The following is a 121,896-nucleotide window of genomic DNA, read 5'->3' on the forward strand; positions in this document are numbered from 1 at the left end:
CCAGCATACCAAACCACAATACCATACGAGAGGACGCTCTCTATGGTAGACCGGTAAAAGAGGGTCATTAGCCGTTGTTCTACCCTGTTCTTCCGCAAGACCCTAAGAAAGTGAAGCCTCTGTTGGGCCTTTCTAGCCACATGAGTTGTGTTAACTTTCCAGGTCAGATCTTCACAGAGGTAGACTCCCAGAAATTTAAAGGAGGAAACTCTCTCTACACAGTTCTCTCCGATGTAAAGTGGGGCAGGATCCTCCTTTTTTCTCCGGAAGTCTAACACCATCTCTTTCGTCTTGCTGATGTTTAGGTGCAAGTTGTTGTTACTACACCATTTGGATAGTTTTTGTACCTCCGCCCTATATGCTGTCTCATCCCCACCTGTAATAAAACCCACCACAGTTGTATCATCTGCGAACTTGATTATCGCAGTGGATGGGTCAGATGATACACAATCATAAGTGTATAAAGAGTACAGGTAGGGGCTAAGCACACAGCCCCTTGAAACTCTTGAAAATGGTTTAATTCAGAAATCACATTTAAGAATTTTTGGTATATACAGCCACTATAATCCCCAAAGTACTTTCTTTCAAAAGGCAACTGCACTTTCTTGTTTTGCTTGAAGACGTTTTCCTTCTCATCCAAGAAGCTTCTTCGGTTCTGACTAAATGGTGGAGAATGGAAGGATTTATATTCCTTGCAGTCATATGAGTTGTGGTGGCACAGTGGTTAGAATGCAGTATTGCAGGCTAACTCTGCTCACATTGCCAGCAGTTCGATTCCTTCAATCCTGACCGGTTCAAGGTGGACTCAGCTTCCATCCTTCCGAGGTCGATAAAATAAGGACTGTTGGGAGCAAAATGCTGACTCTGTAAACCGCTTAGAGAGGGCTGTAAAGCATTGTGGAGTGGTATATATTATCTAGGAGGAGTTTGATCCTGTGACTCCTGAAGATGTGGACAGGATCATGGGAAAGCTGAGCTCCACCACGTGTTTGTTGGACCCATGCCCCTCCTGGCTGGTTTATGCAGCCCGGGATGGGACATGAGGCTGGCTCCAGGCAGTGATAACTGCTTCTCTGAGGGAGGATAGTTTTCCTGCCGCCTTGAAGGAGGCGGTGGTGAGACCCCTCCTCAAGAAGCCTGCCCTGGACCCAGCTGTATTAAATAACTTTCGTCCAGTCTACAACCTTCGCTTTCTTGCTTTCTTGCGAAGGTTGTTGAGAGCGTGGTGGCGCATCAGCTGCCTCTGTTCTTGGAGGAAGCTGATTATCTAGACCCGTACCAATCGGGCTTCAGGCCCGGGTACAGCACGGAGACGGCATTGGTCGCGCTGGTGAATGATCTCTGGCGGGCTCGGGACAGGAGCTGTTCCTCTGTCCTAGTCCTATTAGACCTCTCAGCGGCTTTCGATACCATCGACCATGGTATCCTGCTGCGGCGCCTCAGGGGGTTGGGAGTGGGAGGCACAGTTCTTCAGTGGTTCTCCTCCTACCTTCTGGGGCGTTCGCAGTCGGTGTTGGCAGGAGGGCAGAGGTCGACCTTGAGGCCCCTTGTTTGTGGAGTTCCTCAGGGATCGGTCCTCTCGCCTCTCCTGTTCAACATCTACATGAAGCCTCTGGGTGAGATCATTCGTTGTTTTGGAGTTGGTTATCATCAGTACGCTGATGATACCCAGCTTTTTATTTCAACCACAAACCACCCCAGTGATGCCCTCGACGTGATGTCCCGTTGCCTGGAGGCGGTTCGGGTCTGGATGGGGAGGAACAGGCTTCGACTCAACCCTGACAAGACTGAGTGGCTGTGCGTGCCGGCATCTCAGGATATTCAGAATATCCCATCTCTTTCTATGGGGGGTGAGCTATTACCCCCCGTAGATAGGGCTCGCAACTTGGGGGTCCTTCTAGATTCACAGCTCTCCTTAGAAGATCATATAGGAGCTGTGACTAGGGGGGCCTTTGCCCAGGTTCGCCTGGTTCGCCAGTTGCGGCCCTATCTAGACCGGGATGCCTTGCGTACAGTCACTCATGCGCTCGTGACCTCTCGTTTGGACTACTGCAACGCTCTGCCCTTGAGGACCACTCGGAGGCTTCAGCTGGTGCAGAATGCAGCCGCGCGAGTTGTGTTGGGGGTCTCCCGATACTCCCATCTTACACCTCTGCTCCGCGAGCTGCATTGGCTACCAGTTGCCCTCCGGGTGAGATTCATGGTACTGGTTATGACCTACAAAGCCCTACATGGCATGGGTCCGGATTACCTACGGCAGCACCTGCTGCCGGCATCAACTTCCCTCCGTCCAGTGCGCTCCCACAGAGTGGGCCTCCTCAGGGTGCCTCCGATTAGAGAATGTCGATTGGTGGCCCCCAGGGGGAGGGCGTTCTCTGTGGGCGCGCCAGACCTGTGGAACCGCTTGCCGGTTGAGCTCCGGATGGCCCCCGACCTTCGCTCCTTCCGGCGCGATTTAAAAACTTATTTATTTGAACAATTTGGCCTGGTCTGATGGGTTTGGGGTTGGATTTAGTTTTAACACACTTTTATTATTGTATTATATTGGGCATAATTATTTAATTCTTTTTAACTCTTTTTAACTTTTGTATTTACATTTTGATATTTATTGCCCTGTACACCGCCCTGAGTCCTTCGGGAGAAGGGCGGTATAAAAATTTAATAAATAAAATAAAATAAATAAATAAATATAAGTCTAAGAGCTATTGCTATTCCTATCTGGTCGTTAGCCCTCTTTCTGAGAGTCGTTGAGGCCACTTGGAGATTTATCTGTCTCTCAGAGTCACCTGCATCCTGTAGTCTGCAATTTTTTTCTGGAAATCCGTTCATACTTCCACACTGTTCAAAGGGTGTTCATTCCAAAGTGCATAGCTAAATGTCTAAGGAGATTCTCAGCATCTGCAAGTGGCCTCCATGACTCTCAGAAAGAGCACTAACAACCAGATGACTGCAAGGAATATATAAATCCTTCTATTCCCCACCATTCAGTCAGAACTGAAGAAGCTTCTTAGATGAGAAGCAAAAAGACTTCAAGCAAAACAAGAAAGTCCAGTCGACTTTTGAAAAAGCACCCTTGGGACAACCATGATCTGGATGACTGAGATCCTCCATAGACATAGTCCTTCTAGGTTGGCAGCAAAGACACATACTGACACAGCAACCATCAATTATTAACTTATTTATTTTTATTCAGAATGGACTACAGATTTGTCTAATGTATATTTGAATGCAAACTTAATTTTTGCAATTGTAAACCAATATACAAACCCAAAGTGAGCTGTTCTTCATCATTCATACAGTACTCTCCCAGATTTTGTAAAGTTTATAGTATAAAAATGCACATATTTTTGAAAATAATGAACACGGCTACCTTACATCAAAGAATCTGTTTTCAATACTGATGAATGTTCGTCTAGAAGGCCAACACAAATATTTGTTCAGAAATATGTTTACCTAGCACAGTACAGCATAGAATAAACTGAACTTGCCAGTGGGAAAAATGAGAAATACTGAATAGACCTCCAAACTGATGCAATCACAACCATAAGAAACCAAAATTAAAGTCTTCTTCCCTGCTGGGCCTTCCTACATATCTCAATAAAATCTGGTCATTTTTTTCCACTTCATGCTCTAATGCAGGGGTTCCCAACCGGGGAGGGGGGGTGAGACGATATTCCAGGGGGTACAAAAACTTGGGTTTAGAAGTTTCAAAATTATTTTTTATGTTCAACGTCATTCAAAATTTGTTTAAATAAGTTTATTATTTTTGTAAGGGGTGTGAGAATATATCAGAAGTGTTCTAGGGGTGCAGGATATAGAAAAGGTTGGGCTTTATAGAGGAATACTTTGCAAAGGGTTTTTTGTCCTGGTTTCCTAATTATTCTCCAACTATTTATTTATTTATTTACTTTTGCCATATTTATGTAGTGTATATCGGATGTGGTGACCCTTTGAGAGCTGTATGCAACAAAATTTCATTTTAATGTATGCCGATTACTGTACATTCAAAGTGATAATAAAGTTGTTATTCTATTCTATTCTATTCTATTCTATTCTATTCTATTCTATTCTATTCTATTCTATTCTATTCTATTCTATTCTATTCTATTCTATTGTGTAAAATTATTCCTGGTAACTTAGATTTCCTGGTGGGGTTCTATGTTGCACTATGGTAAGCCAGACCCTTGGATTTGCAAAGTATAATACTTCAGCACAAAGTATGAATGCAGCCAATTATGGCTTGTTTAACAAAAAGTGTTTAAATCACATTATGGATTAGCATGTTGTATGAACCAATACATCTTTTAAACTTCATTTTTGGCTGATGAAGTAAGAGAAAGAAACAACATATATTGATGTTGGTGATCATGTGCACATAACAACTTACTTACATAAATTATAACTGACAATTGCAAGCATTAATTGCTCGGCATGTGGCTATCACGAAACTAATTGCTGTTTATTGATAACACATTTCCCTTTTTTATTTTAATATTCAGCAGAAAAGAGGTGGATTTTCCCTGCAAATCCCTTCTCATGATAGAAATGATTGAAAACAGTAATTAGGCCTTGAAAAATTAGAGGGGGAAATTCAGTTGCAAAAATATTAATTGAATGTGTGCTGTCAAACATCATCTCCTCCCCTCCCACTCCCTTAACCTCCCACTTCTGTTCCCAAATGGTGTTTGATGTTTCTTTAATTCCAGTCCTGGGTTGGGGACAGGAATATCATTAAAAAAAACTGGCAGAGACACATTTGCGCATTTGCCTTTGATTTGTACCCTGCAGTATCTTGAAAGTTCAAGGGAGATTATAAATTATATACATACAGTATATACCGCATCAAAACACCACATTTATTCTTGCCATAGGAAAAAAAGGGATCTCCCTTGGCTTGTTAAAACTTTTGTATATATTTTAAATTTATTCACATATGTTGTATTTATTTTTGGCATGGTGATACTTTTCTTATAGTGTTTCCTCCTCCTCCTCTCATTTCTCCTTTTTTTCCTGCTTTCTCCTCCACCTTCCCCCAGACATCTCAGAAATGCAGAAATCTAACCATTTATTCTGTTTTCTTCCAAGACTGTAAAAACATTACCGTAGATTCTAATACTTTAAATTTGCTACTATACTGTAGTTCTGTGAAAAGTGTTTGGTAAGACTTGGGTGAACGGTTGAGGGGAGGCAAGGCAGGTGAAAAAGCTAAAAGCATCTGTTTCAGTTTCATTTGGGGTTTTCCCCCTCATTTTTCCAATCATTAATTGCACCTTCACTTCAGCTTCCCCAAACTTCTACATGCTTTGTTTGTCAGTTTGCTTCATTTACAGTTTTCCCATCAATTTTTTTCCTAAAGTAATGCATTTTTCTGCATTGTTTTGCACAGTTTTTTCTGTAATAAACTTGTTTTTTTTTAAAGCAACAAACTCAGAGGACTGTGAAGTTCAGATTCATAAAATAACCTCACCCACAACGAATCATAACATTTCCAATGGAAAGAGAGCTTGGAGGTATCTAGTGAGTATCTTACCTCACTCCTGCCCAGTGCACAATTCTGGGATGTGTAGTTTATATAAACTGATGGACATCCAGCCTTTCACAAAAAAAGAAAGAAAAATCCTCCAGCGAAGAACATAAAATAATAGAGCTGGAAGGGACCTTAGGGGTCATCTAGTCCATTAGCCTTCTTTTGTAGTCAGCAACATCAAAGTGAATTTACCCCATTCCAAACTTGGTTTCTGGATAACTCCCAAGCCAAACATAACATTTAACTTCACACAAGGAAGGACAAATGTTTGCTACCAGAGAGAAACCTTCCTTTCCAGAATTGGTTACCAGGTCTGGAACATCAGAATGGCCTGGTGGGTGTGTATTTTGGAGGAACAGTGGCATGCTCAGAGATTTGCTGCAGTCCATAGAACATAGAATAACAGAGTTGAAGGGACCTTGGAGATCTTCTAGTCCATGGGTTGGCAACCTGCAGCTCTGGAGTCGCATGTGGCTCTTTTAGCCTTCTGCGGCTCACAGCCATTTGCAGAGAGAGAGAGAGAGAGAGAGAGACAGAGACAGAGACAGAGAGACAGAGAGGCACTCTCTCTCTGTGTGTGTGTGTGTGTGTGTGTCTGTGTGTAACTCACCATTCTCAGATAAGCTGACAAGCTTATTGGGCGGGGCTCCTGCCTTTGCTGGGTCTCCACAGGAAGCAGGAAGCAGCAGAAAGCAGGGCAGGAAAGCCAACCCAATAAAAATGTGTGCCAGCTTGTCCAGAACAATGTGAAACCAGCTTGCCAGGTGAGAGAAGATTGGAGAGAGGGAGAGAGGGGGAGGGAGAGGGGGGAGAGAGAGAGAGAACTCATGCACAGCAGCCTCTGTTTCTTTTTAATTAAACTCCAAGTGGCTCTTTGAGTATTTAGGGTTGCCGACCCCTGTTCTAGTCCAACCCCCTGCTCAAGCAGGAGACCCTGTATCATTTCAGACACCTGGCTGTCCAGTCTGTTCTTGAAAGCCCACAACTTCTGAAGGCAAGTTGTTCCACCAATTAATTGTTCTCACTTTAAGGAAATTTCTCCTCAGTTCTAAGTTACTTCTCTCCTTGATTAGTTTCCATTGACTGATTCTTGTCTTGCCTTCAGGTGCTTTAGAAACTCATAGACTCATAAACCTATAGACCTCATTGGCTGTTCATTATTAAATAGGAATGTCTAATATTCCTCCCTGATTTCCTTCCATTTTCACTATGAGTTCTCTGCCCTTGGGAAATTCAAGTCGCTTTGCCCCACACATCTTCCATCTCTCCCATCACTTTGTCCTGTTTCACCCAAGGACCAACAAATCAGCTTTATCCCAGATGCAGAAATGGCCAAAGGAATTATTTTTATTTTATTTTTTTAATCAAACAATTTTCCTATTTTTCTAATGGGATATAATCTGTCCACCCCACAGCATCACACAGAATTAAATCTTTCTTTATCTAGGAATTCAAGCCACCTCCTCCTCCTCCCCCCCTCCCGCAGTCAAGCAAAAGTTCCAAATGATGTTTATGCAAATATCAAAGAAGCTCTAATAATGGAAATCAACTACAGGTAGTCCCCAACCTACGACCACAATTGAACCCAAAATTTCTGTTGTTAAGTGAGATATCTGTTAACTGAATTTTGCCCCATTTTACAACCTTTCCTGCCACAGCTGTTAAGTGAGTCACTGCAGTTAAACTAGTGACACTGATGTTAAATGGATCTGGTTTCCTCATTGACTTGGCTTGTCAGAAAGTCGTAAAAGATCACATGAGCCCAGGACACGGCAAACGTCAAAAATATGAACCAGTTGCCAAGCATTTGAATTTTGATCACGTGACCACGGGTGTTATGTACTGGAATGTAATGATGCAAGCCATTGACCCTCGCCTATTCTGGAGAAGCTAAGTAGGCATTTCCTGCCAAGCCTAGGCTCGCCCTCAGGGGCTAGCTTGACGGTCAGTCCCAACAGTTTTGGCAGGAACATTTGTATTTTGGGGCGGGAGAATTCAGGCAGGTAATTGGAAACGCAGTGGCTCAGTGGGTTAGGACGCTGAGCTTGTAGATCAGAAGGTCGGCAGTTTGGCGGGTCGAATCCCGAGTGCCGTGCCGCGTAGCAGAGTGAGCGCCTGTTACTCATCCCAGCTTCTGCCAACCTAGCAGTTCGAAAGCACGTAAAAATGCAAGTAGAAAAATAGCGACCACTCCGGTGGGAAGGTAACAGCGTTCCATGCGCCTTTGGCGTCTAGTCATGCTGGCCACATGACCATGGAGATGTCCTTGGACAAGTGCTGGCTTTTCGGCTTTGAAACGGAAATCAGCACCAGCCACTAGAGTCGGAAATTACTAGCACGCATGTGCGGGGGAACCTTTACCTTTACCAGCCATTACCTGTAGCTGAGCAGTTGTTTTCTGGAGACAATAAGGAGATGCTTTGACACTGTGTCGCTCCTTGTCTATTGACTTAACCCACTACATAATAACGGGGATGCTGCAACAGTTGTCAGTGTGAAAAACGGTCCTAAGTCACTTTTTTCAGTGCCGTTGTTCCTGTATTGCAGGATCTAGGAATCCAGCCATATTTATACCAGACCAGAAGTACATTCTACCTGTTTCTTCCAACCTTAAGTGGTAACAACCTCCTTGCCATTCCTTCCTGGGCTCAGGTGTGCCAAAACCTGCCTGGCTGGGTTCATTGGTGTTATCCCTCCCCTCTTCCTCATCCTCCTCCACCCCTCCAGGATGTGTCACAAGTCTGAGCTCACCTGTTAAATGTGGGGCTCACAATGGAGCCAATATTTCAGCTGCAGTTTGACTAGTGAGAGAGAAGCAATGGAACAATTATTTGCCTGAACTTGGCATTATGCTACTCAAGAATTGTATAGCTTTTTTTAGCAATTGCATCGTAACAGTTGCATTTGCAAGTACATATTTTTCCATCCTAATATCCAATGCAAGTCTATAAATTGAGCATTAAATGTTAAAGAGTGTCCATGAATATTGGCTTGTGTTCACTGCAGTGGGATGTTTTTCATCCGATAAGTATCTTTAGAATTATACTTTAAATATGTATATACACACATCCTTTTGTCTGCTTCTCACCTTCATTACCTTTTAAGCGTGCACAAGAATCAGTGTTCTCCAGACAAGCAGGAGGCATTTTTAAAAACAAATTAATTGTGAAGCGGTAAAGACAACAGTTGCATACACGACCGAAGTACACAACAAAGAATATGCACACACTTTATCAAAGTAGCTAACTACAACGCGGGCCATATAGATTCCCTTACTACAACCTCTGGCCAAACTTGGCTCGTGCATATTGTGTGAACTCCGCAACCGTGCTCGATTAAATGCCCCCCCCCCCAAGCTTTGCAAGTTGGGCGAAAAAGACAGTTGGTTTTCCAGGTTTTCCGTAGAAAAGACACGTTTATTGATCAACGTCATTGAAGGGCAGGTCAATTTTTCAAATCCGTTCGGCGCCAAACCTGGAATAAGAGTTCCCCTCCCCCCGCCGCCGCCTTCCCGGAAGAGGCTACAGGGAGGCGCGCAGAAGCGGCGGCCGTCGAGGACCGAGCCCGCTGCGGGAAAGTGCGCAGTGCAAGCCCGCCGCCTGCAGAGGATCGCTCTCCACCCCCCCCCGGGAGAACTCCCCACCCTAGGAGACCCCCCCCGCCTCGCATGCCCGGGAGACCCTCCAAAGCGAAGGAGAGTGCAGACGGACGGACGGGGATAGGGTGGGAAACGGAAGCGAGGTCCGGCAGCCCCGCATCTCCTGGGCAGGCAGCTCCTCTCCGCGCTGCCCTCCGCGGCTGCTTCTCCTCTGCCGGGGCAGCGCCGGAGGGGCGGGGCGGGGGGGCCCTCTGCCTTCCCAGATACGGGCCCCCGCGGTTTGGGGACCCCTGTGGGAAAGCGGGGCGCCTGCCAGATGGCGAGCCCGGGCCGGGAAGGTGCGTCTCTCTCGCCAGCCCCGCCTCGCCCCGCCCCGCGTCGTCCTGTGAATGCCGGGCTGGCCAGCGCAGAAGCCGGTCGGGGCCCCCGCCCTCGAGCCGGGAGGGGGGCGAGTGGGCGGCCGGGGGGGCGGCGCCGAAGGGGCGGGGAGGGGGGAGCAGGCGGCAGCAGAAGGCGCTGAAAGGCTCCCGGGGCACCGCGGACCGGACCGGGGAGACGCGTGGCCGGCTCGGTTGCCCAGGGAGCGGCCCGGGGACGGCCTGGGGAGCGATGCCCCCGCCGGCCGCCGCCCCCGCCGGGACTCCGCGCTGCCCGGGCTCGCCCTCCGCCTATGGGATGTAGCCGCGGCGGGCCGCTGGGGGGGCTGGTGCCGCGCGGCCCGCTGGCCCTGGCCGCGATGCTGCTGCTGCTCTGCAGCTACTTATTCTATTGCCTGACTGGCCCCTGCCAGCCCCTCCGCCGGCCCGGCTGGCCCCCCCGGGCGCCCCTCTTGCCCCGGCGCCCGCCCGAGCCGCCCGGGGGGCAGCAGGAGGAAGAAGGGGAGGAGGAGGAGGGCGAGGAAGCCGCCGACGCCGGGCCCCAGGAGGAGGCGCCCCCCGCGGGTCCGGCCGGGGCTCTTCTGCCGGTGTCCAGCGGCTCCGGCCAGAAGAAGTTCCCGCAGGCCATCATCGTCGGCGTGAAGAAGGGCGGGACTCGCGCGCTGCTCGAGTTCCTGCGCGTCCACCCGGACGTGCGAGCCGTCGGGGCAGAACCGCACTTCTTCGACCGCTGCTACGAGAAGGGGCTGCTCTGGTACAGGTAAGCCGGGGGGGGTCGCCACTTGTCCCGCGGCCGCTTCGAGGCGGCGCTCCGCGGGGTCGAAACCCCCTGCCTCCCCTCCCCGCCACCGACCCTTCGGCTCTGCTGCTGGTAGGAAAATGCCTTCTTCCCCACTCCCCAAAAAAAAGAAAGAAAGAAAAATGCTTTTTTCGAAGAGGAACCTGGCAGGACTCTCTTTGGTCTTTGCTTGAAAACGTTTCGTTTGTCCTCCCAGAATCTTCTTCTGTTCCGAAGAAGGGTTGAGAAATAAGTCTCCCATCCCCGAGCAGAGACCCCATTCCGGCCGGCCTTGTCGGGATGAATTTGGGGGGAAAGAGTAAGTGGATAGCAAAATGGGTCTAATTAGCGAAGCCAGGAGGAAGGTTCCCCTCTGCCCGGTCCCGGTCCCAAAAGTCCAATTGTCCATCCGGCTCACCCCGGAGACGGCTCAAGAGCTCCCCACGGCTGTCAGTTCGGGCTCTGTTCTGTTTGTCCTCGAATCCGCACTTTTTGCCCCCCCCCCCGCCGCTTTTTTAATTTATTTATTTAGTGCCGCTGCTGTACGCTAAATAAATAAATAAACTTTGCGCGGCTGCCTGCCTGCTTACCCCACCCTAGCTTTGCTGAGAATAAACGTTCCCCCGAACCATTTGGGCTGGACCACCCCACTCCACCCCCACCCCATCCCTTTATCCACCGTGGTTGTCCCTCTGCTTTGGCTGGTTATTTCCCTGCCCTCCCCCCCCCCCCCCCCCGCGTTGCCCTTCGGTAAAGTTTTGCTTTGAACAGGCCCAAATAACTCATATGTTGGATTCTCTTGAAATTCAGCAGCGCTGCTACAAACTGGGAGGTTTGATCATACCTACTTATTCCATATATTTCTCCTCCTTAGTCCTTTCCATTCCTTTCCTCTCCTCTCCTCCCTCAAAAGGGCCAGCTGTTCTGATTTTAAATGGCAAAGGCTTACAGCAGCAAAGAGTTTAAAGTTTCTTTCCTGTTTGCTCCAGCCTCCTTGAGGCAAGATATCTTTGCTAGATAGCCAGTGTGTGTGTGTGTGTGTGTGTGTGTGTGTGTGTGTGACTCTGGAAGATGAACGGAGAGCTCTGTTCCACAATGGGTGAAAGCCTGAGCCCAATTCAGGCTGCTTTCTTTCCTGCCTTCCAAGTTTCTATTAGGAGATCAGGTAGAAAAGACATTCTGACTACCTAGGGCTGAAAGCTGCCTGCTTTTGAAGTCTATGGCAGCCTGGCTGCTTTTGTCACTTCAAAGGGGGTCTAGATTTCACAAAGGCAAAAGTTCACAAAAGCTGACCGGCTATGAAAACCCACTTTTAAAAAAAAACCCAAAATGATTAATTGAGGTTCAGGTTTTGCCTCTCAGTTGTCTTGCTCTGAGCCGCTTCTGTTCTTTTGCAGAAAGTTTCTGTTCAACCCCACCATGTTGAAAGTGAAGTCAGGTTGATGTTCTGATCCCATTTCGGTCTTCTAGTTGTCCTTATTTCCCCATCCTTTTATTCTACATCTCTTCTCTTCTCTTGGGTGAATAATAATGATAATGTTCTGAAAATTTGACTCCTCCTGAATACAATCTCAGAAGGCAGCCTGTGAGGTTTGAAATCGGGGTCTAAACCTGTTTGAGGTTCCTTCCCCTTTTGAGCAGCCCTCAAAAAGTATCGTCAGATCCTTGGAAATGGCTTCACAGTAAGCAGGCAGAACGTTGTACTGTAGTGTTCATTAGCTAAATAAAAAAGCTGCCTTTATGTGGGAGCAGAATAAATACTATATGGAAGAGAAAGTTTGCCTTCGATCTTCAGCTTCTTGGTTGCCTTTTGCAGTTTCTTCCCAAATTAGCTATTTTACAATTCATTTGATTAATGGTTTGTGAACCAGCTAATTCTTGATGTCGGGGTTTATATACCTTGCTGTAGGTATGAATAAATGGCCCTCTGTAATGAGTGCTTGCCATGCACAACGGCCTCAGTCTATTGCAAACGCAATTTGAACAGAATAATAAAACTCTTCTCATTTGTTTTTGTTTTTTGTTTTTTTGTTTGTTTTGTATTGGTCTCGAGAGCCTCTCTTGGGAATTTTGGTTTTGTTTTGTCCTTCCGGGATCATGATGGGCCTCCAACTCCTTGTGATGAATACTTCCAAAAATCAATAAAAGCATTTAGAGTTAAGAACTGGGTTGCTTAATTTAAATCCATTGATATGCATGATCCCTGGCACAACAGCAGGATAAAAATGTTTCTGTCCCCCAAGAAAATATGCTACTTCTTAAGTTTGAGCAAAATGTATAAACAAAAAAAGGGGTGGGGGATTTGAAGAATTGCAGAACTGTTTCACTGTTCGAATCCTGCTGCCAGGCCCTCAGAAGCAGTGATCCTCTGAGATCCCATCAGATCCCAAATCCCATGGGGGATCTGAACAAAACGTTTGAGCTGATTGCAACTTGTTGTTTCCTCTTTTTGGATCCTTTTAAGTTAAATGTAAACCTACGCAAATTTCACACCTCTGTAAAATCACATTTTGCAAAAGCATATTCTTATCAGGGTGCCGCCGGTTAAAGATTGCCGGCGGATAACACCCAGGGGTAGGGCCTTCTCAGTGGGCGCGCCTGCCCTTTGGAACCAGCTGCCCGCGGAGCTTAGGACTGCCCCTGACCTCCGTTCATTCCGCTGGGACCTGAAGACCTGGCTCTTGGAGCTCTCTGGCCCAGGCTGAGAATTTTTTAACTTTAACTGGGGTTTTTATTTTTTCTCAGGGAATGATGTAATCTTTTTAAATTGTTTTTAGCTTTTGTATTGATTTTCTTTTAAATATCCTGTAAACCGGCCTGAGTCCTTCGGGAAAGGGCGGTATATAAATCTAAATAAATAAATAAATAATTTCCTGTTATGAGATCATAATACTGCAGAGGCTCGTTTTTGGAGTGAGACAACAGCCAGGTCCCCACAACTAGGTTAAAATTGAAAGGTTTATGGCTCTGTGTGTTACAGAAACATGTCAGGATCTAAGCACATGCAATGATCTAGGTTGTTGCATAAATTAATATTCCAGTGTGTTTGGCATTATAGGGCACGTGGAGACCACAACTCTCTTAACAAATTTCTCACTTAGCAATATAGCCTGGTGATGTGTACATGTTCAGAGTCCTGAAGGACCAGGTTGAGAACAAAGCCTTTGGAAGAAGATCTGCTATATGGTCAGTAAGAGTCAATGCCAGCTGGATGATGGCATGTAATTATCAATTTTGGTCATGTGGTTAAAATGGAGCTGATTTTTCTTAGTGGTACATTTTTTCTTATCTGGAACAAAAAGGTGAGGATTTTAATTTCTTGGATGTTTTACAATAAGACAAACTTTTCAGGAGTACCATGTAATTGCCCTGGAAAACTTGTTTTAACTATTAGTTAGCTTTTAACATTTGTTTATTATTGTATTTGTCTCATGCAGCTTTTGATGGGAAACTTTTTTTTTTGAACCCTTGGAAGAGTGAGGAAGATTCTCAGGGATGATTCACACCCTGGACGGTATCTCTTTATATAGGAATATAGCCAGCCGTACCAACAGGCTGAAAAATAGCTTTTATCCGTGGGCTGTTAGGCTTTTACATGGGACATAATCTTATGCAGAATTGACTTGGTGTAGTTGGTTCACATGGTGTGGTGGGATGGAGGGTTTGTTGTCACTGTGTGTTGGGGGGAGAGAGCAGGGGGGGGAGGCTCAGCTAATCTCAATGTACACATGTTGTACTTTGACAATAAAGGTTTATTATTTATTTATTTTTGTAGCCAAGCTGTTTATTTGGAAGAAAATCAAGTTTCATTAAGTCGGTTGAGTTGGTGAGTTCGAGTCCTGCCTTAGGCATGAAAGCTAGCTGGGTGATTTGGGGCCAAACACTCTCTCAGCCCAACATACCTCATAGGATTGTTGCTATGGGAAAAATAGGAGGAGGAAGAAATATTAGGTATGTTCACCACCTTGAGGTATTTATGTAATTAAGTAAACAAGTGTCAATCAGAGAGTCAGGCAATTCAACTCTAAGAAAAGCTAAGAAAAAGTCACCTTCCAAGTTACATGTGGATTTGACTTTGGGTCTTTTCAATCCGGGTCCTTCTCAGAATAACAGAATAACAGAGCTAGAAGGGACCTTGGAGGTCTTCTAGTCCAACCCCGTACAAGCAGGAGATCCCATACCATTTCAGACAAGTGGTTCTCCTCTTGAAAGCCCCCAGTGATGGAGCACCCACAACTTTTGGAGGCAAAGCTGTTTCACTGATCAATTGTTCTCACTGTCGGGAAACTTCTTAATTCTAGGTTGCTTCTCTCTGTTGAAATTCCAAATGTGCTTTGAGACTTTGTCATAACAAGTAGAGATGTCTATGCTGCAGGGTAGTCAAAAAAGTCAAGATGGCAGCCCATGATCATGTGATCAAGGCCCCTTCCTTCTTCAAATGCATCTCAGATATCACATATGTGAAGAAGGTAAAAAAGAAGCTGAGTCATTTAGGTTCAACACATCACCCATTCATTGTCTTAACAGGCAATCCTATCCTTTACGAACTGGAGTATCCTGTGTTATGTCAACACAACGTGTATTTTTACATGTTTATAACATGTGAATCTAATCTTAAACTTAGCGTTTCAGTCAAGCTCAACAAGTGATAACATAGATGTATTGATGTATAATGTTGGCAACATTATAAAAGTAGTTTTTGCTGGCTGGGGAATTCTGGGGTATCTTCAAGCTACCAAGGTTTAAAAAATACTGTTCTAATCTTTCTAAGGCCCCTGAAATTTCCTGATGGTTCCCCAGGACCAACCCATACTAAATCCTGCTCCGCTTCAGAATTAAACCAGTTTAACAATTAAACCAGTTTAGCAAAGTGCTGCCATCTGCTAAGATCCAATGGAAGTCCTGGCGAGGTTTACTTCAGTCTACCTGTGCTGAAGATTAAATGGAACACCTCCCCATGTTTTCAGGAAAAGAGTTAAACACCTGCTCAGTTCTCAGCCTTAACTGCAGCCCGATCATAATCTCTTGATCTGTGTAAAAAAATATGAACTAAACCTACTAGCTTTAATGATATATTTCTATCCCCTCCCTTTCTTGTTCGTAAGCTTCTTAAACGTATGTCTGGGTTTTTTTTCTCATTTTCCTTTTGGCAGAGAAAGAGGAGCATGTTTCTTGGTTCAGGTGTATTTAAGATTGCCAATGATTGCAGGGGCTGGGGATATTTAAATCTGGGTGTGGGTATGCGCTTGGGGGTGGAGAAAGAATTTTAAAAGTTGAGCTTTCTTGCTCCTGGGAATCTTTTAAAGTAGTGTCAACATTTCTGAAATAGTTGACTAAGCCAAGAAACTCCAGATTGTGCCAAAAGCTTTTAATTGCCAGCATGTTGACCCCACCCCCTGCACCTGTGGAATTGTTCGATTTAAATGGTTTTTTTTGAAGAAGAAAATATTTTGAGCCACCTAGTCCTTCTGCATGACCCAAGTCTCTTTGAATTTTCTCATGCAGTCTTAATCCTTCAAGCAGGTCTGTGGATCCAGTTTGAGTATTTCATATATGGCCTCCGATCGGCATTTGGCATTCCTTAAAGAAAGAAGTTATTTTGCTTTGTAAATATATTATGAAACTCAACAAAAGGCAAAGGGTAGTATCTTTCCCTGGAGTGTTTTTGATGCTTTTCTTGGCCCTACCTTTTTCTGCAACTTGGGCCCTTTGTTAATAACAAAAGAAACCTTCAGTTAGAAAGCCATGAGTAATTCCCCAGATTGCTAAACCCTTTTAACCCTTGAGTTCAGGGCCGAAAAAGACTGTTCGATTCAATAGGAGGGTGGGATGCAAATTGAATAAGTAAATGAATGAAATAAGCAGAGCAGCTTTCCTCGCTGGCATAAATACATTTATGACTGTCCAGGACTTAAGGATACCATTAATTCAAACCAGTGGCATTTGCAGAGAGGCCTAAAGCAGGGCAAGATTGCAGCTGCAAAAATCTCATCTGAAGCCTCCCCTTTTTTATTTGCATGTTGTGCTGTTGTGACTGTCATGTTGTCTTTTTTTTTTTGCTGCAAACATATACGCTCTTGATGCCAGTAATCTAAGCACTTAAAATGTTTGTGTTATATTGCCCTAGGCCTAGGCTAAACCTTAAGTTTAGAAAAAAGGAGTTGCAGTTACTCCTGCAGATGTGCAACATACTAAATGCAGACAAGCACATGAGAGTTTTTGCAAATCCCACCTGTCCAGGCATGGCTAGACTGAGTCTGGCTGCAGTGGAAAAGGGGTGATGTTGCAACAGGTAAACAAGCAATAACCATCTCTCTTAATGATTTCTTGACACAGTTAGTTCAGCAAAGAGGCAAAGTGCGGTTTCAAAACATGTTTCAGCGCATTGGAGGAAGACACCTTTATTAGCAACTTGGAGGGTAATTCATTCCATGTTTTCTGAGAGCGGACCAAAGTTCCTTTACCTTCTGAGTTTATTCCCATGTTCAGATCAACAGGCCTTGGTCCACTGCTTGCCCAGTCAGATAGAGTAATATGGGCCAATCTTCTCTCATTGAAGTCATATACAGGTAGTCCTTGACTTACAACAATTCATTTAGTGACCCTTCACAGTTACAACTGCACTGGAAAAAGCCACTTAACGATTGTTTTTCAGTTATGACGGTTGCAGCATCCCTACGATCATGTGATCAAAATTCAGATGCTTGGTAGCTGGTTCATACTTATGACAGTTGCCCTCTTCCCAAGGTCACGTGATCCCCTTTTGCGACCTTCTGACAAGCAAAGTCAATGGTGAAGCCAGATTCACTTAACAACCGTGTTCCTAACTTATCGACTGCAGTGATTCACTGAACACGTGGCAAGGAAGGTCGTAAAATGGGGCAAAACTCACTTAACAAATGTCTCACTTAGCAACAGAAATTTTGGGCTCAATTTTGGTCATAAGTCAAGGACTACCTGCACTCAACATGGGGGTTATGCTACCCTTTTTATTTAATATTAATTTTCTGCATGCTGGCTGGAACCTCCTTTCCCACCACAGTCTTTAAAGGAAGGCACTCCAAAAGTTATGCATGAGTGTAGGATAAGAGTCAGTTTTGTTCATTCTCAATTTTTATTTTGTTTATTTTCTTCTGTATTTAGTAAATTATATGCTGTTTTCATTCTTACTGAACCCTGGTGTGTTTTAATCATAATTAACAGAGTCTGTCTTATGGGCTGGAAAAATAATCTTGGCTTGCTTGGACATTTCCTGGTTAGCTGTCCTTCTTTTCTATCTTCTCTTGCATTTTTATGAGTTGGTTAGACTTCGATCATCAGCAGATAATTGGGATCTAAGCATAGCCCTCAACTCAAATCATGCAGCCGTCAGAGCATCAGCAACACGCTCCAGATTCATTCAGTGGTTTGAATAACAACAACAACAGAGTTGGAAGGAACCTTCAAGGTCTTCTAGTCCAACCCCCTGCTCAGGCAGGAAACGCTATAACTTTCAGACAAATGGTTGTCCAGTCTCTTCTTAAAAAGTTACAGTGTTGGAGCATTCCCAATTTCTGGAGGCAAGTTGTTCCACTGATTAATTGTTCTCACCGGCAGGAAATTTCTCCTTACTTCCAAGTTGCTTCTCTCCTTAATTAGTTTCCATCCATTGATTCATGATTTCTGGTGTTTTTGGAGACTAGGTTGACCCTCTCTTCTTTGTGGCAACCCTGAGATATATTGGAAGTCTGCTATCAGGTCAGCCCTAGTCCATCTCTTGATTAAACTAAACAAGTTTATTCTTCATTCTATGCAATACTTCTACAGCTAATAATAATAATAGCTTAAGCTGGCATATGAATAATCCCTCTTTATGCAGAAAAGTGGCTCAGAAAAGCATTTTGTGGTTGGTAATCGTTAAATGATTTATGCCCACTTTGCCTGGCCTCTGCCAAGATTCAGTTCTTTTTCCTTTCTCATGTCCCATACCGTATTTTAATTACCTCCCCATCCCGTCATCATTAAACCTTTTGAAAAGAATACCATGTGTGAGATTAAAAGAAAGTGTTTATTCATTTCATTTGGAAACAACCAGTGTGTATTTACAATGCTTTCTGAACAAACAGGTGTGCCCAATATCTTTAGGGTTTTGGAGAACTTTACACACATATGGGTGTAGCACAGGGGTCGGTAACATGTCACGCACCAGGAATTGCCATTTTCTTCCCCATCAAAACATGACAGATTGCTCAGAGTATCGCAGTTTTGTGGAGAGACCTGGACTCATTGCTTGAAACCATGCACATTTTCACATGAGAACTCATCTGATCTCGCTTAAGGACTCCAAAATCTTTGTGCATCTTGGCAACCTCATGAGTCATTGGGGAGGGGTGTTTAATTTTGAGAATTGAAACTGTGGACACTGGACATTTTCCCAGTTGCCAGTTTAGGATGTTCTCGAACGGGGTGTGTTATATAGCTAGTCTGGACCTCATGGACCGCATGGACGACTCGGACAACTGGTTACAGCATCAGATCGCTCTTTATTGAATGGACACACCAGACTGAGACAAAGGCCACTGTTGGTCCCTCATATACACCTAGCCAGGTGAACCTGGGACCAATCTGCTCGTCTGGATTTCCCGCCGTGGACTATCCAGCCAATCCGGATAGAGTACGTCACCACCTGGTGGTGTCAGTGGCTCAATGCTGTAACTATATACATAACACCCCTTCCCCCCATATGTAATAAAAACACAACAATTGACAACACACAATGTATATCTGGTTATTTTTGTACACTACTGACCCTAAGAATACCCTTGCCTCAAAACCTTACAAACTCCTCTAGATACGTCAGTGGCCTATGAGATCTGGCGGACCATTTCGGTGTTTGTTCCTTGTTTATGTCAATCGGGTCCACAATTTGGTCATCTCTTTCACCCTGATCCCATGCCCTATTGACCCCCTCATCATTTTGGACATGGGCCTGTTGTTGCTCGGCCCCACCAACGCTTCTGGGTAAATGTCTACTGTCAGTATGTTCTTCCACCTCCCGACCCAAAGCAAATGAAGAAGATGAAGATGGAAGGTCACGTTGAGGTGCCTGAGATTTTTCAGGGGCCCGCCTCAATTGATCCAGATGTCTTATGACCTGGCGGCCCTCTTCCACCTCTACAATGTATGATACAGGGCCTGTTTTATCAACCACCACCCCTTGAATCCACACGTGCCCAGGACCATAGTTCCTGACCCAAACCATATCACCTATGTGCAGTTCTCTCGGAGTGTTGGGTTGCTCCGTTTGCACAGCCACTCTGTCTCAGTGCAGTCTGTCCAACTTGGTGATGAGGCGACGTCTCCAACGTAACTCAGCAGGACTCTTGCCCGTAGATGTGCACGGTGTGGTGTGTTGTGCTAAGAGGAATTGAGCCAACCTTTGGTTGGAATTGAGCCAACCTTTGGTGCTAGTCTCCACTGATGATGCGCCTCAATGTGTCCTTAGTCGTTCTCACCATTCGTTCTGCTAAGCCGTTAGACGACGGGTGGAAGTGTGCTGATGTGACATGCCTAATCAAGTTGGCCCTGGTGAATGCCTGGAAATCAGCAGATGTGAATTGTGGGCCATTGTCAGAGACCAACATATCAGGTAACCCATGAGTTGCAAATAGTCCCCTGAGCACCTTAGCCGTAGTCATGCTAGCGACAGGAACTACTTCTAGCCATTTTGAATGACTGTCCACTACTACCAAAAACAGCTGACCCTGAAAAGGACCCGCATAATCGATGTGTACCCTTGACCACGGAGTATGAGTTGTTTCCCACTTATGTACGGGTGCTTGAGGCTGTTCTGGCCTTGACCTTTGACAAGTATAACACCCAGCTACCTGCTCTTCTATGGCTTTGTCAAGACCAGGCCACCACAAGTAACTTCGAGCTAGAGCCTTCATCCTGACTACGCCTGGGTGACCCTCATGTAGCAACTGCAAGACTTTCCCGCAGTTTCTCTGGGATGATAACTCTACTACCCCACAACAAGCATCCTTTATGAGAAGACAACTCATGCCTTCTCATGAAATATGCCTGAAACTCTGGGCCAGGACTCCTTTCTTGCCACCCGGATGCCACCCACGTGAGGACTCTGCACAGTACCTTGTCCGCCCTGGTGCCAGCAGCAATGTCCTTCACCTGAAGTGGACAATCTGGTAGATCTTGGATGGCCAGGATTTATTTATTTATTTATTTATTTTATTGCATTTATATACCGCCCTTTCCCTGAGGACTCAGGGCGGTTTACAGGGAGTTAAAAATCAACCATACAAAAGTTAAAACCCAATTTAAAAAATATTAAATCAACCCTGTACTATTAAAAACCCCAATTAAAATGAGTGTCTCCTCAGCCTGGGCCCGAGAGCTCAAAGAGCCAGGTCTTCAGGCCCCGGCGGAATGAACGGAGGTCGGGGGCAGTCCTAAGCTCCACTGGCAGCTGGTTCCAGAGGGCAGGCGCCCCCACTGAGAAGGCCCTATCCCTGGGTGTCACCCGCCGGCAATCTCTTACCGGCGGGACCCTGAGCAGACCCTCCCTGTGGGAGCGCACTGGGCGAAGGGCGTTTGATGCCGGCAGCAGGTGTTCCCTCAAATACCCCGGACCCAGGCCATGTAGGGCTTTATAGGTGATAACCAGCACCCCGCAGGTGCTGGGTCCGGATCCGTGGTCATTAATGGTAATCTGCTTAATGCATCAGCGTGGCCCATATCCTTCCCTGGTCTGTGGACCAGTTTGCAAGTATAGGCAGATAAGAATATAGACCACCTTAGCATTCTTGGGGACAGAATTTGTGGTGTTTGTTTATCAGTGGTGAACAACCCCAACAAGTGATCTGTAAAAATAGTGAATTCTCTGCCATACAGATAATCATGGAATTTCTTGACTCCTGTCACGATTGCTAAGGCCTCCTTGTCAATTTGGGCATAATTCCTTTCTGCCCTTGACAGAGTTCTGGAATAATATGCAATAGGCCTTTGCTCCCCATTTTCTTCTATGTGGCTCAATACAGCACCCACGCCATAAGGGGATGCATCACAAGTTATTCCCAGGGGAAGAGCATTCTCTGTGGACGCGCCGGCCCTATGGAACCAGCTCCCCATGGAACTTAGGACTGCCCCCAACCTTCGCTCATTCCGCAGGGACCTGAAAACTTGGCTCTTTGAGCTGTCTGGCCCAGGCTGAGGGGTTTTAATTTTTTATTAGGCTTTAGTTTTAAATTTCGGGGACTTTATTTAATTAATTGTTTTAATCTGATTTTAATTTTTGTATGTTTGTTTTAATCTTCCCTGTACACCACCCTGAGTCCTCCGGGAATAGGGTGGTATATAAATTTAATAAAATGAAAATGAAATGAAATATGGGCTTATTTTCCATAAAATGTGTAACAATTGAATCACTGGACAATAGCTGTTTAAGATTCCTGAAACTCTGTTCATGGATTGATGTCCAGTTCCATGGGGATTTCTTATCTAATAATCTATGTAAGGGCTCCGCAATTGCTGCTTTGTGGGGCAAAAACGCATGGTAGAAATTAAGTAACCCCAGGAAAGCTTGCAATTTAGCCTTATTCGTTGGGGTTGGAGCCATTTTTATTTCTCTCACTTTAGAGTCTGTAGGGTGAATTCCCTTGGCATCAATCCTGAACCCTAAAAATTCAGTGGATGCCACTCCTATACTGCACTTACCTCTTTTTAGTTTGAGCCCAGCAGAGCGGAATCTGCTTAAAGCAGCCTGTCAGCCAAGATCTCCTCAGACTCTCCAGTAATCAGAACATCATCAAAATAAAGACATACCCCAGGAATGCCAAACTGCAAGCGCTTGACTCTAAAAGCTCCTCTATGTGTCACTATTGTTTGAGCATCCACCGTTTCCTTGGTAACCGGGAGCTGCTGATATGCCTGCGCCAAATCTAACTTAGCAAAGATGGCACCGCCCTGGACTGCAGAGAGGACATGTTGGACCGTCGGGACCGGGTAAGCATGCGGATTCAAGGCCCGGTTTACCATTGCCTTATAATCTGCACATATTCTTACCTCTCCATTAGCCTTCAGGGGGGTCACAATAAGGGTCTCCCATTCTCCCCCTTCCACGGGCTCTAGCACCCCTTGTTCTATGAGCCTGTCCAATTCACTCCCAGTTTTATGTTTGAGAGTGAATGGGACTCTTCGGAGCTTGATTCGTACTGGTAGGACACTGGGGTTTAGCTTGAAGTTAATAGGGGGGGCATTGTATTACCCAGCTTGTCCTCGAATACGTCTGCAAACGTTTTGCAGATGGATTCGAGACTTTTGGTCTGGATGCTATTTACACCCCCTCAGCCAAATACCCAGAGCATCGAACCAATCCAGCCCCACTAGACTAGTCCTTTGCCCCTCTGTTACCAGGATGTCCAAAGGACCCTGGAAATCCTTGAACCCCACTAGTAAGGTGGCCTTTCCCCTGAGTCTAATGGGTGTGTGCTGAAAATCCAATAACTGTACATTTGTGGGCTTTAAAGGAACCCTCCGCTTGCTCCGGCTGTAAATGCCTTTAAATGTCTCATACGAGATTATTGAGACAGCGGAGCTGGAGTCGAGCTCCATCGTGCAAGGAACACCTTGAAGATGGATCTCTATCGTGATTTTTGGTTTAAGCAATTGATGGATGTCCATGTGCGACACGGTTCCTCGGCTTCCCCCTGACTTTGGTGACCTGTGCCGCAGGGGCCCAGTACCTTCTAATGCCAATGCCATGGCTTGGAGTTCGTTCAGGCTGTCCCTGTTGCGATTCCAGCAGACGGCTGAGATGTGCCCCGTCTTGCCACAGAAGCAACACTTCGTGGAGCGGAATCTGCATGTTGCTCGGTAATGGTCCCCTCCGCAGCTGGCACATTTTTGGTTGGAGGTGCTAGAAGGTCTTTGTTCTCTGCAGCTGCAGTTGCAGCTGCACGCGGTGTTTTTGCTGGCTGCTGGGGTTTTCCGATGGCTTCCTTCGTAGACCCGCCACGTTGGTTGTCTTCCTGGCTTATGATGCACCGCATCTACTTCTGCCTCTTCGTCCATCTGTCCGCTTCCGCCAAACGCCACAGACTCCCAATGGACTGTCCCACCTGGGCTGCTGCTAGAATGGTGTGTTGGCTTGCCGGGACTGGTGGCCGTCTCGTGGGCCATTACTTCGTCTAGGACCTCTCGCAGGTCCATTGGAGGTTTTGCTAGGATTTTCTGACGGAGCTGATGATCTCTTCGCTCAAATACGACCTGATCTCGAATTCTATCATCGAGATCGGTGAACTTGCACAATCGGGCAGCCTGTCTCATATTGTGCTGTTGTCTCCCCCGGACGCTGGATGCGTTGGTTAAACTGGAAACGCCAGTAGATTGGAGCCCTCTTGGCATGAAGTGGCTCGCCAGTTTTTCCTTAAGTTCTGTGTATGGAACGGTCGCGATGGGAGTTGGAGCGCACAATCCGACAGCTATGTCATAAACATCCTGGCCGCTGAAGCACAACAGGGCTGCTGCTTTCATCTGGTCCTCCATGACCCGGTTGATCAGCAGGAACCCTTCGATCCACCCCAGGTACGCTTCCCATCTTTCGGGCTCATCGATGTTGAAGCAGAATTCACTTGTTTGTCCGAATTTTGCCATGATGCATCCAGTCCAGCAATGCTACCTCGTACAGCAGATGACTTCTGCTATAGAGTCAGCGCAGATGGGAACGGTATCCCACCTTCGTCGCCACTGTTATATAACTAGTCTGGACCGCGTGGACCGCATGGATGACTCAGACAACTGGTTACAGCATCAGATCACTCTTTATTGAATGGACACACTGGACTGAGACAAAGGCCACTCTTGGTCCCTCATATACACCTAGTCAGGTGAACCTGGGACCAATCTGCTCGTCTGGATTTCCTGCTGTGGACTATCCAGCCATTCTGGATAGAGTACGATGCCACCTGGTGGTGTCAGTGGCTCAATGCTGTAACGCTATATACATAACAGGGTGAGTCAGAAAAATCAAGATGGCAACTGTCTTCTCAGTCTTGGCAATTTATAATAATAATAAGTTGGAAGGGACCTTGGAGGTCATCTAGTCCAACCCCCTGCTCAGGCAGGAAACCCTATACCATTTCAGGCAAATGGCTGTCCATTCTCCTCTTTAAAACTTCCCGTGTTGGAGCATTCACCACTTCTGGAGGCAGGTTGTTCCACTGGTTAATTGTTCTAAGTGTCAGGAAGTTTCTCCTTAGTTCTACATTGCTTCTCTCCTTGACTAGTTTCCATCCGTTGCTTCTTGTCCTTCTTTCAGGTACTTTGGAGAATAGCTTGACTCCCTCTTCTTTGTGGCAGCCCCTGAGATATTGGAACACTGCTATCATGTCACCCCTCACCCTTCTCTTCGTTAAACTACACATACCCAATTCCAGCAACCATTCCCTATATGTTTTAGCCTCCAGTCCCCCAATCATCTTTGTTGCCCTTCTCTGTACCCTTTCTAGAGACTCAACATCTTTTTTACATTGTGGTGACCAAAACTGGATGCAGTATTCCAGGTGTGGCCTTACCAAGGCATTGTAAAGTGGTATTAGTACTTCACATGATCTTGATTCTATCCCTCTGTTAATGCAGCCTAGCACTGTGTTGGCTTTTTTGGCAGTCACAGCACACTGCTGGCTCATATTGAAGTGATTGTCCACTAGGACTCTGAGATCCCTCTCACAGTTACTACTATTGAACAAGGTACCACCTATACTATACCTGTGCATTTGTTTTTTCCTGCCTAAGTGTAGAACCTTACTTTTTTCACCATTGAATTTCATTTTGTTAGATAGCGCCCAGTATTCAAGTCTGTTCAGATCCTCCTGTATTTTAAGCCTATCTTCTGGAGTATTGGCTATTCCTGCCAGCTTGGTGTCGTCTGCAAATTTGATGAGTTCCCCATCTATCCCCTCATCCAAATCATTGATGAAGATGTTGAAAAGCACTGGGCCCAGAACAGAGCCCTGGGGCACCCCACTACACACTTCCTTCCATGTAGATGCAGTTCCATTGAGGACCACACACTGAGTACAGCCTGTCAGCCAGCTATGAATCCATCTGGTGGTGATGCTATCTAACCCACATTTTTCTATATTATCAAGTAGTAGGTTGTGATCTACTTTATCAAATGCCTTACTGAAATCCAAGTAAATTATATCTGCAACATTCCTCTGGTCCACTAATTTTGTCACTTGGTCAAAGAATGCAATAAGATTTGTCTGGTGTGATCTGTTTTTGACAAACCCATGTTGACTTTTAGTGATGACTTTGCTTGCATCAAGGTGTTCGCTGATTTGTTGTTTGATTATCTTTTCCAGAATCTTCCCAGGTATTGAGGTCAGGCTGATAGGCCTGTAGTTTCCTGGATCTATTTTTTCCCTTTTTTGAAGATGGGAACTACATCAGCTCTCTTCCAGTCCTCTGGTAGTTCCATAGTGCTCCAGGATCTTTGGAAAATATAGTTCAGTGGTTCTGAGATCACGTCTGCCAGTTCCTTGAGATCTTTGGGGTGTAATTCATCTGGTCCTGGTGATTTGAACTCATCTAGGCTGGACAGGTGCTAACTTACCATTTTCTTGCCTATCTTAACTTGCGTTTCTATTCTGTTTTTATAGCACTGGTTTTGGTAGGTTGGACTGTTTTTTCTCTTTGTGTAAAGACAGATGCAAAAAGCGAGTTAAATAGTTCTGCTTTCTCCCTGTTGCTTGTCACTTTCTTGCCATTTTCCCCCACTAATGGACCAATCATTTCCTTAACTTTTTTCTTGTTTTTTTATATGTTGAAAGAAGCTTTTTTTGTTATTTTTGACTTTGGTCGCAAGCCCTAGTTAATTTTGAGCCTTAGCTTCCCTCACTTCATCTTTGCAGGCACGGGCTATTTGCTGATATTCTGCCTTAGTTATGTGCCCCTCTTTCCACTTCTTATACTTGTCTTTATATCTTTCAATTTATCAGAGAGTTCTTTATGCAGCCATGCTGGTTTCTTTTGAGAGCTATTATTTTTCTTCTTTGTTGGTATTGTGCTAGACTAGGCCTTTATTATCTGACTTTTCAAAATTTTCCAAGCTTCATTTTTTTCACCTTTTATATTGACCCAAATGCATTCAGGTTTACAGTTTTCATCATTGTTGTGCTCTATTTCTGTGGAGATAGTTATTTCTTATATAGAGAGCAACTCCACCTCCTCTTTTGTTTAGTCTGTTTCTTTTCAATAATTTAAATCCCTCTAGCTGTGTGTTCCATTTGTAGGTTTTGTCCCATTATGTTTCCGTAATGGCAACAATATCATATCCGCCCTCATTTACCTGAATTTCTAGTTCACCCTGCTTACTGTTCATACTCTGTGCATTGGTGTATAGACATTTGGGTCCTTTATGACTGACCCTGTGTTTACTTGCTACATACAGTAATTTGTGTGGTGCCTGACCTCCCCTATTTTCTTAGATTGCCGGGGACAGTGATGTTCTGTATCAATTAACTCACTGTCCCCGTTGTTTAGTTTAAATGTTCCTCCAGGAAAGCTGTGAATTTATTGGCAAGTAACTCAGTCCCTTTCTTGGATGGATGCAGACCATCTCTTTTGTACATTTTTTCATTGGACCAGCTACAGACATCGTGACTAATATAACCAAAGCCTTCTCCTTTACACCACTCCTTTAGCCACATATTAAATTCTTCTATACGCTGGCCTTTTCCATTTTGCTCCTTATACACTGGTAAGACCTCTGAAAAAGTGAGCCTACAGCCTATTCTGCTGAGTTCCTGCCCCAAGCTCTGGAAATCATTCTGCACACAGAGTACATCCTTTTGGGACAGATCATTAGTGCCAAGATGTACAATACCATCCACATCACAGTCATTGCTGGCATTGTTGACTATTTTGAAAATACGCTTCTTGTCCCTACTGGCATTAGCACCTGGAAGACACCTGACCTCTTTTGAAACCTCTGTATCCTTTCCTAAATTTACATCCCTTATAATTGAATCACCAACCAGAAGGTGGCTTCTCTTTTTGGGTACCTTTCTTTTCTTGCATGACTGATGTGTAATACCTGATTCGCACTTCTCCCTGTCAAAAACAAGTTCATCTCGGACCATGGTCCCCTGCTTATTTGAGTTATCATCACAACTACCTTGACCTGTTTCCTTAATGTCCCTATTAAGGTCAGGAAGGGCACTGTATCTGTTATGCAGGGACACAGCGAAAGCTTTGGGTTTATGGTTCACAGCTCTCACCCTGCCAGATCCCACGGTTGTCCACACTGCCCTTCTCTTGCAGGATCTTTGCGGTAGAGGGGGCTGATAGCGCGGAGGCTCAGTAGAGTAGAAAGGCTGAGCTGAACACCTAATTTCTGCCTGAAGAGCACAGATTACAGACCCTAGATAAATAATCTGTCCTTGTAGACTAGTGATTTGTGTACAGATAGGACATTTTCCCAGTTTGAAAAGAGTGCTACGAAAGACAGCTGCAAAACAAGTGTTGCACTGAACTATGCCAGACATGCTGAGATGAAAGGAATCTCAGATGCACTTGCCCTTAATGTACCACCACTATTTTTGATTTTTAGTTATATGAATCAGCAAGGGCTTAGCTACTTTGCTCCTCACCCACCTTAACTCACAGTACTGTAGCTTTTCCCAGCAGCCTCTGGCAGTTTAAAGGCAAAGAGGGTCAGTTTGTATATTAATCCCTGGGTTGTGTGAACTACACTTTATTGAATAATCCTCACTTGCCTGGGTTCATGCCAATATGTTAGGCCACACAACCCCAGTGGCTGAGTTAACCTATCTTTGTCAGTTGCACCAGCTTTGGCTTGGCACCTTGCCACCATTCTGTCATCAATCGGGGAAGGGAGGGGGGAACAAATGGGCAATAAAGCTGTATACCTTTAGGGTGGGAAATTGGGAGGGGGGAGTGACAGGAGGAAAGAAGAGCACTGGCATCCTCAAGGCCATTTGCCCTGTGTAAGGTTCTGCCTTAGCTATCTTCTCAGGAAAGCATGACTGTCAAAATGAAAGCTGTTTTAAAAGAAACTTTTACTGAGAGAAAGTGATTGCAGAAAAGTCAGGTGGAATCTGAAGTTCCTGCGCAAAGCATTAAGCTAAAATCCCCATTGTGCAAACCCCACCCCAATGCCCCAGTCCATCAGGAGCCAGTCTGCTGGTGTGAAGGTGTTACGAGAACTCGGAGTCGAGAAGATAACAAGTCGTCTTCCTGGCACCACGACCTTGATAACAGGCTGGAACTGGCCCCCTCCCAGATTCCCATACATCAAAGCACAGCAGTAAACTCTCTATTCCCCAATCTTCATCTCCCCTCCTCTCGGAATGGCAGTGTTCCAACAGGGACCTGACACCCTGACTGTGGCATTTCATCAGCTCAAACACCTCAGCATTTCCCATAATATCTTGGCGATGCCAGATTGGTTACACACGGAAGGACCACGAGGGGAAGGCTAGGGGAAACTGGGGGTTTGGTTCTGTATTGGCAGGCGGGAATTTTAAATTCCGCTTGACTCTTCTGCAATCAGCATTTCTTAGTAAAAGTGCCTTTTCACTTCAACCAAATGGAGTTGGGAGTCTTACATCCCTAAGGCAGGGGTCCACAACCCCTGGCCCATGGACCAATACCGGGCCGTGGTATGCCAGCAACTGGTCTGCACAAACAAGCAAAGCCCCATTTGCGAGATGCAGGTGGCACACAAAACCATGCACCCTCTGGGCCGCGGAAAATCCTCTCTCCACGGAACCAGTCCCTGGTGCCCAAAAGGTTGGGGACCTCTACCTTAAGGGATCAGACTGGGGCAGGTCTGACATCTTGTGCTCAGCTAAGAGTTGGTTTAATGCACCAGAGAATTGTGGGTCGGCAAGATGGCCAGTTCTGTGGAGAAATAGCTGCTATGGAAAAGGCAGACTTCCCAGGTCCCACTAGATGGCAATATTTAAGGGAGGAGAATCTGAGCATGCCCCCATCCGGTAGGCGGGCAGATACCCTCAAAGCAAGGCACGTTGCCCCATGCCACGTAGAGCTCTCCAGGTGGTGCCAGCACCTTAAACTGCACCCAGAAGGAAATTGGGTGCAGCTCATGCAACAATGGCATCACATGGGCAAGCCAAGGGGTGCCCAACACTGTGTGCCACATTCTGAACCATCATAACTCTGAGTGATCCTCAAGGCAGCCCCATGAAGAGTGCATTGCCATAGTCCAACTGAGAAATGTCCAAGGCCTAAGTGAAGGTAAGCAAGACCTCCCTGTCCACTCATTCTCCAGGGATGCTGATTCAATTTTAAAAAGGTAAAGGTTTCCCTGTCTGGTCCGACTCTAGGGCGCAGTGCTCGTCTTTGTTTCTTGGCCGAGGGAGCCAGCGTTGTCCCAAGACAATTTCCATGGTCATATGACCAGCATAGCTCTACACCAAAGGTGCACGTAAAGCTGTTGCCTTCCAACCTAAGTGGTATCTATTTATTCGCATTTGCATGCTTTTGAAGTGCTAGGCAGGCAGGAGTGGGAACAAGGAATGGGATCTCACCCCGTTGTGCAAAGCTCGGGTCTCGAACAGGGGCTGCTGGCTCTCCAGCTGACAAGCTCTGTGTCTTTAACTGCTGAGCCATTGCTCCCCATTGCAATTTTACTAAATGTGAAATGCGGAAGGCATTCCAAAGAGTTTTGAGAAGTTGCAGACAATTTTCACGGTCTCTGATGTTGTTCCAAATTACACAAGCAAAGAAGATTATGCATTATAAAGTGTGAATGAGAGTCTCACATGCTTTGGTTCTTGCACTGTGGTTTGCTGTCCCATAATACTAAGGCATAAAGCCTGGGTTGTAGCCATAATGACAGGATTCACACAACACACTAAGTTGAAGCCCCAGAAAGCACATTAATCACTGGGACTATTTCTGAATCTAGTTATCATGAACTGCGTTTGTATTCTGCATTTTTATTGTAGAGAATTAACAGTCCAACGAATTTACAAAGGATCTTCTGAAACTGGTTTGTTTGTTTTTTAAAACTACAAATGAAATACCAATGTGACAGGATTTCAGGGTTGAGAGAACTGGGGAATCTGGTGAAATACTGCACAATTGTTGCAATCCAGGGAGGGCTCTTCTCATCCTGCAGCTTTGATGTGGGGGGCAAGAAAGAAAGGCAGAGACCAAAGCTAAGCGTGGCAGCTTCTTGCTGAGCAAATGGGAAGTGGCTGTTTTACTCCAAGTCTATAACACCAGCAGCCTCATGAGCCCTGAGTAGGAAGCTGCTCCGAGGGGAAGTGGGCAAGGGAGGCATTCATATTGCTTGGAGAGCAGGCTTAAAAGCTTATGGCTGACCCTTTTGTAAAGTGGGGAGGGGGAGCCCAAATGTTTTCACAGCCTTAGGCTGGGTGGAGATTGCAAAGTGAGCTAATGAAAGCCTCGCGCTAATACCAGGATTTAAGCTTCTAAGTAGCTATTCAAAGCACTTTCAGTGTCAGCAAAGCAAATCCATCAGCCCTAGGTAATCGTTTTCTTTCTTTCTTTCTTTCTTTCTTTCTTTCTTTCTTTCTTTCTTTCTTTCTTTCTTTCTTTCTTTCTTTCTTTCTCTCTTTCTCTCTCTTTATCTTTCTTGCTCTCTGTCTCTTTCTTGCTCTTTTTCTCTATCTTTGTTTCTCTGTCTCTTTTTCTCTCTTTATTTCTCTTTCTTGCTCTCTTTGTTTCTCTCTATCTCTTTGTTTCTCTGTGTCTCTTACTCTTTCTTTCTCTCTCTCTCTCTGTCTCACTGTAATGTATTGGCCTTAATTGCTGCAATCAGTTGCGTAATGTGTTGACCTTAATTGCTGTACTCGGTTGAATGAGTGATTGCTTAAGGCTGTATTGTTTGAAACCCAGACTGCTGGTCTCCAGGACTGTTAACTGTGCTTTGGGCAGGAATTGTTACTAAATCTATAGGTTGCCGCCTAGAGGCGATCAGTATATATAGCTGTTCAGCAGCTGTTAGGGCTGCTTCTGTTGTTACTGAATAAACATGTTTGCTGTTTCACCGCTCTGCCTTGTCAATGCCTAACCGAACCAAGAACATAACAGTGGTGACGAGGGTGGAATGTGCTGTGTAACAAAAAGAGCCAGAAGTCACTAGGGGGTGAGGGCAGCTTCAGAGCCTGGCAGGAACTACGTTCCCCCCCTCGTTCTGCCAGCAAGCCACGCTGTGGACCACCACGCCCTAAGGATCCATCCTAGGGCCTGCACAGAAGCCTAGCAGCACAAGGCATTGCGAGCAAGAAACAACTCACCAAGGCCAAGGTCAGCAAATTGGAGGAATTCAACGTGATGCATCCTGAGAGGTAGAGTTCTTAGATCTCTCATGTTGAGAATTATCTGCGAGCTAACCAGGTTAGCGAAGACGGCTTGAAAGCCGCAACACTCCTGTCCATGTGCGGCCTAGCTATGTTTGACATAGCCAAGAACCTGGTCACCCCTGCTCTGCTCGAGTCAGTCACTTACGCAGATCTCAAAAAGAAGCTCAAGGAACACTTCAAGCTGAAACGCTCCATCATAGCTTGGAGACACACATTTGAGCAGCAGGAGCAACAGCCCGGCGAGTCTGTAACCGAGTTCATAGCTGCCCTCCAACAGGTGTCTTGACTGCAACTTTGCAGACCTAGAGGAAAGACTGAGGGACCGTCTAGTCTGCGGACTGAAAAACTTAGAGCTCCAGCAGAAGTTATTTGCGAAGGAGACTCTCTCACTCCAAGATGGCTTGAAGGAGGTGATGGCTGCCGAAGCTGCCAGAGGGGCCATTAAAGCCTTGCGGCCCTCCAAGAACACCCCCAGTCCAGATACCATCCACCACGAGGATGCAGAACGAGTGGAAGATTCCGACATGGACCTCAAGGTCGATCAGCTGTGGAAGCAACCAGAGAGGGACAGAGGCCAGCTGACAAGGCAGTTTCCTTCCCTCGATGCATGGGCTGCAGAGGCCACCATAGAGACTTGGAGTGCTGGTTCTGAGCAGCAAAGTGCCGGGGATGTGGCAAACCAGGCCACATTGCCGCCATCTGCAGAGGTCACCAGAGGGACGGACCGCAAGAAGAAGCATTCAGGAGAGGTATTGGGCCCTGGGGCAAAACAGCATAGGGTTTTGCTCTAGCCGGAGGAGCGTGTTCAGAACTGGTGCCCATCGCCAGGAGAAGCTTAGACTCAAGGGCAAACTTCAGGGAGTTCCATGCAACATGGAACTGGATACAGGGTCAGCCCTATCCATAATTTCCCAAGGGACCTTCAAGCACATTTGCAGTCGCAGCGGCAGACGAGCTAAACTCAGGCCGTTTAACCTTTTGCTGACGGATTTCCAAAACTCCTGCGTAGCGGTCAAAGGAGAAGCTATGCTCAATGTACAATTCAAGGGTTTTGAGGGTCCACTAGATGTCATAGTAGTGGAGGGCCAGTGCACAAGCCTCATCGGCTTAGACTGGTTTGATGCCTTGGGCATCCAAGTAACCAGCATTTACCGAACGTAAGCAGCAGACCTGTCGACAGTTTGCCAAGAGTTTGCTGATGTCTTCAGCTCAGGTCTAGGGAAGTACAAGGGTCCTCCTATAGCCCTTCACCTTGATCCTACCATAACCCCAATACCGATCAAGCCTCGGAGAGTGCCTTTCACCCTCAGATCGAAAATTGACGCAGAGCTGGACAAGCTGGTGCAACAAGGTGTGTTGCAGCCAGTAGACAGTGGGGTGTGGGAGACCCCCCATAGTCACGCCATTTAAGGCCAACGGTGAGGTGCACATATGCATGGATTATAAGTGCACTATCAACAGGGCACTTCAACAGCATGTAAATCTGGTCCCTGTAGTTAGCCATATTTTGGCATCACTACAAGGAGGCCGCGTATTCACCAAAAAGAGCCTTGGTGGAGTAGTGGGCTAATGCCTCCTTAAGTAACACCAGCTGCCTGCAATTAGTGCAGGTTCGCATCCCACCAGGCTCAAGGTTGACTCAGCCTTCCATCCTTCTGAGGTAGGTAAAATGAGGACCCAGATTGTTGGGGGCAATTAAGCTGACTTTGTAATAATGCCGCTTGGGGGTGTGTGTGAAAGCCCTAATAAGCAGGCATATACATAGAATGAAGGCTACTGCTAAGCTTGTAAGCCGCCCTGAGTCTTCGGAGAAGGGCGGGATATGGAATTTTAAAAAAATTAGATTTGGTGCAAGCCTACCAGCAACTGCCCATGGACGAGGCCACAGCAGATGCTCAGACCATTGTCACCCACAGGGAGGTTTTCAGGGTTAAGTGCCTAGAGTTCGGGGTTAGTGTAGCCCCAGGGCTTTTCCAGTGAATGATGGAGCGCACACTCAAGGGTATGCCAGGGGTGTGCCCCCATTTTGATGATGTCCTCATAGTGGGGGAGTCAGTGGAGATTTTGGCAGAATGGCTTAAAGCCGTCCTTCAGCATTTCCGTGAAGTGGGGCTGAAACTAAAACGGGAGAAATGTAAGTTTGGGGTAGATTCAACTGAGTTCCTTGGTTTCCGCATTGATGCCGCAGGCATTCATCCAGCGGACTCCAGGCTTCAAGCAATTTAGCAGGCTCCCAGTTTCAGGCCTTTTTGGGGCTTTTGAACTTTTACCATACCTTTCTTCCACACAAGGCCGCAGTGGCAGAGCCGTTACACCGGCTCTTGGACAAAAAGGCACAGTGGCAGTGGACTAATGTCCACGAGAAAAGCTTCACAGCAGTCAAATCACTGCTATCTTTGAACTCGTTCCTCATCCATTTTAATGAAAAGTTGCCTCTCTGCATCACTTGTGATGCATCTCCATATGGGATTGGGGCTGTGTTGAGCCACTTGATGGCTGATGGGAGACAGACTCCCATCGCTGGCTGATGGGAGACAGACTCCCATCGCTTACAACTCTAGGACTCTGTCTTTGGCGGAATGCAATTACACACAAATAGATAAGGAGCCACTGGCCATTGTGGCAGGCATAAAAAAGTTTCATGACTACTTGTATGGCCACCAGTTCACAATCTTCACGGACCACAAGCCACTTCTAGGGTTGTTCACCACGAACAAGCAGACACCTCAGATTTTATCTCCACGAATGCTGAGGTGGTCTATCTTCCTTTCAGCCTACAGCTACAAGCTGATTCACAAACCAGGCAGGGAAATGGGCCATGCAGATGGCCTTAGCAGGTTGCCCCTGCCAAATGTAGAGCCAGATCCCCCTCCAGCTTCACACATCCTGGCTATCCAGGATTTGCCGGAGTCTTCCCTTCACACATGGGACGTGGCTGCTGAGACAGCCGCTGACAAGATGCTTAGCCACGTGTTGAATTGGGTGCACACAGGATGGCCGGACAAGTGTCCAGGGCCATAATACCAGAGTTGCTTGCCCTGAGAGATTCCCCCCTCTCCCAGGTGTGGCCCTCTAATCTATGCTGCCAGTTCCTTAATGACGGGTACTGGGACCCCGAGAGGTGGCATGGCACAAAAAAGAAGCTTAGGGATTTTCTTTTTAAACTTTTTAATGGGTTAGGGAGGGGGGAGGGACGTAAGGCCCGGCAGAAAGATGGGATTTTGCCAGACCTTTCTCAGTCCAGGTTGGTAGATGGTCGTGGTGATGGGGGGGCCGGGGTGGGGGGTCTTGGGGTCCGAGGGGTGGGGACAGTGATCCCCACGGTGATTGGGAATGGTGGCAGACGGATGAACAGAGGGCCATATCGAAATCTGGGATCGCGCCCCCGCTATCTTCGAGCGGTGGCGCGCTCCGACCCTCTGGCTTCATCCTGTTTTCCAGGGGTGGGGGAGGACAGGTACCTGAGCTCAGGCTGGTCTATTTGAATGCCAGGTCTGTGGTGAATAAAGCTCCCCTCATCCGGGATTTGATCGAGGAGGAAGACGCAGACCTGGCATGCATTACGGAAACTTGGTTGAGCCCGGAGGGAGGAGCCCCTCTGATTGAATTATGCCCACCAGGTTTCCGTGTGCTGCATCAGCTTCGGGCTCAGGGTAGGGGTGGAGGGGTGGCAGTTGTCATCAAGGAGGCCCTTTGTCCGTGGGAGGCCACGGCCCTGCAGATAGGTGGATGTGAGTCCCTCCTCCTGAGGTGGGGCCCTGGAGGTCAGTTGGGCCTGTTGCTCACATACCTTTCTCCCAGCTGCATGGCAACGGCCCTGCCCAGGCTGCTTGACGCTCTCTCGGGGTTGGTGGTTGAGTTTCCGGTGCAGGTCCCGGTTGGTCCCTTGGTTTTCCGTGGACCTACGGGAGATGAAGCACCAGAGGAGGGGCCTAGAGAACATTTGGAGATCCAGTCGGTCCAAATCTGACCAAGCACAGTTAAGATCTTTTACCAGATCTTACCTTGTGACAATGGAGGTGGCGAAGCGTGCTTACTTTGCCACCCTCATTGCGTCCGCAGATAATTGCTCAGCCGCCCTGTTTAGGGTGACCCATTCCCTTTTAAATCAGGGGACAGGGGAAGATCCCTTGCAGGGACGAGCTGAGGAGTTTAGTCAGCATCTGCTGGACAAAGTCGCTCAGATTCGGACCGGTCTGGACTCTGACTGGGCAGTATCTGACGAGGGGGAAACGACGGGTCTGGCCAATATTATTTGGGAGGAGTTTGACCCTGTGACTCTGGATGAAGTGGACAGGATCATGGGTAGATTGAGTGCCGCCACGTGTCTGTTGGACCCATGTCCCTCCTGGCTGGTTTATGCGGCTCGGGAGGTCACACGAGGCTGGCTCCAGGCAGTGATTAATGCTTCTCTGAGTGAGGGGTGCTTCCCTGCCGCCTTGAAGGAGGCGGTGGTGAGGCCCCTCCTCAAGAAACCTGCCCTGGACCCGGCCATTTTGAATAACTTTTGTCCTGTCTCCAACCTTCGCTTTCTTGTGAAGGTTGTTGAGAGTGTGGTGGCATAGCAACTCCCGTTGGTCCTGGAGGAAACTGAGTATCTGGATCCGTACCAATCGGGTTTCAGGCCCGGGTACAGCATGGAGACGGCATTAGTCGTGCTGGTGGATGATCTCTGGCAGGCTCAGGATAGGGGTTATTCCTCTGTCCTAGTCCTATTAGATCTCTCAGTGACTTTTGATACCATCGACCATGGTATCCTGCTGCGACGTCTCCGGGGGTTGGGAGTGGGAGGCACTGTTTTACGGTGGTTCTCCTCCTACCTCTCAGGCCGTTCGCAGACGGTGTTGGCAGGAGGACAGAGGTCAACCCCGAGGCCCCTTGATTGTGGGGTGCCTCAGGGGTCGGTCCTCTCTCCCCTCCTGTTCAACATCTATATGAAGCCACTGGGCAAGATCATTCGGGGTGAGGTATCATCAATATGCGGATGATACCCAGCTTTTCATTTCCACCCCGAACAAACCCAGTGATGCCCTCGATGTGATGTCCTGGTGCCTGGAAGCGGTATGAAACTGGATGGGGAAGAACAGGCTCCAGCTCAACCCGGCCAAGACTGAGTGGCTTTACGTATCGGCATCTCGTGTAGTCCAAGATTTTCCATCTTTGGTTATGGGGGGAGAGGTGTTGCCTCCCATTGATAGGGTGCGCAACTTAGGCGTCCTGGATGCACGACTCAGTTTAGAAGATCATATTGGAGTCGTGGCCAGGGGGGCATTTGTACAGGTGCGCCAGTTGTGACTCTATCTGGACCAAGATGCTTTATGTACGGTCACTCATGCGCTCGTCACCTCCTGGGTAGATTACTGCAATGCTCTCTACATGGGGCTGCCCTTGAAGACCACCCGGAAGCTTCAGCTGGTGCAGAATGCAGCCGCGCGGGTTGTGATGGGAGCATCCCGATACTCCCATATTACACCCCTCCTGCGTGAGCTGCATTGGCTACTGGTTGGTTGCCCTCCGGGTGACATTCAAGGTGCTGGTTCTTACCTATAAAGCCCTACATGGCTTAGGCCCGGGATATTTGCAGGACCGTCTGCTGCCAGGAACGTTTTCCCATCACCCTGTGTGCTCACACAGAGAAAGCCTCCTCAGGGTGCCGTCGGCCAGACAATGTCAGCTGGCGACCCCCAGGGGGAGGGCCTTCTTTGTTGGGGCACCTGCTTGGTGGAATCAACTCCCCCGGGAGCTCCGGATGGCCCCAGACCTTCGGTCCTTTCGCTGTGACCTTAAGACATATCTTTTCCAACAGGCCGACCTGGACTGATGATAATGGGGTTTTTAATTATGATTTTAAATGTTTTTATTGGTTTTAGTGGGACTTTGACACAATTTAATTCTTTTTTAATATTTGTATTTATTTGTATTTTATTGTTGTTAGCCACCCTGAGTCCTTCGGGAGATAGGGCGGCATACAAGTCTCATTATAAATAAATAAATAAATAAAGTTTCCACATGAGGAAAGACGAGCTCTCAGCTCATAAGGGGTGCATTCTTTGGGGGAGTCGGGTCATAGTCCCAAGCTCGTTGAGGCCCAGGGTCTTAGAGTCTCTGCACAAGGGACATCTGGGAATAGTCCGGATGAAGGCACTCGTGAGGGCTAGATAAAAATATTGAGGCCCAAGTACATGGCTGTTACACTTGCCAGCAATCCAGGCCCAAGATGCCTCAAGCTCCTGTCCACTGATGGGAAGCCACACACGCACCGTGGTCAAAAATCCACATTGACTTTGCAGGGCCATTTCAGGGACAGCTGTTCCTCATTGTGGTGAACAGTCACTCCAAATGGTTAGAGGTCACACCAGTCCCAACTATGACTACTGCCAGGACCATCCAGGAACTGCGCAGGATCTTTGCAACACACGGGTTGCCAGATGTGCTGGTCTCAGACAATGGGGCTCAATTTACTGCTGCAGAATTTCAGTCCTTTCTCAGGGCTAACTTAATAAGGCATGCCACTTTGGACCCCTTTCACCCAGCCACAAATGGCCAAGTGGAACACATGGTCCGAACGACCAAAGAATCCTTAAAGTGGATCGTCACAGTGGACTGGCACCACAGGCTGGCAGACTTCTTACTCTGCCAACGCACAACTCCCTGCACCTCAATGGGCAGAAACCCAGCAGAACTGAGAAGGGGCCTGCGCTTGATTACTAAGCTGGATCGGCTACACCCTGACCAACTTGCCTCAGATACAGCACAGCCAAAACCACCGCGAAAGTTTGCAAGTTGGTGACCGGGTTTGGGCCCAGAATTATGGTCACGGGTCATTGTGGGTGGTAGCTGTGGTTGCTAAGGTGTCAGGGCCACTTTCATACAAAGTGGTCCTGGAAGATGGTTGAGTAATTCAATGGCACATCGACCAACTGCGTCGGAGTCTAGTAAACCAGTTGCTGGCTCAAGATTCTCAAGCGGGCCAACCACAGGGGCGGTGCAACAGCAGCCCGACAGCGGAGTCTGCATGCTCCGACAGAACTCTCAGCCGAGAAGACAGGTGGTTGGCCGTAGGTGAATTTTCTCCACACACACTGACTACACCCACTGAGCAGAACCGGCAAGCGGCTCCGATTTCCAGCCCGGCAGACTCTATTCCCCAAATGGACTTTGGTTTGGGCCTACCGGAACAAGCCAGCCAAAGGGGCTCGAGTCGGCCTAAAGCAGGGATGTCAAACTCAATTTCATTGAGGGCCGCATCAGCATTGCTGTTGCCCTCAGGGGGCTGGGTAGGCGTGGCCAGGGTGGGCGTGGCCTGCTGGGTGGGCGTGGCTAGAGTGCGTATGGCCTACTGGGTGGGCGTGGCCAGCTCTACATGGTTCGCATCAAAGGTGCCTATGGGGGCCTGGGCAGGAGTGGGACAGATCTGAGGGTCTCTGGCAGGAGGAGGGTCTCTGGGCCAGGGCCAAGGCAGTGGGGGCTGTTCCCTCACTGTTTCCAGGATGGCTTCGCGGGCCACATGAAACCACTTTGCGGGCCGAATCCGGCCCCCGGGCCTTGTGTTTGACATGTCTGGCCTAAAGCAATCGGGTCTCAAGGTCCTGTTCTACCCAGCCTGGCCGGTGAGCAGGCATACCAGGAGTCTCCAGAGACCCCAAGACATCCGGAACGGTCACGAAGGCTGCCTAAGTATTTACAGGACTATGTCAAGCAGTTGAGATTATGAACTATCTAGGGGGAAGGGTTGTAATGTGTTGACCTTAATTGCTGTACTCAGTTGAATGATTGCTTAACGGCTGTATTGTATTGCTGGTCTCCAGGACTGTTAACTGTGTTTTGGGTGGGAATTGTTACTTTAAATCTATTGGTTGCCCGCCTAGAGGCGATCTTTCTATATATAGCTGTTCAGCAGCCTCTAGGGCTGTTTCTGTTGTTACTGAATAAACATGTTTGCTGTTTCACGCTCTGCCTCATCAATGCCCAAGAACATAACACTCACTTTATTTTTCTCTCTTGCTCTCTCTGTCTCTTTCTTTCTCTTTCTTTCTCTGTTTCTCTCTGTCTTTCTTACACTCTCTCTCTCTCTGTATCTTTGTTTCTCTGTGTCTCCTACTCTTTTTTTCTTTCTTTCTCTCTGTCTATTTCTCTCTTTCTTACTCTCTGTCTCTTTCTGTCTCTCTTTGTTTCTCTGTGTCTCTTTCTTTTTCTCTCTATTTCTTTCTTGCTCTCTCTCTGTATCTCTTTGTTCCTCTGTGTCTTACTCTTTCTGTCTCACTTTATTTCTCTCTTGCTCTCTGTCTCTCTTATTTTTCTGTCTTTCTTGCTCTCTGTCTCTGTTTGTATTTCTTTCTCTTTCTTTCTTTCTTTCTTTCTTTCTTTCTTTCTTTCTTTCTTTCTTTCTTTCTTTCTTTCTTTCTTTCTTTCTTTCTTTCTTTCTTTCTTTCTTTCTTTTTCTTCCAAAAAATGAAGGGCTCTTCCAAAAGCTGGAACTGGTACCCAAAAGACATATCACCCTTTTTATTCTCTCACTTTTAAGAACAGAGAGAGGGAAGCAAGGATCTACTTTCAAAGCTAACTGCAAAGTTTGGAAGAGGAATCATTGGGGAACCTTGCTGGTTAGAAAAGGAGGACTTATCTTGCTTCACCAAGGGCAGGCCTTGGTCAGAAAGCTTTTTCTCTGTGTATTGGATGGATTGGCAAAGGTAGCAGAGAGAAATAGACCCCTGGCTCTATCTGATGGCCATTATTATTAGCCATCGTCATCTTCGCATTTTCTGATTCTTGCAGTTGGATTTATTGCAAAAGAAATGGACTGGCATGGCACCTACACCTGAGCTGCAACCTATGGATGGCCAGTAGAGGGCAGTCAAGAGACATAACCCTGTCCCTCTTTCTCGCTACTTACTGCTAGTTGGGATTATTGCAGCGCGCTCCCACCCTCCCCGCCTATGTTTCATCTTTACTTTCAAGAATTCTCTGGTGCCCAAAAGACTTTCCTACAAGATAAAAATGACAGAGAACTACTATCCAAAGCTTGCTTGGGAAATGTTCCCCCAGTACAGAATGAAAGCATCATCTGGGAACATTATTGGGAGCTGAAGAAGCTGGGGCCGAGCAGCCTTTCCTGATGGCCTTTTTGCTATCTGATGTTTTTATTTCCTTTTTGCTCAATATGGCAGCCTTGACGTGAATTGATAATTTCCACCGCTCATGGCAACCATTTTGTGAGTACCACAACATCCCAAAATGCCAAGAATAACGCTTGCTCAGCTGTATTTAATCCACATGTGATTCAAAGAGAAGGAACCTCAAACACAGACAATAAAGAGCTAAGTTGCCGGTTCAGGCTGAACATCTGGACCACAAGCCAGACAGGTGGAATACCTGAGTCCCCACTAGGGGGCACCACCTTCTGTTTAATTATTTGAAAGGCAAGGTAATGATTACCCAATTTGCATCAGTGTATCTAAAAATGACCTATTCCATATTGCAGGCAGCCTTTATTCTTTTCTTGTTTGGTGGAAGGTTTGTACAAAATGTTCCAAGTTCAGAAAAACAACAACAGGAGTCTCAGAGTTTTGTCAAGGGTGATGTGCCAGTTTTATGGGTTGCCCTCCTAGTGTTCAGTTTCCAGATTTGTCAACTGAATTTGGAAAAGCCATAAGAACACAAAACAGAATAACAGAGTTGGAAGGGGCCCTGGAGGTCATCTAGTCCAACCCCCAGCTCAGGTAGGAAACTCCATACCATTTCAAACAAGTGGCTGTCCTGTCTCTTCCTAAAAGCCTCCAGTGATGGAGCACCCACAACTTCTGGAGACAAGCTGTTCCACTGGTTAATTGTTCTCCCTATCAGGAAATTTCTCCTTATTTCTAGGTTGCTTCTCTCCTTGATTAGTTTCCATCCTGCTCAAACAGGGAGTTGGACTAGAGGACCTCCAAGGTCCCTTCCAACTGTTATTCTGCTATTTATTTATTTATTTATTTATTTATTTATTTATTTATTTTCTTCCCTCCCTCCCTTCCTCCCTCCCTCACTGAAGGTTTTCAAGAAGAGACTGGACAGCCATTTGTCTGAAATGATACAGGGTCTCCTGCTCGAACAGGGCTTTGGACTAAGACATTCGAGGTCCCTTCCAACTCAATTATTCTATGTGACTGAGGCTGTAATCTGTTCCCATTAATCTGCAGAAAATAAAGAGGCAAGCTTGTTAAGCCCCCCTGCAGGTGAGAGCAAACGTGGGCTGGCAGCTATTGATTTGGATAACTTTGTCATTTTTTTTACTGTGGACACACTAGCACACATTAAAAACGAAATTCTGTTGCCTGCTCTCAGAAGTGCACATGTACACAACACACATATAGGCTTAATATACACATACATAGGAACATACCTACACCCTTACATATAAATACATATAAATATTAATCATTGTCTATCTTGAATATATAGTGGAAAGAGGAAGCTTCACAAGATTGATTTATAACTCTGAGGCCATCAGTGCCCCCTTGGCACACACCCTGCATCCCAGCACAGTGGGACCAGCCTGGATCAGAGATGAACATGGTCCCAACTTGCCCTAATTGCAGCAGGATGGTGACTCAGCAGCGGCCGTTGCAACTAAACCTTCTTGAAAGGCACGGTACGCTTTGGAAAGAAATGCCTGCATTGCTTCTGGCTTGTATTTTTTGCTTAGGAATAGTTTGAAGGGAATACAGCCAGTTGTTGTGATTCAGGGTCAGCCTGTGGGTTCGGCAGTTGGGTTGGAAGACTCAGAGGAGGAGGGGGGGTGTTGAAGAGCTTGCTGAGGGGGTTGGAGAGCTTGATGATGAGAGCCCTCAACCAGGCCCCTCCCACCTGGTCACGACGGAGACCCAGCTGTGTGAGCCTGACAGCGTGGATGAAGATGACCCACAGCTGGCCCTGTTCAAGGACACCCGACGCAGGAGGCAGTCAATCAGGAGTAAACAGAAAAGCAATGGGGCACCTCAGAAGGAGGCAGAGAGAAGCCACGCCCTGAACTGTATAAAAGGGGAATGCGTGGGAGGGCTGGTTTGCTGAAGGCAACCGCTTGAATAGCTCCTGTTTCATCGTGTCTTGTTTGCTGTTGTATCCATAAATTTGGTAGGCTTAGTTCCAGCCTCTTGCCTTCTTGTAAAAGGGGTTGTCCCTGCTTTTGCTGCAGGGCCGGTAGCAGGCTGGTACAGAACACTGGTCCTCGACTCACAATCACAGTTGAGCCAAAAATTTTCTTGCTAAGCAAAACATTTGTTGAGTGACTTTTGCCCCATTTTACGAGCTTTCTTGTTGCCATTGTTAAGTGAATCACTGCAGTTGTTAAGTGAGTATCATGGTTGTGAAGTGAATCTGGCTTTCCCGTTGACTTTGCTTCTCAGTAGGATGCAAAAGGGGTTCACGTGACCCAGTCAGTTGCCAAGCTTCTGAAGTCTGATCACGTGACCATAGGGATGCTGCAACAGTTTTAAGTGTAAATTTGATGAGCGTCCCTTCTCTCCCCTCATTAAATCATTTTGTCAACGCTGCTAACATCGGATGTTCTTGCTTTGACAACATATGGAGATGCCTTTTCCTTTAAATTACTTTACTCTTAGAATTAAATGATACTGGGGGGAGGAGGAGGAATGAGATGGGAGTTAGTTAGACATAACAATATTATAGTAGTGTGTGTACTCAGGGCTTTTGAAATAAGAGATGATAAGAAATGGGTTGGAGAACTGGAGGGAAAGTGCATTTCAGACTAATTGGAGAATGTAATTTCTGACTGTTAATTAGAGAAGGGAATTGTGTTTGATACTATGTGCAAAGGGGAGGGGAATTCAGATTTTGGCTTCGGCCATGTAGGTGCCAATGCTATGCTTCTCGAATAAAGATTCTTTAAGGTAAATGATGTCTCGAAGTTCTTGGAAGAGTTTCATCTGTCAGAACCATGACACATTTATGATGATGTCTCTAGGCCCTTAATCACCTCAGAACAACTAGTCTCTATGGAGACTAGAACATATGAAGAATGGTTGGGGGAATTGAGTATAGAAGAGAAGGACTGGGGTGACTTGATAGCAGTCTTCCAGTATTTGAGAGGCTGCCACAAAGGAGGGAGTCAAGCTATTCTCCAAAGCACAAGAACAATGGATGGAAACTAATCAAGGAGAGAAGCAACCTGGAATTAAGGAAAAACTTCCTGACAGTGAGGACAATTAACCAGTGGAACAACTTGCCTTCAGAAGTTGTGGTTGCTTCATCACTGGAGGCTTTTAAGAAGAGACTGGACAGCCACTTGTCTGAAATGGTATTGGATGTCCTGCTTGAGCAGGGATTGGACTATAAGACCTCCAAGGTCCCTTCCAATTTTATTATTCTGTTCTATGTTGAAGAGTATTGGCCTAAGACAGAGCCTTGAGCTACCCTACTCCATGCTTTCCTCCATATGCTTCATTGAGGACTACAAGTTGAGTTGGTTGGTCATCCATTTAGGAATCCATCTGGTGGTGATGTTGTTTATTCCAGGTTATTCTCTTTTACCAAGAAGAAGGCTGTAGTATACTTTGTGAAATGCCTTACTGAATTCTAAGTAAAGTATATCCACAGTGTTTCCCTGATCCACTAACTTAGTCAGTTTGTCAAAGAAAGCATTAAGGTTTGTCTGGCATGATCTGTTTTTGCCAAACCCATAGTAACTTCTAGTAATTGCCTTATTTGTTTCTAGATGCTCACAGTTGCACTGCTTGATTATCTTTTCCAGGATCTTCCCAGGTATTGATTTCAGGCTGATTGATGGGTAGTTTCCTGGATCCACATTTTCCCCCCTTTGTATAGATTGGAACCATATCAGCTCTTTTCCCCCATGCCCCAGCAGTCCTGAAAGGTCTGTTCAGGTGGTTTCAAGACTGCCAGCTTCTGCAGAACTCTGGGAAGCATGCATCCATCTGGTCCCATCAGTTTTAACTCATCTAGAGTGATCAGCCTTAAACAGATCAACTCCGTGGAGTGTAACCCAACGTTACTGACTGCACAAAGCTAAGAAGAATGGGAGTTGGTTAGTGCTTGGATGAAACCTCCCAGTAGAAAGCAGTGGCTAAATTCCCTATGAGAACAGATGGATCCAACAGTGAGGCTACTGCAAGCGCAAAGAAGACTTGTTTGCATTTTGCTCCTGTTAAAAATGTTTGCAGTTTGTCTTTTCTTCCTCCTTGTCCTGGCTTCTCCCATTGGCTCCAGGCTGCCTGCCAGTCTCTGGGACAGATGCTCAATTCCAACTTCTGGTCCACCAATTTGCTGACAGGACTCCTGTCCCTGCAGCCAACTCGCTTTCTTGCTTCGGAATGCAGGAAACTTGAGTCTGGAGCCAAAACCGTTCCCTTTTCCACCAGGAACCTCCCCAGCCCATCTCAGGAGCATCTTCCTAAAATTAAAATGTGATGTGGAATCAAAAGGCCCATGGGGGGGGCTGACTTTCTGAGTTCCAAGCTAATTCTTTTGCTGAATAGATCTTTTGCAAGCTCATTAGCATGTCAAGTGCTACTTGAGCAATTTGGCAGGCCAGAAATGCACAACTCTTGCAACTTCTGTGGTCCTGGGAGAAAATGGTACCCAGAGGGAATACTGCAAACAATTTTGGTCACTATGCTACAAAAAAGATGTTGACACCTTGGAAAAAATTCAGAGAAGAGCAACTAAATGGCATGGGTCCGGATTACCTACGGCAACACCTGTGGCCGGCGTCAACTTCCCTCCGTCCAGTGCGCTCCCACAGAGAGGGCCTCCTCAGGGTGCCGTCGGTCAGAGAGTGTCGGCTGGCGGCCCCCAGAGGGAGGGCGTTCTCTGTGGGCGCGCCAGACCTTTGGAAACATTTACCGGTTGAGCTCCGTTTGGCTCCTGACCTTCGCTCTTTCCGCCGTGACCTGAAAACTCACCTATTTGAACAAGCCGGCCTGGTCTGATGGATTTGGGGTATTTTAATTGTAATTTTAATTAACTTTTTACTGCAATTGGGCTATTCTATTTAATTCCCATTTTAACTTTTGTATATTGTATTTTTATTGCATTTTATTGCCTTGAGTCCTTCGGGAGAAGGGCGGTATAGAAATTAAATAAATAAACAAACAAACAAACAAACAAATAAACAAAAATGATCAAAGGCCTGGAGACTAAAATATATGAAGAACGGCTACAGGACTTGGGTTTGGCTAGTCAAAAGAAAATAAGAAATAGGGGAGACATGATAGCAGTATTCCGGCATTTGAGGGGCTGCCACAAAGAAGAGGGGGTCACATTATTCACCAAAGCACCAGAGGGCAGGACAAGAAACAATGGTTGGAACCTGACCAAAGAGAGAAGCAACCTGGAATTAAGAAGAAAGTTCCTAACAGTGAGGACAATTAACCAGTGGAACTGCTTCCCACCAAAAGTTGTAGGTGCTCCATCACTGGAGGATTTTAAGAAGAGACTGGGCAGTCGCTTGTCTGAGATGGTATAGGATCTCCTGTTCGAGCGGGGGGCTGGACTAGAAGACCTCCAAGGTCCTTTCCAGGTCTTCTGTTTTGCTTATTTAGTGCAGGCCTCTTAGATGGACCCATTTCAGAGTCCAATTTATCCAGAAAGCATTTTGCCAAGTAAAATGAAGCATAAGCAGCACTAGATCTACTCTTGCTGATCTCTATAGAACTTGGACAAGGGACTACCAGAAAATTCAAAGTTGGAAGGAATATGGCACCAGCAAATAATTTGTGTATTGCTGTTAAGGACACCTGATGAGGAGCTCATGAAAAACTGAGCTTGAGTTGGAGAGATTTTCCTGTTAGTTGTGGGTGAATTTCTGCTCATCCGGGCTATGTCTTTGCGTTTGATTTGTACCGTATCTCCAAGAGCCAGGTTGTCTCCAACAGCCTCTGACAGGATGGACCTTAGTACAGATAATCCTCTACTTACAATAATTATTTTAGTGACCATTCAAAGTTACACCAGCACTGGAAAAAATGATTGTTGAACGTTTTTTTCACATGACCATTGCAGTGATGGTCATGTGATCAAAATTCGGACCCTTGCAACTGACTCATATTTATAATGGTCACAGTGTCCCAGAGTCACATGATCCCCTTTTGCGACCTTCTGACAAGCAGAGTCACTGGGGAAAGCCAGATTCACTTAACAGCCCTGTGACTAATGTAACAACTGAAGAGATTCATTTAACAGCTGAGGCAAGCAAAGTCGTCAAATGAGGCAAAACTCAACTAATTTTCCACTTCGCAACAGAAAGTTTGGGCTCCTTTGTGATCATAACTTGAGGATTCTGGTGCCTTGGAAAATAAGTTGACCCCCTCCTCCTTCTAGAAGCCCCTCAAATACTGGAACACTGCTATCATGTCTCCCCTATTTCTTCTTTTCTTTAGACCAGCCCAGGGGTGGGGAACCTTGGCTCTTTTATGACCCATGGACTTCAACTCCCAGAATTCCTGAGCCAGCATGGCTCAGCTTGGAAACCTCTCTTTTTCCCCTCAGCATGGCTGGCTCAGGAATTCTGGGAGTTGAAGTCCATGAGTCATAAAAGAGCCAAGGTTGCCTACCCCTGGACTAGCCAGACCCAAGTCCCGCAGCCTTTCTTCATATGTTTTAGTCTCCAGGCTTTGGATCATCTTAGTTGCTCTTCTCTGAACTTTTTCCAAGGTCTCAACATCTTTTTTCTGATATGGTGACTAAACCTGGATGCAGTATTCCAGGTGTTCTTGAACACTGTGGCCTTGGGTGTTGTGGCCAAGGTCTGGCTCAACTAAAGAATTCAAATCACCCAAAGCATTGACAAAGATTTGGTCGTTAATGCAGCTTACCCGGGTCTTGTTTACATCTTTTCTCACCACAGGGAGGGACCCTTTGGGCTGTTTCCCAACAACATGTTGTTCCTGTGTGCAGAGCCAAAGGAGGAGACTAACTCTAGCCCAGGGGCTGATCAAAGGACAAGCATTTTCTGCCTGTGGGACTTTAACTAGCTCTTGGCAGTCCAGTCACTCAAAGGTGCCTGGGAGCAATTAGTATTCGGCTGGCTTTGTTCCTGAGAAGCCTTTGCAGACAGCTCAGTTGGACCATAGCGTTTGGTCAGGAGACACTGCAGCTAGAGAGCCCCAAAGAGAAAATAGTGCCCGCCTTTGCTGGGTCTACTGGTACCCATTCAAGGGAGTTATAGTATGTGGAGAACTTTCCATTTTCAAGATGGAAACTTGACTTTAGTTACCTTAAATCTGCATGCAGCGGTCTTGGTCTGTCTGGAAGTTGCTTCTCTCCTTTTTGAGTTTCCATCCATTGTTTCTTGTCCTGCCTTCAGATGCTTTGGAAAATAGCTTGACTCCCTCTTCTTTGTGGCAGCTCCTCAAATATTGAAACGTGCTATCATGTCTCCCCTGGTCCTTCTCTTCACTAGGCTAGACATACCCAATTCCTGCAACCATTCTTTATGTGTTTTAGCCTCCAGTCCCTTAATCATCTTTGTTGCTCTTCTCTGCACTTTTCCCAGAATCTCAACATCTTTTTTATATTGTGGTGACCCAAACTGGATGCAGTATTGCAAGTGTGTCCCTACTAAGGCTTTGTAAAATGATACTAACACTTCACATGATTGATTTTAACCCTATATTAATGCAGCCTGGGACTTCGTTGGCTTTTTTGGCAGCTGCAGCACATGGCTGGCTCATACAGGTAATCCTCGACTTACAGCAATTCATTTAGTGACCGTTCCAAGTTTACAAGGGCACTGAAAAAGTGACTTATGACCATTTTTCACACTGACGTCCATTGCAGCATCCCCAGGGTCACCTGTTCCAAATTCAGAGGCTTGGCAACTGATTCATACTTACAACTGTTGCAGCGTCCTGGGATCACGTGATTCCCCTTTTGCGAACTTCTGAAAAGCAAAGTGAATGTGGAAGCCAGATTCACTTAAGGACAGTGTTGCTAACTTAACAACTGCAGTGATTCACTTAACAACTGTGGCAAAAAAAGGTCATAAAATGGGCCAAAATTCACTTAACAAATTCTCACTTAGCAACATAAATTCTGGGCTCCATTGCGGTCGTAAGCTGAGGAATACCTGTATTTGTGATTCTCTATTGGACTCCAAAATCCCTCTCACAGTTACTGGCACTGAGCCAAGCTTCTCCTAATCTGCACTTGTAGAATTGGTTCTTCTTGCCTGAGTATAAAACCTTCCTTTTCTCCACACTGAATTACACGAAGTTTGGTGTGATCTCACCTCATCTTCCGTCTTCCCTTTCCCCTTCCCTTTCCTTGCTTTTCCTGTCCTGCCTTTTTGCCTTCCCTTCCCTTGTGCCACGTGTTAATGCCTGCAAGTAGCTTAGTCACAAGCCTTTGGTGTCTGCTGTGAAGGAGAAAAAGGGAAGGAATCCTGGTGAAGTGACTGGTAGGGAAGCCCTAATATTAGACTGCAAACTTTTTTGACCTCTATGGCCTTTTGCTGTGCTTCTGCCTCCAATTCTGCTCAAATGTTCACATGTTCTCAATTAGAAACATAGGCTTTTATCTTTTTCTGGAGCTCGCTGCAGGAGTAGTTCCCGGAGCTCAAGAGCAAAGAATGGAGGCCTTTTCTCGGTTAAAGTCATTTCCTTTGGCCGTGCCTATAAACCGAGCCAAGTGGAAACGCTGTGTGATCTGTAGTGCTTGGCTCCAGAGCCCAGAGATGTGATGTTCTCCCCTTAATGGCTCTTCCCTGCCTTGGAACTGAACGGCCTCTTATGGACTGGAAAAAAAGGAGAGGAGTGGTTGGAAAGGAGTCTGGGGTCTGCATTTCAAGAAGATCAGGTCTCAACCACAATCTCTCTTTCAGAATAAAAGTAAGGAATCCTGAATGCATTTGGTACCAGCAACCAAAGGAGGGAAGTTTAGCTACACGGATATTGAGAATTACAAGCTGGATTCATTCCTTAGCATCTGTCTTCATTCTTTTTGTACCAAATGTACGTCCTTTCCCTCCCTCGGATCTTTCTGCTTGATTCTCCTGTATTTGGCATGACCTCCATAAGGATGACGCATCCTAGTAGTAAGCAGGCATGACTCTGCTTAGCTGGGGACATCTACTGAGCAGTGTCCAGGCCTGGGTTTTACAGGCCAAGAAACCATCATCATCATCATCATAACAATAACAACAGTAATAACAGTAATAATAACAACAGTAACAACAATAACAACAACAACAACCAGAACAAAAACAACACTACTGTGGCAAAGGCAAGCAAGGGTAGTACCAATAGTAATAGGCACCTTGGGTGCAATCCCAAAACAACTGGCGCACCACTTGAACATCGTTATCGGCATTGACAAATTCACCATTAGTCAATTGCAAAAGGTGGCCTTACTAGGAACTGCTTTCATCCTGCAACGATATCTGTAATACCATCAAACATCCACATCTTCTTATCCCAGGTCCTTGGTAAGGACTTGATAGGTAGACAAAAATGCCAAATCCAGTCTGAACATCTGGCTGATTGTGTGATGATGATGATGATGATGTTGGAAGGGACCTTGGAGGTTATCTAGTCCAGGGATTTTCAACCAGTGGTATGGGTACCACCTGTGCTACTGTCAAGGTTCCGATTAATGAGACAGTTCAAACAAAATTCAGGCATTTTTTATCTAAAAATTCTTAATAATGAAATGCAGCATCACCACTCATGGATGGATGCCAGAATCTGAAATCTCCTCCCCTAAGCCCATGTATCATACACAATTCCCACCCTTATTTATATGTCATAAATCACATTATCCAATTAGTTTTACTATGAAGTTTCACTTCCCTTTCTGTGCGCAGCTATTTCTTATCTTGTCAAAATAGCCGTTTGACATTTCCCTCCCTTCTGTGATTCAAAGCGAAGCAGTTTAAAGAAAAAGCTGCCTCTGATATTGTCAGTGCAAAAACATGTCAATGTTTGCAGCATTGACAGGTACATTAGCACCTAGCAGGTGGTACGTGACCATCCTAGAAAAGTGGTAGTGGGGGAGTGGAATGAGCTGAACTGGTGACAGCACTGCACAAGCCTGAGCGAGAGATGATTGGAGCTGCAGGGCTGTCAGGGCTCAGCGGAAGCGCCAGGATCAGCGCTTCTTCAGGGCTGTCAGGGCTCAATGGAAGCAGCAGGATTGGTGCCAGTCTCCAGCTGGAGCTCGGTGCTGATCCTGGCGCTTCTGAGCCCAGAAGAAGCGCCGATCAGCTGGAATGTTGCAGCATCTCCAGGGTCTTGTGATTTACATTCAGATACTTGGCAACTGATTCATATTTATGATGGTCACAGTGTCCCAGGGTCATGTGAAGTGACCAAAACCTGCTGCAACCACCCAGCAGAGGGGGGGAATAAAAACCAAACACCCCCCACCCCATCCCCACTGCCAATCCTCAACAGAAATGCTCACAACAATGAAAACCTTGGACAGGAGAAAGAGCGCTGCCGGGCGGACAGGCAGGTGTCTTGCTCAGCTGTGGCTTGGGGGGCACTTTTTTCATTGCCATTGTAACTTTGAACAGTCACTAAGCGAACTGTTATAAGTCGAGGACTACCTTTACTTCATCACTTTTTTCTTTTTTTGGTCATCAAGTTTTTGACACCTTGCTAGGCGACTGGTGGTACTCGGATGTTACCATATCCTAAAAGTGGTACAATAGGTAAAAAGGTTGAAAAGCCCTGTTCTAGTCCAACCCCCTGCTCAGGCAGGAAACTGTATACCATTTCAGGCAAATGGTTGTCCAATCTCTTCTTAGAAACGTCTGGTGTTGGAGCATTCACAACTTCTGGAGGCAGGTTGTTCCACTGGTTAATTGTTCCAACTGTCAGGAATTTTCTCCTTAATTGAGAATTGAAGTCCACAAGTCTTAAAGTTGCCAAGGTTGAGGACCCCTGTGCTTGGAGTTAGATAAGGGTCAAGGGAATTCAAAGGAGGTTGGATTTAGTTTGCTTGTGGCTATGTAGGTATTCCAGGCTGATCCCTCTTTTGATTCCACCCCCCTGGCTATGATATTCCTTTTCCTACATGTTTCAAGTATGGAAGTTGAAGTCCACAAGGTTGGAGACCCCTGATCTATAGGTAGTCCTCGGCTTACAACAGTTCATTTAATGACCGTTCAAAGTTACAGCGGCACTGGAAAAAGTGACTTATGACTGTTTTCCACACCTACGACCGTTACAGCGTCCCCACGTTCATGTGATCAAATTCAGATGCTTGTCAAGTGACTCATGATGGCTGCAGCATTCCCCTGGGGTCTGTGATCCCCTGCTTGCGACCTTCTGACAGGCAAAGTCAATGGGGAAGCCAGACTCACTTAACAGCCGTGTGACTAACTTAACAACTGCAAAGATTTGCTTAACAAATGTGGCAGGGAAAGATCGTAAAATGGGGCAAAACTCGCTTAACAAATGTCTCACTTAGCGACAGAGATTTGGGTTTCCAATTGTGGTCGTAAGTTGAGGACTACCCGTATTTTTATTCCTTTCCTGTGGAAAGATAGAAAATCGCATTGTCCTTAACTTGCTTCCATTCCTCTTGGGCTCCGATTCCAGTAGGAGCAGCTTTGGGAAAGACAAAAGTATTCTAGATTCTAGAGTTGACGTGTGAATTGTCTTAGAGATTATTTGTCATCCAGGTCACAGTTGTCTCAAAGTTCCTTTTTCGAAAAGCAATTGGACTTTCTTTGTTTTCCCTTGAAGATGTTTGAACTGAAGAAGCTTCTTGAAATGCGAAGTGAAATGTCTTCAAGGAAAAACAAAGGTCTGTTGCCTATTGTATTCAGGGTGTCAGAGGGAGTCATAAATCTCCTGTTGAAGCAGAGCTGGACTTTGTTCTGGGACAGAGAGGAAAGAGGATGCTGACCAGCAAACGAACATTTCATGAATCTTTGACACTGGAGGTGGTTTGTGAGAGAGAAGAGCACAGCTCGTGAAAGAGTTTGCATCTCAAAAAACCCCAAAAGGCTGCATTAGAGGAGGGTGAAGATCTTTGTGAGCTGAATCTCTGCTGATGGAAGTAGCCCCATGGGAGAAGCTCTGCAGAACATCACTGATGGACCACAGGTGAATAATATTGCTGCCCTTGGGCTGGTTATGTCCAGGAACTCCAAAGAGCCGTGGATTTTTCAGCACACCCCCACAGGACTGCATGAGTTAGTGTGTCCAACCTGGCCAAAGTGAAGGTGCTCAGTTAAAGGGAGAAATAGGACACTCCTGATATCTGGGGCAGAAGGGGTCAGTCTGTTATTTAGAGGGTACTGATGAGGGTAATCAGTGGAATCATAAATGTTGAAAACATCCACAGAGGTCATTTAATCCAGCCTTTCCTTGGTTTGTTTATGAACTGAGGTGGGAAAGGAGATGCAAGATAATTAAAATCTACTTGTTTTTTATTTTACTAGTTGTCTATGGAGATTCTCCACCTTCCAGGTCATGGCTGTCCTAAAAGGTGCTTTTTCAAAAGGACTTTCTTTGTTTTTCCCCTGAAGACGTTTTGCTCCTCATTCAAGAAGCTTCTTAGGTTCTGAAGAGGTTTCTTGCAGGAGAAGCAAAATATCTTCAAGGAAAAACAAAGTCCAGTTGTCCTTCGAAAGAAAAAAAAAAGCACCTTTGGAACCAACCCCCTTGGTGGCGAGCTTCCCCGCTTAGAAATTTACTGCTGCTTGCAAATAAGTACAGCTGCCCTCTTAAATCAAGATAAAAAGGTAAAGGTTCCTCCGCACATGCGTGCTAGTCGTTTCCAACTCTAGGGGCTGGTGCTCATCTCCGTTTCAAAGCCGAAGAGCCAGCTCTTGTCTGAGGACGTCTCCGTGGTCATGTGGCCTGTATGACTAGACACCAAAGGCGCACGGAATGCTGTTACCTTCCCACCGTAGTGGTCCCTATTTTTCTACTTGCATTTTTATGTGCTTTCGAACTGCTAGGTTGGCAGAAGCTGGGACGGGTAACAGGTGCTCACTCTGTTATGCGGCACTCAGAATTTGACCCACCAAACTGCCGACCATCTGATCGACAAGCTCAGCGTCCTAACCCACTGAGCCACCGCGTCCCTTTCTAAATCAAGATAGGAAAGTCTTTTATGTATTTACTGCTCTGTCCTCAGAGAGATGTCTGCACCCACTTTCTTCCATCTGGGATCCTCCAGAGAGGTTACGCAGGATTACAAGTCCCATTGTCGTGGCTTCTGGCTGTGAATTGTGTGCTTTGTGATCCCACATTTCCAGAGAGTGCAAGGAAAAGGAAAGCAGGCAATGATTGCCCGTTGCCCGCAGTTTTTCCCAGCCCTGCTGGAGTTGCTGAGGACTGAACTCCAGATTGGCATCTCTGACTGGCAAAGCAGGTCTCCCCTCCAGGAAGGACTTGCTTAATTCAGAAACAGCAGACAGGAGGTTGACATGTCAATACTGTCAGATTTTCTGCAAGAGCACATTTCTTTGGCTACACACTGATCCCAGGAGGAAGCAAGGGCTACTCCTTGAGGCCACCCAGAGCAATCAATCGATCAGAATATAGCTGGAAAGGGACCTTGGAGGTCTTCTAGTCCAACCCCCTGCTCAAGCAGGACACCCTGCTTGAGCATTGTTAGGCATATGGTGTTAGCCTACAATGTTGGGTTGAAAATATATTAACCATAATGCTATGGCTTTAAGTTATTAATTGGCCAATGGGTGTGTAAGTGTTCTCATGGCCATAAGAGGAAGCTAGGAACGTAGTTTCTCTCTCTCTCTGATTTCACTGATCTCTACTGTTACTGTTTTTGCTCTGCTGTTGGTTTACTACTGTTGTAACCTGAACTGTGTATTGACCTCTGGACCGGTAAGAAGACTTTGTAGTTTGGACTGTTGCTATTGTTTATGACCTGGACTGTTTATTTTTTGACTGTGCATTTTTGTTCTTACACCACCTCAAAAGTAAAATACTTTTTGTTTTTAGAACTCAGTGTATTCTTACTGTGTGTGACTCTTGCTGCTCTCAGTACCCTTCCTTGTCTGTGCAACTCTTTGGTAGCACAAGGAGACCTCTACATAACTAAATTCCTTAATAAGCATGACTTGCACACTTGCAGTTCCCTGCCCACACAGCTGGAGCCGGTCACGTGTGGCATTTTTTTCAGGCAGATGCCTATCTGGCACATGGATGGAGCCCCCCCCCCTTCTGCCAGCTGAAACCAGCAGCCCACTTGAGCCTGCCTTGTGACCTGCGTGTGATCAGCAGTCTTGCGTTGTTGCTGCCGTTGCTCTGCTACACAAGACTACACTGTTGCCTGATTGTTCTGGGAAAGAAGGAAGGATTCCTTTGACCTGAGCTGCCCTTTCCTTCTGCCCCTTCCCTGCAGGCTCACTCCCACTTAACATTTAACAGAAGAGAAACTTCCTGACAGTGAGAACGATCAATTAATGCAAGGGCTTGCCTTCAGAAGTTGTGGTTACTCCTACGCCGGAGACTTTCAAGAATTGACCAGATGGCCACTTGTCTGGAATGATGTAGGGTCTCCTGCTTGAGGAGGGGGTTGGACTAGAGGACCTTCAAGGTCCCTTCCAACTGTTATTCTGCTATTCTTTTTTCCTTCCTTCCTTCCTTCCTTCCTTCCTTCCTTCCTTCCTTCCTTCCTTCCCTCCCTCCCTCCCTCCCTCCTTCCTTCCTTCCCTCCCTCCTTCCCTCCCTCCCTCCATCACTGGAGGTTTTCAAGAAGAGACTGGACAGCCACTTGTATGGAATGTATAGGGTGTCCTGCTTGAGCAGGGGGTTGGACTACATGACCTCCAAGGTCCCTTCCAACTCTATTATTCTGCATTCTGTATTTTGCATACCTTTTGCTTATTTATAAATGAATAAACCCAAGGCAGAGAAGCATTTCTCCATTTTCCAGCAATTGGATGCCTAATTTAGGAAGTGAGATTAGAGGGAGTTCCAGGAGTGATCAAAAGCATGAACAACGTTGCTGTAACAAGAAGACACCAGAGTCTGGCCTGGCATAAGGTAGCCCTTATCTTCCCATCCTGCAATGCAAGGCTGAAAACAGATGTGGTACTTGAAAACAAACAGGCTTGTGATACAAATCCAGATGACAGGAAATACAGTCCTAAGGGTTAAAGCTTTCCTTTGTTAAAAGGCAGTAATCTAGCCCATAGATTGCAAAAGACAGGAGGGTGTCCGGGGGCAGTGATGTCACATTACATCATGGCATCATGTGAATTATGCAAATTATATAATCCCAGGGAAGAAGAAAAAATGTATTAAAAATTGCATGGCCTAGCATTCTTTTATATACTACATTGCATTTTTTAAATATTGATGCGTTCCATTTGTTTCAGTGACTGATATAAAACAGATTTTCCCAGTGTTGATTTAAACCCAGATCTCATTCCTTGATTAACAAAATAGAATGGTATGAATTTTCCCAGAGAGAGGGCTCCGCATGTGGTTGCTTCATGCTTCTTGCAATGCTTTTGGTTCTTCGTCATGGATGCCTGCACCTCAAACATAGGGCGTGTTTGTCTGTGTGTGTGTCGGTGGGGTTTTGTTTTGTTTTTTAGAAGTCTCTTCTAATTCTGGATTTTTTTGTTCCGGCTACTGCCAATTTGCCAGGGTCTGCTGTGGGAGGTAGAGCTTTGCTCCTCTTTCTGCTGGCTCGGTGCTGTGTCTGGAGAGAAGCTTTTCCTGGCCAATTCTGCTGAGCCCATCCAAGCATCAGTAACCCAAAACAGGGCCCAGAGCCACAAACATCTCCTCAAATCACGGACTGTAATTTATTTGCAGAGCAATTTTTTCCCCTGCCAAACTCACAGATGAAGCAGGCCCAAAACACATGGAAGCATTTTTCCCGCTGATAAATTTAGGATGGGAAACTCCAAAGGAAGTAAAAGGGACCCGTTTAGAAATAATGATGTCTAAAGAACTGAACTTCCTGGAATTGTCCTAATTACCATTTTTATATAAATTTAACAAGGGTGTTTTTATATTTGTTGGTAAGAAAATGCAGGCTTTCTCACAAGGCATGGGTGGGGGAATTGCCCCTGGCCACACACATGCAAAGAGATTCATTGCTTGAAATGACCAGTGAGAATTTTAATACATAGCAGTAAACCAAATGGGTTAAAATTTAAATTCCAACAGATATTTCCATTCACTCCTGGTCATGTACAGTTCCATTGGTATAATAGCAAATAAAATCACAATAAAACCCGCAGTGAAAGAGTAACAGAATAGTTTTGGGATTTGGGGTTTGGTGTTGTTGCTTTTTTGAGAAATTCATAAGAGCATCACCAGGCAAGTATTTCTGGCAAGGTTACCAATGGAGAGACCCCACTAACTAGGTGCATGCTGGCGGTCTGGAGGTGGGAAGATGCACATCATAAGAGATAACAGAATGACAGAGCTGGAAGGGACCTTGGAGGTCTTCTACTCCAACCCCCTGCTCAGGCAGGAAACCCTATACCATTTCAGACAAATGGTTGTCCAGTCTCTTATTCTTAGAGACTTCCAGTGTTGGAGCATTCACAGCTTCTGGAGGCAGGTTGTTCCACTGATTAATTGTTCCAACTGTCAGGAAATTTCTCCTTAGGTCTAAGTTGCTTCTCTCCTCGATTAGTTTCCATCCGTTGCTTCTTGTCCTGCCCTCAGGTGCCTTGGAAAATAGCTTGACTCCCTCTTCTTTGGGGCAGCCCCTCAAATACTGGAGGACTGCTATCATGTCACCCCTCATCTTTTTACTCATTAAACTAGACATACCCAATTCCTGCAACCATCCTTCATATGATTTAGCCTCCAGTCCTCTGATCATCTTTGTTGCTCTTCTCTGCACTCTTTCTAGAATCTCAACTTCTTTTTTACATCGTGACCAAAACTGGATGCAGTATTCCAAGTGAGGTCTCCCCAAGAGGGCAGCAAGTGGAGCAGCATGAGCCAAATTCCCACTTTTCTTGCACAATTCCTTTCATGCTTATGCAGGGAAAAGCAAGTAAGCAGTGGAGATCCATTTCTGCTTCATGGCTCTGCCTGACGTCCAGTGGAAACCTGTCTTGTCATCTCGGTGCAATGTTTTTTGTCCTGGAGCACGTCTGAACAGGCTGCTCTGAGTCTTCCGTGACAGCCCTTCATATACTTGAAGTTGGCCAGTGGCTCTTCTTTTCTCTGGGTCAGTTCAGTTGTTTCCCTCCTCCCCCCCAATGTGGTTGCTTCCATTTTCTTTGGGTTTTGCTAATTAAAGAAGGTGTTGTCAAAGGCATTCAGTACCCAGGACCTCTCCCCCAGGGAGATGGGCAATTAAGGAATATGAAATAGGATGCGGTTGGGGACGGAATAGAAGAGAAGAGAATAGGAAAATATGGAATAGAATAGAATAGAATAGAATAGAATAGAATAGAATAGAATAGAATAGAATAGAATAGAATAGAATAGAATAGAATAGAATAGAATAGAATAGAATAGAATAAAGTAGGAGTAGGAAAGGAGAAAGAAAGAAAGGAAAGAAAGAAAGGAAAGAAAGAAAGAAAGAGAGAAAGAGAGAGAGACAGAGAGAAAATAGATTTGCCAGCCCTGTGTCACAGCCTCTCTTCAAGTTCTCCATTTCATAGGGGCTGCTTCCTTGTCTCTTTCGCTAGATTAGGTCAGTTTTTAAAACACCTGGAGCTCTTTGGGGCCAGATGCCAAACTGTTCTCTCAGCTCCAGCAGTTTTATGACAGCTCTCCAGGCCTCTTCACAATACAGACTTCCTTTTCGGGGTTTCCATCAGATACTGCTGGACAAGTTCAAAGGCTTTGCTCTTTCACCAAAGGATCACTGGGCCACCAGCTTTGAATTAGCAACGGCAGCTAAAAAATCTCTCCCAGGTGGATTGTGGCCTGTACCCGCTAATCTGGCCCCTGTTTAAAATTCCTTAAACAAGGGTTGACCAAACAAAAGCTTTGATTTCCCCATTGTAGCTGAAAGGGAACAGATGTTGCTGAGGACTCGAAGTATATCGGTTACAGTCAAAGCTCCCCCCGCCAAGTGCGCGCAATGGGCGGATGGAGGGAGGGGGCTGCATTCTAATGGATGCTGTTTGCATGAATCCCCCAGGAGTTCTAGAAGAAACACCTGCAGAGGAAAAGTGACAGGTGTCCTCCCTTTCCCCAGCCATCCTTGAAAACATAACAGAAAAGAAAGGAATCTATTTGAAAACATTGTGTGTGTGTGGTGTGTGTGTGTGTGTGCGTGTCTATGTGTTTTCACTCTCTTTGTTGTGATGGCTATGCTATTCCTGTCCAGAGGCTCAAAACAAGGAATTGTTGGCAGAGTTAAAATCTAAAATTAAAAGGGTGGCTGTTGGTCAAGCAGTGCACTGAACCTTTTAAAAGGTGGGTTAATGCAATCTGCATCTTTTCTGAAAGTACACTGGTAGCAAAATTTCTGGGAGAAACCTGTGGGAAATACCTTCTTCACAGGCTGCATTCCAGTCTTTGGGTCATCAGATTTTTCCCATCTGCATTTTTCCCCCTTTTCAGATGAGCATCCTGAAAAGCAACCTAGAACTAAGGAGAAATTTCCTGACAGCGAAAACAATCAGTGGAACAGTTTCGTTCCAAAAATTGTGGGTGCTCCATCACTGGAGGTTTTTAAGATCAGGCTGGAGAGTCATTTGAAATAGTATAGGGCCTCTGCTTGAGCAAGTGGTTGGTCTAGAAAACCTCCAAGGACCCTTCAAGCTCTGTTATTCTGTTATTCCTCCAAAAAAGAAAGAAAAGAACACCGCACATTGTGGAAAGTCTTGCAAAGTTTAAGCAGCTCTCACCTACGCTGTCATAAGCAACCAAGTGCTTTGACTGCAAGAAGTCCTCGTTGGACCATCTGCTTTTTCCACCTCCTGTCACTGCAAGCAGTTGCGATGGAAATGCCTGCAGGTCCACCGCTTCGTTAGGGTTTCCTGCCCCCCTTCCCCAAACTGCAGGCTTTATAAACTGCTGCAGACCCCAGTGCTGATCTTGGGGGCTGATGAAAGGCAGATCTAGCTCCTCTGGTCTGGCTTGCATTAGAGACTCTCCTACAGCGGTAGGTCTTTTTTCTGAAGTGGGTTTTGGAGAAAAAAACGTGTAATGGAGAACAGAAGTGCTAAGTGGCTTAAATGGCACATACAGCAAACGTACACTTTAGCTATCAACAGTCCCGTCATTCTTTCCAGACTGAAACCTCCAGAGGCCAAGAGCTTCTAACCTCTTCCATTTTGGAGCTCCCTTCTGTGAGAAACTGATGTCTTCACAGGGCTGCCATTTATTTTATTTTTATTTATTTAAAGTAGGGATTCTGAATGCTCACAATCATGTGCAGAATACTTTTCTTTAGTGGAATAAAATCACAGCACAGCCAGCACATGAATACCTCACTTAGAATACTGCATCCAACTTTGGTTGCCATAATGTAAAAAAGATGTTGAAACTCTAGAAAGTGTGCAGAGAAGAGCCACAAAAATGATCAGGAGCTGGAGGCTAGAACACTTGCAGGAATTGGGTATGTCTAGTCCAGTAAAAAGAAGGACTAGGGAAAACATGATAGCAGTCTGCCAGTATTGGAGGGGCTGCCACAAAGAAGAGGGGGTCAACCTATTTTCCAAAGCACCTGACAGCAGGATAAGAAGCAACAGATGGAAACTGATCGAGAGAAGCAGCCTAAAACTAAGGAGGCATTTCTTAACAGTTAGAACAATCAGTCAGTAGAACAACTTGTCCCCAGAAGTCATGGATGCTCCAACACTGGAAGTTTTTAAGAAGAGATTGGACAGCCACTTGTTTGAAATGGCATAGTGTTTCCTGTGTGAGCAGGGGATTGGACTAGAAGACCTCCAAAGTCCCTTCCAACTCTGTTATTCTGTTATACAATCTGCATTGGGTGATGAGCAAGGTAGATTACAAAAACAATGGCTCTATTCTACCTCTGCTGGCTGAAACTAAAACCCTTCACATGGAGCAGTTTCGTTGCTGCAGAACTACCAGGATGATGGGGGGGTCTGGAAAGGAAGCCTTGTGAGAAGATTTAAACAGCTGAACAAGTTCAGTTGTAACAAGATAGAGGGAAGAGAAATACTGTAGACTGTGATCTCTGGATATTGAAAAGACTATCAGTGTGCAGGGATACACGTGTTCTTTGCTGAAACTGTTCACTCGACAGGTTGAAATTTCAAGAAAGGAGTTTCTGGCCGAATATTAAGAGGCAATAGAATCACAGCACCATGGAGGTGGAAGGGACCATGCTCTGCAGCATGTAAGAAGTTCAATGAAACCAGGGTTCCCCAAAGTAGCTCTATTGAACATGCACTATTAGCATTGAGATTGTATCATCACGATATACTTTCGCTGTCACTTTATAAAATCATCACCCATCCAACTGCCAACCTCCAATTATGATTGCTCCTGGAGTGGCCATCATCCAGATACTGTGGAAAAACTACTTCAAAAATTCCCTGTGAGAAGAAGGCTGTCCTAGCACCTTCACCTCCAAAGGTTTCAAATATTGGAAGGCTGCTATCATGTCTCCCCTGGTCCTTCTCTTCACTAGTCATGCCCGGTTACAGGAACTGGGCATGGCTAGTCTAGTAAAGAGAAGGACTAGGGGAGACTTGATAGCGGCCTTCCAATATTTGAGGGGCTCAACCTATTTTCCAAAGCACCTGAAGGCCAGACAAGGAATAACGGATGGAAACTGATTGAGGAGAGATTCAACCAAGAAATAAGGAGAAATTTCCTGACAGTGAGAACAATCAACCAATAGAACAGATTGCCTTTAGATGTTGTGGGCACTCCATCACTGGAAGCTTTCAAGAAGAGACTGGACTGCCATCTGTCAGAAATGGTGTAGGGTCTCCTGCTTGGGGGGTTTGGACTAGATGACCTACAAGGTCCCTTCCAACTCTGTTATTCTATTCTATTCCATTCCATTCTATTCTATTCTATTCTACTGTACTCTACCCTACCCTACCCTACCCTACCCTACCTTAAAATTTCTGTAAAGGCTGCCTTTTCACATACTGCATATTATATCTTTAATATTCCCAGTGCCAAGAGTAATTTTGCAAGACTTGGGGAATGCATATCAGAGAAATCAGAGGAGCATTTAAAATCAGGTGGAGTCTGAATGAATGAAACCAGAGGTTTTCCTCCTAGGTAAACAGGTATATCAGACTGCAACTTTATTTAATTTCCTTTTTAATCATTTCTCTTGCTGCCAGAATTAACTGTCTTTACATGTCATAGTCTTGGAACCTGAGGGCAGGGACTCTTGTATCTACTGATAATTATTTTGGCTCTGTTTTTGTATGAAGAGCAGGATATATATATGTATGTATATGTATATGTATATATATGTATATATGTATGTATATATTTATTTATTTATTTATTTATTTTTATTTTAATTCCATTTATATCTCGCCCTTCTCCGAAGACTCAGGGCGGCTTACAAGCTTAGCAGTAGCCGTCATTCTATGTATATCCCTGCTTATTAGGGCTTTCACACACACCCCAAGCGGCATTATTACAAAGTCAGCTTAATTGCCCCCAAGAATCTGGGTCCTCATTTTACCTACCTCGGAAGGATGGAAGGCTGAGTCAACCTTGAGCCTGGTGGGATGTGAACCTAGGAATCTGTCCCACTGTAGCCTTTGCTGATTGGTATTTGCTTGCAGGTAGTCAGTTTTCTGTCCTGTGGACTAGGATGGCCCTTTCTTATTTGAAGAGGTTATTATATTATATTGACTAATCAATTAATTAGTGTGTTGCCATCCTTTAGTTATAACTACATGCTGGGTGAAGTTGCTCAGACCAGCTGCACCCAGCTTGTGAGCCTCAAAGGAACTATGGTGGGAAGCATGCAGTGGGGGTAGCTCAAGGTTCTGCCTTGGGCCCAGAATGCTTAAACATCATTTGCGATCCAGATGAGGGGATAGAAGGGGAACCCATCAAAATTGCAAACAAGCTTGGGGGGAGATATAGCAGATTTTAATATGTGGCTACAGGAGTGGTGTAAAGGAGAAGGCTTTGATTATATTAGTCATGATGTCTGTAGCTGGTCCAATGAAAAAATGTATAAAAGAGATGGTCTGCATCCATCCAAGAAAGGGACTGAGCAATAAAATCACAGCTTTTTTGGAGGAACATTTAAACTAAATAATGGGGATAGTGAGTTAATTGATACAGTACATCACTGTCCCCGGCAATCTAAGAAAATAGGGGAAGCCAGGCACCACACAAGTTATGCAGCAAGTAAACACAGCGTCAGTCATAAAGGACTCAAATGTCTATACACTAATGCACAGAGTATGAACAGTAAGCAGGGTGAACTAGAAATTCAGGTAAATGAGGGCAGATATGATATTGTTGCCATTACGGAAACATGGTGGGACGAAACCTACAAATGGAACACACAGCTAGAGGGATTTAAACTATTTAAAAGAAACAGACTAAACAAAAGAGGAGGAGGAGTTGCTCTCTATGTAAGAAATAACTTTATCTCTACAGAAATAGAGCACAACAATGACGAAAACTGTAAACCTGAAAGCATTTGGGTCAATATAAAAGGGGGAAAAATGACATTGCCATAGGTGTATACTATAGGCCGCCCAACCAAGCAGAGGAAATAGATGAACCTTTTGCTAGTCAGCTAACTAAGGTATGTAAGAAGCACATCACAATAGTAATGGGGGACTTTAATTACCCTGATATCAACTGGGAGACAAACTCTGCACCAAGTGGAAGATCAAACAGATTCCTGTCAAACCTAGCAGACAACTTTCTCTCCCAAAAAGTAGAGAAGGGAACTAGGGGATTAGCCATATTGGATTTAATTCTCACTAACAGAGATGAAATGATAGAAGGTGTCGAAGCCACAGGAACCTTGGGGGGAAGTGATCATGCAATATTGGAATTCAACATTCTGGAGGCACAAGCAATAGAACACAGCCAAACTAGAGTCTTGGACTTTAAAAGAGCTAATTTCAATAAACTTAGAGAGACCATGGGAAGAATTCCATGGATGAGAATCCTAAAGGGGAAAACAACTCAAGAAGCTTGGGAAATTTTGAAAAGTGAGATAATAAAGGCCCAGTCTAGTACAATACCAACAAAGAAGAAAAATAACAGCTCTCAAAAGAAACCTGCATGGCTGCATAAAGAACTCTGATAAATTGAAAGATAAAAAGGACAAGTATAAGAATTGGAAAGAGGGACACATAACTAAGTCAGAATATCAGCAAATAGCCTGAGCCTGCAAAGATGAAGTGAGGAAAGCTAAGGCTCAAAATGAACTAAGGCTTGCGACCAAAGTCAAAAATAACAAAAAAAGCTTCTTTCAACATATAAAAAACAAGAAAAAAGTGAAGGAAATGATTGGTCCATTAGTGGGGGAAAGTGGCAAGAAGGTGACAAGCAATAGGGAGAAAGCAGAACTATTTAATTCATTTTTTGCATCTGTCTTTACACAAAGGGAAAAAACAGTCCAACCTACCCAAACCAATGCCATAAAAAACAGAATAGAAACGCAAGTTAAGATAGGCAAGAAAATGGTAAGTGAGCACCTGTCCAGCCTAGACAAGTTCAAATCACCAGGACCAGATGGATTACACCCCAAGGTTCTCAAGGAACTGGCAGACGTGATCTCAGAACCACTGAACTATATTTTTCAAAGATCCTGGAGCACTGGGGAACTACCAGAGGACTGGAAGAGAGCTGATGTAGTTCCCATCTTCAAAAAAGGGAAAAAATAGATCCAGGAAACTACAGACCTATCAGCCTGACCTCAATACCTGGGAAGACTCTGGAAAAGATAATCAAACAACAAATCAGCGAACACCTTGATGCAAACAAAGTCATCACTAAAAGTCAACATGGGTTTGTCAAAAACAGATCATGCCAGACAAATCTTATTACATTCTTTGACCAAGTGACAAATTAGTGGACCAGAGGAATGCTGTAGATATAATTTACTTGGACTTCAGTAAGGCATTTGATAAAGTAGATCACAACCTACTACTTGATAAGATAGAAAAATGTGGGTTAGATAGCATTACCACCAGATGGATTCGTAGCTGGCTGACAGGCCGTACTCAGCGTGTGGTCCTCAATGGAACCGCATCTACATGGAAGGATGTGTGTAGTGGGGTGCCCCAGGGCTCTGTTCTGGGCCCAGTGCTCTTCAATATCTTCATTAATGATTTGGATGAGGGGATAGATGGGGAACTCATCAAATTTGCAGACGACACCAAGCTGGCAGGAATAGCCAATACTCCAGAAGATAGGCTTAAGATACAGAAGGATCTGGACAGACTTGAACACTGGGCACTATCTAACAAAATGAAATTCAATGGTGAAAAAAGTAAGGTTCTACATTTAGGTAGGAAAAATCAAATGCATAGGTATAGTATAGGTGGTACCTTGCTCAATAGTAGTAACTGTGAGAGGGATCTCGGAGTCTTAGTAGACAATCACTTCAATATGAGCCAGCAGTGTGCTGCAGCTGCCAAAAAAGCCAACACAGTGCTAGGCTGCATTAACAGAGGGATAGAATCAAGATCAAGTGAAGTACTAATACCACTTTACAATGCTTTGGTAAGGCCACACCTGGAATACTGCATCCAGTTTTGGTCACCACGATGTAAAAAAGATGTCGAGACTCTAGAAAGGGTACAGAGAAGAGCAACCAAGATGATTAGGGGGCTGGAGGCTAAAACATATAGGGAACGGTTGCTGGAATTGGGTATGTGTAGTTTAATGAAGAGAAGGGTGAGGGGTGACATGATAGCAGTGTTCCAATATCTCAGGGGCTACCACAAAGAAGAGGGAGTCAAGCTATTCTCCAAAGCACCTGAAAGCAGGACAAGAAGCAACGGATGGAAACTAGTCAAGGAGAGAAGCAACCTAGAACTAAGGAGAAACTTCCTGACAGTTAGAACAATTAACCAGTGGAACAACCTGCCTCCAGAGGTGGTGAATGCTCCAACACTGGAGGTTTTTAAAAAGAGACTGGACAGCCATTTGCCTGAAATGGTATAGGGTTTCCTGCCTGAGCAGGGGGTTGGACTAGATGACCTCCAAGGTCCCTTCCAACTTTATATTATTATATTATATTCTAGCCCGTGCTGAAATCTTATCTCTACAGTAATTTCTCCAGAGTATTCTCCCTCCGCAAAGGAGGTTACTCCTGTTCAACCTTCTTCCTCGGATACTTGAGAAGGTGCCTTTTAGGGTATAGTTTAGTGCAATCTTTCTGGGGACTGACTTGATTGCTGGGAAAGGCAGAGAGGCTGCTTTTGCTGCTGGTAGCATTTTTTGCTTCACCTTTTCACCTTCTGAAGCTGCCCATTGCCCCCCCCCCCCCCCCGTTGGAGGAAGACCTTTGGGATTCAAAGTCTCCAGAAGGATGCTGGCCTGCCTCTGTTTATTATCATTAAGTGTTTCAAAAGGATTTTTCTTTCTCCAAGCCCTAGTTTTGTAAGCCTTATGTGGAAAAGCTGAAAGGCTTACCTTAAGGAGAAATGAAATGATGATAACCTTTACTGTCATTTTTTTTACTATTTAAATGAGAAGATGAACGAGGACTAAGAAAGTAGGGAGAAGGTTTAGAATAGAATAACAGAGTTGGCAGGGACCTTGGAGGTCTTCTAGTCCATGGGTCCCCAATCCCCGGTCCATGGACTGGTACTGGGCTGCGGCATGCCAGCAACTGGTCCGCACAAATAAGCAAAGCTCCATCTATCCAGGTAGCACACAAAACCACACACCCTCCTCTCTCCACAGAACCGGTCCCTGGTGCCCAAACGATTGGGGACCTCTGTTTGTAGGTCATCTAGTCCAACACACACACACACACACACACACACAAGCAGGAGACTCCACACCATTTCTGACATGTCAGTCCAGTCTCTTCTTGAAAGCTTCCAGTGATGGAGCTCCCACAACTTCTAAAGGCAAACTGTTCCATTGGTTGCTTATTTTCACTGACAGAAAATTTCTCCTTATTTCCAGGTTGAATCTCTCCTTGATCAGTTTCCATCCATTATTCCTTGTCTGGCCTTCAGGTACTTTGGAAAATAGGTTGATCCCCTCCTATCTGTGACAGCGCCTCAAATATTGGAAGACCGCTATCCTGGTCCTTCTCTTCACTAGACCAGCCATGCCCAGTTCCTGTAACCATTCTTCATATGTTTTAGCCTCCAAGTGCCTAATAGTATCTGTCCTCGATTTACAACAGTTCATTTAGTGACCATTCAAAGTTGCAACAGTGACTTATGACCATTTTTCACACTTATGACCATTGCTGCATCCTCACGGTTATGTGATCAAAATTCAGATGTTTGGCAACTGACTCATATTTATGACAGCCGCAATGTTTTGGAGTCGTGATCCCCTTTTGTGACCTTCTGATAAGGGAAGTCAACGGGGGAAACCAGAGTCATTTAACAACCGTGTTACTAATTTAGGAACTGCAGCCATTTACTTCCCAACTGTGCCAAGAAAACGCATAAAAGGGGGGCAAAATTCATTTAATAAACATCTCATGTAACAACATAAATTTCGGGTTCAGCTGTGGTCATACATTAAAGGATTGTCTGTACTGAAAATTCACCATTTTGGAACCTGTTTATAATGGCCATACTGGCAGCCAGGTCGGCGGGGGGGGGCAGAGAGTGGAATTGGGAGGCACACAAGAACAAGTGTCCTGCCTGCATCTTTGGTCAGTTTTAGGCTGTGATTGCTCAGTGACCGTTCCATCAAAACAGCTTGAGGGTGGAGCCTGGGAGTAAAAGGTTCACTTCTCCCATTCAAAGACTTTACTACGGCCTCTGTCAGCCTCTGCTGCACACAATTAAAACCAGGAAAAGGAGTGGGGGGGCTTGTTATCACAACACTTAGCTTGCTTGCGTTCCTGGCAAAGGAAAAAAGCAGCTAACAAGCTTATGCAGGTGCTTGTCCCGGATTCCTGCTGTCTCGGGGGTGGGAGGAGGGTTGTCTTCTGCAAAATGCAAAGCCCGGTGGGATTCTTTAGCCGTAGCATCAGAAGTGGGCCGGAAGAGGGTAAGACAATGGTCATGCCCCTCTCTGAAATAAAAACATGCTCCCTGAAGACTAGTGCCATATACAGATGGCAACTTCCCCCCCACCAAGCTAGCAGTTATTAATTATAATGTTGCCTAAATGTGAGCCTGGTAAGCCAAAATAACATATTTTGTTTCCCTACCCCCTGCCATATGAAGTTGCTTTGGGGAATCTTTGGGGAATCTTTGGGGAATCTTCTTTCTGTCACCAAATTTGCATCAGTTACTTTCTTGTGCATATAGTCAACTTGGCAATTTTAAGATGGGGGAAGTCAATGCATCTTAAGCTTGCTAGTTTGAGAAAACACTAATATGTGCCATATACTGTATACAAATGAGATACGAAAATTCCAGGAATCAGGAGTCTGGTAGCCCTTTTTCAAACCTATCTATGTTATTAAAAAGCATAATTTTTAATCAGTTACAGCTCATTCCATCAAACAGAAATGTTGTGATTCAGCGTCAGCCTGTGGTTTCAGCAGCTGAGTTGGACGATTCTGAAGAGAAGGAGGAGGAGGGGTTTGGAGAGCCTTTGGTGTCAGAGGAAGATTCTGATGCACCACAGAACTCTCAGCCTGGCCCCTCCCGTCTTGTTCCTCCTCAGACCCAGCTGTGTGAGCATGAAGGATTGGAAGAAGATGATCCACAGCTGGCTCTGTTCAGGGACGCTAGGAGCAGGAGGCAATCTAGCAGAACCATTCCCTCAAAAAAAAAACCTGGGAGCCGCAAATGTGCACGTGCATGTGCACACAGGTGCACATGCACAGAACAGGGGGCTTCATTAAAGGGTGAGACTAAGGAGAGACATGCACCAGCCCTGCCCCCATCCAGTTCTCGTGTGGACGGCTCTGCCATCCTGGCTTCTCCTCCCCTTGGAAAAGACTGCTCTCCCCCTGCCCCGTGTGCTCCCTCTCTGGGACTTTCTCTGGGAAGAGTCGGAGTGCGAGGAGTTTTTCTTCACAGCTTGCACCTCCTTCTTCAGGAAATCCTTCAGCAAGCCAAGCTTGCATACGCTATTGTTGCAGCTAAAATATGGATGTAGTCAATAGTGCTCTTATTACTCCTTGCAACCGGACCTCTTTGCAGCTCAACACTACATAAGACCGCTCCAAAGTCACTGCATCCAGATCTGAGGTCTGAGGGTTGCCTCCAGCTTAGCATCTTCTGCAACTTCACACGCACAACCGCTTGCCCTTTCACGCAACCAAGGCAACCAAGCGTTCTGGCGCTCACCTGCCTCTCCTCCCTCGCCTGCAAACTCCCGCCGCCCCTGCCTCTCCATCAGGCAACACCTGCCAGCCCACATATGCTCCGTGAGTTGCCCGCTGCCCCTTCTTCGGTCCCCTTTTTCCTGTTCTCCTCCCGGCCATTGCTTTGGCACATGCCCAGCGGCCCGGCTCCCTTTTCCACAGTGCTCACTTTGTTCCCCGCCAAACTTCCAACTCCTGCCCATGCCCGGCTCTTGGGGCACCGCTTGCAGCACAGCAGCCGCCTGGCACCTCTTGCCATGTGGTGCCTCCCACAGACAGCCCCCTCCACTTTCCTCCGGCCGGGCAGAGCGCTATTCACCAACTGAGCGTGCAAAAGGCATTGCCCAGGAGTGGCTCCAAGGCCAACCGAGCACACAAGGAGAAGGGTAGTAGTGGGGGGGGAGAGGAAAGGGTGGGTTACCAGGGACGCCGCAACTACAAATGCCCATGTGACCAAAACACTGGCCTAGAGCCACCGCTTCTGTTTGCCCCAGGGCAGAGAGGCACATGTGCCTTGCAGACTTTTCTGTTCCATTCACAAAAAGTGGACGGCCCTTTTTCCACCTGCTGTACCTTACTCAGGCTGCCCTCTGAGCACGTCGCTGCCACCTCGCCCGACTCCCTCCCCACCCCACTCTTTCACAGCAGGACCGCAGCGGATGGAAAAAGGGCTGGACAGCCCTGCTGCGAAAGACGGGTGGGGAGGGAGTTGGGTGAGGTGGCAGCGGCGTGGTCGGAGGAGGGCAGCCCGTGGAAGGCTCAGCAGAAGGGAAAAGGGTCGGATGGCCCTGCTGCAAAAGAGTGGGGTGGGGTGGGGAGGGAGTCGGGCGAGGCGGCAGTGGTGTGGTCAGAGGAGGGGAGCCCAAGGAAGACACAGCAGGTGGAAAAAGGGCCCACTCACCTTTCCAGCAGTCCTCCAGTCTCTTCCTCCACTGCCACCATGTGCAGTCCGAAGAACAAAAGAGGTTTGTGGGCAGTCCCACAAACCAAAGAATTTCAACCAATCAATTCAAAGTTCACGAGGTTGTTGTTTTTTTGTGAGAAGTTTGAATTGATTGGTTGGATTTTTTTTAGTCCCACTGTTGTTGTTTTTCAGGACTGCACATGGCAGAGGAGGACTGGGAGCCACAGGAGACGGCTGAAAGAGCCTCATGCGGCTCCGGAGCCATGGGTTGCCAACCCGTGCCCTATACCATTCCAGACAAATGGCTGTCCAATCTCTTCTTAAACGCCTCCAGTGTTGAGCATCCACAACTTCTGGAGACAAGTCATTCCACTGGTGGATTGTTCTCCCTGTCAGGAAATTTCTCCTTAATTCTAGGTTAGATCACACTTTGGTAAACTTATCAATTATTCTACCTATTCCTTATTTGTGAATTTGGTTCTTGCCTAGGTGCAGGATCTTCCTTTTCTCACCACTGAATTGCATTTTGTTAGATACAACCCAGTGTTTGAGTCTCTCAAAATCCTTCTAAACTTTGAGCCTATCTTTCAAAGTGTTCACTCCCCCCCCGATTGTTGTCGTCTGAAATTTGATTTCTCCTTCCATCCCCTCATCTTAATCATTTATGAAGATGTTGAAGAGCACTGAGCCTAAGACTGAGCCTTGAGGTATCCAACTGCTTACTTCTCTCCATGTGGATATAGTTCCATTAAGGATTGCCTGCAGTCGATCAACTGGCTGTGAATCCATCTGGTAGTACTTCTGTCTGTCTTACCAAGAAGTAGGCTGTTTGCAGTTGATAAGGCTTTTCTGCCCATAAACTGCATCTTGTTTATTAAAAGAAAGATATGAATAGAGTCCCTGCCTTTGCAAGACCCCCTTCTCCAGGGAAAGAGTTTCTGCTTCTTGGTTTACGTGGATGATTAGTGGTGCAAAGGCCATCCCAAAGCTTTTTCTATCCTGTCCACACATTTAATGCTCTCCACTCGTAGAAAACCCTCAAACCTCTTCCAGCCTTTTAGAAGTTTCTTTACTTTCAAAAATATACAATTATATCTATTGTTTCACTCCTCTTTCAGTTGAAGTCAACCGTTTTAACCCCATCCTCCCACAGTAGAATATGTAGCAGCCTGTCTGGCTCCATCATTGTGGGATGTTTAAAGTAAATTAGTTTAAGTAAAGTAGGGGAGAGGTTGCTTTGGCAGGGCATGTTACAGTTTCAGATCTGCATCTTAAGAATTGAGCTATATGAAGAATTCCATCTAGTTTCATGGCAATGATATGGAAGAGTTACCATCTCTTGGGATATATTTTGGGGCTTAGTCTCCCATCCAAGTAACCAAGACTGTCTCTTCATAGCTTCCTGAGATCATAGAGGTCTCAGGAATCAAGATCTAATAGAGGGATAGAAACTAATAGAGGGATAGAATCAGGATCATGTGAAGTTCTTAGTATTGCTTTACAAAGCCTTAGTAAGACCACACTTGGAATGCTGCATCCAGTTTTGGTCACCACAATACAAAAAAAAATGTTGAGACTCTGGAAAGAGTGCAGAGAAGAGCAACAAAAATGATTAGAGGGCTGGAAGCTAAAACGTATGAAAAATTGTTACAGGAATTTGATATGTTTAGTTTAATTAAAAGAAGGACTGGGGCGACATGATAGCACTGTTCCAATGTTTGAGGGGCTCCTAGAAAGACAAGGGGGTTCAAACTATTCTGCAAAGCACCAAAAGGCAAGACAAGAAACAATGAATGGAAACTAACCAAGGAGAGAAGCAACCAAGAACTGAGGAGAAATTTCCTAATGGTAAGAGCAATTAACCAATGGAATAGCTTGCCTCCAGAAATTGTGGGTGCTTCGTCACAGGAGGCTTTTAAGAAGAAATTGTACAACCATTTGTCTCAAATGATATAGGGTCTCCTGCTTCACAAGGGGGGGGGCTGGAGTAGAAATCTTCCAGGGTCTCTTCCAACTCTGTTATTCTGTGATCTGTGATCAGCCAAGCTGGGCTACTAAGAGTATAAACAGTTTGCAAGAAAGACAATGTGCCCAGGATCAAATAAAATCCAAGTGATTATCTCCCTGAGGTGATAATCAGCAAACAGAAGCATCATTTGGGCATGCTTAATAAACATGTCTAAAAATGATTACAAGACTGAAGGAAATAAAAGAGGGGGGAAAAGACAAGAAGTAAGTGGATAAGATCAAATAAATTGTTTGAATATATTTGAAATAGGAATGGAATTTGTTGCTAGATACAAGCTTGAGATGGAAAGAATTTGCCTACTGGGATCAGGACCAACTCAATGATACCTACCAGTGGAGGTTAAGATGATGGCTCCTGTAAGGCTTCAAAACCACAATCTTGATCATATTCAAACACCCACAAACACATCCTTAGACAGTCTTGTATCCATGGATTGGTTGCTACCTGTACATCTGACTGCCAGGACAGAGTCTGCCCATAGAATCAAGCGTCACTATGAGGGTCAAGAAAATAAAACCACTGTGTATCTCGCTCAGTGTCAATTCTCTCACTTGTTTGCAACCACCTCCAGGGGCTCTTTCAACTTCTCACCCTTTGGGAATGAGGGCACTTTTTGGTGTTTGGAGAAAAGTGCAATTAAAACAGGACCTTTGGTGATGGGAGACAAAGGGAATCGATGCATTGATCTGGCTCAGTATAAAAAAATGTTCTTTGGGGAATCTGAAAGCCTTCAGTTGAAATTCAGGAGCTATGTTGTTTTTCCAGAATTCAGGAATTATTCCTACGGATGCCTGCATAGTGCTCTACAAACCCAAGCATGCTGTGACTTCTGTGCACATTGGGAGAAATGATTGTGCATTCAAAGCACTTTTTTACCATTGGCCTTGATTAACAAAACCAAGATGAAATGGAGATCACAAAACTTCCTGATTTGACTCACGTACATATCATGGCTGATTAGTGTGATTTTCCTTTTGTTTTCTGACTTAATTTTATCTGTCTGTTCCGAGTAAGAGGAGAACTGAAAGGCCTGTGTTTAAAATCAGTTTCTCTAGTTGATGCCAGAGATATTTGTGGTATCTTTCTCCCCTGCAGAGTTGGTGCAAAAAAACAAAAACAAACCTAGACCAGTATGTTGTTTGGCCACATCAGAATAACAGGAAAAATTCACTTTAAACACAAGCACAACTAAGAATGGTTTAAATCTGAGCTAGGGACAGGCTAGATTTTTAAGACAAAAACCCTCAGTGTTGGAGCATTCACAACTTCTGGAGGCAAATAGTTCCACTGGTTAATTGTTCTAACCGTCAGGAAATTTCTCCCTATTTCCAGGTTGGTTCTCTCCTTGATTAGTTTCTTGTCCTGCCTTCAGGTGCTTTGGAGAATAGCTTGACTCCCTCTTCTTTGGGGCAACCCCTGAGATATTGGAAGACTGCTATCATGTTGCCCCTCATCCTTCTTTTCGTTAAACTAGATCTACCCAATTCCAGCAACTGTTCCTTATATGTTTTAGCCTTCAGTCCTCTGATCATCTTTGTTGCTCTTCTCTGCACTCTTTCTAGAGTCTCTACTTCTTTTGTACATTGTGGTGATGGTTTGTGTGTGTGCATGCGTGTGCACGTATAGATAGAAAGGGAGTGGCCGTGCAGCACTTGCGAAAAGCTGCTTTCAGAATACAAGGGGGCTATCCAGTTCTTTAAAGCAGACTCATCTTTCCCTTGAAAGATGCAGCTGTGCAGCTGTGGTGTTCTTTCCAAGGAAAGCTCATGGAATTGCCCAAGAATCAACTATGACTTTGGAAGAAGTGGAAGGCAAAAGATTTATTCAAACCTGAAGACAAAGTTATACTTAATGATGAGTCTATACAGTAGGTTTCCTTTTTTTATTTCTTATTTTGTTTGTTTGTCTCTTTTTTCAAAAAGATTGTTTTGTTAACTGTTTATGTAAAATGTTTAGAGGCAGTTTGATATAGCAATCAAAGTACTGGGCTAGAAACAGGAAAACTGTGAGTTCCAATCCTGCCTTAAGCACAAAACCTGCTGAGTGATGTTGGGCCAGTCATTCTCTCGCACCCCTAGGAACAGGCAATGGCAAACCATCTTCTGAAATCCTGCCAAGAAAACTGTGGGAACTTGTCCGGGTGCTGGTGAAGAGTAACTTGAAAGTGCTAAATATAAATAAACTTTGGAACTCTTTTTCCCTAATGCTTCCACACTTGAAATCACGTTTTAAACTTAATTGAGGACAATTAACAAGTGGAATTGCTTGCCTTCAGAAATCGTGGGCACTCCATCACTGGAGGTTTTTAAGAAGAAACTGGAGAATGACTTGTCTGAAATGGTATAGGTTCTCCTGCTTGAGCAGGGGGCTGGACTGGAAGACCTCCAAGGTCCCTTCCAGCTTCTGTTCTGTTCTGTTCTGTTCCATTCTGTTCTATCCTATCCTATACAGATCCTTCCGCCAAATCCTTCTAGATCTTTAAAACAAATAACTTGAAGAAGAAAAACTCCCCCTTTTTGGCCCACAGTCTTGGCTGCTGCTGCTGCCCCAAACTGCTGCCGAACTGTTCACAGCTTCCAGGTTGTGACCTCTTTGGCGATCATTAACTCGTGTTTTCTGCACTTCAAAGTACTCAGCTCAATTCATACAGAAGCAGCGTGAACTCCAGTGGAGGTGCCTCTTTGGGAAGAGCCCATCTCTCTTGCACTCCTGTGACACACACACACACACACACACACACACACACACACACAAAGATTGTGCTGTTTTTCACACAGGGCATCAAATGCGCTCAAAGGACATTTGCCAGATCCCTTCTGAAAATGCTGCATCTTGCTCTGTTTTCAGAAGAGCTGTCCTATATTTGTTTATATACAGTCATGGCCGAAATTGTTGGCACCCCAGAAATTTTTCCAGAAAATCAAGTATTTCTCACAGAAAAGTATTGCAGGAACACATGTTTTGCTATACACAGGTTTATTCCCTTCGTGTGTATTGGAACACAACAAAAAAGGGAGGAAAAAAAAGTAAATTGGACATAATGTCAAACAAAACTCCAAAAATGGGCCGGACAAAATTATTGGCACCCTTAACTTAATATTTGGTTGCACACCCTTTGGAAAAAATAACTGAAATCAGTCGCTTCCTATAACCATCAATAAGCTTCTTACACCTCTCACCCAGAATTTTGGACCACTCTTCCTTTGCAAACTGCTCCAGGTCTCTCTTATTGGAAGGGCGCCTTTTCCCAACAGCAATTTTAAGATCTCTCCACAGGTGTTCAATGGGATTCAGATCTGGACTCATTGCTGGCCACTTCAGAACTCTCCAGCGCTTTCTTGCCATCCATTTCTGGGTGCTTTTTGACGTATGTTTGGGGTCATTGGCCTGCTGGAAGACCCAAGATCTCGGATGCAAACCCAGCTTTCTGACACTGGGCTCTACAGTGCGACCCAAAATCCTTTGGTAATCCTCAGATTTCATGATGCCTTGCACACATTCAAGGCACCCAGTGCCAGAGGTAGCAAAACAACCCCAAAACATCATTGAACCTCCACCATATTTCACTGTAGGTACTGTGTTCTTTTCTTTGTAGGTCTCATTTCATTTTCGGTAAACAGTAAAATGATGTGCTTTACCAAAAAGCTCTATCCTAGTCTCATCTGTCCACAAGACGTTTTCCCAGAAGGATTTTGGCTTACTCAAGTACATTTTGGCAAACTGTAATCTTGCTTTTTTATGTCTCTGTGTCAGCAGTGGGGTCCTCCTGGGTCTCCTGCAATAGCGTTTCATGTCATTTAAATGTTGACGGATAGTTCGCACCAACACTGATGCTCCCTGAGCCTGCAGGACAGCTTGCATTCCTTTGGAACTTGTTTGGGGCTGCTTATCCACCATCCGGACTATCCTGCGTTGCAACCTTTCATCAATTTTTCTCTTCTGTCCACGACCAGGGAGATTCGCTACAGTGCCATGGGTTGCAAACTTCTTGATAATGTTGCGCACTGTGGACAAAGGCAAAGCTAGATCTCTGGAGATGGACTTGTAACCTTTAGATTGTTGATATTTGTCCACAATTTTGGTTCTCAAGTCCTCAGACAGTTCTCTTCTCCTCTTTCTGTTGTCCTTGCTTAGTGTGGCACACACAGACACACAATGGAAAGACTAAGTGAACTTCTCTCCTTTTTATCTGCTTTCAGGTGTGATTTTTATATTGCCCACACCTGTTACTTGCCCCAGGTGAGTTTAAAGGAGCATCACATGCTTGATACGATCTTGTTTACCCACAATTTTGAAAGGGTGCCAATAATTTTGTCCGGCCCATTTTTGGAGTTTTGTTTGATATTATGTCCAATTTGCTTTTTTTCCTCCCTTTTTTGTTGTGTTCCAATACACACAAAGGGAATAAACCTGTGTATAGCAAAACATGTGTTCCTGCAATACTTTTCTGTGAGAAATACTTGATTTTCTGGAAAAATTTCTGGGGTGCCAACAATTTCGGCCATGACTGTAACATATTTGTCTTCTTAAATAAGGATGAGAAAGTTGATAACGTTGACATACCATCTAAAGATGGTCCTTGACTTACAACAGTTCATTTAATGACTGTGCAAAGTTACAAGACCCATGAAAAAATAGACTAATGACTGTTTTTGAGACTAAAGATCATTGCAGCATTCCCCCCCCCTGGTCATGTGACCAAGGTTCAGACGGTTGAAAACTGACTCACATTTATAATAGTTGCAGTATCCTGAGGTCAGATGACCTGCTGGCAAGTCAGTGAGGAACCCAGATTCACTTAACAACAGTTAAGAACTTAAAGGGACTTCCGGGTGGCAAGGCTCCGTTGATGGTGGCCGTTTCGGCCGTCAGGACCGCTGCTTTCTGTAGAGCTGCTAAAAACAGCGACGATCAGCTGTTTGGTGGCTCGGAAACCCACTCCTCGGGAGAAGAGGGGGTGAGCGCTTAGGCAGGGGTAGAGCTCCCCTAGATCACCAGAGTTTTAACTCTGGTGGTTGAAGGGTGTAAGCCCCCCCCCCCGAAGCCTGAGTTTGCTCCGGACTCCGGGATGCCTCTGCTCCAAGGCTTTGGAGCAGAGCAGGACGCTGCAACCATCCCTGCCATCGATAGTCAATCGTGGATTACTTGGATGCAGGCAGAGCTGTGCAGGAGAATGCTGTAATAGCAAGTATTTGAACTTTAACTCACAGTATTTTTGGAAAAAAGTTGCAAGCGGTGTGGAAAGTGAAAGTGCGCAACAGAAATAACAGTGTTAAAATGGCTTCCAAACCAACTAAAGTTCCTAGAAGTGCTGGTGCTTCGCCAGTTCATCAGTCTTCATTACAAGTTTTGATGCCTCCTCCTGCGGCACCCACACCCGCACCAGCTTTAACAATAAAAGATTTTCAGGATGCTTTAAAAATACAATCCCAACAAATAGCTGAACTTATTTCAGCTCTTACTGAAATAAGAGCAGACATTTTGGCTTCATTTCAAGGGCTGGCAGTGTGTATTGAGCGTCTGGATGACCGCGTGGAAGAACTTAGTCAAAATAACATGAGATTAGATGCTAATATGAACCGTGACCAGGGGAGCTTTTGCCAAGGTTCGCCTGGTCTGCCAGTTGCGACCCTACCTGGACCGAGATGCCCTACGCACAGTCACTCATGCGCTCGTGACCTTCCGTTTAGACTATTGCAATGCTCTCTACATGGGGCTGCCCTTGAGGACCATTCGGAGACTACAACTGGTGCAGAATGCGGCCGCGCGAGTTGTGATGGGGGTTTCCCGATACTCCCATGTAACACCTCTACTCCGTGAACTGCATTGGCTTCCGGTTGCCCTCCGGGTGAGATTCAAAGTGCTGGTGATGACCTATAAAGCCCTAAATGGCTTGGGTCTGGGATATTTGAGGGAACACCTGCTGCCAGCATCAAGTTCCCTTCGTCCAGTGTGCTCACAGAGGGAGGGTCTTCTCAGGGTGCCGCCAGTAAAAGATTGCCGGCGGATAACACCCAGGGAGAGGGCCTTTTCTGTGGGTGCGCCTACCCTCTGGAACCAGCTGCCCGTGGAGCTCAGGACTGCCCCTGACCTACGCTCATTCCGCCGGGACCTGAAGACTTGGCTCTTTGAGCTCTCTGACCCAGGCTGAGAATTTTAACTGGGGTTTTATTTTCAGGGATAATTTAATCTTGTAATTCTCTTTTAACCTTGTATTTTATATTGATGTGATTTTAAAATGCCCTGTAAACTGCCCTGAGTCCTTCGGGAAAGGGCGGTATATAAATCTAATAAAATCTAAAAAATCTAAAATCTAAAATCTAAAATGCTGGATGCTGAAAATGTGATGGAAAAGATTGATGATGATGTAACCATGCTACAATATCGCGATATGGAATTTGCTGTGAGAATTAGAGGTTTGAAAGAAGATCCTAAGGAAAATTTGAAAGAAATATTGGCACAGGCCCTTGAACAGGTTTTGGAGTGTTCAGCAGAAGATATTATGGGGGATATAGATAAAATATTTCATGTTAATTCTTGGATTGCAAGACAAAAAAAGTTACCTAGAGATGTGGTGGTTTACTTTACAAAGAGAGCAATCAGAAACGAGGTTATTCAAGCCTTTTATAATAATAGATTTACAGTTGCTGAGCAAGAAGTTTTAATTCTGAAAGAGATCCCTCCAAGAATTTTAAGGAAAAGAAAAGAATTTGCTTTCTTGGCAGAAGAATTAAGGAAACGGTAGATCCAGTTCAGATGGGAGATCCCAGTAGGTATGGTGGTGATGCACGCAGGCATGAGATATCGTCTTAACACAGTTTTGCAGGCACGAGATTTTTATGCCAATATTTTGAAGGCAGGCTCTCTGCCATCTTCAGAATCTAAAAGGAGGAATGGTGAAGGAGAGTGTCAGTCACGGATGGAGAGTATACAAGGAGCTGAAGGAGTTATTCAGCAGAAAGATAGAGAATCCCAGCAAACTACAGGAGTGGATCAGATTCTAGTACCAATGGAAGAGGTTAGAGAACAAAGAGTGACACGGGCTGCAACCAGACGAATGAGACAAGAACAAGAACAACAGAAAGTTATAATTACATCTCAAAAACCTACTTATAGTGAAGCAGTGGGAGGAGTGAAACCGAAGAGAGTGCAGGTGATTTTGGAAGCTCCAAAAGCTTCAGGTCGCAAAAGATGGCGACAAAGCTTCTAACTTGGAATGTTAATGGATTAAATTCGCCGAATAAGAGAAGGAAAGTATTTCAATATCTAAAACAATTTTAAAATGATGTTATTTGCTTACAGGGAACGCATATTCAAGCAGCTGATCAAAAGTATTTGATAAACTTTAGGCTGGGCACACAGTTTATTGCCTCTGCTCCTGATAAGAAAAATGGAGTTGTTATTTATGTTAAGAACACTTTATCAGCTAGTTTAATTGAAACAGATAAACAAGGAAGATATGTTATAATTGAACTATTACTAGAAGGCAAGAAAACACTTTTGGTTGGATTATATGCTCCTAATCAACAGCAAAGAGAATTTTAAAAATTACTACATAGCAAGATCATCCAGTGGGATTATAAATCTTGTATTTTTATGGGAGATTGGAATGGAGTTTTGGATGTACAAATGGACAAAAAAGGCCTTTTTAGAAGTACACCAAGTCATGCTAGATTGCCTAAATCTTTTTTTGAGATGAAAGACGACTTGGAATTGAGAGATGTTTGGAGAGAAAGACACTTGCAAGAAAAAGACTTTACTTTTTTCTCCGATAGGCATCAATCTTTATCCAGTATTGATTTTGTACTAATTACTAATGATTTTTTTTCTAGGATTAAGAAGATTAAGATATGTCCAAGAACTATATCAGATCATAGTCCAGTATGGTTGGAAATAGAAAAAGATAATGGAGATAGACGGTCTTGGCAACTAAATGAAAATTTGTTTAGATATCAAGAAAATGTGGAAGAGTGTAAAAACAGATGAAAGAATTTTTTAATATGAATATGCATAAGGGTACTTCTATTGAGATGGTTTGGGATGCAAGTAAAGCTTATATGAGAGGAGTGTTAATATATTTGAATAATAAATACAGACATAAACTGGAACATAGGCAAAAAGAATTAGAGGAGGAAATTAAGAGAAAAGAGAAGGCTTTAATTTTGAATCCATCTGATGGGAAGATTAAAGAGGTAATTACTTTACTAAGAAGCCAGTTTGATATGTTGATGGCAGATCAAGTGGCAACCAACTTACAGTATGCTAAAGAGCCTTGGTGGAGCAGTGGGCTAATGCCTCCTTAAGTAACACCAGCTGCCTGCAATTAGTGCAGGTTCGCATCCCACCAGGCTCAAGGTTGACTCAGCCTTCCATCCTTCCGAGGTAGGTAAAATGAGGACCCAGATTGTTGGGGGCAATAAGCTGATTTTGTAATAATGCCGCTTGGGGGGTGTATGAAAGCCCTAATAAGCAGGCATATACATAGAATGAAGGCTACTGCTAAGCTTGTAAGCCGCCCTGAGTCTTCGGAGAAGGGCGGGATATAAATGGAATTAAAATAAATAAAAATAAAAAATAAAAATAAAAATAAACATAATACCTTTTGCAATGCTAATAAGCCGGGTAGGTGGTTAGCTTACTTGTTAAGGAAGAAACAAAGGTTACGTAATATAGATAGAATAGAGCACAAGAGCAAAGTGGTGTATCAGCAGAATCTTATTAAAAGGGCTTTTGTTGATTTTTACTCTAAGTTGTATGTTAGAGACAAGATTCAAGATGTAGATATAGATAGATATCTGCAAGAAGTTAACATTCCTGTTCTTACACAAGAACAAAGGGAAGGGATGAATCAACTGATAAATGATGAAGAAATCATTCTAGTAATTAAGCAATTAAAGGTGGGTAAAGTACCAGGAACAGACGGTTTGGCTGCCGTCTATTATAAAGAGTTACAGTCAGAAATGGTGGAACCTTTAACAGAATTGTTTAGGACAATTCAATTGGGAGGAGAAGTGCCTCCATCGTGGAAAACAGCTTTTATTTCGCTGATTCCGAAGGAAGATCAAGATGCTACTCAAGCTAAAAACTATAGGCCAATATCGCTTTTAAATACTGATTACAAGATATCTGCAAAAATTTTAGCAAATAGATTAATGAAGGTAATGCAGCAAATGGTTCATAGTGACCAAACTGGATTTATAAGTGGTAGACAAATGAAGAATAATGTGAGACATATTATAGATTTATTGGAATTTTTGGATAGAAATAACCAGGTTTCTACAGTGCTGATCTTTTTGGATGGTGAAAAAGCTTTTGATCAATTGGATTGGCAATTTTTATTTAAGGCATTGAAGAAAATGGAGTTTGGGGAACATTTTTTACAATCTATTAGAGCAATATATCAGAAGCAAACAGCTCAAATAATAGTTAATGGTAGCTTGACAGAAACATGTAATATTGAAAAGGGTACAAGACAGGGGTGTCCGTTGTCACCTTTGCTGTTTGTTTTAACATTGGAAATATTATTGATTAAAATACGAGACTCAAATAAAATTAAGGGAATTAAAATAAGAGATCAAGATTATAGATTGAGAGCATTTGCGGATGACCTGGTTATTACAGTAAGTCAACCGACTTACTCAGTTGTAGAGTTGATGGAGATAATAACGTCATACTGTATGGGAAAGTTTCTGGATTTAAGATAAATACGCAAAAAACTAAAATATTGTCTAAAAATATGACTATAGAGCAAAAGGTTGTTTTAGAAGAGTTAACAGGAATTGAAATAGTTAAAAAGACTAAATATTTGGGGGTATATCTTTCATCCTCAAATTTGAAATTATATAAAAATCATTATGAATTGTTATGGTGCAGAATGCAGCCGCGGAAGTTGTGATGGGAGTCTCCCGATAGTCCCATGTAACGCCTCTTCTCCGTGAGCTGCATTGGCTTCCAGTTATTAAATCTTGAGGGTTATGATTTGTTATTTGGTTGGCATGCATATTTATTGTATGATAAGAAGGTGAATAATGTATTTAAGATACATATATTAAGGTATGCTCTGTTGCGAGTATGGAAAAAATATAGACATAAGTTAAATTACAAGATACCAATTTGGGCAATACCTAAACATGCAATAGAAAATATAAATGTTGGATTTAAACATGATGAGACTACATATAAAGAAATTTTAAGGATAGAAAGGAATGTATGGCAATTAATTAAAAATATTTTAAAAGAAGAAAAGATTGTGCAAACTTGGTTTCAGTATGGGCAGTTACAAGCAAGATGGAAAGAAGATCAGAAAGTTGGTATCATGATATCTGATGGAAATTTGGTAAAACAAATTAGAGATCAAGGTCAAGCACATATAAGAAGGATATATAATGCATTGATAGAAATTGATTCAGAAACGGAACTTGTTAAAGACTGTATGATAAAGTGGGCCCAGAACTTTCAGGAGGTTATAACAATGGATACTTGGGAAAAGATCTGGGTTAGAAACGTAAAATTTACACAGGCCCAAAATTTAAGAGAATTTTTATAAAATGTTTTATAGGTGGCACTTAGATCCTAAAAAATTAGCAAGTATGTATCCGAACTGCCAGCCCAAATGTTGGAGGTATGGTTGTGAGGATGCAACGTATTATCACATATGGTGGACTTGAAAAAAAAGTTAAAGCTTTTTGGATTAAAATTTGGTGGAATATGCAAAAGATATTTAAGAAAAAGATAAGGTTTTCTCTGCAGTTGTTTTTGTTGGGTATTATTACAGATTTTACTGTTATAGATACTAAATTGATGTTGAATTTAATTACGGCAGCAAGACTTTTAGTAGCACAATATTGGAAGAAGGAGGAACTGCCTACTATAGAAGAATGGACTTTGAAAGTTTCTAACTTGGCGGAAATGGCAAAGATTTCAGCATATTTGAAAGACCAATCGCAACAGAGATATATTGTGGAATGGAGAAGATGGATCGAATATATTCAGAATAAATATGGGACTAAAAAGTTTTATTTAGCATTTGAATAAGTAGTGGTTTTATACGATGTATTATTAGTTATTTGTTATTTGTTAGTAATATAGTTATGTTTACGGAGAGTTAAAGTGCGATAGAATTTAATGTTTTATTTTTGTTGTTAGCATATTTTAGCTTAAGTTTGTAAGTTTATACCCTGTATTCAGCTTTGGGGAGGGGGGAGGGGAGGGGAGGGGAGGGGAGGGAGGGAGGGGTTTTTTGGGTTTTTTTAATTTAAAAATGTATTGTAAAACTTTTCAATAAAAAAACCAGTTAAGAACTTAACAAACAGTGACAAGAAAGGTCGTAAAACGGGGCAAACTCACAACACGTGTCTCACTTAGCAGCAGAAATTTTGAGCTACCTGTATATCTCTCTGCTCCTGGTGAATTAAGCTGGAGGTTTGGGGAACCCAGATGGAGAACAAACAGACTTCAGCTGAAACCTGGCAAGATCAAATAACTGGGTTTGGAACTCCTCTGATTTTGGGACATTACCATCTTTGGTATTTAATGGGGTGACACTGCTCCAGACAGACCCAGTCCACAATTGGTAAGTTATTCCTGCTCAAGGAGCAGGTGGGAGCTTGTGGCCAGGAGGGCCTTTGCACAACTATGTGTTGTGCGCCAGTTTTGTTTGTTCCTGGATCGTGAGCTTAGCTTAATACAGTTAAAGGCCTGGAGACAAAAACATGAACAGTTGCAGGATTTGGGTATAGTTAGTCTAGAAAAAAGGACTAAGGGGGGACATGATAGCAATATTCCAGTATTTGAGGGGCTGCCACAGAGAAGAGGGGATCAACTTATTTTCCAAAGCACCAGAGGGCAAGACAAGAAACAATGGTTGGAAAATGACCAAAGACAGAACCAACCTGGAACTTAGGAGAAAACTTCCTAACAGTGAGGACAATTAACCAGTGGAACAGCTTGCAGTCAGAAGTTGTGGGTGCTCCATCACTGGATGGAGACTGGACAGCCACCTATCTGAAATGATACAGGGCCTCCCTCCTTGAGCAGGGGGTTGGACTAGAAGACCTCCAAAGTCCTTTCCAGTCTATTCTGATTGATTGATTGATTGATTGATTGATTGATTGATTGATTACATTACTCACCCTCTGGTCACTTCCCAAATGAACTATTTTTGCTGGATCTTGTATGAAATCTGGCACCAGTAAGTTCATTGGGTGCCAACTGGCCCATGGCTCTGCTTGGTCCTTGGAATGCCGGCTTTGTTTCTGCCTTCCAAAACAGCCTCTGTTCCCAAAGGGTGACTGTTCAGCCTGTTTTTTATATGCAGGAAGGAAAGGCATGGCTGGCCTTCTCCTTTCTTTCCTTGCATCCAAGTCTAATTAGGGGTAGAAGGCAGCTTCCCGGATTGGCAAGGGGGAGGGCAAGGACCATTCATACATTCTTCCCCTTGTCGTGAGTGGTCCTGTCTCAAAATGGGGATCTTTTCGAGGCAGGAAAAGGGAGGTCAGCTTTCCTGCCAAAGTGGATATCATAACCTCATTTGGGTCTCCATTAATATGTCTGGGTTCAGCCTCTTAAAGCCAATTAGCTCATGGGCCGAGCTGACTTGGAAAACCTTCATTTGCAAAACGGGAACCTTGGAAGAATGGCCCAGGGATTCATAGGGGAGGTGCCCACAGGACTTTTCTCCGGGGCGGCTTTTCTGGGAAGGCTCAAAGGAAACGCTGGGAGCGATCAGGGCTGGTGGGTGGGAGAGAAAGGAAGCTGTTAGGAGGGAGAAAAGGTTTGCCATTGGTGAAGTACGGGGACGCCTGCTTGAATTGCAGCCCTGGGGATAGTGCAGCATTAATACACCATCTGAAATGGTATAGTTTCCTGCCTGAGCAGGGGGTTGGGCTAGATGACCTCCAAGGTCCCTTCCAAAATCATCATCATCATCATTACTATTATTATTATTACACCATAAAACACTTGTCAGTGTGGACTAACGTTCCAGTGGAATATCAAGGAATTCTCCTTCCTTTTTTTTATTACTAATTCCATTGGATAAAGCGGAATACGGGTAAGTCCTCAACTTACAAGCATAGTCGAGCCCAAAATTTATGGTGCTAAGTGACAAAGTTGTTCAGTGAGTTTTGTCCCGTTTTACGACCATCCTTGCTGAAGGTATTAAGTGAATCACTGCAGTTGTTAAGTTAGCGACACGGCTGTTAAGTGAGTTTGGCTTCCCCATTGACTCTGCTGGTCAGGAGGTCTCAGGAGGGGATCACATGACTCTTGGGACACTGCGACTGTCATAAATATGAGCCCAGTTGTCCAGCCGCCGAATTTTGATCACCTGACCATGGGGATGTTGTAAAGGTCGCAAGTGTGAAAATGGTCATAAGTCAGTTTTTTCAGTGCCATTGTAACTTTGAACCGTCACCCTAATGAACTGTTGTAAGTCGAGAACTACCTGAAGCAGGAAAATGCAACCTCCCAGCATCATCACCTTGCAGCATGACGGACGAGGGCAGTCTTCCTCCAGCTGCTAAGGGACAGCTCCACCATTCTGAGCAGTGTAACAGAATCTGGAGAAGGCCCATTTGAGCTCTGTCGGAATGTTCCAGAAAGTGGGTTTTTTTCCCCTGTCCACAAAGGCTGTCTTGTTTCCACAGATCCGTGTGTATCTTGCAATTGATATGCTGATGTGATAAGTTGTCTGTTTCCAGAGGGAGGGAAGAGCAGAATAAAACTGCACCCATCTCTCCAGCCTCTGCCCAGCCTCCTTTTGAATGGATCCCCCTCCCCAGCCTGTTTTCCATTTTTATACAAAAAGGTTTTATTGTGTAGTGGGTCCGACGCAAGGGAGAGACGCCAGCCGGTGTGTGAGTTCAGCTCTTTATTGGAAGGGGGAACTGGGGAATGAGGGCTACCTGGCCTCCTTATATACCTGGCCAGGTAAGCTAACAGCCAATGGGGTTGGCCCTAGGTTTCCCGCCAAAACTGTCCAGGCCAACGCCCCCTGGTGGCTGTTGCTATGCAGGTGCCTGCATACATAACACCCGTCCCCTCTTAGAGAAGACCCCACATAACAACAACAACAACATGCAACTACTATAACTATGATTATATATATATATAAAAAAACAGTGGTGTCCTTGTGTGAGGGTCACTTGCACGCATAGTCTGACAGGTAGGCTGGTGTCCTGTGTGGACGGGTGGATCGTCTGGGTGTGCTTGGCCCCTGGGTTTCCTGAGGCCTTTGTGCAGGGCTGCAAGGAGCCGGAATCAGGAAGTCCTCCTCCTCTGGTCCCTGCTCTGTGACGTCCTCGGCTGGGTTGACCCCTCCTGGAGTGTGGTCCTCCTGTTGATCGTGTGCATTGAGTTCAGGGATGTGTGTGACGTGTGTGATGTGCTCAGGGACTCTTCCTCTGAGCTGATCGATGTGTCGCCTTATGCGTCTGTCCCCCTCCACCCCTACAATGTACGAAAGGGGTCGTTTTCTCGACCACTGTCCCCGGAACCCAAGGATGTCCAGCCCCATAGTTCCTTGCCCAGACCAGGTCCCCCAGGTTGAGGACCCTGTGTGTGGGTGATGATGGCAATGGTGATGGTAGTGATGCTGGTGGTGATGATGGTGATGTTGCCCTTCCGGTCTCGGCTGCTACCCAGTCTGGGTGTAGGCGGTCCAGCTTGGTGATGAGGCACCGTCCCCATCGCAGTTCTGCTGGGCTCTTGCCGGTAGCCACGCATGGTGTTGTGTGTTGGGCTAGTAAAAATTTGGCCAGTCTGTGGTGCCAGTCCCCGCTGATGATGCGCCGGAGTGCGTCTTTGGTCGTCCTTACCATCCGTTCAGCCTGCCCGTTGGTAAATGGATGGAAAGGCGCGGAGGTGGCGTGCCTAATCCAGTTCGCCTTCAAGAATGCCTGGAAATCAGTAGCAGTAAACTGAGGCCCATTATCAGACACAATTACGTCAGGGAGGCCGTGTGTGGCAAAGAGAGCTCTGAGCACCTGGATTGTCCTCCCCGAGGTCATGTTGGGGACAGTGACTACCTCTAACCACTTGGAGTGACTGTCCACCACTACTAAAAATAGTTGACCCTGGAATGGCCCCGCATAGTCAATGTGAATGCGGGACCATGGCGTGTGTGTGGCCTCCCACCGGTGTACTGGTGCATGTGGCACTTCTGGCCTGGATCTCTGGTATGTATAACAGGCCTTGACCCGATCCTCAACCTCCTTGTCCAACCTGGGCCACCAGAGGTAGCTCCTAGCCAGTGCCTTCATCCTGACCACCCCCGGGTGCCCTTCGTGTAAGGAGTCCAATACCCTGGCGCGTAGTGCGGGTGGAATGATGAACCTGCTACCCCAAAGGAGGCACCCCTTGTGTGTGGAGATTTCGTCGCGTCTAATGAAATAGGCCTGAAACTCTGGTCCCGGGGATTTGTCCTGCCACCCTGTGCAAACCCATGATGTTGTCTCTGGCTGTGTGGCTGGCAATGTCCTTGGCAAGAACTGGACACTTGGGTAGTTCCTGCAGGGCTAGGATCTGTGTGGCTGGTGCTGGGTCTGGGTCGTGTGTGGCCCATCTCCTTCCCTGGCTTGTGCACCAGCTTGCAATTGTATGCTGCAAGGGAGATGGACCACTGGAGCATCCTGGGTTACAGGATCTGGGGGGTTTGCCTGTCTGTGGTGAACAGGCCCAGGAGTGGTTTGTGGTCCGTGAAGACAGTGAACTCCCTGCCATATAAGTAATCATGGAATTTCTTGATTCCTGCCACGATTGCCAGGGCTTTTTTGTCTATTTGGGCGTAGTTTCTTTCTGCTCCAGACAGTGTCCTAGAATAGTATGCTATGGGGATTTGTGCCCCGTTGGGCTCAAGGTGGCTTAGGACAGCGCCCACACCGTAAGGGGATGCATCGCAGGCGATGCAAATGGGCTTGGACTCGATGAAATGGGTTACTGTAGACTTGTCCGACAGCAATGCCTTCAGGGCCTTGAAGCTCTGGTCATGGGTGGCCGTCCAGGCCCATGTTGCCTGCTTGTCTAGCAGCCTGTGGAGCGGTTCAGCGATGGCTGCCTTGTGTGGGAGGAATGTATGATAGAAATTCAGCAGACCCAGGAATGCCTGAAGCTCTGCTTTGTTCTTGGGTGTGGGTGCTAGTTTGATGGCCCTCACCTTGGATTCTGTGGGATGGATTCCCCTGGCGTCTACTCTGAACCCCAAAAATTCTGTGGAAGGAACGCCTATGCTGCATTTTTCCTTTTTGAGTTTGAGGCCAGCTGTGCGCAGCCTTGCCAGCACTTCCCTAAGCCTACCTGCCAGTTCCTCTGCTTATGCTCCTGCGATCAGGATGTCATCAAAATAGGGGCAGACTCCTGGAATGCCCTTGAGTGTCTTTTCCATAACCTCCTGGAAAATGCCAGGAGCAACGCTGACTCCAAACTGCAGTCTGTTCACCCGGAACGTCCCCCTATGGGTTACTATGGTTTGGATGTCAGCTGTTTCCCTAGTGACTGTGAGTTGCTGGTACGCCTGCGCAAGATCGAGCCTTGCAAAGATGGTGCCGCCTTGGAGGGAAGCGAGAACGTGGCTGACTGCGGGAACCAGGTAAGCGTGCGGGTTTAGGGCGCAGTTCACCAAGCACTTATAGTCAGCGCAGATCCTTATTTCCCCATTGGATTTGAGGGGGGTCACGATGAGGGTTTCCCACTCCCCTCCATCTACGGGCTCTAAGATTCCCTGGGCCACCAACTTGTCTAGTTCGCGCTCGATTTTGTGTTTGAGCGCGAAAGGGACTCGCCGCGGCTGGACCCTAATGGGGGAGACATTCGAGTTAAGCTTGAACAATATGGGGGGCCCGGTGTACTTGCCTAATGACCCGTCGAAGATGTCGGCGAACTCCCGGCAAACGGCCTCAACGGAGTCCCCCTGGATCCGATGGATCCTGGATACTGAGATTCCCAGGGCCTCAAACCAGTCCAGCCCGACCAGGCTGGCTCTTCGGCCCTCTACCACTACAACGTCCAGGTACCCTTCACGACCCTTAAACCCCACTGAAATGGTGGCCTCCCCCTTCACCTTGACTGGCGAATTCTGAAAATCGGTCAGGGTTGATTTAGTAGGCCGTAATTTAATCCATTGCTTGCTCCGGCTAATTATGTGGTTAAGGGTCTCGTCCGAAATAATCGAGACCGCTGATCCGGAGTCAAGCTCCATGCTGCAAGGGATGCCTTGCAAACGGATTGCTAATCTAATTTTGGGTTTGAGCAGCCGGCGGCTACCCGTGTGGTTAATGGCCAGCTGGCTCTCGACATAGCCAATTTTTGTTTTGGTGGGGGCCCCAGTACCTTCGAACGGCAGTTCCTCCGGCTGCAGCTCGTGGATCTCCTCCTGGGGGCGGCGGCTACGGCAGACGGCGGCTATGTGGCCTGTTTTCTTGCAGGCCTGACATGTGGCAGACCAGAACTTGCAGAGGCTGCGCACGTGGTTCCCACCACACCCTGCGCACCTCTGGGGAACGGTGGTGTTGCTGGGAGGCCTGGGCCTGTCTGGGCGTCTGGCTCGCTGGTCAGGGGTCGACTTCTGCTGGAGGAGGTCGATGCTCAGGTCGTCCTCCTCTGTGGCCCCTTGCCGGTGGACGCTGGTTGCCTGGTTGTCGGGCCGGGTTCCCTGGCAAGCTTGGACGGCCCCGAAGACCGCTTCGTGGGCTAGGATGGCGTCCTCAGCTTCCTGGAGAGAGACCTCCTCTCTTTCAAACAGGCGCTCCTGCAGCCGCCTGTCGCGTAGGCTGCAAATCAACCGGTCCCGTAGCTGCTCCTCCAAATTTGTGAACCTGCAAGCGACGGCCGCTTCCCGCAGGGCGGCGAGGAAGTCAGCGCCGGTCTCGTCGGGGCGCTGGTCCCTTTTTTCGAATTGTGACCGTGCGGCCACCTTGGAGCGCCGGAGCTTGAAATGTGCGTTGAGCCTGGCCACGAGGTCTCGGTACGCGACGGTGTTGATGGCCTCCTGGGGGAACAGGTTCGCGGCGACTTCCAGCAGCGCTGGCCCCCCAAGGCAGAGGAGGGCGGCCGCCTTTGCACCGTCCTCCGATATCTGATTGAACCGCATGTACAGTTCAACGGGTAACGGGTCCAGGTTTGGGGGCGGCGGGTCTCAAATTCGCGGGGTTGTTCGGCTCTAGCCATGGCGGCAGTTGGTCGTGGATGTGGCGCTTGGCGTTGCTGGTTCGGCTGGCGGTCGTGGGGGGAAAGAAGGAAAAATGCCTTTCCCTTCAGCTCGCGGAGCGTTTCCCCAGTGACTTCAGCTCTTGGTCGGCAGCAATCCCATCCTCGTCACCACTATTGTGTAGTGGGTCCGACGCAAGGGAGAGACGCCAGCCGGTGTGTGAGTTCAGCTCTTTATTGGAAGGGGGAAGTGAACTGGGGAATGAGGGCTACCTGGCCTCCTTATATACCTGGCCAGGTAAGCTAACAGCCAATGGGGTTGGCCCTAGGTTTCTCGCCAAAACTGTCCAGGCCAACGCCCCCTGGTGGCTGTTGCTATGCAGGTGCCTGCATACATAACAGGTTTGGTCCCCATTAATCTTGAATTCTTCCTTTGAGAAACGAGCAGCTTCGGGACTTCACTGAGAACCTCACCCTCACCTCTTGGTGGACAGAACTCTGCAAAATGGTGGAGGGAAGGGATGTCGTTGAGGTCATAAAGCTGAGACAAAAGGTAGGGTTTTGGTGGCAGTGTTGCTTTTCTTGGTTGTTATACTGTAAAAGTATTGAAGGGCACCACTTAATAACCACAAAGCTTACTTTTCTGCAGATTTTTCTTTGATTTTCTTTTTTGCTTTGTTCCTTCAAAGCAACCCCGCCCCACACACAAAAAAAAACACCAAATACAGGTAATCCTAGACTTAAAAATAGTTTGTTTGTTCATTAATTCATTTTCACAATAGAATCTGTATTATTTTTATTGTTCTCTTTTTAAAAGTTTGAAGTTAGGTGAGAATAGATGGCAGAACAAGCAGCATGTAACCAGAGGGACAAAGGCAGTCTCAGCCATCCTTGTTGTTATTTTGGTCACCACGATGTAAAAAAGATGTTGAGACTCTAGAAAGAGTGCAGAGAAGAGCAACAAAAATTATCAGGGGACTCGAGGCTAACACAGATAAGGAATGGTGAATGGAATTGGGTATGTCTAGTTTAATGGGGGGAAAAGGACTACGAGGGACATGATAGCAGTCTTCCAATATCTCAGGGGCTGCCACAAAGAGGAGGGAGTCAAGCTATTCTCCAAAGCACCAGAAGGCAGGACAAGAAGCAACGGATGGAAACTAAACAAGGAGAGAAGCAACCTAGAATGAAGGATAAACTTCCTGACAGTTACTGTAGAACTTGGGCATCCTCCTGGATTCACAGCTCAGTTTAGAAGATCATATAGGAGCCGTGACCAGGGGGGCTTTTGCCCAGGTTCGCCTGGTGCACCAGTTGCGACCCTATCTGGACCGAGATGCTCTACGCACAGTCACTCATGCGCTTGTGACCTCCCGTTTAGACTACTGCAACGCTCTCTACATGGGGCTGCCCTTGAGGACCACTCGGAGGCTTCAACTGGTGCAGAATGCTGCTGCGCGAGTTGTGATGGGGGCTTCCCGATACTCCCATGTAACACCTCTACTCCACGAGCTGCATTGGCTTCCGGTTGCTCTTCGGGTGAGATTCAAGGTGCTGGTGATGACCTATAAAGCCCTTAATGGCTTGGGTCTGGGTTATCTGAGGGAACACCTGCTGCCGGCATCAAGCTCCCTTTGTCCCGTGCGCTCCCACAGGGAGGGCCTTCTCAGGATACTGCCGGTTAAGGAATGCCAGTGGGTTATTCCTAGGGGAAGAGCGTTCTCTGTGGGCACGCCTGCCCTCTGGAATGATTTACCCGTGGAACTCAGGACCGCCCCCGATCTGCGTTCATTTCACCGGGACCTGAAAACCTGGTTTTTCGATCTATCAGGCCTGGACTGAAGGGGTTTTAGCTTTTTAAATATTGTTTTAATTGGGCTTAATTAATTTAATGTATTTTAATTTTATATTATCTTTTATATTGTATTTTATGCTGCCCTGTAAACTGCCCTGAGTCCTTCGGGAATAGGGCGGTATAGAAATATAAATAAATAAATAAATAAATAAATAAATAAATAAATAAATAAAGATAGATAGATAGATAGATAGATAGATAGATAGATAGATAGATAGAACAATTAATCAATGTAACAACCTGCCTCCAGAAGTAGTGAATGCTCCAACACTGGAAGTTTTCAAGAATAGACTGGACAATGATTTGTCTGAAATGGTATAGGTTTCCTGCCTGAGCAGGGGGTTGGACTAGATGACCTTTCAACTTCCTTATATTACTATTATCATTTGGCTATCTCCACCTACACTGAATTCACTAGAAAACGTATGTGCAGGTAGTCCTCAATTTATAACCACAATCGAGCCCAAAATTTCTGCTATTGAGACATTTGTTAAGTGAGTTTTGTCCCATTTTATGACCTTTCTTGCCACAGCTGTTAAGTGAATCACTGCAGTTGTTAAATTAGTCACATGGTTGTTAAGTGAATCTGGCTTCCCCATCAATTTTGTCAGAAGATCGTAAAAAGGGGATCAAATGACTCCAGGACACTGCAACCGTCATAAATGTGAGTCAGTCACCAAGCAGCTGAATTTTGATCACGTGGCCAAGTTTGTTTCAGTGCCGTTGTAACTTCGAACCGTCACTAAATGAACTGTAATTCCAGGACTGCCTGTAAGAGCGAACTTTAATCTGAAGTATTTATGGGACTTTTTCCCCCAGGGGTGTGAGTGGAGTTTTTTTCAGGGGGCCTTGATGTGACAGGAGAAATTCCCCCTTCGTTTCCTTCCATTTGCTGAATTAATACTTTGTTCTTTATTGACCTCAAGTTCATTGAACTAGGCTTGCAATATTTAAAATTTTCATTGGATTCATCCATTCGACAGGGCCGAAGGACTGATGACAGCAGCTCCATCACAATTGGTTAGGATCTGGCTCTGCAAACCAGTGGCCGTTCTTTGGGCACTCAAAAAAAGAAAGTTATTTCTCATTTTTGGCAGTCTAATTCTTCGTACTTTCAGCTGCCAAATCCTTTCCCTGTGACAATTGACTGTGGCTGATCCAGCCGTCTCTGTTAGATCCTGGCACTTTTTTTTTGCCCAGGATGCTCATTGATCCGTTGATTATTGGCTGATTTAATTCCCACAGATACTCACTGGGGGGTTAATATGTCGAGTGAAGGGAAGGCAAGCATGCAAAAGAAAACAACTATAGCCACACTGTTGTGTATTAAGGTTTTAAGAAACTCCTAAGCACTTGCAATTGAACTGTAATGTTTTGGCGGGAGTTAATTATGGTGGGAGATTTAGGTTCAATCTGATTGGTTGGTTGTTTACTCAGAATGGTGTATAAAGAGTACAAGTTCCCCCTAACCCCTCAGTACAGTTATGGTCACTATATAAAGAGCTGTTTGACTGTACTCCTCTGCCTGGCATCATTCCTACTCTTCTGAACTCACTACACAATACACACGACCATCTTTGCTCTCCCAAAGACTGTGGAAAGCCGCAGCCCAGAGAGTTAAGGGATTAGAAGCAAGCCCCCTCAGGAATCCTGGGGAATTGAAGGCAGCAAGAGAAAAAGTCCTGGGAATAAATGTCTGAGATGAAAATATAATCAGGGCGCTGTTATTTTCATGGTGCCAGTGTTAAGTCCTTAGTGGGAGTGAACAGCTGTTTTTAGCATGAGTCTCAGAGAAGGGAGGCCACGTTCCACATCTGGATATGACACCTGGAATGGGTGAGAAGAAAGCGAGAGGGAGGCTTAATGTAGGCAAAATTAATTGAGAAGAATGTTAGTATCCTTTGTAATCATACATGCACAAACACTTGGATCATTGTGAGATCACTGATACACACACACACACAAACACACACACACACACACGAGAATGCACTGAAACTGGCTGCGGATGTACCTTTAGGCAAAAGCAGAAATGACTTGGCTGAGACGGCATTGGAACCAGGAGATCTGGCTGCTCACTTCCAGACAAGCCTGCATTCACAAATCAAACACTGTTGAATGACTCTGTGTGCAGGTAGTCCTCAACTCACAAGTGTTCGTTTAGTGACCATTCAAAGTGACAGCGGCGCTGAAAAAAGGGGACTTATGACCGTTTTTCACACAACTATTGCAGCATCCCCATGCTTGCATGATCAAAATTAGGATGCTTGCCATGTCCTGGGGTCCTCTGATCCCCTCTTGCAACCTTCTTATAAGCGAAGTCAATGGGGAAGCCAGGTTCATTTTACAACCGTGTTACTAACTTAACTCCTGCAGTGATTCAACAACTGTGGCAAAATGGGGCAAAATTCACTTGGAGTTCACCTACTCCAAGCCCTGCTCAAGACAGGAGCCTTATACCATCGCAGTCAAATCGTTGTCCAGTCTATTCTTGAAAACCTCCAGTGATGGAGCATTCACAACTTCTAGAAACAAGTTGTTCCATTGGTTAATTGTTCTCACAGTCAGGAAATTTCTCCTTGGTTCTAGGTTGCTTCTCTCTTTGATCAGTTTCCATTGTTTCTTGTTCTGCCTTTAGGTGCTTTGCAGAATAAGTTGCCCCCCCCCCCTGTTTGTGACAGCCCCTCAAGTACTGGAAGACTGTTATTATATATCACCCTTAGTCCTTCTCTTCGATAGGCTAGGCGTACTTTTTCCTTCATCATATGGTTTAGCCTCCAGACCTCTTGTTATCTTGATTGCTCTTCTCTGCATTTTTTTCTAGGACCTCTGCATCTTTTTCCACATGTGGCCTCACTAATGCTGTATAAACGGCATTATCATGTCTCATGATCTTGATGCTATCCCTCTGTTGATGCAGCCCAGGACCCCAGTGTCACAATACACATAAAAGGGGCAGAGCTTTCATGGTTTGCACACCCCACGTCTCCTCACCAGACCCCACTCCTAGCCCTGGGAAAACCTCTGTCTCTGTACATATCTTTAGTGCCAGGGAAACAAGGACTGACAGCCCCTAGATATATAAGCATATTAAGGGAAGCTTTAGAGAGTAAAAGAACTGAAATGGAAATGGGCTGGTTACATAGCAAGAAGAATCGGTAGTAGATGGACCAAGGCAGTCATAGCATGGATCCCACTTGATAAAAAGCGTCCACGAAAGAGACTAAAACAAGATGGATCAATGACATCAGCCATTATTGCAGGCCAATTGGCAAAAGAAAGCTCAGGACTGTATTGGTTGGAAACATGTGGAAGGAGGAGGAGGAGGAGGAGGAGGAGGAGGAGGAGGAGAAGAAGTTGAAGAAGAAGAAGAAGAAGAAGAAGAAGAAGAAGAAGAAGAAGAAGAAGAAGAAGAAGAAGAAGAAGAAGAATTTTAAACCCCTTCCAAGTTACTTAACAAATGTTAATTCAATTTCATCAAGTGACATGATTCAACTGGAAAGTAAAAAGATAATAGAACAAAAGAATTTCCAAATCAGTAGCAGCAAAAGCAACAGAGTTTTTAGAGATCTTTGCAGAAAATCCTCTAAGACGCACTCAGCTGACAGCACATCCCAGAAAGTCAGGTTGTGGGCATGTGTCCTTCGGTCTCATCTCAGCAAAACCATTTTGCAAAGGCACCAGCTAAGGGTCACTTTTCCAAAGAAAGGATATTAAAAGTCGCTCAAGTTGAATCCTGTTGCTTAGCAATTCTCCTCCTCCCTAACTGAAGACGAGCAAGGCAGAAAGTGTGGAGGGCATGAAATCTAGCAGGGCACTGGTGCTTGGCACTGCTGTCCAGGCAGCTGTTTGACAGGCAAGAAGCTGAGAAGTAAAACTTGCTTCATTCAGGCTGAGACACTGGAGGGCATTTAATCAGTCACCTGATTTCCTTGTGTTCAGAGGGCTAACTTTCTACCTCTGAATGTCTATGGACATCCTCAGTCATCCAGATCATGGTTGTCCCAAAGGTGCTTTTTCAAGTAGGCAACTGGACTTACTTGGTTTTTCCTTGAAGACATTTCTCTTTCATCCAAGAAGCTTCTTCAGAAGTATCCCATAAAAGTCCTACTTTTACCTACTTCGGACAGCATTCCTGAGGAATTTGGTTTAGAGGCATGCAAAAATCAAAATGCATTCACTTTGAATTTTTCCTCTCTAACAAATTGCTCAGGCTGGCAGGGCACAGGACATCCCTGTTTTAGTGCATCGATTAAAGCTGAACCAAAGTGTTCCCTGCTAAGGGGGGGAAAAGTTTTATTGCTGTGCCAGGGCCAAGAAAGCTCCATGTGTATGGATTCACTAACAGTCAGAGGCAAATGTATTCTTGCTTACTTCTAGAAAGAAAAATATTAGCCTCCTGGGTGATTCAGCCTTTTCCAATCTGGAGACCATCAGATCAGTTAGGATACATGGCTATTGTTGGCTAACATTTTGGGAGCTGAATTCCAACACATTGTGGCAGCACCAGGATGGGACAGTGTGCTTTAAAAGCTATGGCTTGAAATGGTAATTCTGGATAGATAGAATCCTTTATTGGCCAAGTGTGATTGGACACACAAGGAATTTGTCTCTGGTGCATAAGCTTTCAATAGTCATGCAAGCAACAGAGTGATAAATCATGATTATAATCATAAAATACAATTGTAACAGAAGATGCAACACACAGTGACAGTCATAGGATACTGAATAAAGCAATCAACATAAATCATAAGATACAAACAACAAGTTATAGTCATAAAATGCTAAAGGAATAGGCAATAGGAAAGATGAGAAGGATAATAGTAATACTGTCAAGCTTGAAACTCGCTTTGCTGGTGCAACAATTATTGCTTCTTAGCTTGCCAATTAATTTGGAGGGAGGATGGGGAAATGGAATGTAGGCTACAGAGATAAAGAAGGCAGACCGTGAGAATAAAAGGACGATTCACCAGGTGCCTGACCTGACTCAGAGACATTTTCTCAAAACAATATAATTGCATCTAATTGGGCAATGTGACCTGTTCGTGGATGGGAGGGCAAATTATATACTTTTGCTATAGGAGTTTAAGAGGGACGCGGTGGCTCAGTGGGTTAGGATGCTGAGCTTGTCAATCAGAAGGTCGGCAGTTTGGCGGGTCGAATCCTGAGTGCCGCGTAACAGAGTGAGCGCCTGTTACTTGTCCCAGCTTCTGCCAATCTAGCAGTTCAAAAGCACGTAAAAATGCAAGTAGAAAAATAGGGACCACTACGGTGAGAAGGTAACAGCGTTCCGTGCGCCTTTGGCATCTAGTCAAGCCGGCCACTTTAACATGACCACGGAGACGTTCTCGGACAAGCGCTGGCTCTTTGGCTTTGAAACGCAGATGAGCACTGGCCCCTAGAGTTGGAAATGACTAGCACGCATGTGCGGGGGAACCTTTACCTTTACCTATAGGAGTTTGGGTTGGGTTTTTGGCAGAGCGGGTTTTGCTTTCATATGTGCCAGAATGATGTACCAAATAAAGTTTTATATTAAGAGATTGGAATGTCTCGAAAGTGTTTACTTGGTTGGATTCATCAGTCAGAACCTTGACATAAGACAGTGTTGTGGGAATTAGTTGTTTAGCAGAGTGATGGCACGTGGGGGGGAGGAGAACTGTCCTTTTTTATTGAAAAGTTTTTGAATACATTTTATCTTTAACAAAACAACCCCTCCCCACCCACCCCCTCCCTACCCAACCCAACCCTCCCCCCCTCCCCTTCCCCCCTCCCCAACTTCCCAGAGCTAAATACAAGGTATAAAAGTAGAAACAATCATAAACTAGCATATGCTAACAACAATAAACTATAAGGTCTACCGCACTTTAGCTCTTATAAAATGACTACAAGCAATATAAATATCACATCGATACTTATTCAAATGCTAAATGAAACTTTTTAGTCCCATATTTATTCTGGATATAATCAATCCATTTTTTCCACTCCACAATATATCTCTGTTGCGAATGGTCCTTCAAATACGCCGAAATCTTTGCCATTTCCGCCAGGTTGGAAACTTTTAAAGTCCATTCTTCTATAGACGGCAGTTCTTCCTTCTTCCAATATTGCCCTACTAAAAGTCTTGCTGCCATAATTAGGTTCAACATCAATTTAATGTCCACAACAGTAGTATCAGTAATAATACCCAGTAAAAACAATTGTGGAGAAAACTTTATCCTTCTCTTAAATATCTTCTGCATATTCCACCAAACTTTGATCCAAAAAGCTTTAACCTTTTTACAGGTCCACCACATATGAAAATACATTGCATCTTCACCACCACACCTCCAACATTTAGGCTGGTAGTTCGGATACATACTTGCTAACTTTTTGGGATCTAAGTGTCATCTATAAAACATTTTATAAAAATTCTCTCTTAAATTTTGGGCTTGCGTAAATTTTACATTTCTCACCCAAATCTTTTCCCAAGTATCCATTGTAATAACTTCTTGAATATTCTGAGCCCACTTTATCATACAGTCTTTAACAAGTTCTGTTTCTGAGTCAATTTCTATCAATGCAAGATATATCCGTTTGATATGTGCTTGACCCTGATTTCTAATTTGCTTTACCAAATTTTCATCAGTCATTGAAAAACCAATTTTCTGATCTTCTTTCCACCTGGCCTGTAGTTGCCCATACTGAAACCAGGTTTGAACAATCTTTTCTCCTCGTAAAAAGTTATACGGCTTCAAACGCCATACATTCCTCTCCAGACTTAAAATTTCCTTATATGTAATCACATCATGTTTAAACCCAACATTTATGTTTTCTATTGCGTGTTTCGGTATTGCCCATAAAGGTATCTTATAGTTTAACTTATATCTATACTTTTTCCAAACTCGCAACAGAGCATGTCTTAAAATATGCACCTTAAACACATTATCTACCTTCTTATCATACAATAAATATGCATGCCAACCAAATAGCAAATCATGACCTTCAAGGTTTAATAATCTTCCTTGTGTTAAGTTAATCCAATCACTTAACACTGACAAAGCAGCAGCTTCATAGTATAATTTAAAGTTGGGCATTTTGAGACCACCTCTTTCACGTGTGTCCTGCATAATCTTAAATTTAACTTGTGGCCTTTTCCCTGCCCAAACAAATTTATTAATACCCTTTTGCCATTCCTCCAAGTTTGAATCCTTTTTAAGAATACGTATCATTTGAAATAAAAATAGAAATTTCGGCAAAACATTCATTTTCACTGCTGCAATTTTTCCCAATAAGGACAATTGTAATTTTTTCCAGCTATCCAATTCTTTTTGAACTTTTCCCCATAGCTTTTCATAATTATTTTTATATAACTTTGCATTTGAGGGTGACAAATATACCCCCAAATATTTAACCCTTTTGACAATTTCAAATCCAGTTAACCATTCTAAAACAGCCTTTTGTGATACTGTCATATTCTTAGACAGCATTTTAGTTTTTTGTATATTAACCTTGAATCCAGAAACTTTCCCATATTGCATTATTATCTCCATCAATCCTACAACAGACTTTTCTGGCTGGGTCACCATAACAACCAGATCATCTGCAAACGCCCTCAATCTGTAATCCTGATCTCTTATTTGAATTCCCTTAATTTTTTCCGAATCCCGTATTTTAATCAATAATATCTCCAATGTTAAAACAAATAATAGAGGTGATAACGGACACCCCTGCCTTGTGCCCTTTTCAATATTACATGCTTCAGTCAAACTATTATTTACTATTATAAGGGCTGTTTGCTTTTGATATAATGCCCTGATTGGTTGTAGAAATTTATCCCCAAAATTCATTTTATCTAATACTTTCAACAAAAATTGCCAATCCAATTGATCAAAGGCTTTTTCAGCATCCAAAAAAATCAGCGCAGCAGAGATCTGGTTGTTTCTTTCCAAAAATTCCAACAAATCAACTATATGCGTCACGTTATTTTTCATTTGTCTACCACTTATAAACCCAGTTTGGTCACCATGAATTACCTGTTGCAGTACCCTCATTAATCTATTAGCTAAAACCTTAGCAAATATCTTGTAGTCCGTATTCAAAAGTGATATTGGTCTGTAATTTCTTGCTTGGGTAACATCCTGATCTTCCTTCGGAATCAGAGAAATGAAAGCAGTTTTCCAAGACGGAGGCACCCCTCCTCCCAATTTGAATTGTCTGAAACAATTCCCTTAATGGCTTTATCATCTCAGACTGTAAATTTTTATAATACACAGCAGTCAATCCATCCGTACCTGGTGCTTTACCCACTTTCAATTGTTTGCTAAAAAAATTTCTTCCTCAGTTATCAATTGATTCATCTCTTCCTTTTGTTCTTGTGTAAGAACCGGAATACTAGCATTCCTCAAATATACATCAATATCTGCTTCATTAATCTTATCTCTAGCATATAATTTAGAATAAAAATCAACAAAATTTCCTTAATAAGGTTCTGTTGATACACTACCTTACCCTTATGTTCTATTTTATCTATATTAGAAGCCCTTTGCTTCTTCCTTAACATATAGGCTAACTATCTACCTGGTTTATTGGCATTACAAAAAGTATTATGTCTAGCAAACCGTAGATTAGTTGCCACCTGATCAGCCATCAACTTATCAAACTGTCCCCTTAATAAATTAATAACCTCTTTAATCTTCACATCCGATGGATTCAAAATTAAGGCCTTTTCTTTTTCCCTAATTTCATTCTCTAATTCTTTCCTCCTAAATTCCAAATTACGTCTGTATTTATTATTCATATATATTAACACACCTCTCATATAAGCCTTACTAGCATCCCAAACCATTTCCATAGAAGTACCCTTATTCATATTAGTTTAAAAAAAACCTTCATCTGTTTTTTACATTTTTCCACATTTTCCTGATTTCTAAACAGGTTCTCATTTAGACGCCAAGAGCGCCTATCTCTGTTATCCTTATCAATCTCTAGCCAGACTGGACTATGGTCAGACATAGTTCTTGGACAAATCTTTATCTTCTTAATCCTAGAAAAGAAATCGTTAGTAATTAATATAAAGTCAATCCTAGAAAAAGATTGATGTCTATCAGAAAAAAAAGTATAATCCTTTTCATGTAGATTTCTTTCTCTCCAAATATCTCGCAGCTCCAAATCATCCTTCATCTCAAAAAAGGATTTAGGCAATTTAGCATGACTTGGAGTACTTCTAAAAGAACCACTCTTTTTTTTATTAAAAAGTTTTACAATACATTTTATCTTTAGCAAACCAAAAAAGAAAAAAAAACCTCCCAACCCCCTCCCCCCACCCTCTTCCCCCTCCCCAACCCTCCCCAACCCCTCCCTCACTTTCCCCTCCCCCCCGGCTTCCCAGAGCAAAATACAGGGTATAAAAATACAATCATAATCTAACTTACGCAAACAATCCTAAACTATTTAAACTACCGAACTTTAACTCATATAAGAAAACTCCAAACATGTATATATATATATCATATCAATAATTATACAAATACAAAATAATACTTTCCAATCTAATACCAAAACACAAACACAATACAAACAAACAATCATGATCTAACTTACGCAAAGAATCCTAAGCTATTCAAACTATCAAACTTTAACTCATATAGGTAAATTCCAAACATACATATATATATCATATCAATGATTATTCAAATACAAAATAATACCTTAAATTCATATTATCCTAATATATTATACAAATTAAAATACCATAGATTACTTCCAAACTTAATTTTATATATATATAATCACATCATTCTTATATTCTTATATTCTATTACCTACTCCAATATTGCCCATAAAAGTATTACAAATTAATTTCAATCACACATAAAACAATTTATATCAGTTTTATAAAACTATTCTTCTATCCAACTAGACTTTAACATACTAAAACCAAATTAATACAACCTTTCCTTCTCCTAATATATTATACAACTTAAAATACCATACACTACCTTCCAGGCTTAAAACTTTCCATCCAAATAACAAAGCATAACCTACAGAATATCAATAAACACTACTACAAATCTTCCCAATTAAATTTTCATAATCATCTTCAAACTAAAGCAACACAAAATATTATATAATTATTTTATAAGGGTGAAAAATGAATCCCCACATACTTAATCCTTCTAGCATCCTTATTACATTATTATCTCTTGCAATTATGCAACTAAATCCTCAGGTTTGCTTCATTCTTCCAGAAACAGCACACCTCTTCCAATTTCTGGCCTTCTCCCGTGGTGATGAAATTTGACCCACTCCTGTAACTTTCACATCTGTCTGCGTTAACCCTTCAACATCTTGTGGATTCTCTCTGGAACGTTGAGGCTCTCTGTCACCTTGTTTCTTTGTAGACTCCAAAGACGATATGGGGACTGCTTTTAAAACATTACTGTAAAAGTCACGTGCCTGAACCACTGTGGTAAGACAATGCCTCGTACCTTCATGAGTCACCACCATACCCTCTGGTATTTGCCATCTAAACTTAATATCACGTCGTCTCAATTCTTGTGTCAAAAAGGCAAATTCCTTCCTTTTTCTTAAAATTCTTGCAGGAATCTCTTTTAAAATCAAAACTTTTTGCTCATCCATTACAAAATCAATATTATAGGAGGCCTGGATAACTTCATTTCTAATCTTTCTCTTTGTGAAATAAACCACCACATCTTTGGGTAATTTCCTTTGTCTTGCAATCCACGAATTAACACGGAAGATTTTATCTATATCTTCCATTATTTCATCTGCTGGTCGCTCCAACACCCCTTCCAAAACCTCAGAAACCATTTTCGTCAAATTTTCCTTAGGATTTTCTTTTAGGCCTCTGATTCTCAAAGCAAGCTCCATCTGAAAATACTGTGTCGAAATCAAATCATAATCCATTTTCGCTATCATATTTTCAGTTTCTGTCATTTTGGCTTCCATTCTAGTATCATTTTGAACAAGATCTTCCACTTTTTCATCCAAAATCTCAATGCTTTTAGCCAGATTTAACGTTGCAGATGTGATGTCTGCTCTCATTTCTGCTAATTTCTCTGTAAACTTCTCCTCCAACTTTTTCTCCATTATCTCAACAAATTGTTGCATTTGCTTTTCCATAGTTTCTTGGAGCAAACTCTGCAAATCTTTCACTGTAAAAGCTGATACAGATTCAGATGCAGAGGACAATAAAGTTTTCGCCGAAGACTGCTGCCTCAGGGCAGGAACTTTAGAAGATATAGTCGCCATTTTCACCCTCTATTGTTAACTACTCACTTTCACATGCAGATTCAGCAAAGTTCATTGAGTTAAGGATCAAAACATCATCTTCACCAAAATCTGCATCGCTCTGCCTGCGTCCTCGTTCTCAAAAGCTCTTCCTTGCTAGCAGGGATGGTTGCGAACGCCCTGTTCTGCTCCAAAAAACCCGGAGCAGAGGCGCCTTGCAGTCCGGAGCATGCCCAGGCTTCGGGGGGGGGGCTCAATCCTTCCGCCACCAAAACTCTAAGTTCTGGCGGCCCCGGAGAGCTCTACCCCTACCTGGACGCTCACCCCCTCCTCTTCTCCTGAGGTGGGGGCTTCCAAGCCGCCGAACAGCTGATCAACGCTGTTTTCGGCGGCTCTACGGAGCTGCGAGGCTGACAGCCAAGAAATGGCTGCCTCCGGCGTCGCCTTGCCATCCGGAAGCCTAAAAGAACCACTCTTGTCCATTTGTACATCCAAGACACCATTCCAGTCTCCCATAAAAATAAAAGATTTATAATCCAACTGAGTGATCTTGCTGTGTAATAAACTATAAAAGTCTGCTTGTTGATTAGGGGCATATAATCCAACCAAAAGCGTTTTTTTTACCTTCTATTAGCAAATCTATTATAACATATCTTCCTTGTTTATCTGCTTCAATTAACTCCGCTGTCATAGTATTCTTGATATAAACAACCACTCCATTCTTCTTATTCATTGCAGAAGCAATAAATTGTGTGCCCAATCTTGAATTTAATAAGTACTTTTGGTCCATAACTCTAATATGTGTTTCTTGTAAGCAAATAACCATCTTCTGGAGTCCATTTAAGCTCACACCTACTGCTTCAGTGACTCCATCCAGCCACCTCATTCTCTGTCGTCCCCTTCTTCTATTGCCCTCAATCTTTCCCAGCATTAGGCTCTTCTCCAGTGAGTCCGTCCTTCTCATTAGGTGGCCAAAGTATTTGAGTTTTAGCTTCAGGATCTGGCCTTCTAAAGAGCAGTCAGGGTTGATCTCCTCTAGGACTGACCGGTTTGATCGCCTTGCAGTCCAAGGGTCTTCTCCAGCACCATAGTTCAAAGGCTTCAATTCTTTGGCACTCAGCCTTTCTTATGGTCCAGCTTTCACTGCCATACATTGCAACTGGGAAGACCATAGCCTTGACTATACGCACTTTTGTTGACAGGGTGATGTCTCTGCTTTTTAGTGTGCTGTCTAGATTTGCCATGGCTTTCTTCCCAAGGAGCAAGCGTCTTTTAATTTCTTGGCTACAGTCCCCATCTGCAGTGATCTTGGAGCCCAGGAAAATAAAATCTGTCACTACCTCCATTTCTTCCCCATCTATTTGCCAGGAATTGAGAGGGCCGGATGCCATGATCTTGGTTTTCTTAATGTTTAGTTTCAACCCAACTTTAGCACTCTCCTTCTTCACTCGCAACAACAGGCTCTTTAGTTCCTCTTCACTTTCTGCCATTAGAGTGGTATCATCTGCATATCTTAGGTTGTTGATGTTTCTTCCGGCAATCTTAATTCCAACGTTTGATTCATCTAGCCCTGCCTTTCTCATGATGTGCTCTGCATATAAGTTAAATAGGCAAGGCGACAGTATACAGCCTTGCCGGACTCCTTTCCCAATTTTGAACCAATCGGTGGTTCTGTGTCCAGTTCTCACTGTTGCTTCTTGACCCGCATATAGGTTTCTCAAGAGACAAATAAGATGGTCTGGTATGCCCATCTCTTTAAGGACTTGCCACAGTTTGTTATGATCCACACAATCAAAGGCTTTAGCATAGTCAATGAAGCAGAAGTAGATGTTTTTCTGGAACTCTCTAGCTTTCTCCATGATCCAGCATATGTTGGCAATTTGATCTCTAGTTCCTCTGCCTCTTCGAAATCCTGCCTGTACTTCTGGTAGTTCTCGATCCACATACTGCTGGAGTCTAGCTTGTAGAATTTTAAGCATAACTTTACTAGCATGAGAAATGAGTGCAATGGTGCGATAGTTTGAACATTCTTTGGCACTGCCTTTCTTTGGAATTGGAATGTAAACTGATCTTTTCCAATCCTGTGGCCACTGTTGAGTTTTCCAAATTTGCTGGCAAATTGAGTGTAGCACTTTTACTGCATCGTCTTTTAAGATTTTGAATAGCTCAGCTGGAATACTGTCACCTCCACTAGCTTTGTTGTTGCTCAGCTTTTCTAAGGCCCAGGACTCCAGAAGATGGTAGAGGACAGGAAGGCCTGGAGGAACATTGTCCATAGGGTCGCGATGGGTCGGACACGACTTCGCAACTAACAACAACAACAAGCAAATAACATCAGTCTTGAATTGTTTTAAATATTGAAAGATTTTCTTTCTCTTCTGAGGTGAATTTAAGCCATTGACATTCCAAGTTAGAAGCTTAGTCGCCATCCTTAGCGACCCGAAGCTTTTGGAGCGCGCCTTCCAGGATCCCCTTAACATTCTTAGGTCACGCCCCTCCCACAGCTTCGCTATAGGTACGCTTTGGAGGTTCCATAACTTTCTGCTGGTCTTGTTCTTGCTCTCGTCTCATTCGTCTCAAAGCAGCACGCGTCATCCTCTGGTCTCCAGCTTCTTCCAATGATACTGAAATTTAATCCACTCCTGTAGCTTTCTCGTCTGTCTGCATTGTTCCTTCAGCACCTTGAGGCTCTTCCTCTCCATTCTTCTTTGTAGATTCCAAAAGTGGTATGGGGGTTGCTTTTAAAACATTACTATAAAAATCACGTGCCTGCATCACTGTAATAAGACGATGTCTCGTGCCTTCATGCATCACCACCATACCCACTGGTATCTCCCATCTGAACTTGATATCACGTCGCCTGAGCTCTTGTGCTAGAAAAGCAAACTCCTTTCTTCTCCTTAAAATTCTTGGAGGGATCTCTTTTAAAACCAGGACTTCTTGCTCAGCAATTACAAGCTTGATATTGTAAGAGGCTTGGATAACTTCATTCCAGATTGTTCTCTTTGTAAAATAAACAACCACATCTCTGGGTAATTTCCTTTGTCTTGCAATCCACGAATTAACACGAAAGATTTTATCTATGTCTCCCACAATTTCATCTGCTGACCGTCCCAAGGAGAACTGTCCTTGTGTCTGGTTGTTTTGGCATGCAGTGCCTTATGGCATCGTCTTGAGGGAAGGAGTTGAAACAGTTTATGTCCAGGATATGAGGGGTCCGTAGATATTGTGTGATGTGAACAAAGAGGATTATGAATCCTTCTGAAAGCTTAAATCAAACAAATACCCTTTTTATAACTAAGTTTGCATGTTGTTGTTATATTCAACAATATTTTGGTTATTGTTGCAATGGAGTTATATGCAGTCATAGGTTAGAAGACCCTGGCGATATCTCTCTGGCTGTTGCTAATTGGCTACTGGGTACAGGTCTTTTGCTAATGGCCAGAAATTTAAAGATTGCAAAATTCCCAGTAGGTTGGCTGAAAAGAGTCTCACATCCCTGTGGGATTTCTCAATCTTCCTGTGCTTTGAACATCAAAGAGATTGGTGTGTGGTACAAGCCGGGATGATGTGCCCAATTGGCTCCAGATCAGACTGCTGCCTTGTTACAAGTCACGATGATCAGCCTACATCAATTTGTCAGGAAAGCAGCAATTAGCAGAACCACCAAATTTGCTAGTAAGTTCAGTGCCTAAATTCTGGTTTTTGACCCAGTAAAGAAAAGACTCCCAGACAGAGCAGGGGACCCAAGGGGATCACAGATAACCTGATTAAGAATTCTAAAAGCAAACTAATTACTGAACCCCAGAATGTTTAGTCCAAGGTATTTAGTTCCATCAGTTACTGGGGGGGGGGGCAGTTTTTATCTGTTAAAAGTGGCCTTCCCAGGGAGAATGCTTTGGATGGGGGGCACCCGCAGGGAAGCCTGAAGTGTCAAGAGGGTAGCTTTCTTTGCCCAGGGATGGAGAAATTCAACACTAGCCTAGTGGTGAGGAATGGTTGGTAAAGTTGACAAATGTTGCTGAAATAATTTGACTCTTTTGATTAGAGAAAAAAACACTGTCTCCATTTATTAGTGACTGGAAGCCTCTTACAATCTTTTTTTTTCTAAAAATGAAAAGAATGAATTTACACTATCTTTTTCTATTTTTCTTCAACTTTTTTCTTGCATAGTTTTGCTTTTTCTTTTCTTTCTTTTTCTTCTTTATATTGCTTTAGTTTTTATCTTCCTGTTTAAATGTTTTAATAAAAATTATAAAAGAAAAATAGTCAAGACACTTCCCTTAATAGTGCAGTTGCCATGTTTTCTTTTTTCTTTTTCTTTTTTAACCCTTGAATAGGAGTGAGATACTGTATGTGGGAACAGAGAGGGGACTGGTCCCCAAAGTGCTTTTTCAATAGGCAACCAAACTTGGTTTTTTTCCTTGAGGATATTTCGCTTCTCATCCAAGAAACCTCTTCAGTTCTTCATGAGAAACATCTTCAAGGAAAAAAAACAAAGTCCAGTTGCCTGTTGAAAAAGCACCTTTGGGGCAACCATGACCTGGATGACTGAGAATCTCAGAATAGAATAGAATAGAATAGAATAGAATAGAATAGAATAGAATAGAATAGAATAGAATAGAATAGAATAGAATAGAATAGAATAGAATAGAATAGAATAGAATAGAATAGAAAAGAATCTGGAAGGGACCTTGGAGGTCTTCTAGTCCAGTCCCCTGTTCAAGCAGGAGAACCTATACCATTTCAGATAAGTGACTGTCTAGTCTTTTCTTGAAAACCTTCAGTGATGGAACACCCACAACCTCCGAAGGCAAGCTGTTCCACTGGTTAATTGTCCTCAATGTTAGGAGTTTCTCCTTAATTCCAGGTTGCTTCTCTCCTTGATCAGTTTCCAACCATTGTTTCTTGTCTTGCCTTCTTCTTTGTGGCAGCCCCTCAAAAATAGAGAGGAGACTTCCATTTTTGATCCTTTTCTCCTGAGTTCAAGGGAGAAAGAAAAAAGAGCAAGGGGGTACCAGCGACCTAAATTTCATAAGCAATTTGAAACTGCTCAGAAGGTTGCATTGGAGAGACCAAGTGCCGAATTGCCCGCCTCCACCATGTACCTGCATATCTACCCTTTCTTTCCCATGCCTCTTTCTGCCCTATTAGAGAAGAGGGAAACAGGTTTCTGTCCCTTTACCACCATGCTAGTTGCAGATCATTGCTTTGCTGCTCTGGGAAACCAGTGGTTTTGAGCAGGTGATACAGATCCAGTTACTTAGATATCCAAAATATGTCTTTCCGAAGAGACATACGGAAGACATGCCTCACTTTGTTTTTTATAGGTAAAGTAAAGGTAAAGGTTCCCCCGCACATGCGTGCTAGTTGTTTCCAACTCTAGGTTCTGGTGCTCATCTCCGTTTCAAAGCCAAAGAGCCAGCGCTTGTCCGAGGACATCTCCGTGGTCATGTGGCCGGCATGACTAGATGCCAAAGGCGCACGGAACGCTGTTACCTTCCCACCGTAGTGGTCCCTATTTTTCTACTTGCATTTTTACGTGCTTTTGAATGCTAGGTTGGCAGAAGATGGGACGAGTAACAGGCGCTCACTCTGTTACACGGCACTCGGGATTCAACCCGCCAAACTGCCGACCTTCTGATCGACAGGCTCAGCATCCTAACCCACTGAGCCACCGTGTCCCTTTTGTTTTTATACACAGTGGTAATTGGTTCTGGAAGGAGCGATGAGTATCAAAAACAGTGAGTACCAAAAAGATTTTTCCCATAAGGAATAATATTAGTGAGTCACAAGGCAGCCGACACCAACAGGTTTTAGCTTGTGCGTTGAGTACCAAACAAATAATGATTACTGGGAGAAAATTTTCATGTTAAAATGTGTTGAGTACCAAATTTGTTGAGTTTCAGAGCAGTTGCATACCAAGATACCACTGTACCTTTAAAATATTAGGAACTGGGCATGGCTGGTCTAATGAAGAGAAGGACCAAGGGAGACATGACAGCAGTGTTCCAATATTTGAGGGCTGTCACAGAGAAAAGGAGATCAACCTATTTTCCAAAGCACCCGAAAACCAGACAAGGAATATGGATGGAAACTGACCAAGGAGAGATTCAACCTAGAAACAAGGAGAAATTTCCTGACAGTGGGAACAATCAACCAGTGGAACAGTTTGCCTTTAGATGTTGTGGGAGCTTCATCACTGGAAGCTTTCAAGAAGAGACTGGACTGCCATCTGTCAGAAATGGTGTGGGGGTCTCCTGCTTGGGTGGGGGTTGGACTAGATGACCTACAAGCTCCTTTCCAACTCTGTTGTTTTCTATTCTATTCTATTCTATTCTATTCTATTCTATTCTATTCTATTCTATTCTATTCTATTCTATTCTAGTGAGGCAAAGTAATGCAGTAGAAATTCTCTGGGTTTCTTTTATACCATCTACAATATCCAAGCCCTTCTTTGCTGACCTGTTTAACAACCATTATTAATTAAGCAGTTGCTGTAGAGTGATTTTGCCATCCATCATAAAGATGGGTGGTCAGTACTGGTGAGCATGCCCAGGTGCCACCAAGCCCTCAAGAGTTACACTTACTGCTGTTGTCACACAGTTGTTTCGAAGAACAACAACCACTTAGTGTTCATTAAATATGTATTGACACAACAGTAAACTGACAATTGCAAAGGTCTCTGCAAAAGAGTTAGGAGGAGAGGAACTGCTGAAATTAGATAAAATTGACAATCTCATTTAGGGAAGATTTAGCAGAATCTTAGGATGGACTCTAAATGCATTGTTTTTATGCACACTGATGTAGTGACCAGGGCAGCCCATAATTTTTACCAGCTTCCTTGGTCAAGACCATTCATTCCCATGGATTGTCCTCTTGCTGAGGACCTCCAAAGAGAGCCTACAACTGCTTTCCCTGGAGATAGCTGCCAAAGCCCATTCCCATCTACCCGAGCATCAAACTGTAATAATATATAACAGTGATGATGTCCATGGGGGAGAGTCAAACTTATCAGGAGGATGCCTGCAACCACAGGATCAAAGCCCCACCGCTTTTTGCATACGGTGCCCAAGTATCTATAGGTAGTCCTTGACTTACAGCCACAATTGAGCCCAAAGTTTATGTTGCTAAGTGAGATATTTGTTAAGTGAGTTTTTGCCCCAGTTTACCATCTTCCTTGCCACAGTTGTTAAGTGAATCACTGAAGTTGATAAGTTAATAACCTGGTCGTTAAGTGCATATGGCTTCCCCATTGAGTTTATTTCTAAGAAGTTAGTAAAAGTTGATCACGTGACCTTGGGACACAGCAATGGTCATAAATATAAACCACTTGCCAAGCATTTGAATTTTGATCACATGATGATGGGGCTTGCTACAAAGGTAAGTGTGAAAAATGGTCATAAGACACTTTTTTCAGTTGTGTTGTAATTTTGAACGGTCACTAAATGAAGTGTAAGCTGAGGACTACCTGTATTTAAAAGGAAGTGAATCACATTTTTAATAAATGCAAATATAAAAAAAATCAATTATGCCAGAGTTTCTGCAGCCCTGATCCCTGCCTAGCTTTCTTTTGTCCTTGTTCCCTAACCTTCCTCTCTAGATTTATCTCCCCTACACCACTCTTTAAAGTAGGAATGCAGTTAAAGATGTCATAAAAAGTATAATTATAAACAATGGATAACAATGTTTGCTAGGAATTCTGGAAAATGTCATTTCAAAAAGCAGGAGAGGGAACATCACTTTAGAAAAAAAATGATTTTCTACACCCTTTTAAAAAGTTGCTACAGGACAGCATAAGACGCAAGTTGACAAATAGCTCTGGTTTTAATTTTCCCTTTTATGTTTTTTTTAATCCCTGCATGGGGGAAGGAATGTCGATTAAGAATAGGCATGAAACAATTTAGAGCTTTAGAAAAAAAAGATGGGAAAGGACAGATAACCTCTTTAAAACCAAGAGGATTTTTCTTACGTATTTCAAATGCATAATTTCATCCTAATTTCTGTCCTCTATGCCATTAGGCTAATTGGCACAAAACTACTTTGGATATCTTTTTTATAAAACATGCATACATACACACGCACGCACACACACACACACACAGAGACGCACACACACACAGAGAGAAAGAAAATTTGCCCATAAAAACTTGTTGAAAGAATTCACAACTGTCCTGCCCACATGGAAATGCCCATGACCACAAAATATGTGCACAAATATTTCACATGTGGAATCTGTGGGCACAACATGCTGAGAAGGTTGACTCAGCCTTCCATCCTTCTGAGGTCAGTAAAATGAGGAGCCAGATTGTTGGGGGTGATATGCTGACTTTGTAAACCACTTGGAGAGGGCTGTAAAGTACTATGAAGGAGTATATACAGGTTAAACTCAAAAAATTAGAATATCGTGCAAAAGTTCATTTATTTCAGTAATGCAACTTAAAAGGGGAAACTAATATATGAGATAGACTCATTACATGCAAAGCAAGATAGTTCAAGCCCTGATTTGTCATAATTGTGATGATTATGGCATACAGCCCATGAAAACCCCAAATCCACAATCTCAGAAAATTAGAATATTGTGAAAAGGTGCAATATTCTAGGCTCAAAGTGTCCCACTCTAATCAGCTAAATAAGCCATAACACCTGCAAAGGGTTCCTGAGCCTTTAAATGGTCTCTCAGTTTGGTTCAGTAGGAATCACAATCATGGGGAAGACTGCTGACCTGACAGTTGTGCAGAAAACCATCACTGACACCCTCCATAAGGAGGGAAAGCCTCAAAAGGTAATTGCAAAAGAAGTTGGATGTTCCCAAAGTGCTGTATCAAAGCACATTAATAGAAAGTTATGTGGAAGGGAAAAGTGTGGAAGAAAAAGGTGCACAAGCAGCAGGGATGACCGCAGCCTGGAGAGGATTGTCAGGAAAAGGCCATTCAAAAGTGTTGGGGACTTTCACAAGGAGTGGACTGAGGCTGGAGTCAGTGCACACACTGCAAGATACTTGAAGTCCAGTGTGAAGTTTCCACAGTCTGTGTTGATTTGGGGAGCCATGTCATCTGTTGGTATTGGTCCACTGTGCTTCATTAAGTCCAGGGTCAACGCAGCCATCTACCAGGAGATTTTGGAGCACTTCATGCTTCCTTCCACAGACGAGCTTTATGGGGATGCTGACTTCATTTTCCACCTGTCCACACTGCCAAAAGCACCAAAACCTGGTTCAATGACCGTAGGATTACTGTGCTTGATTGGCCAGCAAACTCGCCTGACCTGAACCCCATAGAGAATCTATGGGGCATTGCCAAGAGAAAGATGAGAGACATGAGACCGAACAATGCAGAAGAGCTGAAGGCCGCTATTGAAGCATCCTGGTCTTCCATAACACCTCAGCAGTGCCACAGGCTGATAGCTTCCCTGCCACGCTGCATTGAAGCAGTAATTGCTGCAAAAGGGGCCCAAACTGAGTACATATGCATGCTTATACTTTTCAGAGGTCCGATATTGTTCTATGTACACTCCTTGTTTTATTGATTGCATATAATATTCTAATTTTCTGATATTGTGGATTTGGGGTTTTCATGAGCTGTACGCCATAATCATCACAATTATGACAAATCACGGCTTGAATTATCTTGCTTTGCATGTAATGAGTCTATCTCATATATTAGTTTCCCCTTTTAAGTTGCATTACTGAAATAAATGAACTTTTGCACGATATTCTAATTTTTCGAGTTTCCCCTGTATGTGCTATTGCTATTCTAGCAATATGAAAGATAATACTTTTATAGTTCTTGCATGGATTATACTTTATTATGGCTTCAGAGCCAGAAAACATACATCAAATACGTATGTCAGAGATTTATAGAAAAATATGCACATACAATCTTTAAATGTAAATAAAAAGTAAGCATGCTTTTATGGTATATGTTCCTGGTCATGCAAACAAAGTGACAAAAAAGCTTCATGCTCTCTGCCAAGATGTTTGGGACAGATGAATTGCACATGGGGTTCCCTGCAAAGTGGGGTACATGAGCATGGAGCGCAGGGAGAGCCATGGATTTTTTCAGCACCCACACAGGCTTGCATGCAGCAGCGTGTCCAATCTGGCCAAGGTGAAGATGTTCAGATGAAGAGAAATCATACACTCCTGATGTTGCTGGCAGAAGGGGTCAGTCTGTTATTTGGGGGATAACAATGAGGGCAATCAGTGAAATTGTAGAGTTGAAAGCATCCACAGAGGTCATTTAGTCCAGCCTCTGAGGTAGGAAAGGAGATGCAGGATTCCTGCAATTAATGTCTGCTTATTAAAGTCTACTTGGTTTTTATCTTACTATTTGTCTATGGAGATTCTCAGTCATTCAGATCAAGATGCTTTTTCAAAAGGCAACTGGACTTTCTTTGTTTTTCCTTGAAGATGTTTCACTTCTCCAAGAAGCTTTTTCAGTTCTTCAATTCTGTGGAGTTCTTCACTGTTCAGTCAGAATTGAAGAGGCTTCTTGGATGAGAAGCAAAATGTCTTCAAGGAAAAACAAAGTCCAAATGCCTTTTGAAAAAGCACCTTTGGGATATCTTACTTCTTATTTTTCCTTATTATAAAAATAATCCATCATTATTAGGAAGCAAAAATCTCACATAAACCAAGATATTCCACACCATTTGGAATAATACACATATATTTACAGTCTTTAAGAGAGCAAGTTCATGTACCCAGTTTTAATATTTTGATCCCAAAAGATGCTAGTAAAGGAAGAAATATTTTTATAATTAGTTGGCCGACGTATTTAAAATACAAACCAAGTGTGAATATAGCAATGCTTAGTTAAAAGATTCTTCAAGGCTCTTTGTTGCTGGGCTAAATTTTCTGTTTCTACATTTTTAAATACCATTGATCCAAATAAAGATGGACTTTAATGTCCAGTATTTGGCTATAATAAACCTAGCCCTTAACAACAAAGCTTAAATTAGTTCCTTTTGTTTGCACTATTGTTTTATGTCCTTAGCAAAATAGACAACAACATCAAACCAGCAGCAATTATTAAAGATGGTTGTGTAATCTTTCCAGTTTCTTCAAAAACTTTCAGTAAATGCATATTTTAATCAAAATTACGGAAACTGCCTGTCGTATAAGAGATGGTAGCATTCTGATGGCAAATTAAAATGGAAGAGACCCTGCCTGGGTAGTCTCAATTAGTGTCAATTAATCAATTTGATGAGATTTATCAACAGAAAAGCAAGCTTTAAAATTCCATATTGCTTTTTAAAAAAACTAGAACAACACCAGAAGCCTTTGAAAGTTTGCACCAGAAATCCTGCTTAAATGTGAAGGATTTATTTGCCACTCCCACTTCCAGAGGTGCACTTAGTTTTCCTAAAAATCCCAATGCTCCTGCAGTTATTGTGTTCTGAAAAACCAATGGAATGTGTTTACTTGAAGCAATCTATATGACTTTTATTCCTACAGAAACCTGATGCCAAGGACCTTGGAAGGACAGATCACCATGGAGAAAACTCCAAGTTATTTTGTGACAAAGGAAGCCCCGTGGCGCATTTACAATATGTCCAGAGACATCAAGTTGATCGTGGTGGTTCGCAACCCTGTGACCCGGGCCATTTCAGACTACACCCAGACTCTTTCCAAGAACCCCACCATCCCCAGCTTCCAAAGCCTGGCCTTCAAGAATCTGAGCATGGGTCTTATTGATATCACATGGAGTGCTGTGAGGATTGGTCTTTATGTGAAGCATCTGGACCACTGGTTGCGTTATTTTCCTCTATCCAGTTTTCTCTTCGTCAGCGGAGAGAGATTGGTGAGTGACCCAGCTGGGGAAATGGGCCGTGTCCAAGACTTTCTGGGTCTCAAGCAAGTGGTGACTGACAAGCACTTCTACTTCAATGAAACCAAGGGTTTTCCTTGCTTAAAGAAACCGGAAGGGAGCAGCAGGCCCCGATGTTTGGGGAAGTCCAAAGGACGGCCACACCCCAAAATTGACCAGCAGGTTGTCCAACGCCTGCAGGAATTCTACAGACCCTTCAACTTAAAGTTCTATCAAATGACTGGGCAGGACTTTGGGTGGGATTGAGAGATTTCTTGACACAAAGGAGAGAGGTGGAATGTCGTGGGAGCAAACATGAGGCCTCCTCAAAGATCTCATGAAGTACATACTTCTCCCAAAAGCCTGTTGGGCAAAGATGCATCTGAAATGCAACATCCGAGGAACATTTTCTGACCCTTACTAATTTATATACTGTTATGCTTAACAGTGTAGAGAGGAAAGTTTTTAAGCCTCCCCAGCTGACATCAGCAAAACGATATCAAAGGAGGAAAACATAGATCGACTGAAATATTCTGCTAAATAAATCTGGCCAAAATGGATAAGGTGTCTGAAGTAGTGTTGAATGAGAGAGAGGACTTGCCTGGGTGTGATGTGTCATCACGGTGTCTTTCAGTTTCCCTCTTGCATATATTATTGATTGTACAGGTAGTCCTTGACTTATGACCACAATTGAGCCCAAAATTTATGTTGCTAAGTGAGACATTTAAGTGAATTTGCCCCATTTTATGACCTTTCTTGCCACAGTTGTTAAGTGAATCACTGCAGTTGTTAAATTAGTAACACAGTTGTTAAATGAATCTGGCTTCATTTGACTGTGCTTGTCGGAAGGTCGCAAAAGGTGATCACATGACCCTGGGACACTGTGACCGTCATAAATATGAATCATTTGCCAAGCATCTGAACTTTGATCACGTGACCATGGGGGATGCTGCAATGGTTGTCTGTGAAAATGGTCATGTCACTTTTTTTGTGCCGTTGTAACTTCAAACGGTCACTAAATGAACTGAGGACTACCTGTATTTCACATGAATGATGTAAAAAAAAATCGGGCTGCAGTTCCACCCCAAATCAAACCACTGGTATTAAGGTGAGGATGATGACAGGGCAACATGAATGTAGAATTTATTGAAATGAGTCAATGCGCTTGAAGTCCACATGCATTTGGGGAAACTTTTGTTCTGCAGACAATTTTGTAAGAACTTCTTGGGGTGTCCCCAAATTTCCTGTGTATAAAGGACCAAGATTAGTTAGTGTGCTAATGCAGAACATTTCAATTGCACGACACACATTGTTTACCCAGCCTATATCTGTGTGCAGTGTGAGAAAGCACAACTACACATTCAGAATCTGCACACTGAAGAGTGCTGGTGGAAAAAGATGATGCTACTTTCCCAAGGTCTAGGCTGCATATAAAAAATTAATGGACTCCATGTAGCTAAAGTAACCCACTGGTCGAAGGAAAACCCAGAGTGTATTTTGTACAAAAAAAAAGCACAGGCTGATGATACAGTATTTCATTGGTGCATTCAGCTCCTGAGCATTTCAGCTTTTTTAAAATTTAAAATTCAAATTTCCAGCCATTGTGACCGAGAAGGTATGCTTAAATGTACAACTGTTACTTGCATGCTACCTGAAAATCAAGAGGTCATTTTCTTCCTGAGATTTATGGGAAGATATACTACAGGTCCGTGGAGATTTTCAGTCATCCAGGTCATAGTTGTCTCCAAGGTGCTTTTGCAAAAGGCAGCTGGACTGTTTTTTCCTTAAGGAAGAAGAACAAAACATTTTGTTTCTCATCCAAGAAACTTCATTAGCTCTGATGAAATTTCTTGGATGAGAAACTAAACATTTTGTTGTCTCAGGTGCTTTTTCAAAAGGCAACTGGACTGGACTTTTGTGACAGCTATTACCTAGATGACTAAGAATCTCCACAGACATTGAACTGTTTTGTTCTTCTTCCGCAAAGAAGAAACAGTCCAGTTGCCTTTTGAAAAAGCACCTTTGAGATATACTACAGGGTCTTTCAAAAAATCTTATCCATCACTGCTGACAGAACCAGCATGAATTACACAAAATAAGATAATTTGTGCAGGCACAGAATTTTTCATTTCTTCTTAGAACACACATGATCTGAAATACATTAAACTGCTTTGCACATGTCAGTGGGCGTTCCCCACTTGGATGATGTATGTCTTTCAATCAACATAAACTGAAGGGCTGTGCTTGGATGATGTGCCATTTGTGCATGGGGCCATCCAGGTCTTCCCACTCACAGTGTGTGACCATTGGGCACAAAGGACCAAGCATTAATGGGTCCATCTGACTCAATAAACTGCAGTCAATGGAACAAACAAAAGGCAGAGATTTTATTGTTATTTTTAGGATATATCTGGTAAAAGGTAAAGGTAAAGGCTCCCCCGCACATGCGTGCTAGTCGTTTCCAACTCTAGGGGCCAGTGCTCATCTCCATTTCAAAGCCGAAGAGCCGGCGCTTGTCCAAGGACGTCTCCATGGTCATGTGGCCACCATGACTAGATGCCAAAGGTGCACGGAACACTGTTACCTTCCAACCGTAGTGGTCCCTATTTTTCTACTTGCATTTTTACGTGCTTTCGAACTGCTAGGTTGGCAGAAGCTGAGACGAGTAACAGGCGCTCACTGCTATGCGGCACTTGGGATTCAACCTGCCAAACTGCCGACCTTCTGATCGACAAGCTCAGCGTCCTAACCCACTGAGCCACCGCATCCCACATATCTGGTAAAGGCTAACACAAAAGTTGGGTGGAACTTCAACAAGGGTTCCTGTAGGAACTCTTAGCAGTAGCTAATAAAAAGAAAATAACAGAAGCCCCTCTGTTCCACTCTCCCCAAATGTTTATGACCGGTTTTTCTGGTTCACACTTTCACATGGGTGTGCCAAGCGGATTTGCAAAGCAAGTGAGTTCTAGAAAAGACAGTAGCTGTGCTCTCTTTTATAGAGGCTGATCACGCAGAGATGAGCAGAATTTGTTTTTTTAAAAAAACAGATGCGTGATGCTAACCTGATTGTAGTCTTGCAAGTGTTGCAGAAAACAATCACTTTCAGGCACACACAAAACACATTGTCTTTGATTTTTAAGCTAAGCAGTAGAAGAAGTATTTGCCAGCTACTGGAAAAAGGAAGGACTGTAGTATAAGGGTAGTCCCCGACTTAACAATCACAATTGATTCCCAAATTTTTCTTGCTGAGTGAAACATTTGTTAAGTGAATTTTACCCCATTTTACGACCTGTCTTGCCACAGTTGTTAAGTGAACCACTGCAATTGTTAAGTTAGTAACCCGTTTGTTAAGTGAATCTGGTTTCTCCGTTAACTTTGCTTATAAGAAGGTTGCAAAAGGGGATCACACGACCCCGGGGCACCGCAATCGTCATAAATATGAGTCGGTTGCCAAGCATCCGAATGTAAATCACGTGACCACAGTGTGAAAAAAGCTCATAAGTCACATTTTTCAGTGCCGTTGTAACTTTGGACCATCACTAAACAAACTATTGCAAGTCAAGAACTTCCTGTACTTGCACTGACCATACACTCCACCATATTGTGCTTACTTTTACACCCATATCTTAAAATCTGCTGGGAACTCAGATTGCAGTCTGAGCATCTCTTTTAGCATGAAATCAATTGAGCCTTGTAACTTTGTTGTTTAGTGCTCTCTCTCTCTCTCTCTCTCTCTCTCACACACACACACACACACACACACACACAAACACACAGTTGGCATTGTGCCAGTGGAAGTCACATCCCAGATGGACCCTGGGGGCTTGGATATCAGACATCCTTGGGGAGTGGGGAACCTCCATCATCCCTTTTACTGGCAGCCTCCCATCATAGACTCTCCCCGGCATGTTTAGGCTTTGTTTCCACCCTGACATTCGACCAAATTATTCTCCACCAAGGTCTTTAAAGGTTCCTAAGAGCCAGTGAATGCGGGGGTGGGGGTGGGGGTGTTGCGATAGTGATCCTGTTTTTCATCTGAATGCCTGCATTGAGGCCAAGGGCCATTGAGATGCAAAGAGCCCCACGGAAAGCTGGTTTCTGTCTCAGCCTTATGAAAAAAAGGGCGAGGGTTACTCCCTTTCCCTCCCCACTTTGACAAAGGCAGGACCTGCATCTCCAAAGCCACACAATATGGGATGGAGAGGGGCTTTCAGAGGTGCTCATGGAGGGCATTCTGTGGCCTAGGCAGAAACTGGGAAGGGGGGAGGGGAGGAACAAGATGACTGCCCAGATTAAGACTTTTCAAGTACTACATGAACCCCCTGTTTAAACTAATTGCTGCCCCACAGCTCAAGGGGTCAAGTATTTGCATTCAGGGCATTGAGCGGCTGCCACTTGAGGGGTTGACCAGGTGAAGCCTCTACTTCATTCGATGAAGGCAATAAAAACAACCTTTTGTATGGGGAGAAGAGGGGCGAAAGAGGAGAAGGGAAACAGATTGGCTCCTTCCAGAACAAAAACTTCTGCATTCAAATAAAGTTTTGGGGTGCCACTGGGGGTTTTAAGGAGTAAGCCTTTTTACAAAGGCCAGAAAGGGTCAGCTTTTCATTGACTTCTGGGCAACCTGGGGAGCCATTTGCCTGCTAGACCCCTTTGAGAGGGAATAAGTTATAATAGGATGGCATCTTAAACCCTGTCATAGGTGGCAAGACAATAGGGGAACTCAGGCACCACACAAGTTATGTAGAAAGTAAACACAGCGTCAGTCATAAAGGACTCAAATGTCTATACACCAATGCACAGAGTATAAACAGCAAACAAGGTGAACTAGAAATTCAAGTTAATGAGGGCAGATATGATATTGTTGCCATTATGGAAACATGGTGGGATGAAATCCACAAATGGAACATACAGCTAGAGTGATTTAAATTAGAAACAGACCAAATAAAAGAGGAGGTGGAGTTGCTCTCTATATAAGAAATAACTACATCTCTAAAGAAATAGAGCATAATGATGAAAACTGTAAACTTGAATGCATTTGGGTCAATATAAAAAGGGGGGAATGACATTACCATAGGAGTATACTATAGGCCACCCAACCAAACAGAGGAAATAGATGAACTTTTTGCTAGTCAGCAAAATGGTATGTAGGAAGCACACCACAAGAGTAATGGGGGACTTTAACTACCCTGATATCAACTGGGAGACAAACTCTGCACCAAGTGGAAGATCAAACAGATTCCTGACAAACCTAGCAGACTTTGTCACCCAAAAAGTAGAGAAGGGAACTAGGGGATTAGTAATTTTGGATTTAATTCTCACTAACAGAGATGAAATGATAGAAGGTGTTGAAGCCACAGGAACCTTGGGAGGAAGTGATCATGCAATATTGGAATTCAACATTATGGAAGCACAAGCAATAGAACACAGTCAAACTAGAGTCTTGGACTTTAAGAGAGCAAATTTCAATAATTAGAGAGATCTTGGGAAGAATTCCATGGATGAGAATCCTCAAGGGGAAAACAACTCAAGAAGCTTGGGAAATTTTGAAAAATGAGATAATAAAAGCCTAGTCTAGAACAATACCAACAAAGAAGAAAAATAACAGCTCTCAAAAGAAACCAGCATGGCTGCATAAAGAACTCTCTGATAAATTGAAAGATAAAAAGGACAAGTATAGAAAGTGGAAAGAGGGGCACATAACTAAGTCAGAATATCAGCAAATAGCCTGAGCCTGCAAAGATGAAGTGAGAAAAGCTAAGGCTCAAAATGATCTAAGGCTTGCGACCAAAGTCATCAATAACAAAAAAAAAGCTTCTTTCAACATGAAAAAAACAAGAAAAAGTGAAGGAAATGATTGGTCCATTAGTGGGTGAAAGTGGCAAGAACGTGACAAGCAACAGGGAGAAAGCAGAACTATTTAACTCATTTTTTGCATCTGTCTTTACACAAAGGAAAAAAAACAGACCAATCTATCAAAAACAGTGCCATAAAAAACAGAATAGAAACACAAGTTAAGATAGGCAAGAAAATGGTAAGTGAGCACCTGTCCAGCCTAGACAAGTTCAAATCACCAGGACCAGATGGATTACATCCCAAGGTTCTCAAGGAACTGGCAGATGTGATTTCAGAACCACTGAACTATATTTTTCAAAGATCCTGGAGCTCTGGGGAACTACCAGAGGACTGGAAAAGAGCTGATGTAGTTCCCATCTTCAAAAAAGGGAAAAAAATGCATCCAGGAAATTACAGACCTATCAGCCTGACCTCAATACCTGGGAAGATTCTGGAAAAGATAATCAAACAACGAATCAACGAGCACCTAGAGGCAAACAAAATCATTACTAAAAGCCAACATAGGTTTGTCAAAAACGGATGATGCCAGAGAAATCTTATTGCATTTTTTGAACAAGTGACAAAATTAGTGGATCAGAGGAATGCTGTGGATATAATTTACTTGGACTTTAGTAAGGCATTTGATAAAGTAGATCACATCCTACTACTTGATAAGATAGAAAAATGTGGGTTAGACAGCATCACCACCAGATGGATTCGTAGCTGGCTGACCGGCTGTACTCAGCATGTGGTCCTCAATGGAACCTCATCTACATGGAGAGAAGTGTGTAGTGGGGTGCCCCAGGGTTCTCAACATCTTCATCAACGATTTGGACAAGGGGATAGACGGGGAACTCATCAACTTTGCAGACGACATCAAGCTGGCAAGAATAGCCAACACTCTAGAAGACAGGCTTAAGATACAGGAGGATCTGGACAGACTTGAACACTGGGTGCTATCTAACAAAACAAAATTCAATGGAGAAAAAAGTAAGGTTCTACATTTAGGCAAGAAAAACTAAATGTGCAGGTATACGTAGTATAGGGGGTACCTTGCTCTGTGAGAGGGATCTCGGAGTCTCATTAACAGAGGGATAGAATCAAGATCACGTGAAGTATTAA

General features: G+C 44.3%; 1 protein-coding gene across 1 annotated transcript; it reads left to right on the forward strand.

Moving 5' to 3' along the window:
- The first annotated feature begins 9,628 nt into the window (after positions 1 to 9,628).
- On the forward strand, positions 9,629 to 116,363 carry HS3ST6 (heparan sulfate-glucosamine 3-sulfotransferase 6). Its single transcript, XM_083372626.1, has 2 exons — positions 9,629 to 10,262; positions 114,588 to 116,363. Exons 1-2 carry the CDS (start codon positions 9,796 to 9,798, stop codon positions 115,204 to 115,206), a joined length of 1,086 nt encoding a protein of 361 aa, XP_083228752.1. The 5' UTR covers positions 9,629 to 9,795; the 3' UTR covers positions 115,207 to 116,363.
- Positions 116,364 to 121,896: the final 5,533 nt, after the last annotated feature.

The sequence above is a fragment of the Vipera ursinii genome, assembly GCF_947247035.1.
Source record: "Vipera ursinii genome assembly, chromosome: 13".
Lineage (NCBI taxonomy): Eukaryota > Metazoa > Chordata > Lepidosauria > Squamata > Viperidae > Vipera > Vipera ursinii.

What these genes read in the sequence shown, in the direction of transcription:
- HS3ST6 (XM_083372626.1), top strand. Translation starts at nt 9,796, where the DNA reads ATGGGATGTAGCCGCGGCGGGCCGCTGGGGGGGCTGGTGCCGCGCGGC. An exon ending in AAGGGGCTGCTCTGGTACAG is followed by an intron (nt 10,263 to 114,587) that starts GTAAGCCGGGGG and finishes TTATTCCTACAG; the next exon opens with AAACCTGATGCCAAGGACCT.